The sequence below is a fragment of the Rattus norvegicus genome, chromosome 1, assembly GCF_036323735.1.
Source record: "Rattus norvegicus strain BN/NHsdMcwi chromosome 1, GRCr8, whole genome shotgun sequence".
NCBI lineage: Eukaryota > Metazoa > Chordata > Mammalia > Rodentia > Muridae > Rattus > Rattus norvegicus.
In genome coordinates this window covers 55,628,760-55,772,938 of record NC_086019.1, presented here as the reverse complement: position 1 = coordinate 55,772,938, position 144,179 = coordinate 55,628,760, and the positions used below count along the sequence as shown (strand labels likewise).

The 144,179-nt window shown below is 45.1% G+C and overlaps 2 protein-coding genes and 2 pseudogenes across 5 annotated transcripts; 2 read left to right on the top strand and 2 right to left on the bottom strand.

Annotated features, from left to right (window-relative positions):
• The first annotated feature begins 11,640 nt into the window (after window positions 1-11,640).
• Window positions 11,641-20,281, top strand: LOC134484999 (sperm motility kinase 2B-like). 2 transcript variants are annotated; one of them, XM_063280815.1, is made up of 3 exons: window positions 11,641-12,286; window positions 17,910-19,486; window positions 19,922-20,281. In XM_063280815.1, exon 2 carries the CDS (start codon window positions 17,936-17,938, stop codon window positions 19,439-19,441), a length of 1,506 nt encoding a protein of 501 aa, XP_063136885.1. In that variant the 5' UTR covers window positions 11,641-12,286; window positions 17,910-17,935; the 3' UTR covers window positions 19,442-19,486; window positions 19,922-20,281. The 2 variants fall into 2 exon arrangements, with proteins under 2 accessions (XP_063136885.1, XP_063136884.1); XM_063280814.1 differs by having other exon boundaries at window positions 11,641-19,486.
• A 9,917-nt stretch (window positions 20,282-30,198) lies between these two features.
• On the bottom strand, window positions 30,199-30,680 carry LOC108349470 (60S ribosomal protein L24 pseudogene; annotated as a pseudogene).
• A 25,761-nt stretch (window positions 30,681-56,441) lies between these two features.
• LOC134478836 (sperm motility kinase 2B-like) lies at window positions 56,442-118,127 on the top strand. Of its 3 annotated transcripts, XM_063280813.1 has the most exons (4): window positions 104,023-104,823; window positions 105,820-110,129; window positions 115,756-117,332; window positions 117,768-118,127. In XM_063280813.1, exon 3 carries the CDS (start codon window positions 115,782-115,784, stop codon window positions 117,285-117,287), a length of 1,506 nt encoding a protein of 501 aa, XP_063136883.1. In that variant the 5' UTR covers window positions 104,023-104,823; window positions 105,820-110,129; window positions 115,756-115,781; the 3' UTR covers window positions 117,288-117,332; window positions 117,768-118,127. The 3 variants fall into 3 exon arrangements, 2 of the variants coding, with proteins under 2 accessions (XP_063136883.1, XP_063136882.1); XR_010062889.1 differs by lacking the exon at window positions 117,768-118,127 and adding an exon at window positions 56,442-60,034 and having other exon boundaries at window positions 62,424-110,129; window positions 117,073-117,203; XM_063280812.1 differs by lacking the exon at window positions 104,023-104,823 and having other exon boundaries at window positions 105,549-110,129.
• Window positions 118,128-127,832: 9,705 nt separating this feature from the next.
• Window positions 127,833-128,310, bottom strand: Rpl24-ps5 (ribosomal protein L24, pseudogene 5; annotated as a pseudogene).
• Between the last annotated feature and the right edge of the window lie 15,869 nt (window positions 128,311-144,179).

Genomic DNA, 144,179 nt, shown 5'->3' with positions numbered 1-144,179 from the left:
CAAAGGGCAACACAGTAGAGAGAGCTTGTGAACTGTCAACAGAAGGCCATGTTATACTCCATGATGGGCCTTATGTTGTTCTGTGTCTAGAAAAAGGGTTACCTGCAGTTAAAAGGACTGTGGTATCCAACAAGGGACCTCAATGACTACCAGGCCATGGTGCCTGTCTGGGAAGTGGGTGGGTCCCATGGTCCCTCCAAGAACCACCTCTGTTTGCCTGTTCCTGTCTGGATAGCATGCTCACAAGCGACTGGACTGCTTACTTTACAGCTGTGTCTGTGGTGACTGGGTTTGCCCTGAAGGAGGCCTTCTTTATCAATTAGAGTCTGGCTGTCCTAACAGATGCCCTTGTGGCCTTGTCAGAGCACTGTGACCACATCCCACATCTGAACAGCAAGCTAGTCAACAGGATGCTCTATCGGTTTGTCTTCCTCAGAGACCCCAAAATACAGGGGGCAGAGAGCTGGGCTTTAGGGAGCTACCACAGGCATGATTGCTCTTTTTTGTAAGCCGCACCACCTTTGGCCGAGTTACAGTTCTGCCAGGCCCTCCCATGTTCTGTCTTCAGCATCTTTGTGTGTCAATGCAGCTTACACTGTGTATTAACTGTGCTGCACGTTGGCCTATAGGCTGGGCTTTCCTCTTGATTTTCCAGCAAGACTACAGAGTTCCCGGGGGAGACTCTCATCATGGCTCTCCATATTCTGACAGGCACAGTCTGTGGATGTCTCTAAGGTGTTGGAGTTCGGACCCCACTGAGGGGTGAGAGGCTTTCAGTGGCTTATAGACCCAAGGCTTGGGCATGATGGCTTTTTTTTTTTGGTTCTTTTTTTCGGAGCTGGGGACCGAACCCAGGGCCTTGCACTTCCTAGGTAAGCGCTCTACCACTGAGCTAAATCCCCAGCCCCGCATGATGGCTTTTATTGTGTGTTTGGTAGGATGTATGCCCTGCTGCAAGTGTAGACAGACACTCCCCATGCTTGTAGTCCCTGCTTGGAGTGTGGGTACACTCTGTCCATGCAGACAGCTGTCTCCGCACACACAGATGCCATTTTCATGATTTATGCCTGTCATCTTTGATGTTTCTTTTAATAGGCAGTCATGTGAAGTCACTATGATTTTGTGGTGACTTTCTTTCCCCAGCCTTCAGATGAATATAGGAAAGAGACTCTGGAATCTTCCTGGGCTCCTCCTTATGCCCACACCTTGACCCCACTGAACTCTCTTTGGCAGAGACATTGCAGAGCCTGGCCTTTAATTGTCCTGTTCATTCCCTATTGATTGTGACCACAGTCTGGAGCTCTGCACAGCCTGGTGTCCAGAGAAAATTGGCATAGTTCCCCACAATGTCTCCACAGGCTCAGAGGAAGGACATAAATAGAATCTTTATGGGGCCCAAGTGGATACTCAGGGTCAGCCAATGGTCTTGGCTCCTTCTTGTCTCTGAAGGCACAGGGCACAAGTCCTGACCTCCATGCACCTTTAGCTGCTGCACACACTAAGGATGAGTCCATTGGCTTCTGCTGCTTCTGGGAGTCCTGAAAACCACAATCCCTCAACCAAGGGGACTAGTGGGGGACAAGTGAGCTCCCTGAGGACCAGAAGCCCCACCTGGGTTCACTGCTATGTTTACCAAAATAATGAAGAGCTGCTGTCATAGCAGGCCATGCTCTGGTGGGAAGGGCAGACAGGCACATCCAGACCCACAGAAGGCTGTACTGTGGCTGTGCTGGGCATCCCAGGGGCGGGGTGGGGTTGGGGACGGGAGACAGTTGGTCCATGGGTACCATGGGTATACATGGACACCTAGGCACATAAGGGGGTATGCATATAGACGAAAAAACTCCCTCTCACACAGAAGTTGGCATGATGTATAGAAAAACAAGTCCATCCTGAGTGTGGGCTTCACTTTAGATATTAAGGTCCAACGTTAAAACAGGAATGTGTGAAGACAAGGAGCTCTGTGTTCCCTGGGACCAGAAGGAACAGAGTGGCTGTGCTGACTCACATGAAATAAACTCTCAATCACAGTCTGTGACAGCCAGGTCACAGGACCCAGGCTGCTGTGTTATGTGTGAGCACCCAGTGCAGCCAGAAGCTAAGTACTGAGCACTGACTGGCCCAAGCCCAGAAAGGGTCTCTGTTTTTCAGAGTGCTGGGGGACAGTGCAGTGTGTAGCAGTTTCCTCTTGAAGACTCTTCTGGGGTTTGAGTTCCCTGTAGCGGACCCTCATGGCTGCAGACACTAAGCCTGGGAGGAAAGATCCTCATCTGTAGAGTTCATTGAAAGGCCTGAGAGCAGAAAAGCAAAGAAGCAGCAAAATGTGCCACCTCTGCTCACTGTGGTTCAGCTTCTGCCTTTGCAGTTGAGCTCAGGTGCCCTGGAGTCCTCCCTAGCCTGGGTGAGTGATTTCAAGCCAAGTCACATCCTCCTGGTTTGTAGTATCAAACGCAGCCCAGTTTCAGCCCAGGTAAGCTGTGAATACCAGGTATGCCTTGCTGTCTGCATTGTAGGGGAACTGTTGAGCCCCAAAGGACGCAAGGGCTACAAGGTAAGGAATCATAGGACTGGGCTAGGACTGGAATCCAAGTTCCCTTCTCCCCCTGCCTGGTAACTGGTTCTTGGTGTGTATAGGGGACAGAAAGAAAGGGTCCTATGGGAGCCCTGGCACAGGCCTGCCCAAGCATGGCTTAGGGATCCTCACAACATCCTAGCATTTGATGTGTCCCCAGGTTTGTCTACCACCCTCAGCCGTGTGCCATTTTCTGTGCCACCTGCAAGGGACTCTAAATATCTTCCTACAAAAGGTGATCAAGGAGGGGCTGTACAAGGACACATGGTGGCTCTGTGGTGAAGTTAACATGGACCAACAGATTAGAGGGCCAGAGCCCCAGGACCAATGCTGGGTGGACACACTCCTCTGACATCCAACACAGAGATCTTTGTACAGAAATCATGAGAAGTCTTATCTGAATAGCAGTGCAGAGCACCTCAGGCTCAGGGACTCAGGACTGACACCCATAGAATGCTGTAGAGGAGCCGTTTGTGATTCAAGGGCTTATCTGCCTGGATCCCTGAGCCTCTAGAGATGAGCAGAGGACTGGGCTGTGGCTGGTTATGGGCTCAGACAGGGAGGTGCTATGGAGCTTGTTTTTGGCTCCTGGGAGTAGAGCAGTTTTTCTTTCCCTGTCCCTGCTTTTTGAACTTTTCTTTCCTTGGGAAAATGGAAGGACTGGAAGAAGTCTGTCTATGGAGAGTGAGGCTGGCTGGGAAACTGCTCGCTGTTCTCCATTGTCATCCTGCTGGGGGTTTGGGGTTGTTGGCAGGTTAGCCTCTCCACCATTCCAGTCTGCTTCTCTCCATTTAATCCATGCATCTCTGTCTCTTCACTCCGTGACATGGATGAACAAGTCCTACCTGTAGCTGCCACTCCAGGGCATAAGTCCCTCAGTGAGTGAATTCCAGATGGTTCTGTCTAGAGCAGCATGGTCCAGGATCGTTGCTCAGTATGTAGGTACATGGAAGAGGACACTGCACGGCATCCACACACATTTCATATAACATCAATCCACATACTCTGGTACTAATCGGTTCTATTTACACCTTTCGCCATTATTGCTATTCACTGTACTGTGAAGTGTTAATTTTTATTATATTTCACTTCTGCAAAGGAAGAGACAGAGTTTAGCACTGGAGATTCCCTAGGGACTGGCTGGAAAGGAGGCCTTGACACACATGTGTGCTTCTGGGAAAAAGCTCTTTCATAGGATGCCTCCATGAGTTCCAGGATGTGTGGAGGGCTCTGTGCCCTATCCAGGGTTGACCTCAATATATTAATGGGAGCTGATGCTTCTCTCTAATAGAACAGTGCCACCCTCCTTGGAGATGTCTGTGATTGTATATGTTTAGCTCTAGAGTATCATTATTAGGAGACTTTGCCTTGTTAAAGTAGGTGGGTCACATTGGCCTGGGCTTTAAGACCCTTTTCCTATGCACATGCAAGCCAATCTTCCCCAAGCAGCTTCAGATGAAGATGTAGAACTCTCAGTCTCTCTGGCACCATGCCTGCCTGGATGCTGCCATGCTCCCCAGCTTGAAGATAATGGACTGAGTTTCTGAACCTGCAATCCTGTGTTCATTAATGTTGTCCTTATAAGAGCTGCATTTGTTGTGGTGTGTCTCTTCTCAGCAGTAAACCCCTAACTCAAACAATGTCCATGTTCCCTTCTTCTGCCTCCAGACATTAGAAGCTTCCTACATGAGCGGCATTCTCTTGGGATATGGCCCTAATTGGCGCTAGGCTGTCTGCTTGATCTGAGAGTGCTAGGACATCCTGCTCCTAAGGGCATTGTTACCGCTCCCTTGCAATACTGTGAATAGCATCAGCAGGCTCCTGCTCTGTTACCCCCTGAACACAATGCTGTCTTCTCCAGGAGTGGATCCAACAGCTCTCAGAACCTCCTCAGGAACTATGTATTTCCCAAGGATTACATGCACTTGCTTACACACCCCTATCCTGTGTTCTGAAAACTTTTCAAAGCCCATTCATCTGAGACTGGTGAGTTCAGGACAGTAGTCCCAAGTGTCTTGTCCTACCCTGACAGTTCACTCTCATGAGGCATCACCTGCCCTTGACAGAGGATTTTCCCAAGGGGCATTGGATGTGCAGGAGAATTGTGTGTCCTGAGTCTTTTCAGAGCAGCAAAGGAGGACATCAAGGTCCCATTTGCTTTTGGTTTTTGAACTCATGGTCCTGGCACGGTCTTGTTGGTATTTAGGTCCCTGTCAGTCCTGAATTGAATTTTAGCATGGGAACCCAGGGCAGTTGTCTTCAAAGATATTCCTAGCATGGACCACATCTTCACCTCACCAGACATAAAGCACGACAAACACCAGGCAGGCAGAAAACCCTCAGGGGCTGGAACTGGCATGTTCAAACACTGGCTTGACCTTGGCCAACACAGGTTCAGAGAACAGCCTCTATGTAGGAAGATCTCCTTCCTCCTCTCAGAGTTTACGACATGTAGACTTAAGCTAAGCTGCTGGCACACATGTGAGCAGAGGCACCAGCCTAGGCTTGTTCAATATCAAAGCCTACCTGCCACCCCTGTATCATAGTCATAGCAGCACATCTCATGAGAATTCTAGGGGTGGTGATATTCTGGGTGAATATTCTGTATTCTGCTGCCAGTTACTTTGCTTCCACATGTCCAACTGTGAGAAGGGATTGAGAAAGGGAAGGTGATGAAGTCCTGCTATTATCTACTTGGTGCCACCAAAGACAATGTGGTCTTACTGGCAAGATCTTTCCATTAGATTTTATAAAAAGTGACCTCAGGACAGTAGGTACTCTCAAGAAGGTGCAGCATGGTGGGTACAATGGAACAGGATCCCTGAGGTTGGTTCAGTGGGCCAGGGTCCCTGGGGTAGGAGCAATGGGGCAAGAGCCCTTGGGATGGGATCTTGTAGTAGTGACCCTGTGGAATGTGTAACTGGCAGGGACCCTGGGGTAGGTGCACTGTGACGTGCACCCAAGCTGGAATGTTCAGACAGGTGTGTGTTTGCTTCATGCAGCTGCTGTCTGAAGTAGAGAACACTGTCATCTGCCCCAGAGGGGATTTTGGGAGCTCCTTCCAAGAATGCCTCAGCTCCTTACTGAGAAGATATACATTCCACAGATGGGGCTTTATTGAGATGAGCAGATTCTAAGGGGGCTGCCTTGAAGGAACAGCCAAAGAAAGCAGAAATGAAGAACAAGCAATTGCACCAGCCATGTCGAAGGTGACTTTGCTCTGAAGAATAGGACTGGAAGAAACTGATTAAGTCAAATCACTTCTCTATCTCTGTATCTCTATCTCTATCTCTCTATCTATCTATCTATTCACCCATCCATCCATCAACCATCCATCTATCTATCTGTCTGTCTATCTATCTATCTATCTATCTATCTATCTATCTATCTATCTATCTATCTATCTATCTATCTCCCTGAGGGAAGTCAGCTTTCATTTGTAGGAAGAAGGTCACATCCGCGCCCCATTATGGTGAAAACCAGGTTTGCAGGGAGTGAGATAGATGGGTTATTTCTTTCTTCCTTCCTTGTATCTTCTTATATCTTTGTATCTTTGTTTCTTTGTATCTTTCTTTCTTCCTTCCTTCCTTCCTCCCCCCCCCTCTCTCTCTCTCTCTCTCTCTCTCTCTCTCTCTCTCTCTCTCTCTCTCTCTCTCTCTCCTTCTTTCTTTCTTACTTCTTTTTTGCTTTTGGTAGGATAGAATGCCAGTTGTGGCCAGTCCCCATCAGCATCCACTGTGCTACAGACCCAGTCTCAGTGTGACACAGAAGAGGCCTAATTGGAAAGTTTGTCCTCTCTCTAAGGGATACTGTATATACAGTGCTCTGGACTGCAGGTCAGACAAGGCCTGCGTTTAGGAGACTTGTGGACAGAAGAATGTCTGTGAGTCTGGACTTAGACTCCGTGGAGGGCTCAGGTCACCTGACTGTCCTGAAGCTTCCCACTGTGAATTATTTCCCTCCTACAGAGTCAGCCACCTGAGCAACTTCATTTCCTGGTTATCCCCTAATCCTCTTACACTGTGTAGAGTGTTCAATCTCAGGGAGGGCCTGGGAATCTGAGAGACACCACTGAGCCCCCTGGGCCTGGCTGATTCAACCTGAGGCTACTCTGTGTGTCTTCATTTTGCTCACCCACCAGAGACCTCAAAAGTCAGCAGTGAGCTTGCTGAGAGGCCAGGAACCTCCATATTGGCCCAAGAGCAACTGTCCTCTTTTACAGGTTCATCCACAGAGCATGTAATTCTGATTGGTGCAACATCGGGAAGAGTGAAAGACATCATCTCCCAAGGGCAAGTGCTGTGCTAGTGGACACTGAGGAGCTGCACGGATCAGACCCTTCCCCATCCTTCTCCAGCCTCTCTTGTTCTTCCTTGAGATGTTTCCTACAGATCTGAAAGATCCAGGCAGTCCATGACATGCATTTGAATTTAATCTCAGGACATTTTATTCCTTGCTCTAAAATTAAGACCAGGTAATTCATTTGTTTGTTAGTTTGTTTATTTATTTGTTATATGTAAGTACAATGTAGCTGTCTTTAGAAACACCAGATACAGCATCAGGTCTCATTTGAGATATTTGTGAGCCACCATATAGTTGCTGGGATTTGAACTCTGGACCTCTGATAGAGCATTCAGTGCTCCTAACCACTGAGCAATTTTTCCAACTTCCAGACTAACTTTTTAAATTCCCATAATGTATTCTTTATTCAGGTTACATCCTGATCCCAGCCACTCTCCCTCTGCCTGTCTTCAGGGTAGGAGATTACAGGAAGGCCCCAATTTTCAGCAGGGGAGTGGGTTTGCTTCCAGAGCAGGCAGCGGGGTCGTAAACATCTCACTCTCAGGGAATTGGGAGCTTTCCCATATAAGAATTTTCTGTGGTGGAAGCTCAGTTTGCTGTCTGGCTTCTTTTTAGTTTTCTCTTGCTTCCTCTGGAATGAGAATGTTCTTTATTAAGAGCTTAGAGGGTGTTTCTGGCCAGACTATGTTCATGTGCAGGCCCATCCCTGGACGGCTGGATGCTTAGACTCTCCTGGGGAGACCTGTTTCCTTTCTGCAGCAGGCCAGCTAGTATGAGAACTAAAGGACCCCATCAGATGTTCACAGTGCACAACACACATACACAAACTCACGCATGCACACACACACACACTATACAAATATATATATATGTATATATCTTCCATATTCCTAAACCCACACAACATACACATCACGTGTCAGATGTGCATGCACATTACATATATCACAGACATATATACACTGTGCACATCACACGTGCCATTTGTACTTATATGCACACATGCATGCACACCTCACTCTACACACATGCCTGCCATGCACACATGTATATAGGAACACCAAAATGAGTGAAGAGATTTTAAAGGAGGCTTGTGCAGTCAGGGTATGATAGGCTTGGGCATGACTACCCTCTGTGTTACAGTCAACTGCGGTCTGGTCTTTTAGCTACTTTCACAACAGGGCCAGTGCCTGTGTAGAAGGAACACCAAGGCCACATCTCAGGGAAGTGAACTGAGGACTCAGAAGAGGCACAGGCCCTGGAGTATGGAAAGGCAGAGCATGGTATGCAGATGTAAATGCTGTAAGGCACTCTGGCTTGTCCACTCCAATAGGCATGATAGTAAGCACGAGGCCAGTAGATGTCGTATCCGTGGGAAGAACCCTCTGGATGCCATGTTAGCAACGTAGGGTGTTTCTTGTTTTCAGTCCATGCTGTGGACAAGGAATCAGGAGGTGTGGGGTAGAGTGGAGACTTGAGCACCTACCCTCTATGTTGTGAACCTAGTGGATGTTTTTCTGCCCTTCTAGAACTGTGAGTGGCCTGTGCCAGCACAGCAGAATGGGGACATTCCCAGTTCCATAGGATACTGCAGGCTTGGGGACTGGGTACTTAGGCTTTTGGCTGTGCACCACACCACCTTCCTGACCAATGGTACATTAAGTCAACCAGTGCTTGCAGAATGCTTGAAACAACACAAATGTCTCCTTTCTAACTGGAAACAACATATAAAGTTCTAATACAAGTCAGTAATGTGTCTCTGATTGTCCTGTGGCACTGGGTGAATTAAGGACATGATGGAGAGCATGCCAAAGAGTCTAACTCGTTCTGTTCCATCTTCCTTCTGAATGCAGGTCTCCAGGATCCAGTGCTCAAACGGACTCAGGGCTGCTGCTCAGGGAACCAGCAAACCCTGTTGCTCTGACCATGCCACCGTGAAGGGCGGTCTCGTTCTGTTCCAGTCTCTGCGGTGCCACTGTGTATTAGAAAGGACATCTTTCAAAGGAGGGGTTGGTGAAGGGCAATTTACCTTCTCTTTCAGAGATACAACTGTCTGAGGAGAGGCTAGGAGGTGTTGCAGAACCAAAATATAGAGCTAGAGGGATCATAAAATCGAGGTTGGGAGGAAGGTTAGCTCAAGGCTGCATGTCCCTGAACACCTTGGTGGGGGTGAAGGGTGACTTAATAGTCACTAGTAGCCCAGTGCCTGTCAGTACTCTACATGACCTTGTTGCCCTTGCTTCTTCTGGTGCTCAACAGCACCACTCAGATGCAAACAGCAAGGCCTAGGTAGTGTCCACATCTCCCATGGCTTGACACTGTGCTGGGTTTGATACTACAAACTGGGAGGCTGGGACTTGAACTTGAGATCACTGACTCAGGCTAGGGAGGACTCCAGGGCACCTGAGCTCAGCTGCAAAGGCAGAAACTGAACCACAGTGAGCAGAAGGGGCACATTTTGCTGTTTCTTTCCTTTTCTGCTCTCAGGCCTTTCAATAAACACTACAGATGAGGATCTTTCCTCCCAGGCTTAGTGTCTGCAGCCATGAGGGTCCTCTACAGGGGATTGAAAACCCCAGAAGAGTCTTCAGAAGGAAAGTGCTACACACTGCACTTCCCCCAGCACTCTGAAAAACAGAGACCCTTTTGGGATTTGGGCCAGTCAGTGCTCAATAGTTAACTTCTGGCTGCACTGGGTGCTCACAAATAACACAGCAGCCTGGGTCCTGTGACCTGGCTGTCACAGACTGTGATTGAGAGTTTATTTTAACTGTGTCAGCACAGGAACTCTGTTCCTTCTGGTCTGAGGGAGCACAGAGCTCCTTGTCCTCACACACACCTGTTCCACTATTGGACCTTAGTGTCTTAAAGTAAGCCCTACACTCAGGATGGACTTGGTTTTCTATAAAATCCTGCCAACCTCTGTGTGTAAAGAGGGGGAGGGGAGGGATGGAAGGATGGCGAGAGAGAGAGAGAGAGGGATGGATGGAGGGAAAGACAGAACAAGAGAGAGAGCAAGAGTGAGAGCAAGAGCAAGCGAGAGAGAGAGAGAGAGAGAGAGAGAGAGAGAGAGAGAGAGAGAACATGCACTAGCCACCAAAGAAGCATTCCTGTATTCTTCATTAGCCTTACAGCTTTGTCTCTCTTCCCTGATTATTGCCTTTTCTGCTGTGTTGGGTTTTTTGGAAAGAAATGCTTGACTTTCTCTTCCTTTCTGTTGATCTGGGGTTTGGTTCTTTTTTTCTTTGTTACCATGGAGATCATACTGAAAATGCTAAAATACTACCAGTCCTATGTGAACTGTATTACTGCTATTTTGACAGCCCTGAACAACTTCTTCAGTTTCTGATGTCAATGAAGGAGATGTCTGTGTACATGAGCCTCGGTGGCACTGCTGTTTGGGGTCATGTAACATGGCAACTCTCACATCTTGGAGGAAGCAGAAGTTCACCTTGCCTTTGGGGATTGTCCGGGGATCACCTGTTCTTTATTTCTTCTTGAGATTCTGAAATCCTTTAAATCGGTCTTCATCTGTGGGAGTTTCTTAGTTTTCTTCCTCAATTTTGAAGGAAAATTTTACTAGAAAATCATAGTTCCTAAAGAGTGTTTGTGTTGCTGTTTTTGTATAGTGTTGTGTATACTCACCCATTCTGTGTGTCCGTGTGAGTGTAAGTTTGTGTGTTTGTAATAAAGGGTGGGAATGTGTGTGGTGTGGTATGTGTGTGCTTGTGTGTGTGTGTGTGTGAGAGAGAGAGAGAGAGAGAGAGAGAGAGAGAGAGAAGAGAAGAGAAGAGAAGAGAAGAGAAGAGAAGAGAAGAGAAGAGAAGAGAAGAGAAGAGAAAAGAATGAAGCAATCTTGTATGTACACTGTTATGGATGTGTCCCACCATGTGTGTGGAGGTTAGAGGACATTTTTGTCAGACCTTATCTTACCTTGTTTGGAACTAGGTGTGTGGTTTGATGTTGCACATGGCAGGCTGCCTGAATGACAAGCTCCCAGGCAAATTTCTGTCTCTCCTGCTTTTCCTGCTTCCTAAAAGCTCTGATATTACAGGTGTGTGCTCAACTTTCGCATGGGTTCAAAATCAGGTCTTCACCCTTTGCAGGGCAGATGAGAATCAAAAGCCTTGGAAGCTGTGAGGAAGGCATCTTCCTGTCACCCTACAGGTAGTAATAAGCTTCTTTATTATGTCTCATGAGCAGTGTTGGGGTGCAGGAATCACCCCACAAACCAAACAGCCATTTCAGTCAAGCAGGGACAGTTTATGGAACATATATCCTGGGACTGATTGGTCAGGGACACATGTCACACAGGGGAGTAGAGACTGCAACCCTATTTCCAAGGACTGTAGTATGAAAGGCAAAACCACAGAAGCTCTTAGCAACTAAGAGCTCATACACAGGTGCCGAAAGTCTTCCCAGGCAGTTGGGTGGTTGGTTCGGGTCCAAGGTTATTGTTACTAGCATACAAAGCAATTCTAACTGAACTTAACTATGATTGGCCCTAAAGGAGGGCACAGGTTAGGGTAATTTCCAGGAACAACAGACCACACAACTTAGTGCGATATGCAGTTAATGATTAGCTGGGCATGAGAAAGGTCCTCTGTAATAATGTAAGATGGTTGGCGACAGGTATTAAACAAAGTGGATAGAGTAATGTCAGAAAGGCAGCAGCCACCTCCGTCTTAAAGAGAAGATTACACACACACACACACACACACACACACACACACGTGTGTGTGTATATATAATTAATATATATATATGTATCTGTAGTTTATTCTTAAACCCATAGTTGAAATGCAAAAGGGACCCATGGAAGGTAGACATAAGGATTTTAAAGCAGGAGGCACAGCAAGCCTTCAAACAGAGAACTAAGGACAGCAAACCATCCTACAGGCTTTGATTTCTAAAAGCCTAAAGGCTCCCCATAGCCAACCTAAGCCAGAGCCTTGGAGTCCTTCCCAACCATGCAAGGACAGGTCCTATTGTGACCTCATGAGGAGCGAGTGTGAGGCGGTCCAGCCAACAGATGTTAAGCTGTAGCCAGGCCTGGATTTCCTTGAGTGTGTTTAGAGGAGTGGTGGAGTGGAGACTTTGGTGATTTTGGTGGATCTAGTGAGCAGTGTGTGGATTTTGCATTTGATTGATTTGTGTGTAGCTTGTGTATGAGTGTCTAGGTCAGTGTTTGTGTGGACAGTTGCTTTTGTGTGTGTGTGTGTGTGTGTGTGTGTGTGTGTGTTGGTATACTTGGTGGTGACTGTGAGTGCATCTGTGAGTGTGGGTGTGTGGGTGTGCCCAACTGTGTGTGAGTGTCTGTTGTGCCCTGTTGGTGCACTAGTTGTAGGTGTGAGAACACCTGTGTGAGGAAAAGTTTTGAGGCCGGCAGTCAGCTTGGCCATTGTTTCTAAGGTAAGCATATTTTGGTTTAAGTTTATTTGTTTATTCACTTTACATCCCAATCATAGCCTCTCCCTCTCTCCTCTCCTCCTACTCCCGGCTCACATGCCCCTCTTCCTATAATTCCCTTCCCTTCTCAGAGAAGTGGGCAACCCCTTGGGTATCACTCTGCCCTGAAAAATCAATTCCTAGCAGGACTTAGTTTATCCTCACCCAGAAAAAACAGCCCATGTAGGGGAAAGGGATCCGAAGGCAGGCAACAGAGTAAGAGACAAGCTCTGCTCCAATTGTTAGGAGCAGAAGACATATTAAGTCCTGTGTGCAAGTCATAGAATATAATTAACAATGCTCTGTCCCATGGGCTGGGTCTCAAGTTGGGCCGATCATTAGTTGGACTTTCCTTCAATCTCTGCTCCACCTTTATCCCTAAACATCTTATAAGTAAGACAAGTTTTGGGTTGAAGGTTTTGTGGGTTGGTTAGTGTCCCCCTTCCCCTAGTGAAAATCCTTTCTACCTACAGGACATGGGTATGTCAGTCTCTCCAACCCCAGCTGCTAGTAGGCTCAGCTAGCATCACTCTAAGAGACTCCCTGGAGCCTCCCACCCCCAGTCTCCTTCATGCCAGAGATGCATTGCCCAAACCCAGCCTTCTCCTTTCTCCTTCCTCTGTGCCCTGCCCTGTTCTTGTCCCCAATCCTCTCCCCATCAGTTCCCTCCCTCCACTCAACTTTTTGAATTTCCCTTTTGAATGAGATTCAAGCATCCTGCCTTGAGTCATCGTTATTTAGCTTTGTTGGGTCTGTTGATTATAGCATGGTTATCCTGCACTTTGTAGCTAATATCCATTTATAAGTGTATACATACTAGGTTTGTCCTTCTGGGTCTGGGTTACGTCACTCCGGATGACATGTTCAGTTTCTAATCATTGGTGTTCAAGTTTCACAGTGTCCTCCTTTTAATAGCTGAGTAATATTCCATTGTGTAAATGAACCACATTTTCTTATCCATTCTTCATTGAGGGACATCTGGGTAGTTTCAAGTTTCTGGCTGTTATGAATAAGGCTGTTATGAATACAGTTGAGGAAGTTGCCTGTGGCATGGTGAAACATCTTTTGGGTATATGCCTGGGAGTGGTATAGGTGGGTCTAGTTAGAATTATTCCCGATTTTCTAAGAAACGGCCAAATTGATTTCCAGAGTGGTTGTGCAAGTTGGTACTCCCAGCAACAATGGAAGAGTGTTCTTCTTGCTCCATATCCTCAACAGCATGTGATGTCACTTGAGTTTTAGATCTTACACATTCTGATGGGTGTAAAATGGAATTTCAGAGTCATTTTGATTTGTATTTCGTTGATGACTAAGTACGTTGAACTTTTCTTTAAGTGCTTCTCAGCCTTTAGAGATTCCTCACTTGAGAATTCTCTGGCTCTGTGCCCCTTTTCAATTGGGTTGTTTGCATTCACAATGTCTAGCTTCTTGGCTCCTTTATGTATTTTGGATATTAGCCCTCTGTCAGATGTAGGATCATGCAGATCTTTCCACACTCTTTAGGCTGTTGTTTTGTCCTAAAGACAGTGTCCTCTGCACTTCAGAAGATTTCAGTTTCATGAGGTCCCATTGTTGATCTTAGTATCTGAGCCATTGGTGTTGTGTTCAGGAAGTTGTCTCCTGAACCAATGAGTTCAACACTATTTGTATTACATTTACTGTGTCTGATTTTATGTTGAGGTCTTTGATCTACTTCATAATCCAAAATTAAAATTATACAGTTGACAGTTTTTATATTAGTTTTAAAGATCAGAACATTTTCCCTTGAGTTTTGCTAGTTAACTACTGAACTATCTCCCTAGCCTGGGGATATTGGAGGGTTTGGGTTTGTGCTTGGGTTTGGGATTTTTCTTTGTTTATTTTCCTAAGGTTAGGTTTTCTGCTTAGCCCTGAGTACCCTGGAACTTTCTCTATAGACCAGGCAGGCCTCAAACTCAGAGATCTTCCTGCCTCTGCCTCCTGAGTGCTGTGAGGAAAGGTATGGACCATCACGACCCAGGGATTATTTGAGTTTTAACCTTTTATGCTTCTGATTTTATTTTCTGGTTTTCTTTGCTTGGATTGTTTTTGGCTTTCAGAGTTGTTGAGGTTTTTTTTTACTTCTTTTGTTTTTCTTATGTTTACAATTTGGAGAATTTTGTGCTAGTGTTGGTTTCAATCTTGTATCTGTTGAGACCTGTTTTGTGACTAATTATATGGTCAGTTAGGGGGAAGGTAACTTGAGGTACTGAGAAGAAGGTATATTCTTTTGTTTTACGATGAAATATTCTATAAATATCTGTTAAATCCATTTGGTTCCTAAACTTCTGTCAGACTAGCTATGTCTCTGTTTAGTTTCTGTTTCCATGATCTGTCCATTGATGAGAGTGGGGTGTTGAAGTCTCCCATGATTATTGTGTGAGGTGCAATGTGTGCTTTGAGCTTGACTAAGTATACTTTTATGAATGTAGGTGCTCTTGCATTTGAAGCAGAGATATTCAGGATTGAGAGTTCATCTTGGTGGATTTTTCCATTGATGAATATGAAAGTTTTTTGATAACTTTTGGTTGAAAGTCAATTTTGTTAGACGTTAGAATGGCGACTCCAGCTTGTTCCTTGGGACCATCTGCTTGGAAAATTGTTTTCCAGACTTTTACTCTGAGGTAGAGGCTGTCTTTGACACTGAGGTATGTTTCCTCTATGCAGCAAAATTCTGGGTAGTCTTTTACATGTCCAGTCTGTTGGACTATGTCTTTTTATTGGGGAATTGAGTCCATTGCTGGTACGAGATATTAAGGAATAGTGATTGCTGTCCCCTGTTGCTTTCGTTGCTAGAGGTGGAATTATGTTTGTGTGGCTCTCTTTTGTGTGTGTTGCAAGGGGATTACGTTCTTCCTTTTTCTAAGGGGTCGTTTCGCTCCTTGTGTTGGAGTTTTCCATCTGTTATCCTTTTTAGGGATGGATTTGTGGAAAGATATTGTGTAAATTTGGTTTTGCCATGTAATATCTTCTTTTCTCCAGCTATCGTAGTTGAGAAGTTTGCTGGATACAGTAACCTGGTCTGGCATTTGTGTTCTCTTAGGGTCTGTTTGACATCTGCCCAGGATCTTCTGGCTTTCAAGGTCTCTGGTGAGGAGTCTGCGGCAATTCTGATAGGTCTGCCTTTATATGTTACGTGACCTTTTACCCTTACTGCTTTTAATATTCTGTCTTTGTTTTGTGCATTTGGTGTTTCTTTTGTGGTCCAATCTATTTGGAGTTCTCTAGGCTTCCTGGATGTTTATGGGCATCTTTTATTTTAGGTTAGGGGAGTTACCTTCAATAATTTTTTGAAGATATTTACTGGCCCTTTAAGTTGGAATCTTTCTCTCTTCCATCTCTATTATCCTTAGGTTGCTGCAATTTTCAATTGCCAACTGGTTGTCTCTGGTGTTATCTGGTCTTGCTGACGATAACAGTGGCTTGACCCTCCTGTAAGCCTGTGTATCAGCAATCCTGGAGACTGGCTTTCACACGGTCATTTCTGGGTACAGAGAGCTTTGGGACTGGCTCAGCTCTGGTTGGAGGCAGGAATTGAAAGGGTTCTATCCCAGACTGCTCCTGGGTTGGTGTGTCCTGAGGGCTTCAGGCAGGACACTTGGAGCAGAACTGATGGTCTTAGAACTGCTCTCTAGTGTGTCTTCGCCCCTTGTGAATGGCTTTCAATTCTTGCACAGGGAGAGACTGCCTGACTGCTCCTAGGATCCTGGGTGCACAGGACTCTAGGCAGGTTCCTCTTCTGCCAGGAACGTGAGCAGAATTGGTGGCCTCCCCCATGCTCCCAGAATTCTCCTCACTTCTGAGAGTCCAGCTGTCTCCCCCATGGGATTTGGGTACCTCTCATAGGACTCTTTATGCATGGGAGTTTTGGTTATTGCTGTTTTTACTCTAACTGGGGATTTGAGTTTGTGATTATTTGTGGTTTTTAAATCTTATATAAATTCTTGGAGAATTTCGTACTTCCATTGAATGTATTTGGATCCTCTTCACTCCCTGCATCCTTCACCAACTCCTCCCATATCCATCTTCACAGTCACTTGCCACAACCCACAAATTCATGGTTTTTTTAATAACCTGGTGTCCTGTGTTCCTGAGTGTGGGGAATGACTCTCTTCCCTATGTGTCGTCAACTGTCAATGTTCCCCCTCTGGGTTAGTCATGCAGGACTGCTTGATTTTGTGGAGATCTGATGCAGGCAGTCACAGCTGTTGGGAGTTTATGAATGAGGTGGTCTTGTGTTGAGAAGATATTTTGATATGTCTCTTCCCAACCCCAGGATCTTACAATTTCTCTGCCCTTGTTTTCCATTATAATCCCTGAGCCATGGAGGGAGGGAGGGAGGGAATGTGGACACACCCCCCACACCTGTTTCGCCTGAGTACTTTGTCAACAGGTATTCTCCAGTCTTTTAGCAGCTATGAGTTTCTGTGCTATTGCACCAAGAACTTTCTCTGAGATATGAGAGTTGTACTATTAAATCTGAAGACTTCTTGCAAGGATGTGCATATGAGTAAGAACATGCTGTGTTATTTTGAGTCTGGGTGAGCTCACTTAGTGTAACCTTGTCTAGCTCCAAGCATTTAGTTGGAAACTTGATAATTTCAGTTTCTTTTACATCTGAATTACATTCCACTGTGTGTAGGTACCACACTCGCATTAGTCATTCATCAGCTGGATGGATACCTAGGCTGTCTACATTCCCTGCACCGTGAACAAATGAAACAGTAGTGAACATGGATGAACAAGTGTCTTTGCAGCAGGAAATATTGTTCCTTGAGTATATCCCAGGAATGGCGTAGCTGTATCAGGTGGCACACCTATTTCTAGTTTTCTGAGGAACCCCCACACTCTACAGTGGCCACCTCAGTTTATAGCCTCCCACGGACACTGTGCATGAGGGTCTCCATCCCCCACATCCACCCCAGCATTGTTGCCTTTGCCATTCTGATTAGAATAAGATGAAGTCTCAAACTAGTTTTAGTTTTCATCTCCCTAATGGCCCAAGATGGTGAACATATACATATATATTTCTTAGCCATACATTCCTTAGCCATGCATGACTTGTGAGAAAAACCCTTTGAAGACCCCTATCTCAATTAATCCCAATTATTCACTGGGACATTCCCTTAGAGTTGTCTCTTTATTACTTTCTATATTCTAGGAGTTTTGATGAGTGCGTTCTATTTTGTTTTAATCTCTAGGTATTTAGCTTTTATGTAGTTTTGCTTGTTTGGAGGTTGATTTTGTTTCATTTCATTTTCTGTAGCTTGGGTTTTCTAACTGTTAATAGTTTTAATTCCTTTGATTGTTCGTATATTTCGTTGTACATTTTTTTTCTTACACGATCAGTGATGTTGATTCTTAGTGTGGCTGAGCTGTGCTCCTCCCTCCTAGTGACTAGTATGTAGTTTTTTACTTAGGATTTCCTTGGCTTTGTACGTTGTTTTACTTTTGAGGGTTTCTGTTGTTGTTTTGGTTGGTTTTAGTTTTCTGTTTTTCTTATTTTTCACTATTTTACTTTCCATCTTAGCTCTCTTTCTTCCCTTTATTTCTTTTTCCTTCCTCTTAGGTAGCATTTATACTCTGTTACCTCCAATGAGCTTCCGGAGCAAACGGGAGTCAGAAAGGCTCCGATCTCAGGGCAGCTCTTGCACAGAGAGTTTCTGCTCTCAATATTTGGTTTTGAATACCATCGGCCATGGTTTCCACGCGGCCGTGAAGTTGGCCGTGCACCGCCTCACAGGTACCCCCGTGGCTGTCAAAATGCTCCTCAAGAGACAACAGTGGTGCCAGCAGGTCACATCTGAGGTAGAAATCATGATGAGGATCAACCACCCAAATATTGTATCTCTCATACAAGTCATTGACACTGAAAAGATAACATACCTCATCATGGAGTTGGCCAAGGGGAACCAGCTTTATTCTCGCATCAAAGAGGCTGGCCATCTGCAGGAGGATGAAGCACGGGGCATATTCAGACAATTATTAAGTGCTGTGGGATACTGCCATGAAGAAGGCATTATACACCGGGACCTTAAACCCGATAACATACTAGTCGATACCAAGGGAAGAATTAAAATCGTTGATTTTGGCTCTGCCACTCAAGTGCGGCCTGGGCAAAAGTTGAGAACGCACTATGGGACTTATGCATTTTCTGCTCCTGAGCTGTTCCTCGGGAAATTTTATGAGGGCCCCAAGGTCGACGTGTGGGCCCTAGGAGTAATTCTTTATTATATGACAGTTGGAAAACTCCCATTTGAGGCTGTCGGGCTACCACTACTCCGAAGGCAGGTTGTGTTAGGGACTTATGCTGAACCACTTGGCCTGTCAGAAGAGCTACAAGACCTGCTGAGTCTTTTAATGAAAGTGAATTCCCAGCAGAGGCCCACAATTCCTGACCTTTTGACTCATCCCTGGCTTAAGATAGACTCAGAGGGGTTCCCACAACCTTGTAAGGAACTCATCCCCCTCAGGCCAGACCCAGCCATTCTTAGAGCAATGCAGGACATTGGATTTGAAGCCCAAGAGGTTAAAGACTCCCTCGATCAGAAGAAATTCAACCAAAGTATGGCTTGTTACTACTTTTTGGAAAAGCAGGCTCTTCAAGAGTGTGACATCCCAACCCGGCCTCATCCATGCATGACCCCATTCCCGACCCTTGATTACCCTGCTACTTCAGTGCGAGGGCTCAGAAGGCGAGGAAGCGAGCCCAGATGGCTCGGGTCATCCTCTGATAGTCAAGGTTCTGACCTCGGCCAGACAGCTAGTCATGGATTAGTCAAGAGGGCCAGTTGGCCTGGCAGTCTTCTCTGCAGGCCACATCAGATAACACCCACAGTGGAGCTAACCCACAGAATTTCTATTAGTGACCCCTGCTTTTATTCAGTGCACAGCAAAGGCAAGAAGACCATCAACACTAAAAGCACAGAAGACAAATCCAGTGCCTCAGCAGAGGTTAAGCCTGTCGCAAGCAGGCCCTGGCCCAAAAGATTTAGGGGGTGGGTCAAGAACATCCGAAATGGCCTGATGAACCTGTGTTGCTGCATTCCGTCCAGAAAAAAACCTCCCCTGGGGCACAACAGAGTTGTTCCCCAGAAATGAAGAACATAGAAGGAATCCAGAGAGCAAGCATCCAACACTGCCCAGGTACATTGCTGTATTTGTATCTATTTTGCTCATGTCTGAGTCAACTGGCAGGTTATCATAGTGTGTATGTCTATGGGATGATGCACGGGGAAGCTAGGTCTAAAACACCGTGGGACGATGGTTAAGTCTAAGCTACCAGCACATCTGTCATTGCCGACAGTAACTCCCATGTTTATCCTGCTCATGGGAATACTAAAATACATTCAACTAGAAAGAGACAGCAGGATACTGACCAATGTAGGAGGATAAAGTTGGAGAAGGAAGAGAAGGAGATGCTGAGGGAGGAGAGGGTGGTATGGGGTGGAGGCTAGGAGATGAGGGGAAGAGGTTCAGAGAAGCTTGGAGAGCAGTTTGGAACAGGGTGACCACAGCTGGAGAGATGCCCTGTCCAGCAGAGGTCCCAGAGTCCCTCTCACATGTGTCATTGCCTTTTAGAAGATCACTAGAGGATGCCGGATGCTGCATCTCTGCAGTCCCAGTGTTGAAGAGGACCCACGTGTGGACACGGACCTGCAGAAGGGAGCGCTGTGAGAGCTGTCACGTTCCAGGTCAGCTGTCGAAGGATGAAAGCAAATGAAGAGATGCCAGGTGGCAAGAGAGCACCTCAAAGGCATCACTCTTCCTGGTGGAGGTTGAAAACCAGTCCAAAGCTGGTAAAGACCAGAGCCCTTTTGCCGACCAGGGTCACATCACACACCTCCTCTTGGCACAAGTTCTCGCCTCACTCTTAGTGGAGGATATACGGCTTCTTGATGTGTTTATCTGACTCTGAGAATAAAATAGCTGTTTGTGAAAGATGACCTCGTAGATTTTTCTGCATCTTCTTCACATAGGAAAATTGGCCCTGTGGCATTCCAAGGCCCCAGGAAGAATAACTTCGTGCCTCAAACCATCAAATTAAAAGTGCCTTGGAAGGGACCAAGCTCTAATGTACCTGAATGGGGAAAGTGTAGGAAGTGTAGAAGCTCAAATCTAAGGACAGCATCATATTCTACATGCTTTGATTTCTAAAAGCCTAATGGCAGTCTTTATAGCCCACCTGAGCTGGGTCAGGATAGGCCCTGCTATTAACTCATGAGGAGTGACTGTGAGGCAGTCCAGTCAACAGATGTAAACTGCGGCTAGGCCTGGATCTTTGAATGAGTTGAGAAGAGTCATAGAGTGGAGACCTCGGTGATTTTGTTGTATCTAGCGAGCAGTGTATGGATTTTGCTTTTGATTGGTTTGTGTGTGAGCTTCTGTATGTGTATTTAGATCAGTGTGTGTTTGGGAGGAGGGTGGCTTGTGTATGTGGGGGGGGGGCACGCATGTGTGTATATGTGTGTGTGTTTTCTTTTACCTTTACTTGAATGTGTGAGTACCTGTTTGTGTGTGTATACATGTGTGTATGTGTGTTTCTGTAGGTATTCCTGTGGATGACTGTGAGTACATCTGTGTGTGTGTGTGTGTGTGTGTGTGTGTGTGTGTGTGTGTGTGTGAGTGTCTGTGCCTTGTATGTCTACTAGTTGTTGGTGTGAGAACACCTGTGTGAGGAAAAGTGTTAAGGCCATCAGTCACCTTGGCCATTGTTTCTAAGGTAAGCGTCTCCCTTATGTTTTTCAAGTTTATTTATTTGTTTATTCACTTTACATCCAAATCATAGTCTCTCCCTCTCTCCTCTTCTCCTAGACCCACCTCACATGCCTCTCTTTCCCTAAGTCCCTTCTTTTCTCAGAAAAGGAGAGCCCAGCTTCTTGGGTATCACCCTGCCCTGGGGCATCTAGTCCTACCAGGAATAAGCATATCCTCACCCACAGAAAATGCTGCCCATCTAGGGGAAAGGGATCAAAGGCAGGCAACATTGCAAGCGAGCCTCTGCTCTAATTGTTGAGAAACCTACCTGAAGAGGAGCTGCACATCTGCTACAAATATGTAGGAGGCCTAGGTTTAGCCCCCGCATGCTGTTTGGTCAGTGGTTCAATCTCTGTGAGCCCTCATGCGCCCAAGTTGGTTGACTCTGTGGTTCTTCTTGTGGTGTCCTTGTCCCTCTGACTTTCTCAATTCTACTTCGTTTTTCCACAAGACTCCTCAAGCTCCCCCTAACATTTTTTTTCTTTTTTTTCAGAGCTGGGGACTGAACCCAGGGCCTTGCACTTGCTAGGCAAGCGCTCTACCACTGAACTAAATCCCCAACTCTCCCCCTAACATTTACCTCTAGGTCTCTACATCTGTTACCATCAGGTGCTGGAGGAAGCCTGGCAGAAGACAGTTACATCAGGTCCTGTCTGCAATTCCTAGACTATCTTTAATAGTGCTCTCTCCCATGGGGTGCATCTCAACGTCACTGCTTGGACTTTCCCTCAATCTCTGCTCCATCTTTATCCCTGAACATCTTGCACTTGGGACAAATTTGGGGTTAAAGCTTTTATGGATTGGTTACTGTCTCCCTCCCATACTGGAAATCCTGCCTGCCTACAGAAGTCCACTTCAGTCTCTCCAACCCCAACTGCTAGTAGTCTCATCACTCTCGTAGACTCCCTTGAGCTTTCTGAAAGAAAGAAAGAAAGAAAGAAAGAAAGAAAGAAAGAAAGAAAGAAAGAAAGAAAGGAGGAAAAGGAAACAAGCACACAGAAAGAGGGGGAGGTGGAAGAGTGGAAGGACAGGGATAGGGAGAGGGAGAGAGAGGGGCAGAGAGAGAGAGAGACAGAGAGATACAGAGAGAGACACAGAGGGAGAGAGAGACAGAGAGAGACAGAGACAGAGACAGAAACAGAGAGAGAGACAGAGTAGATGGATAGATGCTGCTGTAGTGAACTTAATCCCTTTAAAGTAGGCCTTCTTCTGGAGATAGTAACACCAGTCAGCCTGCTTGGAGTTTTGCCTTTCAGTGTCTTACAGCTTGTTACCCAGCAACTAACTATAAATAAGAACCACAGGGCAGGGAACTCAAACCTGTGAGGCCTGCCCTTAATTCTAACAACTCCCACGCCTGAGCCTAGCACAACTTGTCTCCTCGAGGCTCAGCGTAGCTATCTGTGACATAGCTGGTTCTTTTCCAGTGATGATGTCTTGTCTTGACACCAGTGCCTCCATCCTCTGTGTAAGGACTGTGCATGCCCCTTACCACTCGACTTTACCCTCCCAGCAGCACCCTGTTCCAGTTGTACTTTTGTTGTGATGAAATACCCTGAGAAAAGCTACATGCCTTTGGGATGAAGAAGAATGCTTACTGCTGCATAGAGCACTTGCTATGTTCCTATTTAGCTGTCAGGGAGCCAACAGAGGACATCAGGAAGGACAGGCATCAGAAAGTGTTGCCCCTAAGCCTACTGCAAAAGCAGCCAGCCAAGTGGTATTCTTGTTGAGGTAATTATCCTTGTTTGAGTGGCATCCACCCCATAGCTCAGTGTCTACTGTGGTCACAGGAGCCCTGTTCTGACCTGCAGAGGCAGTTCCCACTCCCATTTCAAATACATCTGGCTTCTACCAAGAAGCATGGCTAAGAAATGAGTATTTATTTTACTCCGCTGGAACACTGGCTTCCTCTATCTCCTCCATGGGACTCGATTAACTTGATTTTAAAGAAAGACACGTTCTTCTTAGAAACCCTGCACAGCTTCCTTCCCAAAAATTCTCACAGGAAATACAAGTCCCGTGATGAAAAAGCTTTTGGATCTCAGCACTTGGGTCCCTCTTCTCGTTCCCTCTGAGTTACCAGCACAGAGACCAGCTAAGAGGTTCTATGTGAGGCATGTGGAGGCAGCAGGGCCAGTTCCTGCACGCCTAATGTTCCACCAGCCCCCTTGCACAGGTACACTTTACCGGACAGACCCTTGGCTGCTCTGGGCTTCCAGAGCTTGTCCTACAGTCCTGTCTGTCTGAGCATGAGATGAGGACAAGGGGACTGGGCCTCTCTGTCTGCAGGGCTGGCCTGGGGGCAAGTAAGATGCAAAAGCAAAAGGCCTGGGGTGAGATGGGAGTCATGTGAAATACTTACTCCTGGGCCCAAGGCGGTCAGGAAGTCCCAGCCTCTCCCTCCTTTATCTGGCGCTGGGTAATAGGGCCCACCTCAGGGCCAAGAAGGTCATGTGTCCTAATGGGGTCCTTACATGCTGGACCACTGTGTGCTGGTCATAGTCTGCCTCTAAGTGGCCTCCATAGGATTGGGCGCTGGGAGTTCCTGTCCCTTCTGTCAAATTTGTTACTCCTTCAGGTGCCTCACCGGCATGCTTCACTGTCACCAGTGACAAGGCAGAGCCCCCACTTCCGGTATCGCCTCTATGGATGCCCAAAGGCCTCCAAGTGGCTCTGCATCCTCAATCGCCTCCTCTGTCAGCCCAGTCTCTGCTCTCTCAGCACAGCTAGCAATGGTGAGACAACCATTGCACAGACCTAGGTGTCTAAAATGACTGAGGCCACGAGCATGGACAGACAGGGCCGTGGACGCAGGAACCCAGCACTGAGCCATGACAACGAACATTCTAAGAGCTCGCTAAGGACACTGTGCTCCTAAGGCCTTCAGTTTTTATAACAGGGCCTCTCCCTTTCTCACTCACAGCCCTCTGAGATCCAGCCTAATCCGGACAGACCCTGGAATTCTCTGGGAGACTGTTGGACTGGGTGTGGTGGGTTCCTCTGTGCAGAGCACTAGGTCCTCAACCCTGGACCCTTAGGTGGCTTCCTCCCAGGAAACCCCTCAGAGCCCCTCCTGACAGGCCCAGCTCTCATTCTTCTACATCAGCAGCTCTCAACCTGTAGGTCGTTCCCCTTTGGGGGTCAATTCACAAGGGTCACCTAAGACCATCAGAAAACACAGATATTTACATTAGGATTCATAACAGCAGGAAAATTACAGTTATGAAGTAGCACCAGAAATAGTTTTATGATTAGGGGGTCACCACAACTCAAGGAATGATATTAAAGGGTCGCAGCATTAGGAAGGTTGAGAACCACATTATTCACCATCTGAGTCACAGCCTATCTAGGCCAAGTATTCATCTGGGTGAGACAGCACTCTCAGAGATGACCTAGCAGACAGTGGTGGTCGTGTTTAGAGACTGTACTCTGGCAAGGAGGAGGACGCTTGGATTTCTGGGCCATTCTCAAGTTGTAATTGTACAGTTCAACAACCTTTGTAATAAAAATCTCAGGCAGGTAGAAACTGTCTTTGCTTGCATCAAGTGGCACAAGTTCCTCCGTTCTTCAGAAGTTTCAGGTCCCTTCCTCAGGGTCCCACCTGGCGACCTGCACTGGCAGGAAGACGGGGCAGACGATTCCCATCCTTTGAAAGGCACCTCAGCTGGAGAGTGCTATGTGCACAGGAGGCAAGGAAGATGGCAGTCTGGGGAGAACTGGTTGCCTTCTGTCCCGGCTGGACATTTTTCATTCAAGGTACAATGTAAGGCCCCATCATGTTGCTCTCTCCTATGTTTTCACAAAACGAATCAAGAGTTGGGAGCTTCTTATTGTTGATGCTGTTTGGCGAGGAACAGAAAGGATTCTCCTTTGCTCCTCTCAGAACTTAGGATTTTTAAATAAAAATTATTCTTTAAACATGTGTCCATTTTAATAATTCTTGACAGTTAAGAGACCTATACGATTTGGAAGTGTTGGCACATATGTTGAATGGTGCCTACCACCATGTTTAAAACAGTTTTTCAAAATCTTCCCTATCAGGGTCAGGAGAGATGACTCAGTAACAAAGAACCATTGCTGCTCTTGCAGAGGACCAAGGTTACCCAGCATGCATGGTGACTTACAGTCATCAGTAACTCTAGTCCCAGGATCCAGTGGCCTTTTCTGGCTTCCGTGGGTACTACATATACACATGTACATACACACACACACACACACACACACACACACACACACACACACACACACACACACACACTTGTACACAAATTTTTTAAAAATATTTACAAATATTTACAGAGTCCTTCGTCAGTTACCAATTCTTCTGCCATCTCTGCCTTTCCTTAGTCCCAATTATTTTGTTTCGCGCCCTGAGACACACCCAGTCCCTCACAGGCTGTAGCTCTTGGGAGAGTGGACCCTGAGCCTTGACTGAGCAGCACTTGGGAGCTGGCTCTGGACTCTAGAATAGAGGTGAGCCTGAGGGCAGGAGAGCTGACCCTGTGTGCTGCCAAAGGCAGCATTGGGTGGCCTATGGAGCAGCGCTGGAGAGCTCGCCCTGGGACTGTGGATAAGGGAGAGCCTGTGACTGACCGGTTCATCCATCCACAGCCACTTGGGATTGAGTTCCTTGGGTCAGCAGGAGGTTGGAATCACTGACTCCTGTCTTCATAGTCCCTGAGTTAGGTCACAACCTGAGCCAGGCTCCCTCGTGTGGTTAATGGTAAGGACCGGAGACAAGACTGTCTTCCATTGGTAATGAATGACTAGAACTCAGGAATTGCACTGGTAATGAATGACTCACCCTCAGTTCCACCCTCCTCACCATTTCATCCCCATATTCCCTGTTAGGAAGCTCCAGCAAATCTCATTTTAATGAAGTGTGTGGCTACACCATTCCTGGTTTCCCTTTTCCCTCCCCACATACCCTCCCTTCTCCTTTTTTTGTTTTTTTTTGTTTTTTTTTGACATGAGGTCCTTCAATGACATCCCTGGCTGTCCTGAAATTCATTACATAAGTCAGATTGGCCTTAAACTGGAAGAGATCCTCCTGCTTCTGTCTCCAATGTGCTGGGATTAAAAGTGTGCACCACTACCTCCCAGACCCATTTCAGTTTTCTTCATTAAGCAAAAGCAGCTTGTACAAAGCAAGCACAGATGCCCACTGAGACTAATCGTACCTAGAAATACATTGTTTCAAGTAACTTCTCCTTTTCCTGTGTATTGTGTGATACTAGAGAAAACTTCCTTCTCATAAACTTCAACACAAAAGGTTTTTTTTAAAATAGCTTGTAAACTTCAAGTCATAAAAGATGCAATTAATTAGTTAATTTGGACACATAGATTTTCTGAAACATTTTATACAAAAGAAAAAATAGCATGTGTCAAAGTAAAGAGGAAAAAAATATCATGAGGGGTGGGGGTGGTTGAGTGATTCCACATAAAAAAGTAGTCTTCCCAGTATCTATGACCAAAAGTGGCCAAGAGGGAAAAAAGTGCTTCAATTACTCAATAGAAAATTAAAGGGGGTAAGAATGCATGGTTTACAGAAACATCACCAGTCCATAAACATCCAGAAATACCTGGGTGCACGCACAGTGCTGAGATGCCAATTAAAACACACAGATGGTTTTAATCAGCTGGATGGGTGAAGTCAAGTGCTGTACCACACGATGAGCCCTGTGCACCAGTTTGCACTCTGCTGGAGAACTCTGCGTGGATACACACCCAGGAAAGCAATCAACACCGCTTACATATTACACATATGTGCCCTCTTTGTCATTCCATGAGCTGGCCAATCTCTTAGAAGCAGCAGCACATGGGAGAGAGGACCCTGAACCTTGATTGTGTGGAGGTGAGCAGGGCCTGAGGAAATGAGTATAGAAATTCTGCCCCTGACTCCTGCCAATGGCAACACCGGGTGGCCTGGTCAGAGCACTAGACTGGCCATTTAGCCCCAGGGATTTGCCTGGCTCCATCTTCCCAGTCCCGGGATTGGAAGTGTGCACTACCATGCTTGGATCTTCTCTTCTCTTCTCTTCTCTTCTCTTCTCTTCTCTTCTCTTCTCTTCTCTTCTCTTCTCTTCTCTTCTCTTCTCTCTTCTCTTCTCTCTTCCTCTTCCTCCTACCCCTCCCCCTCCCCCTCCCCCTCCCCCTCCCTCTCCCTCTCCCTCTCCCTCTCTATCTTCATGGTTTATTTTGTAGCCACTGCTGTCCTGGAATGCCCTCTGTAGACCAGGCTGGCCTCAGGCTCACAGAGATCTGCCCGCCTCTGCCCATCGAGTGTTGGGATTAAAGGCAGCTCTAGCCCCACCCAGCTGTTTTGTTTTATTAATATGTGTATTAGAGAGTGAACTCAGGTCTTCAGACTTACAAGGTGAGTACTTTACTGAGTATGCTATTCATTTCCCCAGCTTGCTAAAATGAGCAATTGAATAGATATTTACTATATCATAAAATAAAAATAACTCCATCGCATGGCAATTACACTGTTAGAAATCGGTGGGAAGAGGGCACTGTTTTACATATGACAGTATGTTCATTGTTTGGCCTACGGAGACAGCTGGGTCCCAGTTTAGCTCCTGTCCACAGACAGCGATGTATTGTTTTCGTTGTCTGTAGAGAGAAAATATGGCCTTGCTTAGGATTGGAGATGGAAAAACAAGCCCCATGAGGACGTCGAGGATATGCTGGAATCAGATTTGAGAAGCTGAGTCTGGGCAGTTGACCATTTGTGAAATCATGGTATCCCTTGTACAATGGGGTTTAAAAGCAAAGGATTGGCAGCCATCCAAACATTCCTTAAAGGGGTCTGGCTGAATAAATTATACCTCATTTGTAGAAGGGGATTCTATGCAATCGTTAAGACAGCAGAGCAGCAGTGTGTGCACTGATGTGCACTTCTCTCCAAAGGAGTGGCTCTGCTGTGTGGGGATGAAGGGAGCCTCATTCAGTACAAGCGGAGCACCAGCGGGGCCTGCCGCCCTTTATGTCAGCACCGAGTTCCCTGTGGGACTCCCTGGTGTTGGCAGTTTGTACACACACTGTTCCTTATGAGTCCTTTGTTTCTGCTAATTGTATAATGTGTGGTGTGTGTGTGTGTGTGTGTGTGTGTGTGTGTGTGTTTGTGTGTGTTTGTGTGTGTTTGTGTGTGTTTGTGTGTGTTTGCGTGTGTGTCTGTGTGTCTGTGTGTGTCTGTGTATGTATGTGTGTGTGTCTGTGTATGTATGTGTGTGTGTCTGTGTGTGTGTACTCAGTCAAAGAATTACCTAATTAAGTGATATAAATTAAAAACTTAATCTACATTGTAGCTTCTTCTAAAAATGAAGCTCATAAGTACGTGGGAAAGCACCCAGCCCATTGAATGCACTCCACAATGGAGAACTCCTATAGTAACAAAGGCAATCACTAAGTCTAAATAGCAGAACAGCTCTAACTCTGTTCTTTAACTTTCCCTCCTCAAGTTACATATTGGAATGGGCCCCTACTTGTCTCTCTTGAGGTGATCCTAAGGTGGTCTGAAAAGCACTGTGCAGTCACAGCCCCAAAGTATCTGGTAAGCTGCTATTATCAAGTGCTAACCAGTCTGTGTGTACTGTTTGCTATTCATAGTCAGAGCACTGCCTTTTCTTTTGCCCTGGGGTTTTGTCATCAACCTCCATTGGAGAAAGCCCTCTGCAGTCCCAGGACCTTCCCACCCACTTCCATCACTGCTGGGTCTCCTCCCCTCCCCTCCCCTGGGATGTCCAATTCTCACTGAGGATTCGCCTCTCTCTTGAGGTTTTCATACTTGTGAATGTCCCGTGGACACTCTCTTGTCCCAAGAGCACACTAGTGCTCAAGTCCTCATTCTGTGCTTCAGCTGCTCTTAGTTACTGAAGCTCTCAGATAACACAGATGCTTCCCACCACACACAACACCCACATTTACATTTAAGATTCCGTCTGTGAAGAAAAATGTCACACAGAGAGAAACTGAAGTTTACCTTATTCCACAGTTAAAACAAAGGAAGCAGGATTTAGTCTTCGCCAGCACACAGCTTAATATGCCAGGCTACTGTGTCCAGACTCCTGTGGGTCCTGCTCAGCTGTGGGAATTCCACCGCATCCCCACCCCCACCCATCCTACTGATGCACCTTCTGTCTTCGAGTGTGTTCACCCTCTGAAAGCCTGACGTGGGTTAAATTCATAAGGTCTTGGAATCTGACTAGCTGGTCCCTTAGTTTGTCTTGCCTGGTCCTATGTGTCGTTTGCTGAGATTTCTGGACTGTGCTAGCTGCATGCCTTGCTCTCTGCTGCTTGACTGTTACCTTTTTAAGGTAGATACAGAGATGGAAGACAGAAAGACACAGGAGTCCGACCTTCACCAGATGGGACTGTGTTTATTAGTGCACACAGAGAGGGGCAGCCTCTCTCCCGAGGAAGACTGAGGGGCCTGCCAGGGGGGAAACACTGACTATGAATCCTTACACGAGTCAGGTATGGGGCTTGGTACTAAGGAAATGCTGAAGCCATAACCCATGTCTCTCCTTCCTGAAACTGTTTGCCCACGGGTGACAGAAAGCCTTTACAGAGCTTCTTTTCTGTGCTGACCCATGAGGTTGAAAAAGTTGTCTGTAGTCCAGGAATCCGGCTGCTCTATTGTTGACTGTGGTTGCAATGTGACCAGATGAGCCTGCTCCTGCATCTGTGATTGTCCTGTAATAAGGAACGGTTACCTAGAACTGTGAGCAGGAATAAACCCACCGCACTCTGCTAAGGAGCTTCTGTCAGAGTGTTTATTCACAGAAAAGAAACAGAGACATGAAAGGAAGATGGAGACACATCGACGAGGGGGAGATCTGACCCAACGCAAACCCAGTAACTACTCCAACATCTGATTCCTTTCTTTTTCTTTCTTTCTTTTTCCTTTTTTCTTTTCTTTTATTTTTTTAGAGTTAAAGACAAATCTTTATTTTTTTTTCTTTTCTTTTTTTTTTTTTTTTTTTTTCGGAGCTGGGGACAGAACCCAGGGCCTTGCGCTTGCTAGGCAAGTGCTCTACCACTGAGCTAAATCCCCAACCCCACAAATCTTTATTTTTAAACTCTCATCTACCAAATTAGTATTTCCTACCAACTCGGGGAGCAGAGACCTTCCTTCACAGGCTTCACGATCTATTGTTTAGTGGTTGTCTTTGTGGGGGCCTTGGCAGCAGCCATTGCTGTCTTCTTTGATGCCTGCTTAGCCTTTTTTGCTTCCTTGGCAGCTCTGATAGCCTGTTCTCGCTGAGCTTTCCTAACTTCTGGTTTCTGATTCCTCTTGGCCATTATATCAGCCAGAGAAGCACCCGTGATGGCCTGCTGGAATTTGACTGCAAGCGGGTTCCTTTCTTTTGAATTTCTTCCAACTGTCCTTCCTTGTGTTTTCTTCTGGACAGGACAGTCCAGTTAATTTGCCGAGGGTTCCTTTGGATAGGAATGCAGACTCACATTTGGCATTAAGAAACTTGAAATCCTTCCCATCGGTCCTGGCATAGCGCTGCCCGTGTCCAGAGTAGATCTTGTACCTGCTAAAACTGCATAGCTCTACCTTCATGGTGACAGATGTCCCTGATTCCTTTCAAACACACCCTCTCTGTGTGCTTTTTCTGATAATGATTTTAAAAAATGCATTCCTTTCTTGGTGTGATTTTAAGTTTAAAATAAACACTGTTGCAAAAAGCCACATAAATTTAGATATTTCTAGCAGAAAATTATCTTGATTTTGAAAGATGTGTTTGATTTACTTTCAATATGAAACCAGCATGAGACTTGATCCCACTGATTCCACAGCTGAGGACAGCATAGACTACATAGTGAGATGTGGTCTCAAAAATAAATAAATAAATAAATAAACAAATAAATAAATAAATATTAATTCACAGCTGCATGCTTTATTAATTGTTACCATTATGTTGCTTGAGACTTATTTTTTAAATACAGAGAACTGTGTTTTGACTCTTCCCTCTCTCTTTTTATTTCTTTTCAACTTAATGGAAGATTTCCAATAAAAGATCAACTTGACTTCACATTGCTTTCATTTTCTTTTTACCGTTTCTCTGTTGTCTATTTTGTTCGGTTTCAACTTCTTTCTCTACTCATTAGGTATCAAGAAACTCACAGTAATTGGCCCTGTATTGGAACAAGGCAGAGAATGGATGGGTGGATAGACCGTGTGAAGAAGGGAGGGACTGAGTAATAAATGCTTGGATAGAGGATGAATGGATCACTGGATGGACTGGTGCGTGAGTTGGTGTATGAATGAATGGTGGATAATGATACATTGATGGATGGATGGATGGATGGATGGATGGATGGATGGATGGATGGCAGATGGATGGATGGATGATGGATGGATGATAGATGCATGGATGTGTGATGGAGAGATGGATGATGGATGGATTGATGATGAATGGAAGGGTAGTGGATGGAGAGGTGGATAGATGAATGGTCAGGGAGTGTAATGGTTACTACTGTTTGCTAACTGCATGGGATATAGAATCACTTAGGAAAGAACATTCTGGAAATATCTGTAAGGAGTTTCTAAACTGAGTTAACAGATATAGGAAGACCATGTAATAATGTCCTGAGATTCCTAAGATGAATTAAAAGGGAGAAAGCTAGCTGAGTGCTCACATTCATTAACTCTGATTCCTGAATGTGGACACAATGTGAGCAGCTCCCTAACCTGGATGATGGAAGATGGATGGGTGGATGCTTCCCTTTCTGTGATGGACTGTAGTCCAAAACTGTGAGCCAAAACAAATCTGTCCTTAAGTGGCTTTTGTCAGAACACAGAGGAAAGTAAACTAACAGACACAGGCCCAGAAATAAATGCAGTTTCCTATTTTATGCTTCTTAGTGTGTGTGGTCAGGTTGCTGATAGTGCCAGCATGCCACAGTAGCATGTCTTTCTGAGGGACTTGGGTTTACTACCATTGACAGTGTTCAGCAAAGACCCCAGCAGGCTCATTGTAACCAAGAATCTGAGCAAGGAAGGTCTTTAGCCTTCCAGGCCTCTAGCTCCTGAGGCCTAAAGTGTGCTCAGCAATTTCTTTGACGAAGGAAAGAATATCTTCTAAGAAAAACCCTGACTTTTCCAGTCTGGGCATTTATTTGACTTGTGGCAGTGCAGGTTGTTTTCAGGCTGTACACGTATATTTCAAGACAGTGAATCCCATGAGATTCCTCTCTGACAGAGGAAAGAGCTTTATCAGAACTGAAACAGAAGCTGTGCACAGGACTCCCCTGCCTGCTTAGCCTTGCTTCAGGGTGCAGGACCGTCAGGAAAACACAGGCCAGCTGGGGCAGCTCCACTGGGGTGGCCATCATCCCGGGCACTGTCTGCTGGCTTGTCTCAGGCCAGGCCTTGGGTGTTCTACCTGCCTGGGAGTGCTGCAGGTCACAGTGATGCCCACGGCTTCAAACCCAGAGGAAAGGAGCTCGAATGAGTGGCCTCCTGCAGAACACAGATGCTGCCTCTGCCCTGGAGAGCAGGCTCCCTTCTGAGCCTTCTGTCTGGCTTGTGCTGAGCTCTGGGAGGGCAAACTGTCAGAAGGCTTTTTTTTTTCCTGAAGCCTCAAACAACTGATTCAGCTTTTTTTCTGATGTTTTTGTTACTAAAAGATCAAAGTCTCCATTTCAGCCAAAGCCCTTCCTGGGCTGGGTAAAATCCTGTGAGGAGAACATTCCTCTGAGAAACAGTGAGTCCCCTGTGGGAAAGGCAGTTTCTTGGGCCAGGTGACAAAGGACCACTCCCTGGGCCCTCTTGAAGCCCACAAGTTGATTACATTTGCTCTGGTTCCTCAGTGATGCATCAGTTGCCAGCTGTGTCTCCTGCAGTCTAGGAACTGGAGCTCCCTGTGTTTGAAGTTAAGGAGTCTGAGGCCCTTTGAGCACTTTCTCCACCTTGGTCTCCAGATGTCAGAAGAGAAAACCCTGGCCAGCATGGTTTCTCTGCAAGTTAATGAAGTCATTGATGTCTCCAACCGAGAGAGCAGCAGTGTTTCCCTCTAGGAATGCTGCAGTGGCTGGCATTCACCCAACTTTGCATTGCCATCAAAACCACAGCTAGAACTAACAATGAAGAAAACCCATGAGCATCTAGCATAGAGCAAGCCCCAAGCCCAGTAAAGAATAACAGTCATTGTTCAGGAACATTTAGGGACTGTGTGCATATCTTATAAAACCAGGCACTCCAAATAGACATCAGCATGTGGACCACAGAACTAAGTGAGACACAAAAATGGAATTCCATTAAGTGGGATGTCATAACAGTGGTTCAACCCTCTTGAACCCTGCAGGTCAGTGTTGAAAGTACCTTGGTCCATTATGGCACGGGAATATGTACCACCAGAGAGAGCCAAGCCAACTTTTTCTCCTTATCTGCTCCCACATAGTAAAGAGCCAGTTTGAACATGTTTCTTAAAACCATCACCTGTGTGTGGAGATAGACAAGTCATTAGCAGGAGCCTGCTAGGCCTCAGCTCTTCTTGACCTGCTGAGGAAGTGAGTGCTCCATATCCTGACTCACATGCTCCCCAGCAGCTCAACACCTTCCCTCACACTGAAGACTTCAATTTGGCTATTCAAAGGTCCTTGAAGATTGAGAAGTCAGTCTCCAATGGAGGCTATAGCATTCTCCACAGCAGACTTTCATGTCAGTATTACTACTGCGTATGAAGAATTGTTTCCATCTTCCAAATGAGGAAGCAGTGATGGTCAAAAGGTAGAGAAATCGAGTCATCCCCAAAGCCTGCTTAGATTGGGCTCTACATACACACAAATGTGTGCATGAACACACACGCACGCACACACACACACACACACACACACACACACACACGAACGCACGCTCACCAACTACCCAGGGCATTTCTGCAGTCACCTGACCAGTGAGAGGAGACAGTTTTACACACACCCCACCCCAACACCCGCACACCACCTTCACCTGGACCCTGGCCCCACTTTTTGTACTAGTTACCACTCAAGGTGCTGTGCTGACAGACTCCGAGGGCTCGTTAGGGTCTTTCTGACACTGAGGAAATCATTTAAGTGCTCACTTCAGTTGACCACAATGTCAGTTGTTGATTCTCTAATATTTTGCTTACTGCATCAGTTTTTTATTCCTGCTATAAGAATGTCCTGTGAGACCCAGTTGCTGCTCAGATCACAATATCTGCAGATGCCACCACTGCCTTTTTGAAGATACTGACAAGCATCCCACTGAGACCCTGTTTCTGGGGCCCTAAGCTGACAGAGTTCCCAGTATCAGGATCTCTCACCTGGGACATCAGGTTAAATCACAGGGCGCATTAGAAGCCAGACATTCTATTCCCACCATTTTCCCTGACACCTGCCTAGGAATTAGAACGTATGGCAGCAGACTTGTACTGTGAGACATCCCCTATCTCCAGAAATCAGAAAAAGATATCCCTACTTCTGCAGTGAGGCCATAGTTTCCTCTCTTCCAAGACACCACCACACAGTCTGTCTCTGCTGCTGGGTCCTGAATGATCCTTGAAGCCACAGTGATGCATTTGCCTCTCTGTCTGTCCACAGCTATAATAACTTCTATGAAAAGTTCTTCACTCCCCAGAGATCCATTTCAGTGTCGCTCCCGACGACTCCCCATTCAAAACCTTTCACCTATTCCTTTAAAATCTCCATAAATGTAGAGGTTTAAAAACAAGAATAGTTTATACTTTACAGTCCTGGTAGAATGAATGATGAAATCAAGTCAATAGTGACTGTATTCCTAGATCTCTCTCCCACCTCACTCCCCCCTCTCCCTTTTTCTCCCTCTCCCACCTGCTTTCTCTCTCTCTCTCTCTCTCTCTCTCTCTCTCTCTCTCTCTCTCTCTCTCCCCTTCCTTCCTTTGTTCCCACCATTTTTCTGTAATGTCCATACTAAATGCGATGTTTAATTTTGATGGTCCTTTTGACAGGATGTAGACTCACTTAGGACGCACACTTCTGGCCAACTTCTATGGATGTATCCAGAGAGGCTTAACTGATGAGAGAAGACTCCCTTCTTCCAATGAATGCAGCAGCATTCTATGAGTTAGGATCCCACCCTGAAGGAGAAAAGGAGAGGGAAAGAGAAGAACACCAGCACTCCATAGCCACTGTTTTGTGACTGCGGTCACCATCTGCCCAACCACTTTATGCTCCCATCACAGCGCCTTCTCTTCTAGACTGTGTTTCCTCAAACCATGAGCCAAAGCAAGCCCCCTCCCTTCCCTCAGCTGCCTTGGGCCATATTTCGTAATGAGAAAATAACTATACTCCAAGCAGTGATGTATGGCTCAGCCACAACCCAGTCCCAGTCATTCACTTCTTTTTTTAATCCCCCCCTTTTTTAATCTTTTTAAAAATTTCGTTCTTATTTACATTTCAATTGTTATTCCCTTTCCTGGTTTCCAGGTCAACATGCCCCTAACCCCTCCCGCTCCCATTCTATATGGGTGTTCCCCTCTCCATCTTCCCTCCATTACCACCCTCCCCAACAATCCCATTGACTGGGGGTTCAGTATTGGCAGGACCAAGGGCTTCCCCTTCCACTGGTGTCCTTTCTAGGCTATTCATTGCTACCTATGCAGTTGAAGCCCAGGGTCAGTCCATGTGTAGTCTTTGGGTAGTGGCTTAGTCCCTGGAAACTCTGGTTGGTTGGCATTGTTGTTCATATGGGGTCTTAAACCCCTTCAAGTTCTTTCAGTCTTTTCTTTGAATCCTTCAGTGGGGATCTCGATCTCAGTTCAGTGGCTTGCTGCTGGCATTCGCCTATGTATTTGCCATATTCTGAATGTGTCTCTCAGGAGAGATTACATCCAATTCCTGTCAGCCTGCACTTCTTTGCTTCATCCATCTTATCTAGTTTGGTGACTGTATATGTATGGGTCACATGTGGGGCAGGCTCTGAATGGGCGTTCCTTCAGTCTCTGATATAAACTTTGCCTCCCTATCCCCTCCCAAGGGTATTCTTGATCCCCTTTTAGGTAAGCGCTCTACCACTGAGCTAAATCCCCAGCCCCTTGATCCCCTTTTAAAGAAGGAGTAAAGCATTCACATTTTCGTCATCCTTCTTGAGTTTCATGTGTTCTGTGCATCTAGTCTGGAAGCTGAGGAAGGGAACACGGACATCGTCTCAGTTAGGGGTTTACTGTTGTGAAGAGACACAACACAACCAATGCAGCTCTTATGAGGACAACATTAATGGACACAGGATTGCAGGTTCAGAGGTTCAGTCCAGTATCATCAAGCTGGGAGCATGGCAGCATCCAGGCAGGCATGGTGCCAGAGAGAGTGAGAGTTCCACATCTTTATCTGAAGGCTGCTTGGGGAAGATTGGCTTGCATGTGGATAGGAAAAGGGTCTTAAAGCCCATGCCCACAGTGACACACCTGCTTTAACAAGGCCATGCCTCCTAATAGTGCCACTCCCTGAGCTAAGCATATACAAACCATCACAGACATCTTGCAGGTGGGTGGCACTGTTCTATCAGACAGAAGTCTCAGCTCCCATTAATATATTGAGATCAACCCTGGATAGGGCACAGAGCCCTCCACACATCCTTTGACTCAGGGAAGCATCATATGAATGAGATTTTTTTTCAGAAGCACACATGACTCTCCAGGCCTCACTTCCATCCAGGTCCTAGGGAGTCTCCAGGGCTAAATTCTGTCTCTTCTTTTGCAGAAGAAAACTAAAATAAAAATTCACACTTCACAATACAGCGAATAGCAAAAATGGTGAAAGGTTTAAATACAACAGATTAGTACCTGAGCATGAGGATTGACTTTATATGGAAAGTGTTTGGGTGCAGTGCAGTATCCTCTTACATCTACGTGGTGGCCTGTATGTCAGGGAGATGTGTGTGTGTGTGTGTGTGTGTGTGTGTGTCTCCATCCCCTTTTGCCCCTTGTATCTATATTATCTGCACCTCAGTGCAAGAGAGTGTAGAAGCCAGAAGTCACCCCGGCTGCTGTTCCTGAGGTAGGTCCTCAACCTTATTTTCAAGACAGGCTCTCTCACTGGCCTGCAGCTGGCCAATTATCTGGGCTGGATGACCAGTCGCTCCCAGGCCTTTGGTATGCCAACCCATAATATCATATTAAAGGCCTATGTAGATGGCTGGCTTCTTATTTATAGATTGACTGATTTTTGTATGAATACAAGAGATAGATTTAGGCCATATATTTGGAGGACCACTGGCTATTTCCTTACTGAGGTTTCGATTTTTTTTATGCTTTATTAGGGTGTCTGGTTTTATTTATTGTGGTAGTTTTTATGTTCTTATGTGGAATATTATTGTTTTGATTATTTACATGTGTAATTTTAGCTCCTGTATTGCTACATCTTTTTCACTATTTGATTCCTACTTTTTAATGTTATTTTTAGACAGCATCAGTACTGATCAAATGTCTACACAGAGTGAGGAGGAGTTACCACTCCATATCCCCAAGCCCAGTATCTCTGAGGAGGGAAACGTTCACTCCCAATACAAAGTATTGAGGACAATTGGGCAAGGGAGCCACGCCAAGGTCCACCACTGGCTCACAGGCACCCCGGTGGCTGTCAAAGTTCTCCTAAAGTACAAGCAGTGGTTCCAGCAAGCTATGACGGAAGCAAATATATAGAGAAAGACCAACCACCTGAACATCATCTCGCTCCTCCAAATCATTGAGAGCAAACCTAGAATATACCTCATAATGGAGCTGGTGGAAGGCCAACAGAGAGTCAGAGCACATAGAGGAGGACCAGGCCAGGGAAATATTTGAACAGATATTATCAGCAGTGAGCTACTGCCATGGGCCTGGTATAGTTCACAGGGACCTCAAACCAGATGATATTATGATCGATAAAACGAAAAGGTCAAAGTCCTCGAGTTTGGTCTTAGCACCCAATTTCAACCGGGACAAATGCTAACCCAGCACTGCTGTGTGTACTCTTTTTGTGCCCCTGAACTCTTCCTTGGCCATCTATAAGACGGGCCAAAGAATGACATGTGGACCATAGGAGTGGTCTTGTGTTATATGGTGGTGGGAAAGTTCGAATTAGATTCACTGATCATCTAAGAGCTTCAAAGACAAGCTGTGGCAAGGGTGTATCCTTCCTCCTGTGGGGTTTCAGAAAACCTGTAGGACCTCCTTAGTCTGTTACTGACAGTAAATCCCAGCTATAGATCAACAGCAACAGAGGTGATGAAACACTCCTGATTGAAAGAACACTGGAAGGGGTTCCCAAGTCCTTATGGAGAACTACTCCCCCTCACACCAGACCCTGCAATTTTGGATGCGATGGAATGTATTAGATTCCAAGCCTCTGTAATAAAATACTCTTTAATGAAAAGAAAATATAATGAGGCAATGGCAACTTATTGCTTCCTACAAGAACAGGACCTCCAGGGGGATGGCTGCATAGCCCAGGCACAGCAAGTGAGTCCCGTTGCAGCCCCATTCCCTAGCCTTGATCCTGCTGCTGCTTTCAGATTACAACTAAAGAGGAGTGGAAGGGCGCTAGTTCTTGTCACCTTGCTACTGTCATCCTCCCATGGTCAAGGTCTGGCTATGGCCAGAAGGCTAGTCCAGAGGAGGCAGAAGATCCAATGTCCCTGGTCTTCTCAGGCCACTCCTAAGACACCTACACAGGACCACTATCACAAATGTGCCATGAGTATCCCATGCCTTCAACCAACAAGCATCTTCACTGAGAAAAGTAGCAGTAAGAAAATAGGACAATCTACTCTCCCACAGAGCCCCAGCAGAGGATGAGCCCATCCTGAGCACGTCTGGCCCAGAGGATTTAAGGGGTGGACCAGGAATAAAGGAAATGCCCCGAGGAAGCTGTGTTGCTGCTTGTCAAGGAGAAAGAAACCTCGCCTGGGGGAGAACAGCAACTAGCCCTGGAAATGAGCCACAGGAGAGTCCAGAGTACAAGCAGCAGGCACAGCCCAGGTACCTTTGTGCTTTGTCCTTTCCAGTTTGCTTTATGCTGGTCCTTCCTCTGTCTCTGGTTTCCATTTTCCCCACAATTCTTACCTTGTACCTTCTCTAAGTTCTTTATGATGTTTCCCTAACAAAAAGCCTTCTCTCTCTTCTTGATTTCTCCTCTTCCCAGCAGGGACTCAATATGAATGATGTGTATGCCACTCTACAGAATTGTCTTGCTGCCCAATCCCTTTACATGGACTCTATCTCCCCCTTAGGACAATAACTCCCACAGGGTGATGACTAGAGGGTCATGGGCTCATAGCCTCATCCTTGGGCTACTGGTCCTAGCACATGTGGTCATTAATTACAAGTGCCTCAGAACAGATTCTTATCTTTTCAAAAGTAACATCACATTTCAGTAAGTCTCAAAACTAATAACAAAGTTTGTCATTGAATAAGTATCAACAGTCTAGTTTGCTGGTTATTGTTGATGGTCAGAATCGTGCATGCATGCATAGTTTTTTGCATACTGATTTTTTGTTCCTAAGACCTAGTGATATATAGGATTTTATAGGTAACATTTCTAAATAATTTCTTTCAAAGATCTCAACTGGGAAGTAGAAAAGAAGAAATAATAAAATAGTAAGGCAATCAAAGCCCCAAATAGTAATCTAAGAATTCTAACTCATTATTTTTTTATTTTTTGGATTGGAATAAATTGTCTTGTCGCTTTCACAGTGCCATCTGGAAATTCTGTCATGTCCGGAGTATAAACAGGAGATGACATCAGAGACATGGCCAAGGAAAAGACACCAGCTGAAGCTACAGCAGCAACAGGAGTAGAAGCAATAGCACCAGCAGCAGTAGCAGTAGCAGAAGGAGGAAGAGTAGGAGGAAGATGAGGAGGAGAAGAGGGGGGAAGTGGAGGAGGAGGAGGAGAAGAGGAGGAGGAAGAGAAGAGGAGGAGGAGAAGGAGGAGGAGGAGAAAAATGTGGAGGAGAAGGAGGAGGAGGAGGAGAAGGAGAAGGAGGATGAGGAGAAGGAAGAGGAGGAGGAGGAGGAAGAGGAGGAGGAAGAGAAGAGGAGGAGGAGAAGGAAGAGGAGGAGGAAGAGGAAGAGGAGGAGGAAGAGGAGGGGGAGAAGGAGGAGGAGGAGAAAAATGTGGAGGAGAAGGAGGAGGAGGAGGAGAAGGAGAAGGAGGATGAGGAGAAGGAAGAGGAGGAGGAGGAGGAAGAGGAGGAGGAAGAGAAGAGGAGGAGGAGAAGGAAGAGGAGGAGGAAGAGGAAGAGGAGGAGGAAGAGGAGGGGGAGAAGGAAGAGGAGAAGGAAGAGGAGGAGGAGAAGGAAGAGGAGGAGGAAGAGGAGGGGGAGAAGGAAGAGGAGAAGGAAGAGGAGGAGGAGAAGGAAGAGGAGAAGGAAGAGGAGGAGGAGGAGAAGGAAGAGAGGGAGGAGGAGGAGAAGGAGGAGGAGGAGAAGGAAGAGGAGGAGGAAAAGGAGAAAAATGTGGAGGAGAAGGAGGAGGAGGAGAAGGAAGAGGAGGAGGAAAAGGAGAAAAATGTGGAGGAGAAGGAGGAGGAGGAAGAGGAGGAGGAGGAGGAAGAGGAGGAAGAAGAGGAGGAGGAGAAGGAAGAGGAGGAGGAAGAGGAAGAGGAGGAGGAAGAGGAGGGGAGAAAAAAGAGGAGAAGGAAGAGGAGGAGGAGAAGGAAGAGGAGAAGGAAGAGGAGGAGGAGGAGAAGGAAGAGAGGGAGGAAGAGGAGGAGGAGAAGGAGGAGGAGGAGAAGGAAGAGGAGGAGGAAAGGAGAAAAATGTGGAGGAGAAGGAGGAGGAGAAGGAGAAGGAGGACGAGGAGAAGGAAGAGGAGGAGGAAGAGGAGGAGGAGAAGGAAGAGGAGGAAGAAGAGGAGAAGGAAGAGGAGGAGGAAGAGGAAGAGGAGGAGGAGAAGGAAGAGGAGGAGGAGGAGGAGAAGGAAAAGGAGGAAGAAGAGGAGGAGGAGGAGGAGAAGGAAAAGGAGGAAGAAGAGGAGGAGGAGGAGGAGGAGGAGGAAGAGGAGGAGGATTTTGCTTCCTTTTCCCTGAGAGAATTGAAAATGACTTCTTGTGGATACACATACTCTGCTGAGCACTGTTTATGAAAACTACTTAACAGAATATTAACCATTCATAGAAGACATGTCAATATTCCTGAGGGGGTTCACCCATGGAAGATAGAGTCTGATGGCAGAGGCAAGATGTGTGGAATGTTCTTAATGAGGAAGACCTCCTCAAACCTGATGGTGTAATAGGTCTGAAGAGCATTTTGTGGGAGTCAGGGTCCCATCCCCCTCTGTCAGGGCACACAGAGCTCCTAGCCTTGCATCATGCCTGAGACATGACATGGAATAATGGCTTCACTGGTCACCACAGGGTCCTGGATTGCTTGGTTCCCCCTCATTCCTGGTCTACCCTGTACCTCATCGTGTCCGGAGCATCTATGGCCTGAAATTACATCAATGATTCACTGGAGCTGGACCTGAACCCAGACCACAGGGATGCCCTGGGCACTGAGGACCATAAAAGCAGCAGACAACATCTCCTCCACTGCTTCTGACTCTGCTCCACAAGCCAAGGCAGCTCCCACATAGCAGGCATCCAGCCTAACTCCCAGCAGGGAGAGTGGGAGGTGTCTGTGGATGAGCCCACAGTGACTGCATGATTGCGTGGGAAGATAACTGGCAGCGTCTGGAACAGCCTCACTGTACTGTTAACCTGACCCAGTAACATGTGCCATTTACACATCTCCTACCTGTGGCTTGTGTAGGATCCTCAGGGCAGATCCTAAAGTCCATCATGGCTGAAAGGCAGAAGTTTGCACATCATTGCAAAGTGGAGGCTACTCTCAGCTGATGGGACCCACACAGTCTATGGAAAAGTTTGATTAAGTGAAAGTTGGCCATCCTTGAACTCTCCAGTCTTCCAGGGTAGTGTGTGGTGAACACATCTAGAGCCATTCCTGAAAAACATAAGTGCCAAAATTCAACAATAAGGAGAGAGTCCTGCACTGCAGGGAATCACTCGGCCCATTGAGGACACAAAGACATCCTATGCCATGGCATGGAGGCTCCCAAGAACTTCTAAGATCAATGTGACAAAGACAAGAGCCCACAGTCCATCCTGGGAGAACATTAAAGTATCTGGAATTCTCAGGGACCCGAAGGTAGGTTGGGCAGGATATGGAGCTGATGCATGCTGGGATGCTTAGAGGAGACAGCCCGAGGCAACATAGAGGGAAATGTGTTGTGAGACAGAGCAACCAACAGGATGGCCTATCGGGCCCAGGACAGATCGAATAGCCAGAATGAGGTGGTCTGTGTAGACCTGGTATCCTGGAATTGTAGAAGCATAGAAAGAACCAAAAGTCAGGGTGAAGACTACCACCATATTGTTGTATCTCTCTGCAGGTGGAAGAGGCAGAGAATGACCGCAGAGGTGACCAGTATGTCCTCAGCCTGGACAACAAGTGTCTGCTCAATCATACAGACAGCTCACGACTCTCTCACCCAAAGCAACCTGAGACTGCACACTGGTGGACCAGCTGGGTCCTCAAGAGCTTCGCTCTCTCAATGGCATGAAGTTCAGGAACTACCTCTTCCTATACTTGCCTGGGGAAGACCCTACCCTTGAGGACATTGTGGTCTGGGCAAGAGTCATATAGTAGTCCTGTCTGTGCCAGCCAGCCTTGAAGGTGGTTTGGGAGCATTCCAGCATGATCAGCCTCCAGCCATTTCCATGCAAGTCAGTTGTTGGCCCTCAGCACTTCTGCCCACCACTTCAGTCCTTTCCCTGCCCACTTGTAGGAGACGGCGGGGGCGGGAGAGGACCCTGCTCTGACATGATCCTAGGGCTTGGGATTGACCCCATTTTTCTTGGTTCTGTCTCCAAGCTCCTAGGATTCTCTGGAGCAAAAATGTCTGAGAGAAACAAGTGTCTTGTTAGCCCTGAAGCAGCTTGGGCTCTTGTCTTATCTGCTAGAGACGGGGTCAGAATGGGACTTGGGCAGTAGATGGAGCTCTGTGACTGCAAAGCCTGCCTAGGCTCCAAGGACCCAGAGCTGGTTACTGCAGGGTCTCCTAGATCACAACTCTGCAGTTCCTTCTCATGTCTTGCTTTTAACTCTACCCAACACAAAGCCTCCCTTGCAGTATGTCTCAGTTCCACACGAGATCATACATACAAGACACCACTGCATGAAATGGAAAAAAGCCCTCACTGCACACCTCAGGCTATGGAGTCTGCTCCATCTGGTGAGACAGTGTTGCTGACGCACTGGTAAAGGGCTATTTGGGGTCTCCTCTCCTCACCTTAGCCAAGGAGCTCCAGGGGCTTCAAGCAGGTTCAGTCCTGGGGTTCTGGGATGGTGCATGGTCCATTATTTACCCATGGAGTCTTCAAGATTTCTTGACTGCCCAAGGTCCAAAGAAGTATTTGATGTCCCTTTACTTGGATAAGAGGAAACTGAATGTCACTGCTGCTCACAGGTTCTTGCTAGTTGAGCCCAATAGTGGATGCATTTTTGTGAGTCACATCTGCACCTCTTCCTAACGTTTGTCAGAGTGGAACTTAAGTCTGACTGGCTGGGTAGTACGGCACCTCCTCATCTAGGCCTTCTTGTGCACATCTTGAGCTCATCCAGAACATGTGAGTTTGGCACAACCATTGAGCATGTCAGCTGATGCAATGACCCACACAGAGGTGCTGACAGATCTGAGGGTTCTATTCCCTGGACATTGTGACACCGAACAGACTGGGAACAGTGGGAAGAGGAGGGCCCACAAGGCTAGCTCAGGATGCAATCCCAATAGATAAGTGTCCCCCATTCATACAAAATGTGGTGAACTAGCCCTGACGAGAAGCATATTACCTTCCATTAGAAAACCTTTGGGAACAAAAACCCTAGTGTTAAGTGGAGTCTGTGCCAACTGTGGGTATCTGGCATCAGTCAGGACAGGTGTCAAGACAGGCCCACCCACACACATACATGGACACACATAGAGGTACAGACACACACACACACACACACACACACACACAGACACACACAGACACACACACACACACACACACACACACACACACACCACCTGCTACCATGGGGGTGTGTACAGCCTGCCTCGCCTTCCACCACATATGTCCCTGAAGTTTGTGAGTCAAAGGGTTCCCTATCCCTCAAGCTCAGGTGAGGTCACTCTGCTCCTTCTTGTCCTTGCCTGGCATCAAGCTTTTCACCTGACCCTGGGGTTCACAAGTGCTCCCGAGGAAAAAAGTAGTCCATATCTCCACTTTTACATGGTTGCCCATACTGCTGGCTTCTAGCAGGAGTCAAGTGTGGATAGGTACTTGGCAGGGTCTTGGTCCTTGGTTTGTCAGTCTCTCCATGACTACGGAGCTTCTGTGGAACCAAAGCACTGCAGACAGAACTTGGGAAATCCTGGGTGGCATGGTTGAGTATGCCGGTAAAGAGCAGACAGAACCAGCACGGCAACAGTACACACCTCTGGGCCTGGATGTGCCTGTCTGCCCTTTCAACCAGAGCATGGCCTGCTGTAACAGCTGCTTGTCATTATCTTGGGGAACACAGCAGTGAGAACCCTGCTGGGGCTTCTATCCTCAGGCAGGTGGCAGGAGCCTTGAGCTCACTTGTCCCCCATTATTCCCCTGGCCCAGGGATTATGTTTTTCAGTACTCCCAGAAGCAGCAGAGGCCAGCATAACTCATCCTTAGTGTGTGCAGCATGTGCATGGAGGTCAGGACCTGTGCCTGTGTCTACAGAGAATAAAGGAGCCAAGACCTTTGACTGACCCTGAGAAGCCACGTGGGTCCCATAAAGATTCTATTTCTGTCTTTCCTCTGGGCCTATGGTGACACAAGGGGTGCAGAGCTAAATTCTTCAGAGGAACTTCCAAGTGCCAGGAGCCACTTAAAGAACTGTTCACCATCCATGGTCATCAGGTATATCCAAATCAAAAGCACCCTGAGATTCCAACTTATGTGCATCAGAATGGCTAAAATAAAAATCTCAAGTGACATCCAGCACGTGCTGATGAGGATGTGGAAAAAAGGGAACACTCCTCCATTGCTGCTTGGATTGCAAATTGTGCATCCACTTTCTAAGTCATTTGGCAGTTCCTCAGAAAACTGGGAATCGTTTTACCTCAGGACTTAGCTAAATAATCCCTGGACATAAACCCAAAGATGCCCCACCATCCCACAAAGACGCTTGATGAACTATGTTCATAGTGGTTTTATCTGCAATAGCCAAGAACTAAAAGCAACCTAGATGTCCCTCAACTGAATATAAGATACAGAAAATATGGAATATCTACACAAGGGAATATTCTTCAGCTATTAAAAATAAATACATTATGAATTTTGTAGGCAAATGGATGAAGTTGACAATGTCATCCTTAGGGAGGTAACCCAGAACCACAGAGAAATTTATGGTGTGTACTCACTTGTAAGTGGACATTACCATAAAGTTGAAGATAACAGATTGATAGGAATGAAGGAAGAAGGAGGTCCTATGTGAGGAGTTGTGAATCTCACTCAGAAAGTGAAAAAAAAATAGTCCCAGTCCTCAGAAGGATGAAGTGATGGAATAGGACAAGAGAAGAGATAGGAAAGGAGATGGAAACGGTGATTAGGTCTAGGGAGAAGGAGTTGGGAGAGGAAAGGAATTGATAATGCAAACTGTCTTGGCAGGAAGGGGCAGGGATCTATGGTGACTTGCCAGATGCCTGGTAAAGTAGAGGATAGGGGGAGTCTATGAGGGTGACTCTACCTTAGATTACAACCAGAGCAAGAGAGTGAAATGGCCACCTCCTGTAGCAAGAAAGAATTTCTAGAAAAGGAAGGCAACATCAATACACTCACGAAATGTTCAACTCAAAATCTGTCTTGCCAATAAATGTGCAGGGATAAAGACAGAGCAGAGATTGAGGGAAGAACCAAACAGTGACTGCCCCAAAATGAGATCCATCTCATGTGACAGACACAACCTCTGACAGTATTTATGTTACTCTGATTTACTTGCAGAGAGAAAAGTAGCACACCTGTCTCTGGAGAGGCTTCATCCAGCAGCTGAAACCCACAGCCAAATGTCAGGTGGAGCTCAGTAAGTCTTGAGGAAGAGTGGGGGATAAGCAAATCAGAGGGGTCAAAGACCCTACAAGAAGACCCGCAGAGTCAATTAGCCTTGGACCATGGAGAATGCTAGAGCCTGGGCAACCAACCCCAGAGCCTGCTGTAGCTATCTGGAGCTGGTCTCCATGTGGGTCATTTGACAAGTAGATTTAGGGCTGTCTCAGTCTCTGTTGCTGCCACTAGAACCCTATGCATTCTGGACTACCTGATTGTAAATCTGTGGGACAGGAGGTGCCTGATCCTGCTGGGACTAGATGCCCCAGGATGGGGTGGTACCCAAGGGAGTACCAAAGAGAAGGGAGAGCATTACGGTGGAAAGGATTTGTAAGGTGGGACTGAGAAAGGAAGACGGGAAGTGGCTGGGATCAGGATGTAACCTGAATAAAGAAACCATTATTGGAATTAAAAAAGTTAGCCTGGAAATTAGAAAGATTGCTCAGTGGTTAAGAGCACTGAATGTACTTCCAGAGGTACTGAGTTCAAATCCCAGCAACCACATGGTGGCTCACAAAATCTCTAATGACATCTGATGCCCTCTCTGGTGTTTCTGAAGACAGCTACGGTGTACTTATATATAACAAACAAACAAACAAATGAATTACCTGGTCTTAGTTTTATGGCAATGAATAAAATGTCCTGAGATTAAGTTCAAACCCATGTCATGAATTGCATGGATCTTTCAGATCTGCAGGAAACATATCAAGGAAGAACAAAAGAGGCTGGAGAAGGATGCGGAGGGGTCTGATCCCTGCAGCTCCTCAGTGTCCACTAGCACAGCACTTGCCCTTGGGAGATGACGTCTTTCACTCTTCCAGTCTGTTGCACCAATCAGAATTACGTGCTCTGTGGATGAACCTGTAAAAGAGGACAATTGCTCTTGGGACAATATGGAGGTTCCTGGCCTCTCAGCAACTTTACTGCTGACTTTTGAGGTCCTCAGTGGGTGAGCAAAATGAGGAAGCCCACATCAACCTCAAGTTGAGTCAGCCAGGCCCAGGGGTCTCAGTGGTGTCTCTCAGATTCCCAGGCCCTCCCTGAGATTGAACACTCTACACAGTGTAAAAGGATTAGGGGATAACCAGGAAATGAAGTTGCTGAGGTGGCTGTCTCTGTAGGAGGGAAATAAATCACAGTGGGAAGCTTCAGGACAGTCAGGAGACTTGAGCCTTCCACAGAGTCTACATCCAGACTCACAGACATTCATTCTGTCCACAAGTCTCCTAAACACAGGTCTTGTTTGACCGGCAGTCCAGATTATGGTATTATACAGTGTATCTTACAGATAGGACAAACTTTCCTGGTAGGCTTCTTCTGGGTCACACTGTGACTGGGTCTGTGGTACAGCCAATACTGATAGGGACATCAAGCAATAAAGAAGTACAGAAAGAAAAAAGAAGGAAAGAAGGAAGGAGAGAGAGAGAGAGAGAGAGAGAGAGAGAGAGAGAGAGAGAGAAACAAAGAAAGATACAAAGATACAAAGGAAGAAATAACCCATCTCACGACATGCGATCTTCGTTTTCACCACAAGAGGGTGCGGATGTGACCTTCTTCCTACAAATAAAAGCTGACTTCCCTCAGGGAGATTAGATAGATAGATAGATAGATAGATAGATAGATAGATAGATAGATAGATAGATAGGTAGGTAGGTAGGTAGGTAGGTAGGTAGGTAGGTAGGTAGGTAGGTAGGTAGGTAGGTAGATAGATAGATAGATAGATAGATAGATAGATAGATAGATAGATAGATAGATAGATAGAGATAGATAGATGACAGACAGACAGTCAGACAGACAGACGATTTGACTTAACCGATTTCATCAGGGGCTATTATCTGAGCAAAAACACCTTGGACATGGCTGGTGCAATTGCTTCTTATTCATTTCTGCTTTCTTTGGCTGTTTATTCAAGGCAGCCCCCTTAGAATCTGCTCATCTCAATAAAGGCCCATCTGTGCAATGTATAGTTTCTCAGTTAGGAGCTATGGCGTTCTTGAAAGGAGCTCCCAAAATCCCCTCTGGGGCTGTTGCCAGTGTTCTCTACTTCAGACAGCAGCTGCGTGAAGCAAACACACACCTGTCTGAACATTCTAGCTTGGGAGCACGTCACAGTGCACCTGCCCCAGGGTCCATGCCAGTTATACATGCCACAGGATCACTAATACAAGGTCCCCTCCCCAGGACAACTTCCCCATTGCACCTCCCCCAGGGTCTCTGCTCCACTGCACCTGCACCAGGGTCCCTGCACTGTTATACCTGTTCCAGTCTCCCTACCCAGTTTTACCTGCCTCAGGGTTCCTGGCCCACTGCACCAGCCTCAGGGATACTGTCCCATTGTACCTACCATTCTACACTTTCCTGAGAGTACCTACTAACTGTCCTGAGGTTGTGTTTTATAAAATCTAACTCAAAGATCTTGCCAGTCAGACCCCATTGTCTTTGGTGGCACCAAGTAGATATTAGCAGGGCTGCATCACCTTCCCTTTCTCAATCCCTTCTCACAGTTGGACATGTGGAAGCAAAGAAACTGGCAGCAGAACACAGACTATTCACCCAGAATATCACCACCCCTAGAATTCTCATGAGATGGGCTGCTGTGACTGTGATACAGGGGTGGCAGGTAGGCTTTGATATTGAACAAGCCTAGGCTGGTGCCTCTGCTCACATGTGTGCCACCACCTTAGTTTAAGTCTACATGTTGTAAACTCTGAGAGGAGGAAGGAGATCTTTCTACATAGAGGCTGTTCTCTGAACCTGTGTTGGCCAAGGTCAAGCCAGAGTGTATGAACATGCCAGTTCCAGCCCCTGAGGGTTCTCTGCCCCCCTGGTGTTTATTGTGCTTAATGTCTGGTGAGGTGAAGATGTGGTCCATGCTAGGAATATCTTTGAAGACAACTGCCCTGGCTGGGATGACAGTGGGGTGACTAGTGCCCCCAATCCCTGAAAGAATATTAGCATACTGTTGTGTATATAAGGCGAGCACCTTTGATGCTTGAGTCCCCGTGTCAACAATGAAGGTGTCCTGCAGTAAAGGCTGTTGAGAAGAATCCAACCGTGTTGTGCTTCCTTGCCGGCCGAGGTGGGCACGACATGTTACCTTAATTGTGTTCATGTATTCTTCTGTAACCCTCTCTCTCCGTGACTTTTAACATGAGGGACTGTCACATTTGGTCAAAGGCCTTTTCAGAGTCTACTGAGATGATCATGAGATTTTTTTAAATTAATCAATTTATTCATTTAATTTCAAATTATATCCCCTTTCCTTGTTGCCCCTCCACAACCACCCATTCCATCCTCCCCATGCCCCTCAGCTTGGCGTCTATGAGGGAGCTCCTCCATTCTCTCCCCTACTCCCACCTGACCACTCTAACATCCCCCTATGCTGGTACATCAAACCTCCACAGGACCAGGGTCCTCCTCTCCCACTGATGTCAGCGAAGGCCATGTATCTGGAATCATGGTTTCTTCCATGTATACTCTTTAGTTTCTGTTTTGTCTATCAGAGCTCTGGGTGGTCCAGTTAGCTGATAATGTTCTTCCTATGGGGTTCAATTCCCTCAGCTACTTCAGTTTTTCACCTAGCTCTTCCTTTGGGGTCCCCAGGCTCAGGTTGATGGTTGGCTGTGAGTATCTGCAGCTGTATTGGTCAGGTGCTGATATAACAGGGATCACCAATACCAAGCTACTGTCAGTAAACACATCTTGGCATTAGGAATAGTGTATAGAATTGGTATCTGCTGACGGGATGGAATCCTAGGTGGGGTAGTTTCTGTATGGCCTTTCCTTCAGTGTCTGTTCCAGTTTTTATTTTGTGTTTACTTTGGACAGGAACATATCTAAGTAAAATTTTTTGAGATGGTCGTGTGTCCCAATCCGTCAACTTGGGGCCGTGTCTATCTAGTTGAGGTGGTCTCTACAGGTTGTATGTCCCCTTTGTTGCATACTTCAGATAAATTCATCCTTTTTGCGTCCTGGGAGACTCTCACTGCCCTAACACCTGGGACTTTGTAGTGGCTACACCCAGGTTTTAATCAATTTCCTGAAAATCTAATTTGCCCATTTCCCTTCTAAAATCTGATTCTGTCCTCCCCAACCCTTGCATATTTCTCTTCCCCTCCTCTCTCGCTCCCTGGTCCCTGCCTTGCTCTACCACCTGTTATTATTTTGTTCCCCCTACTATGTGGGACTGAAGCATCCACACTTTGGTCTTCCTTGTTCTTAAGCTCCACATGGTTTTTGAGGGTTATTGTGGGCATTTTGAGCTTTTGGGCTGATATCAACTTATCAGTGAGTACATAGCATGTGTGTCCTTTTGCGTCTTGTTTACTCAGTCGGGTTAATATATTCTAGTTCTATCCATTTCCTTCCAAATTTGATGAAGTCATGAAGTCACTGTTTATAATAGCTAGGTAGTACTCCATTGTGCAAATGTATCACGATTTCTATATCCATTCTTCCATTTTAGGACATCTGGATTGGTTACAAGTTCTGGGTATTATAAATAAGACTTGTATAAACATAAGGGATCATGTGAATTCTTCTACATGCTCACTGACATTTGAACCTGAACCTTTTGTTGAAACTGCTGTCTATTTTACACTGGATAGATTTGGTTACTTTGTCACAGGTTAAGTGCGCATAGGTGTGTGGGGTTATTTTCTGGGTTGTACATTGTATTACCTTGATCTACCTGCCTGTCCCTGTATCAATAACTGTGTTTTTTTTTAATTATTTCTCTGTAGTACAGGTTGAGGTCAGGAATACTGATTCTTCCAGAGTTTCTTTTATTGTTGAGAATATTTTTCTTTATCCTGTGTTTTTTGTCATTCTAGATGAATTTGAGAATTGCTCTAACTCTATGAAGAATTGAGTTGGAATTTTCATGGGGATTGCTTTGACTCTATAGATTGGTTTAGGTAAGATGGTCAATTTACTATGTTTATCCTGCTGATCCAAGAACATGGGAGATCTTTCCATCTTCTGAGGTCTTCCGCAATTTCTTTTATCAGAGTCTTGTTCTTATTGTTCAGATCTTTCACTTGCTTTGTTAGAGTCACCCTGAGGTATTTTATATTATATGCGACTAATTTTAAGGGTGCTGTTTCCCTAATTTTTTTCAGCCCATTTTTCCTTTGAGTAGGGGAAGATTGCTGATTTGATAGAGTGAATTTTTCTAACTAGCCACTTTGCTTACATTGTTTATCAGCTGAAGGAGTTCTATGGTAGAATATTTTGTGGTCACCGGTTGATACTATCATATCATCCACCAATAGTGATATCTTAACTTCCTCCTTCCCAATTTGTATTCCTTTGATCTATTTTTGTTATGTAATTGTTCTGGCTAGAACCTCCCATAAAATACTGAATAGATACTGGGAGAATGAGAAGGCTTGCCTTGTCCCTGATTTTAGTAGGATTGCTTCAAATTTCTCTCCATTTTGTTTGATATTGTCTGTTTGTTGTATAAGGTTATATATCTACATAAGTATATATGTATATAGTTAAACATCCATTCAGGTTAGATGTCCTCTGCCTTTGTAACACTGAATTACATTAATCAGGGCTGGTCTGACTCTCCATATTAGATTGGGGAAAGTTTGTGGAAACGCTGTACTTTTAAACTACCCCTGTAGTTATGCTTGCTTAGGTGGCGCAAATTGCCTGCTTACTGAAATTGAGCACACTGTCTTTGTTATTTTCTTTCTCCATTTTTAGTGTGGGTTTGTTGCATTACCATATATATCTGTGTACGTAGGTGCATGTGGAGGCTTGCCCTGAGGTTGACAGAAATTATCCTCAGATTACTGTCTGTTACTCATTGAGAGAGGGTCTCTCAATGGCTAAGCTGTTTGCCTTGTCTTTCTAGCATTTATGTAATCTTCAGTTGACCACTGGGCCATCTGTAGTGTGCATATTTATTTTTGAAAGTTACTGTCAAGAGAATATATTGTCCCTTTTCTACATGGAATTGTTTCTTGGTTTATAAGACTTTTGTTATATTTTAAGTTCTACTCATAACTTTTTGGGAGACTGGTTATAGGCCTATGTCACAAACCCTGCCCTTTTCCTTGAACTTACATTTAGTTGATGAGCACAGATTGGGTTTTAAAGTTCTGCTCAGACCACAGCGTAGGTGTAGCTTGTCTCAGCAGCAATACAGAAAATTACTGAAATAATATGCAACAAAGAATAAGTTTCACTGAAACATGAAAATTCTGATGAAAATTTAGTTAGGCAAGTTAGTTGTATTTTTATGCATGATCGTTTGTGTTTTCTTCTTGTCCAGCCAAGATGCAGACTTACCTGGCAGTTCTGGAGCCCCTGAAAACCTGATATTCAAAGAGCATCTGCCCCACTTTTCACAAGGTCCTGATGTGTCTGACAAAATGAAAGCCTCTCCTAAGTTAACAGAGCTTGAGAATGAACTGAACAGTAAGTGAGAAGAGAGAGGTCACCTGTACTCAAGCAGGTCTGACCTAGGCAGTGGATTTGTGGGAGTGGGCCTGAAGAAGAAGGAACAAATGTACTTCTAAGTGATGTTTAATTTCTTTTTCTGAAATGGTTGCAATTGAGAGATGTTCCAAATCCAAGAAACTTTGTTTTACTTTACCAAGAAAAATCCTGCCTAGTTCTTAGTGATCTGACTAAGGTGAAGTTTCCTGTTCTTGTTAGCTGTGGGGTTCTTGGACTCAGAGGGCAGAATGAAGGGCTGTAAAGATGACAGGGTGTTTCCTCTACCCTCTCTTCTCCATTGTCATTCCAAGGACAGTAGGCCTAGAAATTATCTTTCCCTTCTTTCTCCAAACTCCATTTGCCTACCGGAGATTGATATCCGAGAATTTCAGACAACTACTGTGTTATAGTGGACCCTGTCTGCAGGAGAAAGTCTCTCAGTGCAGGTGAAATGTTGCCTGTATGTGCTTTAATTTGCATGAGGTGGCTAGAAGGAGGTTTTTATGTAAGGTGCACAACACATCATTCTTCAAAAATGTGAGCCTCCCTATCTATTGTAAATATTTGAGATTGAATATCTAATTCATAATTTAATTTCAAAAATTCTAAAGAAAGATTTTGGATTTGATCCTAGGGATTTAATTTTAAAAATACAAATCATCATTAGACTAATCACTGGTGGAAATTAAAGATGACAGTTCTGTTCTAAAGTTAACTAATATTTCAGAGGCTCCAAAGGATCTAGAGCTCTCAAAGCATTACAGAGCTTTCTTGCTGGTAGGAGCAAAGGCGTCTGAGAAGAATGGGAGCTCGTGGGTGGCAGGCAAACACAGCTATCTCAGACATTGAACATTTAATAAGGAGATGTAGATACACTGTCAGGAAAGGAAGAAGCGTGTTGCTGTGCCTCCTGTGACTTAAGTGCTATAAGAACACTTGTCGCAGTTGAGTCTGCATCTCTTTCTCAGCCTAACAGTTATTTAATTTTAATTTAATTAACGGTGTGAGAAATGAACATAGAACCTGTGTGGTTGACTGAAGGACCCAACAAAACATTATCTGTAAGGTAGGCTCGCAAGATGGTAGAGCGGAAGGGGAAGGGCCTGCTCTCTGGGAAGTCTGAGGCAGGATCGCGAGTGGGCTGGGAAAGAGATGCCTCCAGGTGAGATGGGTACACAATGCCACAGTAAATTGATTTGTATTTCTCAAGTACTGTGGCGACCTTGTATTTCTTGAGAGGACAGGAGCAAAATCCTGTGTTCAATGAACCAGTAAGCTAGACTGGAAAATTTCTGTGGGTAGGCATAGTGCGCATGTGCATGAGTGGCCAATGAACAATACCCGCCCCCCTCTCTCGGATTTAGCCACGCCCTTCATTCGTTACTGTGGGGATTTTCGGAACAGAGGTTGTGGCAGTTTCAGCATCAAATACCTGTGAGTATGAAGGGAGCCCAGGGAGTTTGAAACCGCCCATATCTGCTCTCAGGAATGTGGGAAAAATAAGAGAATTGGGATTGGCTTGTTAGCGCTCTTTTGTGAGTCTTATCTTGAGTTCCCTTGGGATGGAGCCCAATTAGGTCTGCTTCTTTTCAGGAATCTTAGGGAAGTTGACCTGTTTACTCCCCACTGTCTTTATGGCTCCTTTCTCCAACTGCCACTTGGGTCCTCTCTGACCTCTCATTTGCTGCATCAGCACATCAAGGTCTCCTGACTTGGCACCTCCCTCAGCTATGCTGAACATCCACAGACTACATACTGAGCAGGATTTGGGAGTACAGCTACTAACACCAAAAATTATGTAACCCTACGCGTTCCCTTCTTAGAGCACACAGTAGAAAAAATAGACCGATAAAGTGAACAAAAATATAAACACTATGCCTGATAATGGCTGCCAAGCAGAGAGTCTGAACATTACATGATCTAAACTCAGCCCCACCCTAAAATTAGAGTCCATGTCTGGGCTGCAGGGACAGAAAGCTCCTGTTCAACAGGGGAGACTGAGGGATTAGAAGACAGAGGTCTCTGTGGAAAGTGATATGTGACCAGCCAGGGCTTGTGGTATACTGGAAACATGACAGAGGCTGAGGGAATGGGAGCTCAAGCCCCACCGTCCTAGCCAATATCTAAAGACTATGCTGTGACCTTAACCTGAGAGAAGACGATCTGTTCTGCCTCTTAAAGGTGAGTTTGTAGCAGGTTTTCTTCCTGACCAGAGAGGTGAGATGACTGCATGAGCAGCTCCTTATAAGAGAAGGCTTGACTTCCCAGTAGAAAACAAGGCACTCTGTGGGCATGCCCCAAGGGAAAGTGGTGAGAGCCACAATCAGCATTTTTGATCTTTGCAAATTTGCCTAAGTGGACATTGAAAGAAGAAACCTTTGTTCCAGCAACAAGTGTTAAGTTCCCTGGGGACCGCACAGCTCTGTCTGTTTCAAGACCCAACCCAGCTATCCAGAAGCTTCACCCTGGGACTGTACCTTAGCACCCAACTCAGGACCACTTTATCTCACCTCGAGAGACAAATCTTAGGACTTAATACTTAGTCCCATCTACCCCAAGATCGACCTGATCTTACAGCAGTGAATTTCAGGCTCCAGGACACACCAAGAACGCACACTGTAATATTTTTGGGCTGCCTGCAGAACTGAGCAGAGGTTTCTGTGGGCTTGAGATTGGAAGTCTTAGGTCCAAGAGTTGGTTCCAGTTCTCCTCAGTTTGTAGGTAGCTGATTCCTCTTGGTGTTCTGTGCTTTCTCCCTGCACCCTTTAAGTGTCTGTGGCTCTAGGGTTCCCTTCATAGGACCCCAAAGACATTACAACAGAGCCCACCTTTCAGGCTTCCTTGAATCAATCACCTTGAAGGCACTGTCTTTAAGTGTCACCTGCTGAGTGTCAGGGACTTCATCCTTCACCATATGAAGTGGGGTGTATCTTGTCCAAGCTAAGGCACTCAAGAGAGAATCGTAGGGTCAGGGCAAACCTGACAGAAATTTCTCACAGAGCCCCATTCTAATTGGACCAGACTTTGTAAATGTGTCCCAGGTCTTTTTGGCACTGCTATCCAGCATTGTTCTCATGATATGACTTTGTCATTTATGGGGAGAAATTGCACAAAAGGCATCCCATGAGAAAGGAAGAACAAGGCAGTCAACTTGTAGATGGAATCCTATTATAAATGGCAGAGACCCGAAGGAATCTGCTAAAGTTTAGCATTGAACAGTGAGTTATACCAGACCAATGAATATGAGCTCTGTCAGCAGAAATAAAGCATTTCTATATCTTAGCAGTAAACAAAACAATAGTTGGGAAAATTTCTATGTCATACACCATCTTTAATAAAAATCAAAAATATTTTCAAATTACTTTGAGCAAGCATATACTAAAATTTAACTATAGCTTCTATTATTGTTTGAAATCTAGGAAGTAAGTAAATTTCATCAAAACATTACAGAGATTTTCATACTCAACAGAATACATTTAGAAATTAACAGTTTATAACTCATAGGTTTTCATTACTCAGTATATAACTCAGAGGTTTTCAAACTCATATCGTGGATTCTCTTTACCAATCAGAGTTTAGAAGTGCAGATAATGCTGTCTCCAGGTAGTCACACATACTCTGTGAGAAGATTTAGAGAGTTAATTCCCTAACAGGAGGGTCCGCATCCCAATCTGGAGACAGAATTCCCTTCAAGAGGGTCTAAATCACCTGCAGGTATGAGTAGCCCCCTCAGAGGAAGGACTGAATCTCCTGCAGGCGAGAATGACAAAAATGAGAGGATCCATAGGAGGAGGGACTTAATTTCTTCTCTGATGAGACTGGAGCACCAGCAGGAATTTGACTCTGTAGTCTGAGAGATTATTTTCATCATGATGTTCTGAGTTCCCTGAATCCACAGCTGGAACACTGAGCCACCACCAGGAACACTGCACCTGGACCAGTTGTCTAAGGGAATTAAATACGAATTTCACTTCTTTGGCTATTAAAATCCCACCATGCTCTAGCTTCCTTCCAACATCCACCCTTCATTCCCCACCATCTCAGCTTCTCAATAAATCCTTCCTCTCCTTGATTTTCCAAACCACCTATGTCTTATAATCACCTACACACACACACACACACACACACACACACACACACACACACAGACACATACACCTGGCTTTGAAGGGATCAGATTATGTTTTTTAAGGCTGAACTGTTTCTATGGCTTTCTCTGTAAACTCTGCTTCCCAGCTACTTTCCATGGTACCTTCCTGACCAAAGGTTAAAGAGTCCAGAGTGTAAAGCTTGCACCCCTGGTAGTCCTCAGGTCTGGTGCTGATGGGCTCAGAGCCATGGGGTGTGTGATTAGCCGGCCAGGCCTTGCTGAGGCTGACTTGTCTTGTCTCTGCAGTATGTGCCCACAAAACCGGAAGAGGGTAAGATATTCTAGATGTTGAGTTGCAGATGACTGTGAGCTGACTTAGAGTTGTTGGAAAACAAGTGAAAGTCCTCTGCAAAGGCAACCAGTGCTCTCAAACCCTGAGCGATTTCTCTAGTTCTTGCTCTGAAGGTTTTCTGATGTCCTGTTGATTACTGTCTGCTCCACCAGCCTGTTCCACAGGAACCAGTCTTATGATTGTGTAGCATCACAACACCAAAAATAGTTTAATCTCTTACTGGATGCCCTTAATGATTTTTACAAATGGTAAAAATTGACTATATTTGTTTTTGAATATTGACAGTGCCTCTGGAACTAAACTCAATCAGCTAGTTCCTTTCACTTCTATCCATCTCACAAACTCACACAGTATATTCTTTTCTGTCCTCAGTGTACCATGTATTGCTGTAAGCACCAGCATTGTTAAGGCAAGCAAAAAGAGATTTATAAAACCTTCAGAATTTGAAATTTACATTCACTCATAGCTTGTGCTACACATCATTAATCCCACCTTTCAGGAGAGAGAAGGTCTCTATACTGTCCAAACTTCCCTTGTCTACAGGGTGAGTTTTAGGACAGCTTCAGTTTGTGGTGACACTCTGTCTCAAATTAACCAAACAACAACAACCCAACCACACTCACACACAAACACATGCATGGAACACACACACACACACACACACACACACACACACACACACACACACACACACACACACACAGAGAGAGAGAGAGAGAGAGAGAGAGAGAGAGAGAGAGAGACAGAGAGAGCACTGTCCAGTTGCTACCCTTCTCATTCCTAAAGTGACCTTTCAGTGTAATTGTATTTTAACCTCAACTTCCTCAGTCCTTCCAGTGTGGAGGCTTCTGTTAAACCTGCACCAATTGGCAACTGACAGCAGACCAGTTTCTGCTTCCTGGTGGGGAAATTGGGTGGTGTTGTTTTGTTATTCTGTACTCCCTTAGCCGACCTCCCTAGGCCCTGAGAAGATTCCATTCGCTTCCTTCAGACGACTTTAGTGTTTTTAAGTCATACTCAACAAAGTAAGAAACCATTTGTTCTGACTGCAGTATTTAGGATCATGTTGAATAGGTACCAGCAGAATGTACGCTGTTTAAGAAGTAGGTCTGTGGGTTAGGATTAGCTGTAATTTTATCTGCTGAGTGAGTGAGTGTTTGCTTCATGTCCTTGCCCCTTTTGCCTTCTGTGGTATTTTTATTCCTATAGACTAAAGGGTTTTAGTTTGTGTTGGCTCCTTCTGCGATTTCAGTGTCCAATACCTCTAGACCTATACTGTAAGTGTGACCAGATTAACAGGGCTGTTGATTTTCCATGGAGATGCTTGTTTACATTTTTACTTAATCCACATCTTATGTGCAAGAGGAGGGAGAGCAGCTTGCTGGCTCTGCATCAGCACACAGTGACCCAGAGTGAAGGTTCTCTCTGTTACTGATTCGAATTCCTGAATCACCATAACATTTTGCATGAGCTATCCTCCACTGTCTCGGGCATTTGAGTACTCCTTTCCCACTTGGTGACTCTGTTTGGGAAGATCCAGGAGGTGTGCCCTTGCTGGAGAAAGAATGTCAGCGGGGCTGGGCTTCGAGGTTTCAGTGCTGTGCACCACTCCCTGTGCACTCTCTGCTTTGTACTTGTGATTCTAGATGTCATACCTCAGCCTCCTCCTCCTTCCGCCATGCCCTGTAGTCATGGAACTTAACCTCTGCTAACACATGTTCTCTGAAATAGAATCACTAATGTCCTACTTGTTTTATAGTTTGCTGTGCTCATGGCATTTCTGTCACAGAAATACAAAGGTAACAAATGCAGAAGGTGACATAATGGAGTGGACTCTTGCTGTGTGACACCTCACGATGCCAGGTTGTTTCTTGTTTTGGGAAATATGTAAGAATTCCAGTGCTCTAAGAAGAGTTTAATGGGCTATACTGGCAGGCACTTGGGAGTCAGGAGTGCCAAGAGGTATTCAGACTGTGGAAGCCCAGGAGAAGGGGATTCAGGAGGAAAAAATGTTTGTAACTGGTCTAGGATAATTCCTACAAAGCTTTTACAAAAATGTGGCTTCCTTTCTGCCCACATCCTAAAAACTTATCTGAGGCTAAATTTAAAAGTAATAAACAAATTTCTTTGATGAAAATTTGAAGAGGGCCCAGTATGGCCTCGGTCTTACTGTGGTTATAAGTCTTCAATGAAAAAGAACAAATGGGGCAAAAAGAAATACAAAATGTAGAGTTTGGAAAGAAAAAGACACTGGGAAGATTAATATTATAGCCAATGCCTATACCAGAAGAGAGCCTGAAATTGCTTGGAGATTAGCACCTTAATAAGAGGCCATGTCTCCTCAGGTGAAGACATCACTCAACTAACTTAGTAATCTGTGGTAGAAAATGACTTACTTAGAGTTTTCCTGCTATTAACAGACACCATGACCAAAGCAACTCTTATAAGAAGAACATTTATTTGGGTTTGCCTTCAAGTTCAGCAGTTTGGTTCATTATCATCAAGGTAGGGGCATGGTAGCATCTAGGCAGACATGTTGCAGGAGGATCTGGGAGTTCTACATCATCATCTGAAGGTTGCTACTAGAAAACTGATTTTCATGCAGCTAGGACAAGAAACATAAGGGTCACATCTACAGTGACACACTTCTTCCATCAAGGCTACACCTATCCAATGAGGGCACATCTTTAAATAGCCCCACTCCCTGGGCTGAGCATATTTAAATCACCGCATGAACATTAGGTATTTTCAGTTCCTGGTATAACTTTTGATCAGAAGCTGCTGCTACTGTGGTTCATGGGGCCCAGGTCTTTGTAGAAATCAAGCATCTTCTCATGTACTCTCATCAGTCACTGGAAGTAAGGAAGCTCAAGAAAGGACTGCTGTGTGGACTGAGACAGCTGAGCAAGTCTGCTTTGGGAAGGTGTGTCAATTTTTATCTCTACATAGAGACAGTATGAGGTTTACCTGACCTTACCTGGACAGTTTTCATGTTTGGAACCCCTGGACCCTATTCATTGTCCGGTAGGAAAGTGTCATTTTGCACTCAATGTCAACTTGTGCCTATCATGTACCCAATGTTGATAGATGACTTAAGAATGTAGGTTTGAAAGGTGTCCAATTCTAATCTGGGAAGGAGAACAGCAGGCCTGAGAGGAACAGGCCTCATGTGCAGAGGGAGGTCCATCTGTACATGGTTGGGAGAAGTTCAGAGAAGGTTAGTCAAACCTGTGTATCCAGGAGAGCTCAGTTAACTGTGGAAACAATAAGAGTAAAGGTAACTTCGAACTTGAAGAAAGAGAAGGTTTGTTGCAACTGTTTGTGGACTGTGCTTCAGAGATGATGAGACATAGAGAAGCTCTGTCTTGGGTTCATGGCACTAAGCATGCTAGCTGAGCACTTCATATCTTAAGTTGGTATGATTTTAGGGGTCTTACACAAAGGTTATCACCTTATCTACCAAGAGCATCTTGCTTTACTTCTAGCAGTCACATGAATTTAAATTTCCTACTTGTTTGTGTTCTTTCTTTCTTTTTTTTTTTAACTTGAGTATTTCTTATATACATATCAAGGGTTATTCCCTTTCCCGGTTTCCGGGCAAACATCCCCCTAATCCCTCCCCCTCCCCTTCTTTATGGGTGTTCCCCTCCCCATCCTCCCCCCATTGCCGCCCTTAAAAACTCACTGATTAGTTTTAGCTGAGTCTCCTGGGAGACTTTGCTCTTAAGTGCTGTAAATTTAAAATATTTGGTGATTAACATAAATAACTATACATAGGTCAATACAGGGCCCACACTGACATCACCTTGCTATCTGGAGCTGTTAACTCCTGGGCCAAGGTTCTCAAATGTCTCTGCCTCAGAAAGAAATGTGGTAGTTTGATTTCATAATCTACCTACATTCCTTCTGTCACCCAGGATATCTGCTAGAATGAGAGGATTCTGTCCCATGCAGGACAATCTAGATACTGTTTCCCCAGCAGGAATGAAAGGACCACTTCCTGCCTCTCAGGGGAAGTCCCTGGTGTTCACTGTAATGTCACCCAACAATCCCACCTTGAATCTGCTGTTCCACTTGAGCCTGGAGCCTCCCTTTTATTCTGGGAGATAAACAGGTATCTCCAGCTAGGCAGAGTGGTCCAAACATGAGATTTCATGAGGGCAGTGAGAATGGTGTATACACATTGAGGGTTTCAGATTGAATGATACTGAACTTAATGTACTTCCTATTAGAGTCATCTGTGAGTGACGTGTGAGCTTTGTATTAAAATTTACCTTTAGGCCCAAGAATTCATGATATGTCAATGCCCTACTTGCTTTTGAAGATATCCAAGGAACTGCATATAAAAGAGAAAATACAGATCAGAAAGTGTTCCTAGGTGTACAGCACTTGTTTACATGTGCAAGTCCTAGTGCCCAACTCCAAGAGCACACATTATGCCTTAGAAATAGATGATAAGCACTCTCTCTCTCTCTCTCTCTCTCTCTCTCTCTCTCTCTCTCTCTCTCTTTCTGTGTGTGTGTGTGTGTGTGTGTGTGTGTGTGTGTGTGTGTGTGTGTGTGCTTTTATGTGTATGTGAGAACCTGAAGGTGAGCTCAGGGTCTGCATGGCCCACTTGGGACAAGGATCCCACATTGTTTGACTCACATGAAGACAAGTATAATGTTGTTGGTGTGACCAGCATATAAACATTGGGACACGAGAGAACTATTTACAAAGCCAACAGTTTTGATTGATTTATGTGAATTGGGGCAGATTTGAGAGCACACTTAAGAGTTTTAAACTGTGTTTGAAAAAATTAAACAGTATTCTTGGAATAGTTTCTTTGGAGTAGACCACCGAAGGCCAAATTTTATCTGATTGTTGGTGAGCACCTGTGGGTTTTTGTGTTCCTTATGTAGTGTCCCTTGGGTTTTGGTCAGACAATGTAAACCTTATCATTTTCACTTTTTTTAACATCTCAAATGATAGCCCACTTTCCAGGTGCCACTCCACAAACTCCCACTCCTACATCTTCAATCTCATCAGTCCATCTTGCCACTATGATGGTGCACCTAAACCCACCACCATTTCCAAACCCACCATTCCAGCATCCTCCTATATTGGGGCATCACATCTCCACAGGACCAAGGGATTTTCATCCTATTGGTTTCAGATAATGCCATCCTCTGAGATATAGATATAGATATATATAGATATATAGATATAGATATAGATATATATCACATCCCTGTACACCCCTTGGTTGGTGGTCTATTTACTGGAAGCACTGTGTGGTCCAGCCAGCATATGTTGTTCTTCCTATATTGCAGGACCTCCTCTGTCACAGGACATCCACTGTTTAAGCACCACCACTACCTCAGGAAGTCCACTGTCTGTGTGTCAACTCCACTGTTACAGGACTTCAAGTTTCTCAGCATCTCAACTATCACAGGATTTCTACTGTGCAGGAGCTCAAGTGTCTTACAACGTCCAATGTCATAGGACCATCAATGTCACAAGAACTCCTCTGTCCAAGGAACTGCACAGTCCACACAACACTATGATTGCAGGACATTCACTGTGGAAACACCTCCACTATTGCAGGGCCTCCACTGTCCATACATCAACTCCACTGTCGCAGATCCCCCATTACTGCAGACCTCCACTGTCACAGGACCTCCACTGTAGGAGCACTACAACTGTCGCAGGATCTCCAGTGTCTTATAACCTGCTCTATCCCAGGACTTCCACTGTTGTAGCATTACCATGGTCACAGCAACTACACTGTTTCAGGACATCAAGTGAAGCTGGACCTCCAATGATGCTCCAACTTCTCTGTCACAGGATCTCTACAGTTACAGGAATACTCCTGTATCAGCAATTCCAATTGCTGGACCTCAGTTGTCACATGACCTCCACTGTAGCCGAACCTTCAATTTTGCAGCACCTCCACTAGAGGTAGAATGACCTCCCCTATCACAGTGCCTCCACTTTCAAAGGACCTTCACTGTCACAGAACCTGCACAATTTCAGTGCCTCCGCTGTTGCAGGACCTACGTTTTCACAGGATCTGCACTGTTGCAACAACTCTAATTGCACTTTTACAAAGGCATTACTGGTTATTAGATTTGAGGCTGAATGGAATGTGATGTTACTTTCGTAAACATAAGAATTTGTTCTGTGCGTCTTGTGATTAATGGCCACTTGTGCTAGGACCAGTAACTTATGGAAAGATTCCATGTGGTCATAGCACTCTCCACCTCACCTTGTGGAAACTGGTGTTTTTAGAGTGTGATAAACTTCAGGTGAAGGGATGCAGTCAGCAAGACCACGCTCTAGAGTGGGATACACAGCAGTCATATTGAGTCCTTGCTGGGAAGAAAAGAAATCCAGAAGAGGGAGGAGGCTTAGGTTAGAGGAAGAATCATAAAATATTTAGAGAATATAAAAAGGTAAGAATTATGGGGAACTGGAAAACAGAGCCAGAGGAAGAATGAGCACAGAGCAAACTGGGATGGACAAAGCACAAATGTACCTGGGTTGTGCCTTCTGCATGTTCTCTGGACGATCGCCTTGTGCCTCATTTCTGGGAGAACACTCTCTTCTCCCCATATAAAGTTTCTTTCTTGAAAGAAAGCAGCAACACAACTTCATCAGTGAATTTCCCCATTGAAATTTGTTCATTCTTTCAAAGCCTCTGGGAAGGCCCTAGCTGGGGAAAGTCCTCTCTGCTGAGAAACAGCAGGAAAGTAGGTTGTCCTCTGTGTTCTCATTGCGACTGCTCTTCTAAGTGTGGTTGATTGTTGATTGAAGACACAGGGCACTTCTAGCATGTATGTATGCTTTATTCAGTGTGGGTGGCATTGGGAGTATCCTGAAAAGAAGGGTAGGCGCCTCTGCCTCTTTGACTAGGAGTATGATCAAAGTCAGACACTCGACCATTGGAAGATGAGACCAATGTGTCTACGGTGTACTCACTTCTATTCCTCTTTAGTCCTAGAGGGAAATAAGTGCCGTCAGTGAGGGTAGGGAATGGGGCCCTAACTGGACAAACTTACTGAGCCTGGGTTATGCAGCCATGCCGGTGAATAGCTTCCCCTTACATTAAGTAATAAGATGCCATGCTCTGGTTGTACCTTCCCTGATACAGTGAATCTATAATCTCTTGGCCTCAAAACCCAATATATTACATTGCTTTCACAAGTGGAGTATCTGGCATGAGAGGGATCATTTCCTCATAGGGATTTGGGAACCACTTACAGTCTTCATTGAGCATGGATGTGTCATCACCTATGTGACTGTTAGCCCATATCTGTGATTCACTGTCATTAGGAGGCTAAGCTGCCTCTTCTGATACCCCACAGTGGGCCGGATAAATACCACTCACAACCTGTCTCCTCAGCTCTTGTATGACAAAATGTAACCCTACTCCTAAGTCCATATGTTGGGGGGGTTGTTTTTTTTGTTTTGTTTTGTTTTGTTTTGTTTTTGGAACATCCTAACGTTTTCCTAGGAAGAGATCAGGTGCACCATTAGGATAAGCACCATGCTGCCAGTTCAGCATTTGCCCAAGTTTGACTTGCCTTGAAGGCCAAAGTTGATGATTTTGACTTTTCCATTCTTCTCTAACAGAATATAATCTGGTTTCAGGTCACTGTGTACTTTTACAGTGCCCATAGCCGTAGATCAAGCCTGCTAATATTTACCCAAATATTTCCTTGACCCTGTACTCCTCTAAGGGGAAAGACCTTCAAATGTATTTGTAAAGCTGTAAAATTTCAACCAGTTTCATGATAAGTTATTAGACTTGTCTCAGACTCAATTGGAGAAGCAAGATGATGTTGGGGTTGATGAAAATCTTCATTATATTTGCCATGGTCATGTTTGGCTGGCACCATTGCTTCTTCTTTGCATGCACTTTGATAACCCCCGTAGCAGAACTTCCACTGTCCCAGTACCTGCACTATCCCAAGACCTCCACTCTCACCGGACCAATATTGCAGTAGGACGTCTGCGGTCAGGCAACTCCACTGTCTCAGACCCTCCAAATTGCAAGACCTTTACGGACACTGGAAGTTACTGTCCCTAAACTTCCACTGTTGGAATACCTCAGCTATAACAAGGACCCCTACCATTGCAGAACCCCCTTGTCATAGCACCTCTACAATTACAAAGAAGTCCACTGTCAAAGGACATCCGGTGTCTCAGCCCCTCCACTGTTGCAGGATCTCTACTGTCTCAGGATCACTACTGTTGCAGGACCTCCCCTCTCTCAGCAACTCCAATTTGCAGGAGCTCTCCTATCAGAGGATATCTACATTTGCTGTACTTCTAGAGTCACAGCACCTCAACTGTTAAAAGAATTTCCATACTCACAGGACCGCCAATGTCTCAGTAACTCCACTGTCCTAGGACCTTTATGTTATAGGACCTCTGCTGACACAAGATGTCCACTGTTGCTAGACTTCCACTGTCATAACCACTCAACCATTACAAGGACCGCAATTTTGGCATGACCTCCACTGTCCTATCCCCTCCAGTGTCATAGGACCTCCACTCTCACAGGATAATCCACTGTCTCAGCAAGGCCAATTTGCAGGACCTCTACTAGGACAGGATATCCACTGTAGCTGGACATACACTGTTGCAGTACCTCAACTGTTGGAGGACCTCCAATGTTGCAGGACATGGACCCTCTCAGCTTCTAGAATTTGCAGGACCTCTACTGGCACAGAAATTCCACTGTTGCTGGAGCTCCACTGTCATTGAAAATGCGTTGTCTCATGATATTCACTGTTGCTGGACCAATAGTGTAGCAGCACCTCCATTTTTTCAAAACCCCTCCACTGATACAGGATCTCCACTTTTGTAGCAGCTTCACTGTCCAAGCAAACCAACTGTTTCAGGATCTCCAGTGTCTCAGGGCATTCACTAATGCCCGTCCTCCAACGTTGTAGGATATTATCCACTTTCTCAACAGCTACACTTTGGCAGGACCTCTATTGGCAGAGAAAGTCCACTGTTGCTGGACCTCCACTGTCAGTGCAAATGCACTGATTCAGGACCTCTACTTTTCTAAGGACCTCCAATATTGCAGGACCTCAAATGTCCCAGGACCTCAAGTGATGCAGCACCTCCTTTTTCCCATCACCTTTACTGTCCCAGAACCTCCACTTTCCCAGGAACTGTTCTGTTGCAGGGCCTCCAAAGTTGGAAGAACTGCACTGTATCAAGACCTCAACTGTTGCAGGACCTCCATCATTATAGGAACACAATAGTTACACTGTCCATCACCTTCACTCTCTTAGCACCTCCACTCTCACAGGACCTACACTGTTGCAGGAACTCCAATGTCTATGCAACTGCACTGTCTCAGGACCTCAATGATCCAGAACCTCCAATGATGCAGGACCTCCACTGTTTCAGGATATCCACTCTATCACCACCTAGACTTTTGCAGGACCTCTACTGGCCCAGGATCTCCATTGTTGCTGGTCTTACATTGTCTAAAGACCTCTACTATCACAGAAATGCCACTGTTGTAGAACCTTCACTGTCGCAGGGCCTCCACTGTCCAAGAACTCCACTGTTGCAGGGCATCCACTCTTGCAGCATGTGCCTTGTCTCAGGACCTCCACTATATCAGTCAAATCTCCACTGTATCATGACTTCCACTTGTGCAGGTCTTTCAATGTTGCATGACCTCCAATGTGAAAGTAACTCCACTATCTCAGTGCCTCCACTGTTACAGGACCTACACTGTCAGAGGATCTGCACTACGGCACCAGCTCCACTGTCACATTTTTGAAAGCATTGCTTGTTGTTAGTGTTGAGGCTTCATGGAGTGTGATGCTACGTCTAAAAAGTTAAGAATTTCTTCTTCAGCTCCTATGATTAATGTCCAGATGTGCTAGATCAGTAGCGCCTGGAAGACTCAATGAGCCGATAGCCTTCGAAGCCTCACTTTGTGGTGTTCTGTTGTCTTTTGGGAATGCTAAAGTCCAGGTGAAGGCATGCGGTCAGAAGGATAACTCTAGTGTGGGGTACACATCAGTTGTGTTGAGTTCCTGCTAGGAAGGGTAGAAATCCAGAACTGAAAGAAGGCTTATGGTGGAGCAAGAATCATACAATGCTTAGAATAGGTAAAACAGAAACAATTTTGCAGAAATGGAAACCAGAGACACAGGAGGAACCAGCACAGATCAAACTGCGTAGGACAAAGCACAAAGGTACCTGCGCTGAGCCTGCCTGCTGCTTGTTCTTTGGATGTACTCTAGCCTTTATTTCTCAGGAGAGACACTGTGCTGTCCAAGGAGAGTTTTCTTGCTTGATTGAGCACAGGAATACTGCTTGATTTGGATATTCCTAATTTCTTGGTCCACCCTGTAAAGCATCTGAGCATGCTCCTGCTTGGGACAGTCTTGCCCTCTCCTGAAGCCCAGAGGGATAATAGGTTGTCTTCTGTGGTTTCATTGCTGCTTTCGTTCTCCCTGAGGCTGCTTGTTGACTGAAGGCAGAAGACACCCTGGCATGTATGTTTTGTCCAGTGTGGTGTCACCTGGAATGGCCTGAAGAAAAGGCCAGTCCCAGTGGTTCTTCTGAATCTTCTATGACTAGAGTTATGGACATAGGCATAAACGAGGCCATGGGGAATGACAAGTTCAATGTTCCAATGGTGGGTTGGTTTCCACTCCTCTGAAGTCCTAGATGGAAAGCAGCATAATCTTTAAGGGTAGGGAATGGAGCCCTAACTGGACTCAGTGAGGGAGCCTGGTTGTGAAGCCAGGCACCTGGATAGCCTGCCCTTTCAGTAATCCATTGAACACCATTGTCCGTTAATTTTTTTATTTAAAGAATCTTTATTTCTTGGGCTTAGAACTGAATATATTGCATTACTTCCACAGTTGTAGGGTGTGGCCTGAGGTACCATTTCCTCATAGGGATTTGGGAAACCCTCCCATTCTTTGAAGCAAGGTTGCATTATGAGGTTTGTGACTGTCAGCCTATATCTGGGGTTTACTGTGATTAAGAGATAATGATGATGGTTGACCATCATAAACGTTGACAAAGAGGAGTTCAGGGGCAACAGAAGTGTAAGCACCACAGTGGTGCTTCAGCATTTGCCCTAGTTCAACTCGGGTACTAAGGCGAAATTTGATGATTTTGTTTTTTTCCATTAATAACCAAGATAAATGCTATTTGGTTTCAGGTCCCTGTGAAATATTGTGTGCCCAGGGCAGTAGTTCATCACTGCTAATATTTGCAATATATTTTACTGACTTGTCCTGCTTTAGGTAGCCATACTTTTGGATGTATTTGTAAAACTGTTGAGCTTCAACAAGCTCCAAGACAAGATATAATATTGTTTTGGTCTCAATTATTTGAAGAAACCACGTGATGTTGGGGTTGTCACCCATCATCATCACTGCCATGGTCATTACTGGCTGGCATTATTATTTCTCCATTACAAGGACTTTGACAGCCACTGTCACAGGACCTAATCTGTGGTAGAACCTCCACTCTCAGGGCAACTCCACTTTCTCAGGACCTCTAAATTGCAGGACCTCCCCTGGCATAGAATGTACATTTTTGCAGGACTTTCACTCTTGTAGCAACTCAACTCTTAAAAGACATCCACTTTAGCAAGATTTCCAGTGTCTCAGCACTGCCCTTCTTGAAGGACCTCCACTATTGTAGGACCTCCACTGTTGCAGCACATCCATTCTCTCAGCATCTAGAATTTTGCAGAATGTCAACTGGCATAGAAAGTCCACAGTTGCTGGTTCTTCAATTTCATGATAAATCCACCGTATCAGGACCTTCACTGTTGCAGGACCTCCAGTGTTGAATCACATAAACTGTTTCAGGGCCACCACTGTCACAGGACCTTCTCTGTCACAGGATCGCCACTCTCTCAGCACTTATGCAATCACAGGACCTCCATTGCTTTGGACCTCCACTCTCGGAGAACCTCCACTGGTCAAGCACATCCACTGTCTCAGAAACTCCAGTGTCTCGGGACATTCACTGTTGCAGGATCTCCCATGTCTTAGCACACTTATTTTTGCAGGACCTCCACTCTCCCAGACTCATCTCTACTGTCTCAGGACCTACACTATAACTGTTGGACCTCTAATGTCACAGGACCTCAAATGACACTGGATCTCCACTGTCCAATCACCTTAACTGTCCCAACTCCTTCACTGTCGCAGGACCTACACTGTTGCAGGACCTCCAATATCGGACCAATTTCCTGTCTCAGGGACCTCCAATGTTGCATGACCTCCACTGTTAAAAGATATCCACAGTTGCAGGATAGCCAGTAGAGTTTTGCAGGACCTGTATTGGCCCAGGACCTCCATTGCTGATGATCCTCCACTGTCTCAGTACCTTAACTAACACAGAACCTCCACTGTTGAAGCACCTCCACTGTCCTAGGATGTCCACTATTGCAGACAACGTCAGTCTTAAGTACCTCCATTTTTGAAGGACCTCCATGGGTGCAGGACCTCCACTCTTAGAGTGCCTCCATTGTTGTAGCACCTCCACTGTTCCAACCTCATCTCCACTGTCTCAGGACCTACATTATTGCAGGATCTCCAATGTTGCTGGACTTCTACTGTTGCAGTACCTCCAGTGTTGCAGGACCTACACCGTAGCAGGATCTGCACTGTTGCACCAATTCTACTTTCACATTTTGTTGACATTGCTGGTTATTAGATTTGAGTCTTAATGGAATGGGATATTACTTTTGAAAACACAGGAATGTTTTCTGCATCACATGTGATTGATGACCACATATTCTAGGACTGATATCCCCTGGAAGATTCCATGAGCCCTTAGTCCACCAGTCTTCACCTGGTCGGAGGTGTTGTGTTTTGGGAGAAGTTGAATCCAGGTTAAGGGATGGGATCAGCAGGACACAGTTCTGTAGAGTGGGCTACATATCAGTCATAGTGAGTCCCCTCTGGGATGAGTAGAAATCCAGAACTGAGAAAATGCTATTACAGGACCTCCATTGTCTAAACACCTCCACTATTGCAGAACCTCCACTGTCCATACATCAACCAGCTCCACTGTCCCAGAGCCTGAGATGTTGAAGAATCTCCACTGTCACAGGACCTCCATTGCTGCAGGACCTCCACTGTCACAGGACCTCCAATGACTCAGCAACTACACTTTTGTAGGACCAGCATTGTCACAGGATATGCACTGTTGGTAGGCCCTCCACTAGCCTATAACCTCCACTGTCCCAGAACTTCCACTGTTGTAGCACTACCAGGGTCAAAGCAACTACACTGTTTCAGGACATCAACTGAAGCAGGACCTCTAATGATGCTGCAGCTTCACTGTCACAGGATCTCTACATTTACAGGAATACCCCTGGATCAGCAATTACAATTTTGCAGGACCTCAGTTGTCACAGGACCTCCATTGTAGCCAAACCTTCAATGGTGCAGCATCTCCACTGTAGGTAGAATGACCTCCCCTATCGCAGTGCCTCCACTTTCAAAGGACCTTCACTGTCACAGAACCTGCACTATTTCAGTGCCTCCACTGTTACAGGACCTACCTCTTCACAGGATCTGCACTGTTGCAGCAACTCTAATTACACTTTTTCAAAGGCATTACCAGTTATTAGATTTGAGGATGAATGGAATGTAATGTTACTTTTGAAAACATAAGAATTTGTCCTGTATCACTTGTGATTAATGGCCACATGTGCTAGGACCAGTAACCTATGGAAGATTCCCTGATCTGATAGCTCTGTAGCCCTCATCTTGTTGAAGCTGTTGTCCTTAGAGGGTCATACAGTTCAGGTGAAGGGATTGGATCAGCAAGACAACTCTGTGGAGTGGAGTACAATTAAGTCGTATTGAGTCCCAGCTGGGAAAAGGAGAAATCCACAAGATGGAGAAGGCTTGTGGTGGAGGAAGAACCGTAAAGTACTTAGAGAGTATAAGGAGGTAAGAATTGTGAGGAAATGGAAAACAGAGCCAGAGGAAGAATGACCACAGAGCAAAGTGGGAAGGGTAAAGCACAAAGGTACCTGGGTTGTGCCTTCTGCTTGTCCTCGGTATGCTCTCCCTGTGCCTCATTTATGAGAGAACACAGTTCTGCCTTATGTAAGGTTTCTTTCTTGATGGAAAGGAGCAACACAACTTCAGGGATTTTCTCATCTTCTTGGTCCATCCTTTAAGTCCTCTGGGAAGGCCCCAGCTGGGGAAAGGCCTGCTCTCAGCTGACAAACACCTGGAGAATAGGTTGTCCTTTATGTTCTAATTGGTGCTGCTCTTGTAAGTGTGTCTGCTTGCTGAGTAAATGCAGGGCAAACCTCTGTCATGCATGTATGCTTTGTCCAGTGTGGCTGTCATCGGAAGTGTCCTGGAGAGAAGGGCAGTCCAGTGACTCTTCTGCTTCCTTTTGACTAGCCTCATTATTATAGGCAGACATTAGACCCTTGGACGATGAGGAGACCAATGTGTCTATGGTGTTCTCACTTCTACTTCTCTTTAGTCCTAAAGGGAAATCAGTGCCATCACCAGGGGTAGGGAATGTTTGCCATAACTGGACAAACTTGCTGACCTTGGGATCTGCAGCAATGCCCATAGAGAGCCTGCCCTTACAGTATGCAATGGGATGCCACGGCCTGGTAAAATTTTCTTTGATGTAATATATCTATAATATCTTAGGCTCAAAAGCCAAAATATCCAATTGCTTCCACATTAGCAGTGTCTGGCGTGAGGGCGATCAGTTCCTCCAAGGATTTGGGAACCAATTCCAGTCTTCATTGACCAGGGGTACATCACTACTTCTATGACTATCAGCCCATATCTGGGGTTGACTGCCATTAAGATGCTACACAGATCTCCTGCTCTTCAGACACCCAACAGTGGGCAGGATACACACCGGCCACAACATGTCTTCTCACCTTTTTATAACAACTGAGTCAAATCCTACAACAGTGAATTATAAGCCTACTCTTTAACTCAAATATTGTTCTTTGGACCATTACAACATTTGCCTAGGATATAATAACAGGCATCAAAATTGTAAACACCGTAGTGCCAGCTCATCATTTGCTCAGGTTCAACTTTGGTAGGAAAGGCCAAAGTTGATGATTTTGACTTTTCCGTTCTTGTGTAACAAAATATCACTCGATTTCAAGTCTCCGTGAACTACACTGTGCCCATCCCAGTATATCGAGTCTGCTAATATTTGCCTAAATATTTCCCTGACCGTGTCTTCCTTGAGGTGGCAAGACTTTCAGATGAATTTGTAAAGCTATAGAATTTCAACTAGCTCCATGAGAAGGTATAGATGTGTCTCAGACTCAATTACTTGGTGAAGCAATATGATATTGGGGTGGATGTATATCTTCATTATATTGGCCATGCTCTTGTCTGACTGGCACCCTTGCAGCTTCTTTGCATGCACTTTGATAACCACAGTAGCAGGACTTTCACTGTCCCAGTCACTGCACTATCCTAAGACCTCCCTTGTCACAGGACCTCCACTGTGGTAGTACCGCAGCTGTCAGGAAACTCCACAGTCTCATTACCTCCAAACTGCAAGATCTCTACTGGCACAGGAATTGTACTGCCCCTGGACTTCCACTGTCACAGCACTTCAACTGTTACAAGGACCTCTACTGTTGTAAGACCTCCTATATCACAGCACCTCCACGGTGACAAGGACCTGCATTGGCAAAAGACCTCCAGTGTCTCACTGACTCAGGACTTTCAAATTGCAGGAACTCTACTAGCACAGGTCATCCACAGTTGCAGTTCCTCAACTGTTATAAGGACCTCCATTGTTGCAGAACCTTCAGTGTCCCTGCACCTTCACAGTCTCAGCAACGCCAACTTGCAGGACCTCTACTAGCACAGGATGTCCACAGTAGGTATACTTACCCTGTTGCATTACCTCATTTGTTGCAGGACCTCCGATGTGGTAGGACATCCACATTTTCAGCAGCTAGACTTTTGCAGGACCTCTACTGGCCCAAAAAATTCCTCTGTTCTGGACCTCCACTGACAGTGCAAATGCACTGTCTCAGGACCTCCACTGTTGCAAGACCTCCGATGTTGAAGGATGTCCATTGTTTTAGGACATTCCCTGTCAAAGAACCTCAACTGACACACAACCTCTGCTTTTGTAGGATTTTCACTGTCCTAGAAAACCAAGTATTGAAGGAATTATCAACTTGGAGCAACTGCATTGTATTAGGACATTTACTGTTGCAGGACCTGCAGTGTGGTTCCACCTCCATTTTAGCCAGGTCTCAACTGTAGCAGGCTCATCTCTGCTGAATCAGCTCCTCCAACACTGCAGGACATCCAATATTTCAGGTCCTCAAACATCCCAGGACCCCAATTGATGGAGGACTTCCAATGTTGCAGGACCACAATAGTCACAGGTCCTCCACTGTCCCATCACTTTTATTTCTCCCAGCACCTCCACTCTCACATGGCCTACAATGTTGCCTAACCTCCAATGCCTGAGCAACTACACTGTCTCAGGACCTCGATTGTTCCAGAACCTCCAATGGTGCAGGACCTCCACTGTCACCAGATCTCCACTGTCTCAGAGCATCCACTCTAACACCGACTAGACTTTTGTAGAACCTCTCCTGGCATAGCATCTCCATTGTTGCCGGCCTTACATTGTCTCCAAACCTCCACTATCACAGGAATGCCACTGTTGTAGAACCTCCGCCATCACAGACCTCCACTGTTGGAGGACCTCCCCTGTCTAAACACATCCACTATTGCAGGACCTCCACTGTCCAAGGAATTCCGCTGTTCCAGGACATCCACTCTTGCAGCACCTGCATTGTCTCTGGACTTCCACTGTACCAGTCCCATCTCCAATGTCTCAGGACCTCCACTCTTACAGGACCTCCAATGTTCACAACCTCAAATACAAAACTACACTATCCCAGTGCCTCCACAGTTGCAGGCCCCAAACTGTCTCAGGATCTGCACTGTTTCATTAATTCCCCTGTCCCTTTTTTGAAAGCATTGCTGGTTATTAGTTTTGAGGCTTAATGGAATGTGATGGTATTTTTGAAAAAATAACAATTTTTCCTGCACATCTTGTGATTAATTACCAGATGTGCTAGCATCAGTTGCCCCTAGAGGGTTGCACGAGCCCACAGCCCTGTAGACCTCACCTTGTGGCAGCTGTTTTGTTTCGGTGGTGTTCCAGTCCAGAAGGCATGGGGTCAGCAGGACAACTCTGTAGTCCGGGGTACACATCAGTCACATTGAGTCCTTGCTGGGAAAAGGAGAAATCCAGAAGAGGGAGAAGGCGTGGGGAGGAGGAAGAAACAGACAGTACTTACAGAAGTTAAATGGAAACTATTTGCAGAAATGGAAACCAGAGACACAGGAGGAATCAGCACAGAGCAAACTGGGCAGGACAAGGCACAAAGGTACCTGGGCTGTGCCTGCCTGCTGCTTGTTCTTTGGATGCTGTGTCTATCCCTCATTTCTCAGGACAGACACTATCCTGTCCCAGGGGAGTTTTCTTGCATGACCGAACAAAAGAACACTGCTTCACTTGGATATTCCTAATTTCTTAGACCATCTCTTAAATCCTCTGGGCCAGGCCATGCTGGGGACAGACTTGCCTACTCCAGAGGCACAGAGGGATAAAAGCAAAGGGTAATCATCATAGTGTTGGTTCTGTATTTGCCCTATATCAACTTGGTTCATAAGGCCAAAGACCATGACTTTGACTTTTCCTTTCTTGTCCAAGAAAATATCATGTATTGTCTTCTGTGTTCTCATTGCTGCTTCTGTTCTCCCTGAGATTGTTTGTTGACTGAAGGCAGCAGACACTCTAGCATGTATTCTTTGTCCTGCATGGGTGTCATCTGGAATGCCTGGAGGAGAAGGCCAGTCTCAGTGGTTCTTAATCCTCTATGACTAGCATTATGGACATAGGCAGAAAAGAGGCCAGGGGGGATGACAAGTCCAATATGCCAATGGTGGGTTGGTTTCCACTCTAAAGTCCTAGTGGGAAAGCAGCATAATCATAAGGGTAGGGAATGGAGCCAGTCTGAGACTGGTTGTGAAGCCAGGCACTTGGATAGCCTGCCCTTCCAGTAAGCAATTGGAGGCCATGGTCTGGTTATACTATCTTTGATATAAAGATTCTTTATATCTTAGGCTTAGAACTGAATATATTTTATTACTTTCCTCCCATTCTTTGAAGCAGGATTGCGTTATTACATCTGTGATTGTCAGCTTACATCTGAGGTTTACTGTTAGTAATAGAAAATTATGATGGTTGACCATAAACATTGACAAAGAAGAGTTCAAGGGCACCAAAATTGTAAGCACCATAGTGCCGGTTTAGCATTTGCCCTGTTCAATTGGGGTACTATGGATAAAGTTGCTGATTGTGGCTTTTCCATTGAAATCCAACATTATATTATATGGCTTCAGGTAGCTGTGAAACATTGTGTGCCTATGGCAGTAGATCATCACTGCTGTTCTTTGCAAAATATTTTCCTGACCTTGTCCTGTTTTAGGTAGCCATACTTTTGGATGAATTTGGAAAGCTGTTGACCTTCAACAAGCTCCATGATGAGACATAATTTTGTTTTGCTCACAATGACTTGAAGTAGTGAGATCATGTTGAGGTGGTCACCCATCATCATCAATGCCATGGTCATTACTGGCTAGCATCATTGCTTCTACATTAGCAGGACTTTGATGTCCACTATGCAGCAACTCCACTGTGATAGATACTCTGCTGTCTAGGCAACTCCACTTTCTAAGGACTCCAAATTTGAGGACATCTACTAGCACAGGATGTACACATTTGCTGGACTTTCACTGTTGCAGCAACTCAACTCTTAAGGGATGCCCACTGTTGCAGGTTTTCCAATGTCTCAGCCCCGCCACTCTTGAAGGACCTTCACTATTGTAGGACCTCCACTGTTGAAGCACATTGATTATCTCACCAACTAGAATTTATAGGATGTCAACTGGCACAGAAAGTCCACTGTTGCATGACCACCATTCTCACTGAAAATCTACTGTCTCAGGACCTCTACCTTTGTAGGACCTCCAGTGTAGAAGGATGTCCACTGTTGCATGTCCACCACTGTCACAGGACCTCCTCTGTCACAGGACTTCCACTCTTCCAGGCTCATCTCCACTGTCTCAGGATTTCTACTATATCTCTAGGACCTCCAATGTCGCAGGACCTCAACTGACACTGGACCTTCACTCTCCAATCACCTTAACTATCAAAGAACCTCCACTGTCTCAGGACCTTCACTGTTTCAGGACCTCCAATGTTGGAGCAACTGTACTGCCTCAGGGGCAGGACCTCCATTGTCACAGGGCCTCCACTGTCACAGGATATCAACTCTTTTAGACTTTTACAGGATTTCTGCTGGCACATGACCTCCATTGTTGAGGGTTCTCCACAGTTTCATTACTTTTACATTGAAAGGAATACCATTCTGGCAGAACCTCCACTGTCCCAGGACCTCCAGTATTACGGACTTCCTCAGTCCAAGTAGCTCCATTATTGAAGGACATTTCTGGTTGCAGGACATCCACTTATACAGTGCCTCCATTGTTATAGGACACCCACTGTTCCAGCCTAATCTCCACTCTCTCATTATCTCCAATATTTTATGATTGCCAATAATGGTGGACTTCCATTGTTACAGTAATTCCACTATCTCTGTGCCTACATTGTTCCAGGACCTACACTGACTCATGATAGGCACAGCTGCATCAAGTTCACTTTCAATTTTTATTGACATTGCTAGTTATTATATTTGACCCTTACTGGAATGTGATGTTACTTTTGAAAGCCCAAGAATTTGTTTTTTTAGCACATGTGACTGATTTCCACATGTTCTAGGACTGTTATCCCCTGGAAGATCACAAGAGCTCATATCCCTCTATTACTCACCTTGTGGGAGCTGTTGCCTTTCAGAGGGTAATGCAATTCAGGTGAAAGGATAGGATCAGCAAGTGATAACTTTGTAGAGTGGGGTATACATCAGTCACATTGAGTTCCTGATGGGAAGAGGAGAAATCCAGAACAGGAATAACCCTTGGCATAGAGGAAGAATCAAAAAGTGCTTACAGAAGGTAAGAAGGTACCAATTTTAAGGAAATGGAAATGATAGAGGAAGAACCAGCACAGAGCCAACTGAGTAGGACAAAGCACCAAGGTACCTGGGCTGTACCTGGTCCTTGTTCTCTGCATGCTATCCTTATTCCTTCTTTTTGGGGAGAATCTCTGTCCTGCCTCTTGTGAAGTTTCTTCTTGATGTAAAGCCATGACAAAGGTTCATCAGGGAACTTCCCCCATTTCTTCCTCCATCTCTTAAAGCCTCTGCTCCGACACCAGCTGGTGAATATCTTGCACTCTTCTGAAGCACAGACAGAGAATATGTTGTTTTTTCTGTTCTCATTGATGCTACTCTTCTCCCTGAAGCTGCTCATTCAGTAAATGTGGGAGACAGTGTCTTTTGTCCAGTGTTGGTGTCATCTGGAGTGGCCTGAAGAGAAAGAAGGCCAGTCCCACTGGGTCTTCTGCCTACTCTATAACAAGCATTTTGGATAAAAACAGAAATTAGACCATTGGAAGATGACGAAACTAATGTGCTGATGGTGGGCTGGCTTCTGCTCTTCTTTATTCCTAGAGGGAAAGCAGCATCAGCATCAATGTTAGGGAATGGTGCCATAACTGTTCTCACTAGGTGACACTGTGTTGTGCAGCCATGTCCCTTGAGAGCCTGCCCTTGCAGTAAGCAATAGGATGCCATGGTCTTGATATACTTTTTTTGGTACCTGTAGTATCTAGGGCTTGGAACCAAATATATTGTATTGCTTCCACAATTGCAAGTTCTGTCCTGAGTGTGATCAGTTGCTCATAGGGACTTGGGAATGCTTTTCTGTCTCTCTTGAACTAGATTTGCATGATGGCGTCCATGACTGTCAGCCTGTATCTGGGGTTTACTCTCATTAAGAACTTATGCAGGTCATCCAGCTCTTCTCATCTCCCACAGGGGGCAGGATTCACACAGGCTACAACCTGACTTCTCACCCCTTGTATGACTAGTCAAATGAAACCTCTGACTACCATGAAATATAAGACTACTCATGTCTTCCCTGTGTCATTCTTTGGACTATCATAAAATTTGCCTAGATAGAGCTCCATGGCAGCAAAAGGTAATCATCATAGTGCCGGTTCTCTATTTGCCCTATATCAACTTGGTTCATAAGGCCAAAGACCATGACTTTGACTTTTCCTTTCTTGTCCAAGAAAATATCATGTGTTTTGAGGTTTCTTTGAACTATTATGTGACTATGGCAGTAGTTCATGCCTGATAGTATTTACCTAAATGTTTCCCTGGTTTTGTTCTCCACCAACTGGCCAGCTGTTCAGATGTGTCTGTAAAACTGGTGACCTTCAAGTAGCGTCATGACAAGGTATTGTCTTGTTTCAGACTCAATTACTTGGAGTAGTGAAATGATGTTGGAATGGTCAAAAATCATCAGTACATGTGCCATCTTCATTACTGGCTGTCACCCTTGCTTCTTCTTTACCAGCACTTTGACAGCCACTGTAGCAGGACATCCACTGTTCCAGTATGGTAATGACCCAGCACCTCCACTATCACCGTTCTTCCACTCTTGCAGGACCTCCACTCTTGCAGGACCTCCACTCTTGCAGCACCTGCATTTAGTCAGGACCTCCACTGTACCAGTCCCATCTCCACTTTCCCAGGACCTCTACTCATGCTGGTCCTCCAATGTTGCCTGACCTCCAATGTAAAAGTACCTGCACTATCTCATTGCCTCCAGTATTGCAGGACCTACATTGTCACAGGATCCACACTGTTCACTAACTCCACTGTCACTGTTTTGAAGGAATTGCTGGTTATTACTTTTGAGGCTTAATGGGATGTGATGTTACTTCTGACAACTTAAGAATTTGTTCTTCAGCTCTTGTGATTAATTGCCAGATATGTTAGGATCAGTTGCCCCTGGAAGATTCCATTACTCTATAATAGGCCTCTAGGCCTGACCTTGAGGGAGCTGTTGTATTTGTGGGGTGCTCTAGTACAGATGAAGGCATGAGTGGGGTCATATTGAATGCCTGCTGGGAAGTAGAGAAATATAGAACAGAGAGAGCGCTTGGTGTGGACCAAGAATCATTCAGTACTTACAGAAGTTAAAAAGGAAATAATTTTGAAGAAATGGAAATCAGAGACACAGGAGGAACCATCATAGAGTAAATTGGGTAGGACCTAGCACAAAGGTACTTGGGTTGGGCCTGCAACTTGTTCTCTGGATGCTCTCCCTGTGCTTCATTTCTCAAAAGAGACAAGGCGTTCTGCCTCAGGTGAGATTTCTTTCTTGATGGAGAGCAGCAACACATTTTCATCAGGACATTTTTTTATTTCTTGTTCCATCCTTAAAGCCTTTTGGATGGCCACTACTGGGGACAGTGTTGCCCTCTCCTTAGGCACAGAGGAATAATAGGTTGTCTTCTGTGTTCTCATTGCTGCTTCTTTTCACCCTGAGGCTGCTTGTTGACTGAAGGCAGAAGACACCCTGGCATGTATGTTTTGTCCAGTGCAGGTGTCCTCTGGAGTGGCCTGAAGAGAAGGCCAGTCTCAGTGGTTCTTCTGAATCCTCTATGACTAGAATTATGGACATAGGCATAAACAAGGTTATGGGAGATGACAAGTCCAACGTGCCAATGGTGGGTTGGTTTCCACTTCTCTGCAGTTCAGGCCTAGTGCGGAAGTAGCATACTCATTAAGGGTAGGGAATGGAGCCATAACTGGAGTAACTGTCTGAGGCTGGTTGTGAAGCCAGGCACCTGGATAGCCTGTCCTTCCAGTAAGCAGTTGAATGCCATGATCTGCTTAGACTTTCTTTGATATAAAGAAACATTATGTCTTGTCTTTTGAATGGAACATATTGCATTACTTCCAAAATTCCAGGGTGTGGCTTGAGAGGTATCATTTCCTCATAGGGGTTTGGGAAATGGCTCCCATTCTTCTTTGAAGCAGGGGTGCATTATCATGTCTATGATGGATATATCTGGGTTTGACTGTCATTAAGTTGCTAAGCAGGTCATCTAGCTCTCTTGACACCCAACAGTGGTCAAGATACACACCTGCCACATGTCTTCTCAGCTCGTGTATGAAAATAGAGGCAACATTTCCAACTACCTTAAAATGTAAGACTCTAGCATTCATATGTGGTTCTTTGAACCATCATAAATTTATCCTAGGAAGAGTTCATGGGCATCAAAAGTGTTAGCACCATTGTACAGGTTCAGCATTTGCTCTGATTGTCTTGGGTACTAAGGTCAAAGTCAATGATTTTGGCTTTTTGTTTCTTATCCAACATATTAGTTGTTTTCAAGTCCTGTGATTATTCTGTGCCCCTGACAGTAGATCTAGGCTGTTAATATTTGCATAAACATTTGCCAGGCCTTGTCCTTCACTATGTAGCCATACTTTGAGATACATTTGTAAAGATGTTGAACCTCACCCAGCTCCATGACAAGGTATCCACTTGTTTTGGTCTCAATTACTTGTAGATGATGTTGGGGTAGTTAAACACAATTGTTGTCATTGCCATGGTCATTACTGGATGGCATAAGTGCTTCTTCCTCACAAGGACTTGGAGGCCACTGTATCAGAACATCCACTGTCTTAGCACCTGCTTTTACCCAACACATCCACTGTACTGACTGTCCAAGCCTATGTTTTGTTGCCTTGCCCCTGAACTTCCTGCCATTGCAGAAGGAAGTAGGATGATATGGTCTGATTAATACATTATCTGGTTGAAGTGTCCTTAGTTTCTAGGGCTTGGAATCCAATGTATTCCATTGCTTTTTCACATTAGCAGGGTCTGGCCTGAGGGGGATCAGTTGCTCATAGGGATTTGGGAACTGCTTCTAGTCTTAGTTGAACTAGGGTTGCATCATGACCACAATGACTGTTGGCCTATATTTATGGTTGACTATCGTTAGGAGGCTAAGTAGGTCTTCCAGCTCTTCTGACACCCCACCAGAGGCAGCACATACCTCTACTACAACGTGTCTTCTCAGCTCCAAAATTAAGAGAGAATCAAATGGAAACTTTCTGACTGTCAAGAATTATAAAATTCCACCCAAGGTCCATATTTTGTTCTTTGGAACATAAGAAAATTTTTCAACGAAGAGTTCAGGGACACCAAAAGTATAAGTATCGCAGTGCTGGTTCAGCATTTCCCCTGGGTAGAATGAGGTACTAGGCCAAAGTTCATAATCTTGACTTTTCAATTGATATACAAACCAGCACTCTTTGGCTTCACGTCCCTGTGAAGTATTGTTTGCCCGTAGAAGTGGCTCATCACAGCTATTATTTGCACAATATTTCCCTAGCCTTGACTTGCTCTAGGTAGGCAAATTTTGGCACACAGTAAGCAAGATGATCTCCTAGTTTGATTATGCATTGTAATATGTTAGACTCAGAATCCATTATGTTGCAGTTCTTCCACAAATGCAGGGTCTAGCCTGACAGAGCTCAGTCCTTCATAGAGATTTGGGAAAGACTTTCAGTCTTCCTTTAACCAGGGGTACATCACCCCATCTGTGACTGTCAACCTATATTTCATGCTGACTATCATGAAGAGGCTAAGTGGTCCTCCATCTCTTCTGACACCCTGCGGGGGTTAGGATACATACATGCCACAATGGTCTTCTCAATTATAGTATGAATACAGAGTAAAATCTGACTTTTTTAACTACCATGAAATGTAAAACTCAGGTCCATTTGTCGTTCTGTGGACTATCATAAAGTTGCTGAGGAAGAGTTCAGGAGCTCCAAAAGAGAAAGCACCACAGTGCCACTTCAGCATTGCCCTGGTTCAACTAGGGTTCTAAGGCAAAAGTCTATGATTTTGACTTCTCCATTTATGTCCAATGGTAAACTTATCAGGTTTCTGTTCCCTGTGCACTATACCCTGGTCATTTCATTAGCTCACAGTTATGATTATTTGCCTAAATATTTCCCTGCCTTTGTCCTCCCCTAGGTGGCCCCATTTTCAGGTGCTTTGGTAGAGCTGTTGTCCTTCAACAAGTTCTTACTTGCAGAAGTGAGATGCTGTTCAGGTGGTCGACCATCATTGTCTCTGCCTTGGTCATGAGTGTCAGGCACCATTGCTTCTTTAGAAGCTGTTCGATTGCTCTGGGGCTGCCACTGAGTCGAAGGCGTTGCTCCTGTGTCCCATGGTCCTTAAGACTTTGTATTGAGAGTGGAATTTTCCCTCATCAGAAATTCTGCTGAGGGCTAGGGTGTGGAGTCTGCTCTTTACTATGTGTAAGCATTGTAGCTAAAGATACTACAAATATTACCTAGAAATAACTTAAAAGTATAGAATAAAAATAATGGAAACGATGTAGGGAAACTGAAGCTAAAATCACAGCATGTGTTAACTAAAAATGACCAAAATGTCTTTGGGATTGCAGTTTATTCTTTTATTTGTTTCTGTTTTACTTTTTGTTTTTGTTTGTTTCTTTGTTTTTTGGCTCTCTCAAGAGGGCAACCCTGTAGTGCAATAGATCACAGATTCAGATGATGTCAGGTGAAATAGTCATTGGCCACATAAAGGCTAAAGCCTGTGTTTGGGCAATGGAAGGAAAGACACAGCAGAACTTTTTGGGGAATGGAGAGAAAGAAGAATAGAGGCGGAAGAATCGGCCAAAAAGAAGATGGGGGAGAAAGAGGTTGTAAATGGAGCAGGAGCCACAAGTAGGTAGAGATTTTATAAATGGGCAATAGAGTAGTGTAGTGGTACATTTGTCTAATCTAAGCACTCAGCTTATAATTATATAATTGAGTTTTCTGTTCTTGCATGGGCCTTTTGCGTTGGAGATTTACCCCTATAAATCTGGCTAGTATAAGCCTCTTGTGTTTTCATTACAAAAGACTAAGACAAATCCTGTGAGAGGAGCATTGGCCAGCCTTCTGCAGGTCAGGGAGATGGGGTGGATGAGATAAGAAACGCAAGCAGCAGTCCAGGCATTTCAGATTAAAGTTGTTTGGTTAGAGTAGCAAACTAGGAGCAGGAACCAGGCAAGATGGCAGCATAGAGCTGGCCATGTGGGTTGAGCGTTACCACTGATACCAGAGCATAGCAGGAATTTGCATTCCTGTGTTCTCATTGCTGTTGTGTTCTCTCTGAGGATGATTATTGAGTGAATTCAGGCGACACTGCTGGCGTGGATGTATGTTTGTCCAGTGTGGGTGTAATCTGGTGTGGCCTGAAGAAACAAAAGGCAGCCCCAGTGACTCTTCTGCCTACTTTTTGACCAGATTGTGGTCAAAGGAAGTCACTAGACCATTGGATGATGATGAGGCCTGTGCATATAGGGCGGGGTAGCTACCACTCCTCTACAGCCCAACAGGAATGCATCATCATCACCAAGGGGAGGGAATAACTGGACTCTATGTGTGAGCCTCCATTGTTCAGCCTTGCACCTGGAGAACTTGCCTGTACAGTAAGCCACATGATCCCACGGTTTGATTATATGTTGTGATATCTTAGGCTCTGTACCCAGTATGTTCTATTTCTTCCACAATTGCAGGGTCTACCTGACAGAGCTCAGTCCTTTGTAGGGATTTGGGAAAGCCTTTCAATCTTCCTTTAACCAGGGGTACATCATCACATCTGTGACTGTCAACCTATATTTCGTGTTGACTATCATTAAGAGGCCAAGAGGTCCTACATTTATCTCTTCTGACACCCCACAGAGGTTAGGATACATACTTGCCACAACTGGTCTTCAAAACTGTAGTATGAAGACAGAGTAAAATCTGACTTTTTTATCTACCATTAAATGTAAAACTATGGTCCATATGTCATTCTGTGGACTATCATAAAGTTTTCTGAGGAAGAGTTCAGGAGCTCCAAAAGAGAAAGCACCACAGTGCCAGTTCAGCATTGCCCTGGTTCCACTTGAGTTCTAAGGCAAAAGTCGATGATTTTGACTTTTCCATTTATGTCCAACATAATCTTATCTGGTTTCAGTTCACTGTGTACTATACCGTGCTCATGGCATTAGCTCACAGTTGCTATTATTTGCCTAAATATTTCCTGCCCTTGTCCTCCTCTAGGTGGCCCCATTTTCAGGTGTTTTGGTAAAGCTGTTGTCCTTCAACAAGCTCTTACTTGGGGAAGTGAGATGCTGTTCAGGTTGTCGACCATCATCATTGTTTCTGCCTTGGCCATGTGTGGCCTACACCAATGCTTCTTTACAAGCAGTTTGATGGCCATGGGACTGCTAGGGAGGCGATGATGTGATATCGGGACCTTGGCATTGCTCCTTAAGTCCTTAAGACTTTGTACTGAGTGTGGAAGTTTCCCTCTGCTGGGGCCTAGGGTGTGGGAAATCCTCCTTACTATGTGTAAGCATTGTAGCTAAAAATACTACAAATAATACCTAGAAATAACTTTAAAAGTGTAGAATAAAAATAATGAAAAAGATGTTTGGAAACTGAAGCTATTGTCACTTCATGTGTTAACTAAAATGAGCAAAATGTCTTGTGGATTACTGTTTGAATTTTTTCCTCTCAAGAGGGCGGCCCTGTAGTGCAATAGATCACATATTCAGATGATGTCAAGTGAAATAGTAATTAGCCATATAAAGGCTACAGCCTGTCATTGGGCAATGGAAGGAAAAGATAGAGCAGAATGTTTTGGCAAAGGGAGAGAAAGAATAGAGACGGATGATGCGGGCAAGAAGAAGAAGATGGGGGAGAAGAGGTGGAAAATGGAGCAGGCCCATGGGCTTGCAGGAGCCACAAGTAGCTAGAGATTTCATAAATGGGCAATAGAGTAGTGTAGTGGTAGATTTGTCTAATCTAAGCACTCAGCTTGTACTTATATTATTGAGTTTTCTGTTCTTTGACTGGGACTTTTGGAGTTTGAGATTTACCACTATAAATCTGGCTAGTATAAGCTTCTGGGTTTTCATTTCAAAAGACTAAGGCAACTCCTGTGAAAGGAGCATTATCCAACCTTCTGCAGGTCAGCCAGAGGTGGTGGATGGGATGAGAAATGCAAGCAGTAGTCCAGGCATTTCAGATTAAAGTTGTTTGTTTAGAGTAGCAAACTACCAGCAGGAACCAGGACAAGATGGCTGCATAGAGCTAGCCATGTGGGTTCAGCATAACCACTGATACCAGAACATAGCAGGAATTTGCATGGGTTTAATTTAAAACTTCATGCAATAGATGATGTTGCGTGTGGTAGTCAACAATCCACTAGGGAGTTAGGATTCTTGTCCTATGGATGAGAGAATTAGATTCCTGAATGAGCAGAGATGAGTCAAGTGACTCCAGCACATGGGAATCTTAATCAAACACAGTGATAGACAGACCCAAATCAGGCTCTGAGTTCTCCTCCTGTAAAAAGAATCAGTATAATAAATGGATCCAGGCAGAGAGGGAGACTGAAGACTGCCTGCTTTTAATGAAGTTTGGTTTAGTTGTTGCTAATTTGGTGTAATTTTGTTTAAAGATAGAAGAGGACACAATTTTGGCCACAGTCACCTGGGGAATTCCTCCTGAGGTTCAGAGCTAACTCAGGGCAAATGAGCCCAGATTATCTGGGAGCTCCTGCTGTGCAGGGACAAACTGAGCTAACAGAAAAACTACAGCCTCCAAGGCAGACAACAGAATTTGGATAAGGATGAAATCCTCTAGGAAAGTCTCAGTGTATCACAGGATTCTCCTATTCTCTCAAAAGAGGGTTAAATATCCTGTCTTGGCAGATTAGAAAAGGCCCGAAAAAACTGTTTCTACTCTGCTTGTTTGGTTTAGTTCCCTCGTATGAGTATTTAATTTTCGAAATGTGTGTGATTTTGAATTTTCTGGTTATTTTACTATTCCTCTGGGAAAGATGTCAACCTAAAAATCTTTCTGGTTACTGGCTAAAGCGCATGCTAATTTGGGAGAAAGACCTTATGTTTCTGCTTATAGGAAAAGTAATTAGGCACTGGACTCCTTCCAGGGTTCTCTGGGTCAGAAAGGGCAGAGTGAGCCCCCCTGAAGAACTAGAAAATTCAAGAGAACCAAGCAAGAAAGGTAAAGATTCCTTATGCCATTGTTCACAATGCATGAACGAAGACTTATGATTAGTTATTATTAAATTTGGCTCATAAAAAGACTATCTTTTCACATGCTTAAACAAAGAGCAGAATTTCATCTTGAGTAGTCAAGGTATTTTATGTTAAACTGGTTCCCAATTGGCTTAGCAATCAAGCCTCAGGATGCAGGGTACCAAGTGCATAGAAGTAGCCATAGGGACTGGGTGAAACTCTGATGCCTGTGTTTAGCCAGACTTAGTGTGGGGTTATTTTAAAATTACATGGAACAAAAAGTGCTTGAAATAAACTAAAGTCAAAGTTAGGAAAATAGAATACAAATTATGGAAAAGATATCAGGGAAAAAGCTAAAGTCAAAAATCCCAACTAAAATCCAAACAAATAACCCACCTTGTATTCTGTTCAGAAAAGTCACGAAGCTCTCTAGAAGGAGACAAGACAGGATGCAGCTGTTGGGCTATCTCAGGCAAACTCTGCACCGGAGCACCTGTTCAAAGAGATTAGAATATCATTATTGTATCATGGATGTTTACTGGGAGAATGGAATGATTTAATAGCTGAGTTGTGGAATTCTATTGATCTATAAAATAACCTATGCAGTGGATAATATAAAGTTATGAAATATCTTCCAGCTTCATTAATCAGAACTATAAAATTTCAATCTAGCCCATGGATGCTGATGGTAACTGTCGCTTCTGTTTCCGACCCGCAGAAAAGAGCGACTACACAGCGTTCTTCTCAAAGCGGTTTATTCAGGAACCTTACAACATGCAAACAGGAATCTTCTTTTCTTCTGTCTCCCTCCCAGCCCAGCCCCCGGAGCACACTCCCTTATACCCTCCCTCAACTCCGCCTCCTCAGTCCAGACTGCGTAATCTCAGTTCCTAGGTCCACGTCACATGGCCTGATCTTGCATCATGGTGCGCCTGCACAGCTCTCACAATGGACGTGGCTAGTTTCAGGTGTGTGAGGAAGTCAGATGCTAGTCAGGAGACTTAGCTGCAGTCCCAGGCGCCATCTTGGGACTACCGCCACACCCGCTCCCCACAGGTAACTGTGATTTCAAGGTCATTTCCAATCATCTATGTTAAGTGTTTTGACTCAAGGAAACTGGCATTGCCATAGATGAAATCAGTAAAAGGCATATTTATTTCTTCTTTGCCACATAACTAGACAAATGTCAGTTCAAAAAGTTGCGATTATTGAGTGTACTTTTTTCATCTCAGTTACTTTATGTATTTTTTCATTTATTTAAATTTCCATACATGTATACAGTAAAATATGGTCATATCCACCCTAACATCTGTCCTCCAACTTCTAAAAAATCCCTCTCAGAATCCCCCGATTGACTCTATAGCCCTGGTTGGTCTGGGACTTGCTGTGTAAATCAAATTAGTCTAGAACTCACAGAGGTCCACCTGAATCTGATCCTGGGCTTAAAAGTCAGCACCACTAAACCATTCCTCTGTGTGTGTGTGTGTGTGTGTGTGTGTGTGTGTGTGTGTGTGTGTGTGTGTGTGTGTGTGTGTGTGTCTGTGTGTGTGTGTGTGTGTGTACGGAAATATACATACACACATTTTTGTATCCCAGTAAGCCCTATTAGTGCTAGTCATACATGCATACTGTGTATACAGACATTCACTGGATTATCAGAGTCCTACCAGTGGCTTGTCCCCAAGGAAGAGTGAATTTCTATCAGCTGTTGTTAACTGCAGCTCCTCATTTGATGCAAGGGCTTATAAGTTCTTCTCCCACCCATGCACGATGTGCAAACAAATGACACAGCCACCTCTGTCACTTTACTCGGTTAACATATACTAATAAAATGTTATGGTATTTTCAAATTTATATGTATATGTATTGTATATGTATAATGACACATTGTATATACTTGTAATGGCTATTCTTGGTTGTGAACTTGACTATATGTGGAATGAACTTCAATCCAGAATTGGAAAGCTCACCTTTGATCCTGATTTGAGGCTGGGAGACACAAATTTCTGAACTGAATCTTGGCATGGAGATCATGAGGCAAAGTGGCTATGAATCTCAGGAGTTTAAGACAAGGAGATCTCTGAGTTCAAGGTCACCTAGGACAAAGCAAGTCCCAGTTCCAGCTGTGGTGGTACACACCTTTAATCTGGGACATACCTTCTGCTGGAGATTTATATAAGGACATTGGAAGAAGGAAGAGTCTCTCTTTCGTCTGCCTGCCTGATTTGTAGGACTGAGCCACTGCTAGATCCTTGGACTCCTATTCATACCTGCTGCTGATCATTGTTGGGGAGTTGGACTATAGACTGCAAGTCATCAACCAATTGTCTTACTGTACAGAGATTTCCCATAAGATCTGTGTCTCTAAAGAACCCTGTATGAGACAATTCTCTTTTATAATATATAATTTCTATTGATAGATAATGTAATTTATTATTTTATTCATAATATTATTATATTCATCCCTATGTTTATATGTAAACAAAACACAGGTTGTATGCCTATGAAACAGTAACACACTGCATACTTGATGACTGCTGTCTTTTCCCTACTCCCTACTGCAGGGGAGAAAATGGACCATTCTCATCAATGAAAAAGGTAAAATAAAATGTTAACTATTGGCTGAAACACAGATGGTTTGCACATAAAATTACATCTTCTTGATTGCTACTTTAGAAATTTTTCTTCATTTCCTGAAGTCACTTTTTATGATACATTACTATATCAAATACTATCTCATAGTTTTTAAGGTAAGTTATTTTTATTGTTGGTACAAAAGTATACACATAGTGTTGTGCAACTTCCAGTAATATCCGGGTAGGGCTTCATGCACATGACTGTATGGTTTAATACTTCCCTATGTGATCCAAAGCTCTTTTGTTGTCATATTATGATCTCTAAGCAGAATATTTTTGATCCTGAAATTATATACAATACCTAACTTTTTTTAAAACACTTCATTAGCTCTCTCCATAGAATGCTATTTAAGTGTGTTTGACTGTTCGGTCCCAGGATATGAATTCCAGTAGAGCACTTTCTGGATAATATTTCCTTACAAAGTGTTGTTAACTGCTTCCTCCAAGAAGTTAATTTCTTGTTTTGAAATTTAAACCTTATGTTTAAATAGAAGATAGAGAAGGCAGATGCTGGATTATTTAGTACCAAGCTGGTTTTCTGTCCTGATATGGGTAAGGGCTGGTCACTTGAGGTGTTTCTCATTCCTTTGGATTTGTAGCTGTTTCAGACTTTATAAATAATCATTTTGAGTATTACAAGTCTATGGGCATTTTCTCACCAAATTGTCCATTTTTACAGGAGTATTTTTCTTACAAGTTTGGAACCATAAAATAGAAACTTTCCTAACTAGTCAAGCTACTAGGGTGTATGTGGGCAGGATTTTGCACATTTCCTGCTGTGTGATTTAATTGTGCTCTTCTGACCATTTTTTTTTGCATAGGCTGCTGGCCAGTATAAACTGGAAATCTATGTTAAGTCGTTGTCCAAGGAGGTATTGCAGATGTGGTCAGTATTTGTTTTAAAGGAAACAGTGAAAGGCATTCTTCACTCGAGCTTTGTGAAATACTGTGCAGATGCTTATGGCTGTGGATGCTGTGTGGTGTGAGGAATGCTGCTGTACACTGACTGTGTGGTGTGAGGAATGCTGCTATGCACTGACTGTGTGGTGTGAGGAATGCTGCTGTGCATTGACTGTGTGCTGTGAGGAATGCTGCTGTGCATTGACGCTGCCTTTTTTCTTTTCTCCCTACACCTGCATCCTTCTGGTGGCTCAGGTTGGACAACTAGGTGCCCATGACCAAGTCCTCATTGTGGATGGATTTAGTCTATTTGGACATTCTCAGGAAAGGTATGACTAATTGGTTCCTTTAAAGCCTCAACTGATTGGTTAGTTTTAATGTACTGAAGTGATATTTTGCATTTTGAAATTTGAATTCAAAAAGTAGTGATGTAAAAGATCTTTGTGTTTAATCACCTTCCCCAATAATCCTAGTTCTTAGAGCACAGGAATCTCATTTTGTGTTCACTCTTAAGAATGTATATTAGTATAGAGTATTACCTTAAATAATTATATAAATATGTACACATATACTTAGAGCTTGTAAAATGTTTAAATATCTTAATGTTAATGTTATAGAATAGAATATACTTACCTGTTTTATAATTAATTATCATAAGTGATGTAGAGAGGACATAATCTTCTGAAAGCCTGGTTTATTTCCCCAAACAGCAACCAGGCTGAGGAACCTAAGCACAAGTATTCTGAACATAGACTCTACTGTGACAGTGACCGCTGTTTCTTTATATTTTCTTCCTAGGGCAGCAGAACTCATGACTACAACCAGTTCCATGGTTACCCTGGAAGTTGCAAATCAAGGCATCCTCTTTCACTGCCTGTCCACCTTTCTTACCCAGCCATTGTCCTCCATGGTGCAGAGAGGTAAGAACTAGTGACTCAAGCCAGGTTAGCCAACATATAGTGATCCTTTATTGAGATATGGCTCCTCCTAAAAGTTATCAAAATCTGGGGCTGGAAAGATGGTTCAGTATTTTACAACACCAGTGTTAGCCCAAAACTGCCCGAAACTCTAATTTCATGGGATTTAAAGCACTCTATTAAGTTCTCTGGATTCGTGTGCACACATGCTGAGCAAACACTCATACACATAAATTATTTTTATAAAGAGAGCCCCTAAAATTCCCATGTAGTAGCTCCTACCACAGCTCTTGCTCAGCTCTTCAAGGAAGAAGTCAGTTGAGACAGAGTGAATGATGCTGAGAAATACTTCTGGATCATGATTCAGATCAGATCTAATGGTACGGTTTCCTAGATATAGTCACAGTCTGTTAAGTGCAGTATTGTGAACCCTCTTCTGACCCTGCCTCGGCTTTGGAACCTGAACACCCTAGCCCTGACCTTTGTAGCTACAGTATCAACAACAATATCAGTGTCTGACAGTCTAGAATCCTGTATACTAAAGCGTAGAACAGGAACCAATCCTGGCTAGACCATGTGTTGGCATGTTAAAGCAGAACACCATTTACAAACTCAAAGAGGGACGTGGGTAACAAATGAGTCCCAGGTGAGCAGACAGGAAGACTAAACTGTGAACAGGTGTGGATAATCACACCAGGGGACAGCACCATGTGATGCTGTCATTCTGATGGATAATAATATGTGTGTTATCAAGTGAGAGAAGAGAAGTTGAGTGCTTTTTAAAAAATACTCTAAAATGGTTACTTTGTTATTTACAAATTATAAATCATATTTAAGAAAATAAAAAAGGTCAATTTCTCCCATAGATACATACTATGTAAATGAAAAGCTTTTCTAGACAATATATGTAAAAGCTTTTGAAAATGTTCATATAAAGCTATTTGTGGTGGCATGTGCCTTTAATGCCAGCTCTAAGGATGCAGAAAGAGGCAGATTTCTGTGAGTTTGGGGTCCTCCTGCCTGTGTACTGAATTCCAGACCAGCCTCAAATACGTAGTGAGACCCTGGGCTATGGTTTCTTCTGATTGCTTGGTTGTTTTGCTTTTCTAGGCTGGTCAAAGAATGTATATAAAAGATCACCCTATTATACCAAGAGCAGTTATTAAATATAAGAATTTTAGATGCATCCTTTGAAGCTCTTTATCTTAGAAAGAATGAGGGAGAGAGAATGAGTGAATTGGCTTTGGTTTCAGTTTCAGATCGTTATAGCTCAGGTAAACCCAGAGCACAGAGTGAAGTTTTTATAAGTTTAATTTTTCTTGGATATTTTATGTATTTACATTTCAAATGTTACCCCCTCCCAATGCTCTCCCAACCCGCTCCCTCTGCTTCTATGAGTATGATCCCGCTCCCACCCACCCATTCCCATCTCAGTGCCCTGGCATGAAGATGCTTGCAGCTGAACATTACACTGAATATGGGGACCCCAATGGAGGAGTTAGAGAAAGAACTGAAGGAGCTGAAGGGGTCTGCAATCCCATAGGAAGAACAACAATATCAACCAACCAGACCCCACAGCTACCAGGTAGGAAACCATGAACTCATGAGAACACAAGGAGGGATCCATGGCTCCAGCCACTTATGTAGCAGAGGATGGCATTATCCAACATCGATAGGTGGAAGAGTAAAGGTTTTGAGCTCTATAATAATTCAGCTCAAAACGGCTCCCCAGAGAGTCCTCAAGAGCCTTGGACAGAGCACAGTCATCCAACGAAGCTGCCTGGTAAAGACAGGCTGATGAAAAACAGAGCAGATCACCCTTTCAGCCCCAATGTGACAAGTAAGAAGAGGCATTCTCTAAGTCACCTTGTCACCCAGATCATTGTTTATACTTTGATCATTGTTTTTTGTGTCCCTTGGCCAGCTAGAATACAGTTTTCATAGAGGTTTCATATTAGTCCAAAATTAGGATTTTATTTGGAAAACCCTTGACCTTATAGATCAAAATGCACTGTAAATGTGTCTTCAAAATGGATCGGGTTTCTAAGTTAGTGGAGATCATTTTTACACTTAAAAGAGTTGCTAACAAAGTAGTGAGGATGGAGTATACTGAATAGAGACCCCAACGTCCAAAAGGCTTCAACCTCCAAAAGGCTTCACGTATTTACTCTCATGTCTCTAGCCCAGATCTCATCTGGTCCTGGAGAAAGTCCTTCTCCTGGTCTGTGGCGTCAGGAGACTTGTAGGGGTGCGTGAAGCCGACTTCTGGTACATCTTTGTCTCTGGCTCAGTGCTAAACATCCTGCCCTCAGTGTATGATGGGTATGCCATGGCTCCTGCATTTAAAGGAATGTTGTTATGTTTATTTTACTTGTTATTTAATGTGACACTTGGGTTTTTAACACTATTTCTAATAGATCAGCCTCCTATCCCTGGAGAGAAGTGTGCATATACCACTAGAACAGCAGCTAACATCTGTCTTCACTGGAGAACTCTGCACTGAGGTCTAAGATGAGCTGGAACACTTTCTTACTTGTGAAATATCTGACTTCTTTGATACAGTTCTCAACAAATTACATTAACTATCATTCCTGAATTTTGGTCATTTAAGTTTATTTCTATTACACTAGTCAAATAAATTAATGAATCGGGGAACATGAGAATTAGTGTAAATGAGTAAATAAGAAAATTTAAGATTTTTTTTATTGAAAGCATAGGGTCAAAATTACATTTTTTATCATGGTTTTAAAATATATTCTTTAAAAAACCATTTATTTATTTATTTATTTATTTATTTATTTATTTTATAATCCAATATTAGCCCTTCCTGTCTTGACAATAACCCCTCATACAAACCCGTCTATCACCTCTTCCTGAGATGGCAAAGCTCCTTTTGGGGTGTCAACCCCCATGATCGCTTTTTTAAAGATTGTAAAACAGATCCCCGAGGACAAAGTTCACCTTTTATGCAGTTTTATGAATCTCATTGTTTATTTCTTTACATTTCACAAGAACAGACCCCTCTACGTAGTCCTGAAGCTAGGAGCTAAATTGCAGGAGTGACAATGCCACAAACAGCATGCATCAGTGTATAGAAAAATCTTTTTATTCCTTTGTACACACAGGTACAGCTGGTTACTTGGAGAGTGAGCCATAAAGCAGTGTCAGGTCTGGTTATACACCCATTCCTCAGTTTTCTTACCTCCTCTGTGAGAAAGAAACATGCATGAAATTTTGTTAATATCTCTGGTGAGTCTCTGAAGTATTAGATCTTCGTCTTTTCTTTTCTCGGTGTGTTACCCCTTCAATGGAAGAACTTCAGGAAGAGTTTTACCAACTTGAGCTGCATTGAGTAGTGGCCAGCATGGATCTCTAGTGTGACAATGATATGTGGATCCAGAGCTCCTCAGTGGACTCTATGACATCCAGCCAGGAGCACCTGAAATATTCCTCCAAGTCAGTTACCCCTGCTTCCACTCTACCAAGAGTGGTCCTGGCCATTGGAAAACCCAGCAGAGGTGCTGCCCACCCCTGTGACTGTCTTCCAGCCCATATGAACAGACCTCCCTCCACCACCTCCTCCACCACATGTCCACCTACACCAGTGGTTTTGATGGCATTTCAGTGGCTTTGCCCCTCCCACCACCTTCTGCAGACAAGGCAGGATCCCAGTCTGCTCAGGTGGCTGCTGGCTAGCAAAAAAGAAGGAGGAGCAGCAGTGGTGGTCTGAGATATAGAAGGCCTGCCTGGATAAGGAAGCAGAGAGGAAGCACGGGGAGCAGGAGTAGAATCTGGGGCAGATGCACTCTCATTCCCTGATCCCTGCTTCCTTATCTCTTTTGGCCACACCGGCCCAACCAGGAAAACCTTCCACACTGCAGAGGCCCCAAGAAACAGTTACTCTGGAGCTGTAGCCCCAGCAGCAGCCCCCCACTATTGAGCACAGGAATCTGCAGTAGAAAACTATCAGTAAAGAGGAGTTGTCCTGTGGGGATAGTCTGTCTCCAGACCCATGGAAACAAGATGCCAGGGAGAAGCTGGAGAAGCAACAGCAAATGCACCTTGTGGACATGCTAAGCAAGGAGATCCATGAGCTGCAAAACAAGGGGGACGGTAGTGCAGAGGAGAGTGACTGCCTGTGGAAGCTTATGCTGGAGTGGCTGTTTTGGAAGAGACTTCAGGCTATATTTCTTGTGTTTCTCCCAGGTTCATTTCTTGAACCTGTTCTTGAAAACTGTTCAAGCAGCCCAACATTTGACATTTTCAAAGTAGAAATTCATAACAACTATGTTTTTGACATTCTGGCCTTAGATAATTCTACAGTGATGTCTATGGTTAAGTGCCAGGCAGTGAGAACCCAGGAGTGACGATCAGAGGTACACAGGATGACCTGAAGGTGAGGTGCTCCTGGAGCCCAGTGTCCTGAGTGCAGGTCCTCAACCTTACAGCTGCCCACTCCAGCTGTGCCTGGGATGGAGCCAGTGCTACCAACCTAGGAAGCAGCTCAGGGACTGTGCTTACTATGTTCCCCATTGGTTCAGTTCATGACAAGGTTAATCTGAAGTAACAGCAGGAATTTTAGCCCGCTGGAATTCTGTATCTGAGAAAGTACATGTCTTTAGGAACATCAAGATGCTCACGTCTAACACGTTTCAGCTTTATATGTCACAGATATCATAATAAAGCTGTTTATAACCTTTTTCTGTTTGGGGTAGCTCAAGGGTAGAATGTCCTGACCCTGAGTATTATATCTAATTACCCAGAGAGAGAGAGAGACAGGAAGGAAGGGAGGGGGAGAGGGAGGGACAGAGACAGGGAGAGAGAGGGAGAGAGAGAGAGAGAGAGAGAGAGAGAGAGGAACAAAAAGTTTGTAAAAATTAGCAAAACTTAAAAATATATAAATAACTGTATAATTATTAAAAGTCTATATGAGAGTCAATGTTTATCACCCAAAATTGAGGAAGGGGCTTGGAGAAACGAATTATCCGCCTCCAACCTCCAAAAACATACACACACTCAATCAACAACACGTCTAATTATACCTGGAAATACCCATATTTTATAGAATGCCATAATGGAAAGTGAGAAGCATCATTTTCGATAAGGGTTGCCAATATGTTCTTTTTCCAAGGTGTGTGCAGCCGTGCCAGTCTTCCTCACCACGGGATGGAAGAGGTCCATGACCTGTGAGCCTAGAGGTAACCAGGGGATCTTTGCTCCATTCTGAGACTGAGAGGCAGGATGCCCACTCAAGGGTCCATAGCAGGGAAGGTTTTCAAGCTATGTACAGTGCTGGAAAAGCCTACACAAGGCATACAGTTAGCAGTGATGTGTTTGCAGGGAGTCCAAGGAACCAGCTTTTTACTGATGCAGGTGGGCAAGCATTTATCATCCACCTGCCACTCTGACAGCAATAAGAGTATTGCTTAAGTTTTGTTTCATAGATTTGATCACTGAAAAAATACCAAAAATTGGACCCTTAACATTGTAGCAAATAGAATAGTGGATGCTAAGACAGGGACCTTTGACTCTTCTAACACCATTGTCTATTTCAGAGCAAGAAAAGAGAGGTATCAATGGACAGCAGTCTGCTTCCCCCATGAGTGCTCTACCACTGAGTTAGTAGCCTTAGCCCTCCTCACCTTTAGATAAAGGGTGTCACTAAGTTGTCCAAGCAGACCTGAAACTCATGCTGTAGACCAGGCTAGCTTTGAACTTCTGATCCCCCTACCTACTGTGTGTCTTGAGTGTCTGGGGATTACAGGCCCATTTCTCTACAGCTGAGCAGCTTGCTTGTTTGCTTCCTCCTTTCTTTACTCCTCCTCCTCCTCCTCCTCTTCCTCCTCTTCCTCCTCCCCCCTCTCTCTCTGTCTCTTTCATTCTTTCTTTCCTTTCCTTCATTCTTTCTTTCATTCTTTATCTTTCTTTTCTTCCTTCTTTCATTCATTTGTTCCTTTCTTTTAAGATTCATTTACTTTAGTGCTCTATCTGCATGTACATCTGTGTGTCCAAAGAGGGCATCAGATCTAATAATACATAGTTAGTATCTATGATATGGTGACTGGAATCGAACTCAAGACCTTTGAAAGAGCAGCCATGCTCTTAACCACTGAGCCTGCTCTCCAGCCCCAGCCTATTTTCTTAAACTTACCACACTTGGTTCACATGAGAATTGTCTGTCAGATGAGTAAGATAAGGTTACCCTGAGCGCAGAGTGCTTATCCCTTGTCAGATCATCCAGGGGGTTACCTCTGACTCATGCTGTCCTTTTCCAGTTCTGTCTCCAGTGCCCTGGAGTTTGTGGGCCTCATCCACAGAGGTATGCAACTCAGAGAACATGGCCCCTAAGGCTACAGCCTCATTGTAAAAGCCAGCGATGTCAATCACAGCAGGTTAGATGTCAGCCACCTGAGTCATGCAGTTTGACCACATGAGACTCACCCTAGGACTTAAATGCAGTGCGTTCAAGTTCTCACATGCTATGCTGGACAGCTGCTCTGGGCCTCCACATCATAAGCCAGAGTGCAGAGCCCTGGGCACAGCAGGACACACAGGCTAGTTTTCACTCCTATGGAAAGCCAGTATAGATGGACATTCTCCATCTTGCTACAGTGACACTTCTGTAAGGGACGAGACTGCTTAGGGCAGCATTGTCTGTTTAGTAGGCACATCCACCTCCAGGACTTGCCCCCTATGGACAGTGCTTGAGCAAAGCCTGCCTCATGGTGCTTAGGGAGTCTCAGTTGTCTGCCAATGGATTCCCAGACATTCAGCTCTGTCTGATGATTGACAGACCTTTGTGACCCTTCTGTTTTCCACTCTCCGGACCACAGCCCCAAAGTCCAGCCAAGCTGACCTTCACGAGAAAGCAAGGGCAGGTATTTGTGGATTACCACTGCACTGGGCTTCATCTCCAGTGGACCCACCCAACCATGCTGGGCAGGTCCTGGGGGGCAGGTTTCAGCACATGGACTGGGCCAGCAGTGTGTATGCAGGTGAACGGGGGACAACATCTGCCCAGTCAAGAATGCCAGAGTCATCAAAGGGCAACACAGTAGAGAGAGCTTGTGAACTGTCAACAGAAGGCCATGTTATACCCCATGATGGGCCTTATGTTGTTCTGTGTCTAGAAAAAGGGTTACCTGCAGTTAAAAGGACTGTGGTATCCAACAAGGGACCTCAATGACTACCAGGCCATGGTGCCTGTCTGGGAAGTGGGTGGGTCCCATGGTCCCTCCCAAGAACCACCTCTGTTTGCCTGTTCCTGTCTGGATAGCATGCTCACAAGCGACTGGACTGCTTACTTTACAGCTGTGTCTTGGTGACTGGGTTTGCCCTGAAGGAGGCCTTCTTTATCAATTAGAGTCTGGCTGTCCTAGCAGATGCCCTTATGGCCTTGTCAGAGCACTGTGACCACATCCCACATCTGAACAGCAAGCTAATCAACAGGATGCTCTAGGAGTCCATCGGTTTGTCTTCCTCAGAGACCCCAAAATACAGGGGTCAGAGAGCTGGGCTTTAGGGAGCTACCACAGGCATGATTGCTCTTTTTTGTAAGCGGCACCACCTTTGGCCGAGTTACAGTTCTGCCAGGCCCTCCCATGTTCTGTCTTCAGCATCTTTGTGCGTCAATGCAGCTTACACTGTGTATTAACTGTGCTGCACGTTGGCCTATAGGCTGGGCTTTCCTCTTGATTTTCCAGCAAGACCACAGAGTTCCCCGGGGAGACTCTCATCATGGCTCTCCATATTCTGACAGGCACAGTCTGTGGATGTCTCTAAGGTGTTGGAGTTCGGACCCCACTGAGGGGTGAGAGGCTTTCAGTGACTTATAGACCCAAGGCTTGGGCATGATGGCTTTTTTTTTTGGTTCTTTTTTTCGGAGCTGGGAACAGAACCCAGGGCCTTGCGCTTCCTAGGTAAGCGCTCTACCACTGAGCTAAATCCCCAGCCCCGCATGATGGCTTTTATTGTGTGCTTGGTAGCATGTATGCCCTGCTGCAAGTGTATACAGACACTCCCCATGCTCGTAGTCCCTGCTTGGAGTGTGGGTACACTCTGTCCATGCAGACAGCTGTCTCCGCACACACAGATGCCATTTTCATGATTTACGCCTGTCATCTTTGATGTTTCTTTTAATAGGCAGTCATGTAAAGTCACTATCATTTTGTGGTGACTTTCTTTCCCCAGCCTTCAGATGAATATAGGAAAGAGACTCTGGAATCTGCCTGGGCTCCTCCTTATGCCCACACCTTGACCCCACTGAACTCTCTTTGGCAGAGACATGGCAGAGCCTGGCCTTTAATTGTCCTGTTCATTCCCTATGGATTGTGACCACAGTCTGGAGCTCTGCACAGCCTGGTGTCCAGAGAAAATTGGCATAGTTCCCCACAATGTCTCCACAGGCTCAGAGGAAGGACATAAATAGAATCTTTATGGGGCCCAAGTGGCTACTCAGGGTCAGCCAATGGTCTTGGCTCCTTCTTGTCTCTGAAGACACAGGGCACAAGTCCTGACCTCCATGCACCTTTAGCTGCTGCACACACTAAGGATGAGTCCATTGGCTTCTGCTGCTTCTGGGAGTCCTGAAAACCACAATCCCTCAACCAAGGGGACTAGTGGGGGACAAGTGAGCTCCCTGAGGACCAGAAGCCCCACCTGGGTTCACTGCTATGTTTACCAAAATAATGAAGAGCTGCTGTCATAGCAGGCCATGCTCTGGTGGGAAGGGCAGACAGGCACATCCAGACCCACAGAAGGCTGTACTGTGGCTGTGCTGGGCATCCCAGGGGCGGGGTGGGGTTGGGGACGGGAGACAGTTGGTCCATGGGTACCATGGGTATACATGGACACCTAGGCACATAAGGGGGTATGCATATACACGAAAAAACTCCCTCTCACACAGAAGTTGGCATGATGTATAGAAAAACAAGGCCATCCTGAGTGTGGGCTTCACTTTAGATATTAAGGTCCAACGTTAAAACAGGAATGTGTGAAGACAAGGAGCTCTGTGTTCCCTGGGACCAGAAGGAACAGAGTGGCTATGCTGACTCACATGAAATAAACTCTCAATCACAGTCTGTGACAGCCAGGTCACAGGACCCAGGCTGCTGTGTTATGTGTGAGCACCCAGTGCAGCCAGAAGTTAAGTACTGAGCACTGACTGGCCCAAGCCCAGAAAGGGTCTCTGTTTTTCAGAGTGCTGGGGGACAGTGCAGTGTGTAGCAGTTTCCTCTTGAAGACTCTTCTGGGGTTTGAGTTCCCTGTAGAGGACCCTCATGGCTGCAGAAACTAAGCCTGGGAGGAAAGATCCTCATCTGTAGAGTTCATTGAAAGGCCTGAGAGCAGAAAAGCAAAGAAGCAGCAAAATGTGCCACCTCTGCTCACTGTGGTTCAGCTTCTGCCTTTGCAGTTGAGCTCAGGTGCCCTGGAGTCCTCCCTAGCCTGAGTGAGTGATTTCAAGCCAAGTCACATCCTCCTGGTTTGTAGTATCAAACGCAGCCCAGTTTCAGCCCAGGTAAGCTGTGAATACCAGGTATGCCTTGCTGTCTGCATTGTAGGGGAACTGTTGAGCCCCAAAGGACGCAAGGGCTACAAGGTAAGGAATCATAGGACTGGGCTAGGCCTCGAATCCAAGTTCCCTTCACCCCTGCCTGGTAACTGGTTCTTGGTGTGTATAGGGGACAGAAAGAAAGGGTCCTATGGGAGCCCTGGCACAGGCCTGCCCAAGCATGGCTTAGGGATCCTCACAACATCCTAGCATTTGATGTGTCCCCAGATTTGTCTACCACCCTCAGCCGTGTGCCATTTTCTGTGCCACCTGCAAGGGACTCTAAATATCTTCCTACAAAAGGTGATCAAGGAGGGGCTGTACAAGGACACATGGTGGCTCTGTGGTGAAGTTAACATGGACCAACAGATTAGAGGGCCAGAGCCCCAGGACCAATGCTGGGTGGACACACTCCTCTGACATCCAACACAGAGATCTTTGTACAGAAATCAAGAGAAGTCTTATCTGAATAGCAGTGCAGAGCACCTCAGGCTCAGGGACTCAGGACTGACACCCATAGAATGCTGTAGAGCAGCCGTTTGTGATTCAAGGGCTCATCTGCCTGGATCCCTGAGCCTCTAGAGATGAGCAGAGGACTGGGCTGTGGCTGGTTATGGGCTCAGACAGGGAGGTGCTATGGAGCTTGTTTTTGGCTCCTGGGAGTAGAGCAGTTTTTCTTTCCCTGTCCCTGCTTTTTGAACTTTTCTTTCCTTGGGAAAATGGAAGGACTGGAAGAAGTCTGTCTATGGAGAGTGAGGCTGGCTGGGAAACTGCTCGCTGTTCTCCATTGTCATCCTGCTGGGGGTTTGGGGTTGTTGGCAGGTTAGCCTCTCCACCATTCCAGTCTGCTTCTCTCCATTTAATCCATGCATCTCTGTCTCTTCACTCCGTGACATGGATGAACAAGTCCTACCTGTAGCTGCCACTCCAGGGCATAAGTCCCTCAGTGAGTGAATTCCAGATGGTTCTGTCTAGAGCAGCATGGTCCAGGGTCGTTGCTCAGTATGTAGGTACATGGAAGAGGATACTGCACGGCATCCACACACATTTCATATAACATCAATCCACATACTCTGGTACTAATCGGTTCTATTTACACCTTTCGCCATTATTGCTATTCACTGTACTGTGAAGTGTGAATTTTTATTATATTTCACTTCTGCAAAGGAAGAGACAGAGTTTAGCACTGGAGATTCCCTAGGGACTGGCTGGAAAGGAGGCCTTGACACACATGTGTGCTTCTGGGAAAAAGCTCTTTCATAGGATGCCTCCATGAGTTCCAGGATGTGTGGAGGGCTCTGTGCCCTATCCACGGTTGACCTCAATATATTAATGGGAGCTGATGCTTCTCTCTAATAGAACAGTGCCACCCTCCTTGGAGATGTCTGTGATTGTATATGCTTAGCTCTAGAGTATCATTATTAGGAGACTTTGCCTTGTTAAAGTAGGTGGGTCACATTGGCATGGCTTTAAGACCCTTTTCCTATGCACATGCAAGCCAATCTTCCCCAAGCAGCCTTCAGATGAAGATGTAGAACTCTCAGTCTCTCTGGCACCATGCCTGCCTGGATGCTGCCATCCTCCAAGCTTGAAGATAATGGACTGAGTTTCTGAACCTGCAATCCTGTGTTCATTAATGTTGTCCTTATAAGAGCTGCATTTGTTGTGGTGTGTCTCTTCTCAGCAGTAAACCCCTAACTCAAACAATGTCCATGTTCCCTTCTTCTGCCTCCAGACATTAGAAGCTTCCTACATTAGAAGCATTCTCTTGGGATATGGCCCTAATTGGTGCTAGGCTGTCTGCTTGATCTGAGAGTGCTAGGACATCCTGCTCCTAAGGGCATTGTTACCGCTCCCTTGCAATACTGTGAATAGCATCAGCAGGCTCCTGCTCTGTTACCCCCTGAACACAATGCTGTCTTCTCCAGGAGTGGATCCAACAGCTCTCAGAACCTCCTCAGGAACTATGTATTTCCCAAGGATTACATGCACTTGCTTACACACCCCTATCCTGTGTTCTGAAAACTTTTCAAAGCCCATTCATCTGAGACTGGTGAGTTCAGGACAGTAGTCCCAAGTGTCTTGTCCTACCCTGACAGTTCACTCTCATGAGGCATCACCTGCCCTTGACAGAGGATTTTCCCAAGGGGCATTGGATGTGCAGGAGAATTGTGTGTCGTGAGTCTTTTCAGAGCAGCAAAGGAGGACATCAAGGTCCCATTTGCTTTTGGTTTTTGAACTCATGGTCCTGGCACGGTCTTGTTGGTATTTAGGTCCCTGTCAGTCCTGAATTGAATTTTAGCATGGGAACCCAGGGCAGTTGTCTTCAAAGATATTCCTAGCATGGACCACATCTTCACCTCACCAGACATAAAGCACGACAAACACCAGGCAGGCAGAAAACCCTCAGGGGCTGGAACTGGCATGTTCAAACACTGGCTTGACCTTGGCCAACACAGGTTCAGAGAACAGCCTCTATGTAGGAAGATCTCCTTCCTCCTCTCAGAGTTTACGACATGTAGACTTAAGCTAAGCTGCTGGCACACATGTGAGCAGAGGCACCAGCCTAGGCTTGTTCAATATCAAAGCCTACCTGCCACCCCTGTATCATAGTCATAGCAGCACATCTCATGAGAATTCTAGGGGTGGTGATATTCTGGGTGAATATTCTGTATTCTGCTGCCAGTTACTTTGCTTCCACATGTCCAACTGTGAGAAGGGATTGAGAAAGGGAAGGTGATGAAGTCCTGCTATTATCTACTTGGTGCCACCAAAGACAATGTGGTCTTACTGGCAAGATCTTTGCATTAGATTTTATAAAAAGTGACCTCAGGACAGTAGGTACTCTCAAGAAGGTGCAGCATGGTGGGTACAATGGAACAGGATCCCTGAGGTTGGTTCAGTGGGCCAGGGTCCCTGGGGTAGGAGCAATGGAGCAAGAGCCCTTGGGATGGGATCTTGTAGTAGTGACCCTGTGGAATGTGTAACTGGCAGGGACCCTGGGGTAGGTGCACTGTGACGTGCACCCAAGCTGGAATGTTCAGACAGGTGTGTGTTTGCTTCATGCAGCTGCTGTCTGAAGTAGAGAACACTGTCATCTGCCCCAGAGGGGATTTTGGGAGCTCCTTCCAAGAATGCCTCAGCTCCTTACTGAGAAGATATACATTCCACAGATGGGGCTTTATTGAGATGAGCAGATTCTAAGGGGGCTGCCTTGAAGGAACAGCCAAAGAAAGCAGAAATGAAGAACAAGCAATTGCACCAGCCATGTCGAAGGTGACTTTGCTCTGAAGAATAGGACTGGAAGAAACTGATTAAGTCAAATCACTTCTCTATCTCTGTATCTCTATCTCTATCTATCTATTCACCCATCCATCCATCATCCATCCATCCATCATCCATCCATCCATCCATCCATCCATCCATCCATCCATCCATCCATCTATCTATCTATCTATCTATCTATCTATCTATCTATCTATCTATCTATCTATCTATCTAACTATCTATCTCCCTGAGGGAAGTCAGCTTTCATTTGTAGGAAGAAGGTCACATCCGCGCCCCATTATGGTGAAAACCAGGATTGCAGGGAGTGAGATAGATGGGTTATTTCTTTCTTCCTTCCTTGAATCTTCTTATATCTTTGTTTCTTTGTATCTTTCTTTCTTTCTTTCTTTCTTTCTTTCTTTCTTCCTTCCCTCTCTCTCTCTCTCTCTCTCTCTCTCTCTCTCTCTCTCTCTCTCTCTCTCTCTCTCTCTCTCTCTCTCCTTCTTTCCTTCTTACTTCTTTTTTGCTTTTGGTGGGATAGAATGCCAGTTGTGGCCAGTCCCCATCAGCATCCACTGTGCTACAGACCCAGTCTCAGTGTGACACAGAAGAGGCCTAACTTTGAAAGTTTGTCCTCTCTCTAAGGGATACTGTATAATACAGTGCTCTGGACTGCAGGTCAGACAAGGCCTGCGTTTAGGAGACTTGTGGACAGAAGAATGTCTGTGAGTCTGGACTTAGACTCCGTGGAGGGCTCAGGTCACCTGACTGTCCTGAAGCTTCCCACTGTGAATTATTTCCCTCCTACAGAGTCAGCCACCTGAGCAACTTCATTTCCTGGTTATCCCCTAATCCTCTTACACTGTGTAGAGTGTTCAATCTCAGGGAGGGCCTGGGAATCTGAGAGACACCACTGAGCCCCCGGGCCTGGCTGACTCAACCTGAGGCTACCCTGTGTGTCTTCATTTTGCTCACCCTCCAGAGACCTCAAAAGTCAGCAGTGAGCTTGCTGAGAGGCCAGGAACCTCCATATTGGCCCAAGAGCAACTGTCCTCTTTTACAGGTTCATCCACAGAGCATGTAATTCTGATTGGTGAGTCTGGAAGAGTGAAAGACGTCATCTCCCAAGGACAAGTGCTGTGCTAGTGGACACTGAGGAGCTGCACGGATCAGACCCTTCCCCATCCTTCTCCAGCCTCTCTTGTTCTTCCTTGAGATGTTTCCTACAGATCTGAAAGATCCAGGCAGTCCAAGACATGCATTTGAATTTAATCTCAGGACATTTTACTCCTTGCTCTAAAATTAAGACCAGGTAATTCATTTGTTTGTTTGTTTATTTATTTGTTATATGTAAGTACAATGTAGCTGTCTTTAGAAACACCAGATAGCATCAGGTCTCATTTGAGATATTTGTGAGCCACCATATAGTTGCTGGGATTTGAACTCTGGACCTCTGATAGAGCATTCAGTGCTCCTAACCACTGAGCAATTTTTCCAACTTCCAGACTAACTTTTTAAATTCCCAGAATGTATTCTTTATTCAGGTTACATCCTGATCCCAGCCACTCTCCCTCTGCCTGTCTTCAGGGTAGGAGATTACAGGAAGGCCCCAATTTTCAGCAGGGGAGTGGGTTTGCTTCCAGAGCAGGCAGTGGGGTCGTAAACATCTCACTCTCAGGGAATTGGGAGCTTTCCCATATAAGAATTTTCTGTGGTGGAAGCTCAGTTTGCTGTCTGGCTTCTTTTTAGTTTTCTCTTGCTTCTTCTGGAATGAGAATGTTCTTCATTAAGAGCTTAGAGGGTGTTTCTGGCCAGACTATGTTCATGTGCAGGCCCATCCCTGGACGGCTGGATGCTTAGACTCTCCTGGGGAGACCTGTTTCCTTTCTGCAGCAGGCCAGCTAGTATGAAAACTAAAGGACCCGATCAGATGTTCACAGTGCACAACACACATACACAAACTCACGCATGCACACACACACACACTATACAAATATATATATATATATATATGTATATATCTTCCATATTCCTAAACCCACACAACATACACATCACGTGTCAGATGTGCATGCACATTACATATATCACAGACATATATACACTGTGCACATCACACGTGACATTTGTACCTATATGCACACATGCATGCACACCTCACTCTACACACATGCCTGCCATGCACACATGTATATAGGAACACCAAAATGAGTGAAGAGATTTTAAAGGAGGCTTGTGCAGTCAGGGTATGATAGGCTTGGGCATGACTACCCTCTGTGTTACAGTCAACTGCGGTCTGGTCTTTTAGCTACTTTCACAACTGGGCCAGTGCCTGTGTAGAAGGAACACCAAGGCCACATCTCAGGGAAGTGAACTGAGGACTCAGAAGATGCACAGGCCCTGGAGTATGGAAAGGCAGAGCATGGTATGTAGATGTAAATGCTGTAAGGCACTCTGGCTTGTCCACTCCAATAGGCACGATAGTAAGCACGAGGCCAGTAGATGTCGTATCCGTGGGAAGAACCCTCTGGATGCCATGTTAGCAACTTAGGGTGTTTCTTGTTTTCAGCCCATGCTGTGGACAAGGAATCAGGAGGTGTGGGGTAGAGAGGACACTTGAGCACCTACCCTCTATGTTGTGAACCTAGTGGATGTTTTTCTGCCCTTCTAGACCTGTGAGTGGCCTGTGCCAGCACAGCAGAATGGGGACATTCCCAGTTCCATAGGATACTGCAGGCTTGGGGACTGGGTACTTAGGCTTTTGGCTGTGCACCACACCACCTTCCTGACCAATGGTACATTAAGTCAACCAGTGCTTGCAGAATGCTTGAGACAACACAAATGTCTCCTTTCTAACTGGAAACAACATATAAAGGTCTAATACAAGTCAGTAATGTGTCTCTGATTGTCCTGTGGCACTGGGTGAATTAAGGACAGGATGGAGAGCATGCCAAAGAGTCTAACTCGTTCTGTCCCATCTTCCTTCTGAATGCAGGTCTCCAGGATCCAGTGCTCACACGGACTCAGGGCTGCTGCTCAGGGAACCAGCAAACCCTGTTGCTCTGACCATGCCACCGTGAAGGGCAGTCTCTTTCTGTTCCAGTCTCTGCGGTGCCACTGTGTATTAGAAAGGACATCTTTCAAAGGAGGGGTTGGTGAAGGGCAATTTACCTTCTCTTTCAGAGATACAACTGTCTGAGGAGAGGCTAGGAGGTGTTGCAGAACCAAAATATAGAGCTAGAGGGATCATAAAATCGAGTTTTGGAGGAAGGTTAGCTCAAGGCTGCATGTCCCTGAACACCTTGGTGGGGGTGAAGGGTGACTTCATAGTCACTAGTAGCCCAGTGCCTGTCAGTACTCTACATGACCTTGTTGCCCTTGCTTCTTCTGGTGCTCAACAGCACCACTCAGATGCAAACAGCAAGGCCTAGATAGTGTCCACATCTCCCATGGCTTGACACTGTGCTGGGTTTGATACTACAAACTGGGAGGCTGGGACTTGAACTTGAGATCACTGACTCAGGCTAGGGAGGACTCCAGGGCACCTGAGCTCAGCTGCAAAGGCAGAAACTGAACCACAGTGAGCAGAAGGGGCACATTTTGCTGTTTCTTTCCTTTTCTGCTCTCAGGCCTTTCAATGAACACTACAGATGAGGATCTTTCCTCCCAGGCTTAGTGTCTGCAGCCATGAGGGTCCTCTACAGGGGATTGAAAACCCCAGAAGAGTCTTCAGAAGGAAAGTGCTACACACTGCACTTCCCCCAGCACTCTGAAAAACAGAGACCCTTTTGGGATTTGGGCCAGTCAGTGCTCAATAGTTAACTTCTGGCTGCACTGGGTGCTCACAAATAACACAGCAGCCTGGGTCCTGTGACCTGGCTGTCACAGACTGTGATTGAGAGTTTATTTTAACTGTGTCAGCACAGGAACTCTGTTCCTTCTGGTCTGAGGGAGCACAGAGCTCCTTGTCCTCACACACACCTGTTCCACTATTGGACCTTAGTGTCTTAAAGTAAGCCCTACACTCAGGATGGACTTGGTTTTCTATAAAATCCTGCCAACCTCTGTGTGTAAAGAGGGGGAGGGGAGGGATGGAAGGATGGCGAGAGAGAGAGAGAGAGGGATGGATGGAGGGAAAGACAGAACAAGAGAGAGAGCAAGAGTGAGAGCAAGAGCAAGCGAGAGAGAGAGAGAGAGAGAGAGAGAGAGAGAGAACATGCACTAGCCACCAAAGAAGCATTCCTGTATTCTTCATTAGCCTTACAGCTTTGTCTCTCTTCCCTGATTATTGCCTTTTCTGCTGTGTTGGGTTTTTTTGTAAAGAAATGCTTGACTTTCTCTTCCTTTCTGTTGATCTGGGGTTTGGTTCTTTTTTTCTTTGTTACCATGGAGATCATACTGAAAATGCTAAAATACTACCAGTCCTATGTGAACTGTATTACTGCTATTTTGACAGCCCTGAACAACTTCTTCAGTTTCTGATGTCAATGAAGGAGATGTCTGTGTACATGAGCCTAGGTGGCACTGCTGTTTGGGGTCATGTAACATGGCAACTCTCACATCTTGGAGGAAGCAGAAGTTCACCTTGCCTTTGGGGATTGTCCGGGGATCACCTGTTCTTTATTTCTTCTTGAGATTCTGAAATCCTTTAAATCGGTCTTCATCTGTGGGAGTTTCTTAGTTTTCTTCCTCAATTTTGAAGGAAAATTTTACTAGAAAATCATAGTTCCTAAAGAGTGTTTGTGTTGCTGTTTTTGTATAGTGTTGTGTATACTCACCCATTCTGTGTGTCCGTGTGAGTGTAAGTTTGTGTGTTTGTAATAAAGGGTGGGAATGTGTGTGGTGTGGTATGTGTGTGCTTGTGTGTGTGTGTGTGTGTGTGAGAGAGAGAGAGAGAGAGAGAGAGAGAGAGAGAGGGAGAGAGAGAGAGGGAGAGAGAGAAGAGAAGAGAAGAGAAGAGAAGAGAAGAGAAGAGAAGAGAAGAGAAGAGAAGAGAAGAGAAGAGAAGAGAAGAGAAAAGAATGAAGCAATCTTGTATGTACACTGTTATGGATGTGTCCCACCATGTGTGTGGAGGTTAGAGGACATTTTTGTCAGACCTTATCTTACCTTGTTTGGAACTAGGTGTGTGGTTTGATGTTGCACATGGCAGGCTGCCTGAACGACAAGCTCCCAGGCAAATTTCTGTTTCTCCTGCTTTTCCTGCTTCCTAAAAGCTCTGATATTACAGGTGTGTGCTCAACTTTCGCATGGGTTCAAAATCAGTTCTTCACACTTTGCAGGGCAGATGAGAATCAAAAGCCTTGGAAGCTGTGAGGAAGGCATCTTCCTGTCACCCTACAGGTAGTAATAAGTTTCTTTATTATGTCTCATGAGCAGTGTTGGGGTGCAGGAATCACTCCACAAACCAGACAGCCATTTCAGTCAAGCAGGGACAGTTTATGGAACATATATCCTGGGACTGATTGGTCAGGGACACATGTCACACAGGGGAGTAGAGACTGCAACCCTATTTCCAAGGACTGTAGTATGAAAGGCAAAACCACAGAAGCTCTTAGCAACTAAGAGCTCATACACAGGTGCCGAAAGTCTTCCCAGGCAGTTGGGTGGTTGGTTCGGGTCCAAGGTTATTGTTACTAGCATACAAAGCAATTCTAACTGACCTTAACTATGATTGGCCCTAAAGGAGGGCACAGGTTAGGGTAATTTCCAGGAACAACAGACCACACAACTTAGTGCGATATGCAGTTAATGATTAGCTGGGCATGAGAAAGGTCTTCTGTAATAATGTAAGATGGCTGGCGACAGGTATTAAAGTGGATAGAGTAATGTCAGAAAGGCAGCAGCCACCTCCGTCTTAAAGAGAAGATTACACACACACACACACACACACACACACACACACACACACGCGTGTGTGTGTGTATAATTAATATATATATATATGTATCTGTAGTATATTCTTAAACCCATAGTTGAAATGCAAAAGGGACCCATGGAAGGTAGACATAAGGATTTTAAAGCAGGAGGCACAGCAAACCTTCAAACAGAGAACTAAGGACAGCAAACCATCCTACAGGCTTTGATTTCTAAAAGCCTAAAGGCTCCCCATAGCCAACCTAAGCCAGAGCCTTGGAGTCCTTCCCAACCATGCAAGGACAGGTCCTATTGTGACCTCATGAGGAGCGACTGTGAGGCGGTCCAGCCAACAGATGTTAAGCTGTAGCCAGGCCTGGATTTCCTTGAGTGTGTTTAGAGGAGTGGTGGAGTGGAGACTTTGGTGATTTTGGTGGATCTAGTGAGCAGTGTGTGGATTTTGCATTTGATTGATTTGTGAGTAGCTTGTGTATGTGTGTCTAGGTCAGTGTTTGTGTGGACAGTTGCTTTTGTGTGTGTGTGTGTGTGTGTGTGTGTGTGTGTGTGTGTGTGTGTGTGTGTGTGTGTGTGTTGGTATACTTGGTGGTGACTGTGAGTGCATCTGTGAGTGTGGGTGTGTGTGTGTGCCCAACTGTGTGTGAGTGTCTGTTGTGCCCTCTTGGTGCACTAGTTGTAGGTGTGAGAACACCTGTGTGAGGAAAAGTTTTGAGGCCGGCAGTCAGCTTGGCCATTGTTTCTAAGGTAAGCATATTTTGGTTTAAGTTTATTTGTTTATTCACTTTACATCCCAATCATAGCCTCTCCCTCTCTCCTCTCCTCCTACTCCCGGCTCACATGCCCCTCTTCCTATAATTCCCTTCCCTTCTCAGAGAAGTGGGCAACCCCTTGGGTATCACTCTGCCCTGAAAAATCAATTCCTAGCAGGACTTAGTTTATCCTCACCCAGAAAAAACAGCCCATGTAGGGGAAAGGGATCCGAAGGCAGGCAACAGAGTAAGAGACAAGCTCTGCTCCAATTGTTAGGAGCAGAAGACATATTAAGTCCTGTGTGCAAGTCATAGAATATAATTAACAATGCTCTGTCCCATGGGCTGGGTCTCAAGTTGGGCCGATCATTAGTTGGACTTTCCTTCAATCTCTGCTCCACCTTTATCCCTAAACATCTTATAAGTAAGACAAGTTTTGGGTTGAAGGTTTTGTGGGTTGGTTAGTGTCCCCCTTCCCCTAGTGAAAATCCTTTCTACCTACAGGACATGGGTATGTCAGTCTCTCCAACCCCAGCTGCTAGTAGGCTCAGCTAGCATCACTCTAAGAGACTCCCTGGAGCCTCCCACCCCCAGTCTCCTTCATGCCAGAGATGCATTGCCCAAACCCAGCCTTCTCCTTTCTCCTTCCTCTGTGCCCTGCCCTGTTCTTGTCCCCAATCCTCTCCCCATCAGTTCCCTCCCTCCACTCAACTTTTTGAATTTCCCTTTTGAATGAGATTCAAGTATCCTGCCTTGAGTCATCCTTATTTAGCTTTTTTGGGTCTGTTGATTATAGCATGGTTATCCTGCACTTTGTAGCTAATATCCATTTATAAGTGTATACATACTAGGTTTGTCCTTCTGGGTCTGGGTTACGTCACTCCGGATGACATGTTCAGTTTCTAATCATTGGTGTTCAAGTTTCACAGTGTCCTCCTTTTAATAGCTGAGTAATATTCCATTGTGTAAATGAACCACATTTTCTTATCCATTCTTCATTGAGGGACATCTGGGTTGTTTCAAGTTTCTGGCTGTTATGAATAAGGCTGTTATGAATACAGTTGAGGAAGTTGCCTGTGGTATGGTGAAACATCTTTTGGGTATATGCCTGGGAGTGGTATAGGTGGGTCTAGTTAGAACTATTCCCGATTTTCTAAGAAACGGCCAAATTGATTTCCAGAGTGGTTGTGCAAGTTGGTACTCCCAGCAACAATGGAAGAGTGTTCTTCTTGCTCCATATCCTCAACAGCATGTGATGTCACTTGAGTTTTAGATCTTACACATTCTGATGGGTGTAAAATGGAATTTCAGAGTCATTTTGATTTGTATTTCGTTGATGACTAAGTACGTTGAACTTTTCTTTAAGTGCTTCTCAGCCTTTAGAGATTCCTCACTTGAGAATTCTCTGGCTCTGTGCCCCTTTTCAATTGGGTTGTTTGCATTCACAATGTCTAGCTTCTTGGCTCCTTTATGTATTTTGGATATTAGCCCTCTGTCAGATGTAGGATCATGCAGATCTTTCCACACTCTTTAGGCTGTTGTTTTGTCCTAAAGACAGTGTCCTCTGCACTTCAGAAGATTTCAGTTTCATGAGGTCCCATTGTTGATCTTAGTATCTGAGCCATTGGTGTTGTGTTCAGGAAGTTGTCTCCTGAACCAATGAGTTCTCAATACTATTTGTATTACATTTACTGTGTCTGATTTTATGTTGAGGTCTTTGATCTACTTCATAATCCAAAATTAAAATTATACAGTTGACAGTTTTTATATTAGTTTTAAAGATCAGAACATTTTCCCTTGAGTTTTGCTAGTTAACTACTGAACTATCTCCCTAGCCTGGGGATATTGGAGGGTTTGGGTTTGGACTTGGGTTTGGGATTTTTCTTTGTTTATTTTCCTAAGGTTAGGTTTTCTGCTTAGCCCTGAGTACCCTGGAACTTTCTCTATAGACCAGGCAGGCCTCAAACTCAGAGATCTTCCTGCCTCTGCCTCCTGAGTGCTGTGAGGAAAGGTATGGACCATCACGACCCAGGGATTATTTGAGTTTTAACCTTTTATGCTTCTGATTTTATTTTCTGGTTTTCTTTGCTTGGATTGTTTTTGGCTTTCAGAGTTGTTGAGGTTTTTTTTTTACTTCTTTTGTTTTTCTTATGTTTACAATTTGGAGAATTTTGTGCTAGTGTTGGTTTCAATCTTGTATCTGTTGAGACCTGTTTTGTGACTAATTATATGGTCAGTTAGGGGGAAGGTAACTTGAGGTACTGAGAAGAAGGTATATTCTTTTGTTTTACGATGAAATATTCTATAAATATCTGTTAAATCCATTTGGTTCCTAAACTTCTGTCAGACTAGCTATGTCTCTGTTTAGTTTCTGTTTCCATGATCTGTCCATTGATGAGAGTGGGGTGTTGAAGTCTCCCATGATTATTGTGTGAGGTGCAATGTGTGCTTTGAGCTTGACTAAGTATACTTTTATGAATGTAGGTGCCCTTGCATTTGAAGCAGAGATATTCAGGATTGAGAGTTCATCTTGGTGGATTTTTCCATTGATGAATATGAAAGTTTTTTGATAACTTTTGGTTGAAAGTCAATTTTGTTAGACGTTAGAATGGCGACTCCAGCTTGTTCCTTGGGACCATCTGCTTGGAAAATTGTTTTCCAGACTTTTACTCTGAGGTAGAGGCTGTCTTTGACACTGAGGTATGTTTCCTCTATGCAGCAAAATTCTGGGTAGTCTTTTACATGTCCAGTCTGTTGGACTATGTCTTTTTATTGGGGAATTGAGTCCATTGCTGGTACGAGATATTAAGGAATAGTGATTGCTGTCCCCTGTTGCTTTCGTTGCTAGAGGTGGAATTATGTTTGTGTGGCTCTCTTTTGTGTGTGTTGCAAGGGGATTACGTTCTTCCTTTTTCTAAGGGGTCGTTTCGCTCCTTGTGTTGGAGTTTTCCATCTGTTATCCTTTTTAGGGATGGATTTGTGGAAAGATATTGTATAAATTTGGTTTTGCCATGTAATATCTTCTTTTCTCCAGCTATCGTAGTTGAGAAGTTTGCTGGATACAGTAACCTGGTCTGGCATTTGTGTTCTCTTAGGGTCTGTTTGACATCTGCCCAGGATCTTCTGGCTTTCAAGGTCTCTGGTGAGGAGTCTGCGGCAATTCTGATAGGTCTGCCTTTATATGTTACGTGACCTTTTACCCTTACTGCTTTTAATATTCTGTCTTTGTTTTGTGCATTTGGTGTTTCTTTTGTGGTCCAATCTATTTGGAGTTCTCTAGGCTTCCTGGATGTTTATGGGCATCTTTTATTTTAGGTTAGGGGAGTTACCTTCAATAATTTTTTGAAGATATTTACTGGCCCTTTAAGTTGGAATCTTTCTCTCTTCCATCTCTATTATCCTTAGGTTGCTGCAATTTTCAATTGCCAACTGGTTGTCTCTGGTGTTATCTGGTCTTGCTGACGATAACAGTGGCTTGACCCTCCTGTAAGCCTGTGTATCAGCAATCCTGGAGACTGGCTTTCACACGGTCATTTCTGGGTACAGAGAGCTTTGGGACTGGCTCAGCTCTGGTTGGAGGCAGGAATTGAAAGGGTTCTATCCCAGACTGCTCCTGGGTTGGTGTGTCCTGAGGGCTTCAGGCAGGACCCTTGGAGCAGAACTGATGGTCTTAGAACTGCTCTCTAGTGTGTCTTCGCCCCTTGTGAATGGCTTTCAATTCTTGCACAGGGAGAGACTGCCTGACTGCTCCTAGGATCCTGGGTGCACAGGGCTCTAGGCAGGTTCCTCTTCTGCCAGGAACGTGAGCAGAATTGGTGGCCTCCCCCATGCTCCCAGAATTCTCCTCACTTCTGAGAGTCCAGCTGTCTCCCCCATGGGATTTGGGTACCTCTCATAGGACTCTTTATGCATGGGAGTTTTGGTTATTGCTGTTTTTACTCTAACTGGGGATTTGAGTTTGTGATTATTTGTGGTTTTTAAATCTTACATAAATTCTTGGAGAATTTCGTACTTCCATTGAATGTATTTGGATCCTCTTCACTCCCTGCATCCTTCACCAACTCCTCCCATATCCATCTTCACAGTCACTTGCCACAACCCACAAATTCATGGTTTTTTTAATAACCTGGTGTCCTGTGTTCCTGAGTGTGGGGAATGACTCTCTTCCCTATGTGTCGTCAACTGTCAATGTTCCCTCTCTGGGTTAGTCATGCAGGACTGCTTGATTTTGTGGAGATCTGATGCAGACAGTCACAGCTGTTGGGAGTTTATGAATGAGGTGGTCTTGTGTTGAGAAGATATTTTGATATGTCTCTTCCCAACCCCAGGATCTTACAATTTCTCTGCCCTTGTTTTCCATTATAATCCCTGAGCCATGGAGGGAGGGAGGGAGGGAATGTGGACACACCCCCCACACCTGTTTCGCCTGAGTACTTTGTCAACAGGTATTCTCCAGTCTTTTAGCAGCTATGAGTTTCTGTGCTATTGCACCAAGAACTTTCTCTGAGATATGAGAGTTGTACTATTAAATCTGAAGACTTCTTGCAAGGATGTGCATATGAGTAAGAACATGCTGTGTTATTTTGAGTCTGGGTGAGCTCACTTAGTGTAACCTTGTCTAGCTCCAAGCATTTAGTTGGAAACTTGATAATTTCAGTTTCTTTTACATCTGAATTACATTCCACTGTGTGTAGGTACCACACTCGCATTAGTCATTCATCAGCTGGATGGATACCTAGGCTGTCTACATTCCCTGCACCGTGAACAAATGAAACAGTAGTGAACATGGATGAACAAGTGTCTTTGCAGCAGGAAATATTGTTCCTTGAGTATATCCCAGGAATGGCGTAGCTGTATCAGGTGGCACACCTATTTCTAGTTTTCTGAGGAACCCCCACACTCTACAGTGGCCACCTCAGTTTATAGCCTCCCACGGACACTGTGCATGAGGGTCTCCATCCCCCACATCCACCCCAGCATTGTTGCCTTTGCCATTCTGATTAGAATAAGATGAAGTCTCAAACTAGTTTTAGTTTTCATCTCCCTAATGGCCCAAGATGGTGAACATATACATATATATTTCTTAGCCATACATTCCTTAGCCATGCATGACTTGTGAGAAAAACCCTTTGAAGACCCCTATCTCAATTAATCCCAATTATTCACTGGGACGTTCCCTTAGAGTTGTCTCTTTATTACTTTCTATATTCTAGGAGTTTTGATGAGTGCGTTCTATTTTGTTTTAATCTCTAGGTATTTAGCTTTTATGTAGTTTTGCTTGTTTGGAGGTTGATTTTGTTTCATTTCATTTTCTGTAGCTTGGGTTTTCTAACTGTTAATAGTTTTAATTCCTTTGATTGTTCGTATATTTCGTTGTACATTTTTTTTCTTACACGATCAGTGATGTTGATTCTTAGTGTGGCTGAGCTGTGCTCCTCCCTCCTAGTGACTAGTATGTAGTTTTTTACTTAGGATTTCCTTGGCTTTGTACGTTGTTTTACTTTTGAGGGTTTCTGTTGTTGTTTTGGTTGGTTTTAGTTTTCTGTTTTTCTTATTTTTCACTATTTTACTTTCCATCTTAGCTCTCTTTCTTCCCTTTATTTCTTTTTCCTTCCTCTTAGGTAGCATTTATACTCTGTTACCTCCAATGAGCTTCCGGAGCAAACGGGAGTCAGAAAGGCTCCGATCTCAGGGCAGCTCTTGCACAGAGAGTTTCTGCTCTCAATATTTGGTTTTGAATACCATCGGCCATGGTTTCCACGCGGCCGTGAAGTTGGCCGTGCACCGCCTCACAGGTACCCCTGTGGCTGTCAAAATGCTCCTCAAGAGACAACAGTGGTGCCAGCAGGTCACATCTGAGGTAGAAATCATGATGAGGATCAACCACCCAAATATTGTATCTCTCATACAAGTCATTGACACTGAAAAGATAACATACCTCATCATGGAGTTGGCCAAGGGGAACCAGCTTTATTCTCGCATCAAAGAGGCTGGCCATCTGCAGGAGGATGAAGCACGGGGCATATTCAGACAATTATTAAGTGCTGTGGGATACTGCCATGAAGAAGGCATTATACACCGGGACCTTAAACCCGATAACATACTAGTCGATACCAAGGGAAGAATTAAAATCGTTGATTTTGGCTCTGCCATTCAAGTGCGGCCTGGGCAAAAGTTGAGAACGCACTATGGGACTTATGCATTTTCTGCTCCTGAGCTGTTCCTCGGGAAATTTTATGAGGGCCCCAAGGTCGACGTGTGGGCCCTAGGAGTAATTCTTTATTATATGACAGTTGGAAAACTCCCATTTGAGGCTGTCGGGCTACCACTACTCCGAAGGCAGGTTGTGTTAGGGACTTATGCTGAACCACTTGGCCTGTCAGAAGAGCTACAAGACCTGCTGAGTCTTTTAATGAAAGTGAATTCCCAGCAGAGGCCCACAATTCCTGACCTTTTGACTCATCCCTGGCTTAAGATAGACTCAGAGGGGTTCCCACAACCTTGTAAGGAACTCATCCCCCTCAGGCCAGACCCAGCCATTCTTAGAGCAATGCAGGACATTGGATTTGAAGCCCAAGAGGTTAAAGACTCCCTCGATCAGAAGAAATTCAACCAAAGTATGGCTTGTTACTACTTTTTGGAAAAGCAGGCTCTTCAAGAGTGTGACATCCCAACCCGGCCTCATCCATGCATGACCCCATTCCCGACCCTTGATTACCCTGCTACTTCAGTGCGAGGGCTCAGAAGGCGAGGAAGCGAGCCCAGATGGCTCGGGTCATCCTCTGATAGTCAAGGTTCTGACCTCGGCCAGACAGCTAGTCATGGATTAGTCAAGAGGGCCAGTTGGCCTGGCAGTCTTCTCTGCAGGCCACATCAGATAACACCCACAGTGGAGCTAACCCACAGAATTTCTATTAGTGACCCCTGCTTTTATTCAGTGCACAGCAAAGGCAAGAAGACCATCAACACTAAAAGCACAGAAGACAAATCCAGTGCCTCAGCAGAGGTTAAGCCTGTCGCAAGCAGGCCCTGGCCCAAAAGATTTAGGGGGTGGGTCAAGAACATCCGAAATGGCCTGATGAACCTGTGTTGCTGCATTCCGTCCAGAAAAAAACCTCCCCTGGGGCACAACAGAGTTGTTCCCCAGAAATGAAGAACATAGAAGGAATCCAGAGAGCAAGCATCCAACACTGCCCAGGTACATTGCTGTATTTGTATCTATTTTGCTCATGTCTGAGTCAACTGGCAGGTTATCATAGTGTGTATGTCTATGGGATGATGCACGGGGAAGCTAGGTCTAAAACACCGTGGGACGATGGTTAAGTCTAAGCTACCAGCACATCTGTCATTGCCGACAGTAACTCCCATGTTTATCCTGCTCATGGGAATACTAAAATACATTCAACTAGAAAGAGCCAGCAGGATACTGACCAATGTAGGAGGATAAAGTTGGAGAAGGAAGAGAAGGAGATGCTGAGGGAGGAGAGGGTGGTATAGGGTGGAGGCTAGGAGATGAGGGGAAGAGGTTCAGAGAAGCTTGGAGAGCAGTTTGGAACAGGGTGACCACAGCTGGAGAGATGCCCTGTCCAGCAGAGGTCCCAGAGTCCCTCTCACATGTGTCATTGCCTTTTAGAAGATCACTAGAGGATGCCGGATGCTGCATCTCTGCAGTCCCAGTGTTGAAGAGGACCCACGTGTGGACACGGACCTGCAGAAGGGAGCGCTGTGAGAGCTGTCACGTTCCAGGTCAGCTGTCGAAGGATGAAAGCAAATGAAGAGATGCCAGGTGGCAAGAGAGCACCTCAAAGGCATCACTCTTCCTGGTGGAGGTTGAAAACCAGTCCAAAGCTGGTAAAGACCAGAGCCCTTTTGCCGACCAGGGTCACATCACACACCTCCTCTTGGCACAAGTTCTCGCCTCACTCTTAGTGGAGGATATACGGCTTCTTGATGTGTTTATCTGACTCTGAGAATAAAATAGCTGTTTGTGAAAGATGACCTCGTAGATTTTTCTGCATCTTCTTCACATAGGAAAATTGGCCCTGTGGCATTCCAAGGCCCCAGGAAGAATAACTTCGTGCCTCAAACCATCAAATTAAAAGTGCCTTGGAAGGGACCAAGCTCTAATGTACCTGAATGGGGAAAGTGTAGGAAGTGTAGAAGCTCAAATCTAAGGACAGCATCATATTCTACATGCTTTGATTTCTAAAAGCCTAATGGCAGTCTTTATAGCCCACCTGAGCTGGGTCAGGATAGGTCCTGCTATTAACTCATGAGGAGTGACTGTGAGGCAGTCCAGTCAACAGATGTAAACTGCGGCTAGGCCTGGATCTTTGAATGAGTTGAGAAGAGTCGTAGAGTGGAGACCTCGGTGATTTTGTTGTATCTAGCGAGCAGTGTATGGATTTTGCTTTTGATTGGTTTGTGTGTGAGCTTCTGTATGTGTGTTTAGATCAGTGTGTGTTTGGGAGGAGGGTGGCTTGTGTATGTGGGGGGGGGGGCACGCATGTGTGTATATGTGTGTGTGTTTTCTTTTACCTTTACTTGAATGTGTGAGTACCTGTTTGTGTGTGTATACATGTGTGTATGTGTGTTTCTGTAGGTATTCCTGTGGATGACTGTGAGTACATCTGTGTGTGTGTGTGTGTGTGTGTGTGTGTGTGTGTGAGTGTCTGTGCCTTGTATGTCTACTAGTTGTTGGTGTGAGAACACCTGTGTGAGGAAAAGTGTTAAGGCCATCAGTCACCTTGGCCATTGTTTCTAAGGTAAGCGTCTCCCTTATGTTTTTCAAGTTTATTTATTTGTTTATTCACTTTACATCCAAATCATAGTCTCTCCCTCTCTCCTCTTCTCCTAGACCCACCTCACATGCCTCTCTTTCCCTAAGTCCCTTCTTTTCTCAGAAAAGGAGAGCCCAGCTTCTTGGGTATCACCCTGCCCTGGGGCATCTAGTCCTACCAGGAATAAGCATATCCTCACCCACAGAAAATGCTGCCCATCTAGGGGAAAGGGATCAAAGGCAGGCAACATTGCAAGCGAGCCTCTGCTCTAATTGTTGAGAAACCTACCTGAAGAGGAGCTGCACATCTGCTACAAATATGTAGGAGGCCTAGGTTTAGCCCCCGCATGCTGTTTGGTCGGTGGTTCAATCTCTGTGAGCCCTCATGCGCCCAAGTTGGTTGACTCTGTGGTTCTTCTTGTGGTGTCCTTGTCCCTCTGACTTTCTCAATTCTACTTCGTTTTTCCACAAGACTCCTCAAGCTCCCCCTAACATTTTTTTTCTTTTTTTTCAGAGCTGGGGACTGAACCCAGGGCCTTGCACTTGCTAGGCAAGCGCTCTACCACTGAACTAAATCCCCAACTCTCCCCCTAACATTTACCTCTAGGTCTCTACATCTGTTACCATCAGGTGCTGGAGGAAGCCTGGCAGAAGACAGTTACATCAGGTCCTGTCTGCAATTCCTAGACTATCTTTAATAGTGCTCTCTCCCATGGGGTGCATCTCAACGTCACTGCTTGGACTTTCCCTCAATCTCTGCTCCATCTTTATCCCTGAACATCTTGCACTTGGGACAAATTTGGGGTTAAAGCTTTTATGGATTGGTTACTGTCTCCCTCCCATACTGGAAATCCTGCCTGCCTACAGAAGTCCACTTCAGTCTCTCCAACCCCAACTGCTAGTAGTCTCATCACTCTCGTAGACTCCCTTGAGCTTTCTGAAAGAAAGAAAGAAAGAAAGAAAGAAAGAAAGAAAGAAAGAAAGAAAGAAAGAAAGGAAGAAAGGAGGAAAAGGAAACAAGCACACAGAAAGAGGGGGAGGTGGAAGAGTGGAAGGACAGGGATAGGGAGAGGGAGAGAGAGGGGCAGAGAGAGAGAGAGACAGAGAGATACAGAGAGAGACACAGAGAGAGAGAGAGACAGAGAGATACAGAGAGAGACACAGAGGGAGAGAGAGACAGAGAGACAGAGAGAGACAGAGACAGAGACAGAAACAGAGAGAGAGACAGAGTAGATGGATAGATGCTGCTGTAGTGAACTTAATCCCTTTAAAGTAGGCCTTCTTCTGGAGATAGTAACACCAGTCAGCCTGCTTGGAGTTTTGCCTTTCAGTGTCTTACAGCTTGTTACCCAGCAACTAACTATAAATAAGAACCACAGGGCAGGGAACTCAAACCTGTGAGGCCTGCCCTTAATTCTAACAACTCCCACGCCTGAGCCTAGCACAACTTGTCTCCTCGAGGCTCAGCGTAGCTATCTGTGACATAGCTGGTTCTTTTCCAGTGATGATGTCTTGTCTTGACACCAGTGCCTCCATCCTCTGTGTAAGGACTGTGCATGCCCCTTACCACTCGACTTTACCCTCCCAGCAGCACCCTGTTCCAGTTGTACTTTTGTTGTGATGAAATACCCTGAGAAAAGCTACATGCCTTTGGGATGAAGAAGAATGCTTACTGCTGCATAGAGCACTTGCTATGTTCCTATTTAGCTGTCAGGGAGCCAACAGAGGACATCAGGAAGGACAGGCATCAGAAAGTGTTGCCCCTAAGCCTACTGCAAAAGCAGCCAGCCAAGTGGTATTCTTGTTGAGGTAATTATCCTTGTTTGAGTGGCATCCACCCCATAGCTCAGTGTCTACTGTGGTCACAGGAGCCCTGTTCTGACCTGCAGAGGCAGTTCCCACTCCCATTTCAAATACATCTGGCTTCTACCAAGAAGCATGGCTAAGAAATGAGTATTTATTTTACTCCGCTGGAACACTGGCTTCCTCTATCTCCTCCATGGGACTCGATTAACTTGATTTTAAAGAAAGACACGTTCTTCTTAGAAACCCTGCACAGCTTCCTTCCCAAAAATTCTCACAGGAAATACAAGTCCCGTGATGAAAAAGCTTTTGGATCTCAGCACTTGGGTCCCTCTTCTCGTTCCCTCTGAGTTACCAGCACAGAGACCAGCTAAGAGGTTCTATGTGAGGCATGTGGAGGCAGCAGGGCCAGTTCCTGCACGCCTAATGTTCCACCAGCCCCCTTGCACAGGTACACTTTACCGGACAGACCCTTGGCTGCTCTGGGCTTCCAGAGCTTGTCCTACAGTCCTGTCTGTCTGAGCATGAGATGAGGACAAGGGGACTGGGCCTCTCTGTCTGCAGGGCTGGCCTGGGGGCAAGTAAGATGCAAAAGCAAAAGGCCTGGGGTGAGATGGGAGTCATGTGAAATACTTACTCCTGGGCCCAAGGCGGTCAGGAAGTCCCAGCCTCTCCCTCCTTTATCTGGCGCTGGGTAATAGGGCCCACCTCAGGGCCAAGAAGGTCATGTGTCCTAATGGGGTCCTTACATGCTGGACTACTGTGTGCTGGTCATAGTCTGCCTCTAAGTGGCCTCCATAGGATTGGGCGCTGGGAGTTCCTGTCCCTTCTGTCAAATTTGTTACTCCTTCAGGTGCCTCACCGGCATGCTTCACTGTCACCAGTGACAAGGCAGAGCCCCCACTTCCGGTATCGCCTCTATGGATGCCCAAAGGCCTCCAAGTGGCTCTGCATCCTCAATCGCCTCCTCTGTCAGCCCAGTCTCTGCTCTCTCAGCACAGCTAGCAATGGTGAGACAACCATTGCACAGACCTAGGTGTCTAAAATGACTGAGGCCACGAGCATGGACAGACAGGGCCGTGGACGCAGGAACCCAGCACTGAGCCATGACAACGAACATTCTAAGAGCTCGCTAAGGACACTGTGCTCCTAAGGCCTTCAGTTTTTATAACAGGGCCTCTCCCTTTCTCACTCACAGCCCTCTGAGATCCAGCCTAATCCGGACAGACCCTGGAATTCTCTGGGAGACTGTTGGACTGGGTGTGGTGGGTTCCTCTGTGCAGAGCACTAGGTCCTCAACCCTGGACCCTTAGGTGGCTTCCTCCCAGGAAACCCCTCAGAGCCCCTCCTGACAGGCCCAGCTCTCATTCTTCTACATCAGCAGCTCTCAACCTGTAGGTCGTTCCCCTTTGGGGGTCAATTCACAAGGGTCACCTAAGACCATCAGAAAACACAGATATTTACATTAGGATTCATAACAGCAGGAAAATTACAGTTATGAAGTAGCACCAGAAATAGTTTTATGATTAGGGGGTCACCACAACTCAAGGAATGATATTAAAGGGTCGCAGCATTAGGAAGGTTGAGAACCACATTATTCACCATCTGAGTCACAGCCTATCTAGGCCAAGTATTCATCTGGGTGAGACAGCACTCTCAGAGATGACCTAGCAGACAGTGGTGGTCGTGTTTAGAGACTGTACTCTGGCAAGGAGGAGGACGCTTGGATTTCTGGGCCATTCTCAAGTTGTAATTGTACAGTTCAACAACCTTTGTAATAAAAATCTCAGGCAGGTAGAAACTGTCTTTGCTTGCATCAAGTGGCACAAGTTCCTCCGTTCTTCAGAAGTTTCAGGTCCCTTCCTCAGGGTCCCACCTGGCGACCTGCACTGGCAGGAAGACGGGGCAGACGATTCCCATCCTTTGAAAGGCACCTCAGCTGGAGAGTGCTATGTGCACAGGAGGCAAGGAAGATGGCAGTCTGGGGAGAACTGGTTGCCTTCTGTCCCGGCTGGACATTTTTCATTCAAGGTACAATGTAAGGCCCCATCATGTTGCTCTCTCCTATGTTTTCACAAAACGAATCAAGAGTTGGGAGCTTCTTATTGTTGATGCTGTTTGGCGAGGAACAGAAAGGATTCTCCTTTGCTCCTCTCAGAACTTAGGATTTTTAAATAAAAATTATTCTTTAAACATGTGTCCATTTTAATAATTCTTGACAGTTAAGAGACCTATACGATTTGGAAGTGTTGGCACATATGTTGAATGGTGCCTACCACCATGTTTAAAACAGTTTTTCAAAATCTTCCCTATCAGGGTCAGGAGAGATGACTCAGTAACAAAGAACCATTGCTGCTCTTGCAGAGGACCAAGGTTACCCAGCATGCATGGTGACTTACAGTCATCAGTAACTCTAGTCCCAGGATCCAGTGGCCTTTTCTGGCTTCCGTGGGTACTACATATACACATGTACATACACACACACACACACACACACACACACACACACACACTTGTACACAAATTTTTTAAAAATATTTACAAATATTTACAGAGTCCTTCGTCAGTTACCAATTCTTCTGCCATCTCTGCCTTTCCTTAGTCCCAATTATTTTGTTTCGCGCCCTGAGACACACCCAGTCCCTCACAGGCTGTAGCTCTTGGGAGAGTAGACCCTGAGCCTTGACTGAGCAGCACTTGGGAGCTGGCTCTGGACTCTAGAATAGAGGTGAGCCTGAGGGCAGGAGAGCTGACCCTGTGTGCTGCCAAAGGCAGCATTGGGTGGCCTATGGAGCAGCGCTGGAGAGCTCGCCCTGGGACTGTGGATAAGGGAGAGCCTGTGACTGACCGGTTCATCCATCCACAGCCACTTGGGATTGAGTTCCTTGGGTCAGCAGGAGGTTGGAATCACTGACTCCTGTCTTCATAGTCCCTGAGTTAGGTCACAACCTGAGCCAGGCTCCCTCGTGTGGTTAATGGTAAGGACCCGAGACAAGACTGTCTTCCATTGCTAATGAATGACTAGAACTCAGGAATTGCACTGGTAATGAATGACTCACCCTCAGTTCCACCCTCCTCACCATTTCATCCCCATATTCCCTGTTAGGAAGCTCCAGCAAATCTCATTTTAATGAAGTGTGTGGCTACACCATTCCTGGTTTCCCTTTTCCCTCCCCACATACCCTCCCTTCTCCTTTTTTTGTTTTTTTTTGTTTTTTTTTTTGACATGAGGTCCTTCAATGACATCCCTGGCTGTCCTGAAATTCATTACATAAGTCAGATTGGCCTTAAACTGGAAGAGATCCTCCTGCTTCTGTCTCCAATGTGCTGGGATTAAAAGTGTGCACCACTACCTCCCAGACCCATTTCAGTTTTCTTCATTAAGCAAAAGCAGCTTGTACAAAGCAAGCACAGATGCCCACTGAGACAAATCGTACCTAGAAATACATTGTTTCAAGTAACTTCTCCTTTTCCTCTGTATTGTGTGATACTTGAGAAAACTTCCTTCTCATAAACTTCAACACAAAAGGTTTTTTTTAAATAGCTTGTAAACTTCAAGTCATAAAAGATGCAATTAATTAGTTAATTTGGACACATAGATTTTCTGAAACATTTTATACAAAAGAAAAAATAGCATGTGTCAAAGTAAAGAGGAAAAAAATATCATGAGGGGTGGGGGTGGTTGAGTGATTCCACATAAAAAAGTAGTCTTCCCAGTATCTATGACCAAAAGTGGCCAAGAGGGAAAAAAGTGCTTCAATTACTCAATAGAAAATTAAAGGGGGTAAGAATGCATGGTTTACAGAAACATCACCAGTCCATAAACATCCAGAAATACCTGGGTGCACGCACAGTGCTGAGATGCCAATTAAAACACACAGATGGTTTTAATCAGCTGGATGGGTGAAGTCAAGTGCTGTACCACACGATGAGCCCTGTGCACCAGTTTGCACTCTGCTGGAGAACTCTGCGTGGATACACACCCAGGAAAGCAATCAACACCGCTTACATATTACACATATGTGCCCTCTTTGTCATTCCATGAGCTGGCCAATCTCTTAGAAGCAGCAGCACATGGGAGAGAGGACCCTGAACCTTGATTGTGTGGAGGTGAGCAGGGCCTGAGGACATGAGTATAGAAATTCTGCCCCTGACTCCTGCCAATGGCAACACCGGGTGGCCTGGTCAGAGCACTAGACTGGCCATTTAGCCCCAGGGATTTGCCTGGCTCCATCTTCCCAGTCCCGGGATTGGAAGTGTGCACTACCATGCTTGGATCTTCTCTTCTCTTCTCTTCTCTTCTCTTCTCTTCTCTTCTCTTCTCTTCTCTTCTCTTCTCTTCTCTTCTCTCTTCTCTTCTCTCTTCTTCCTCCTCCTCCCCCTCCCCCTCCCCCTCCCCCTCCCTCTCCCTCTCCCTCTCCCTCTCTATCTTCATGGTTTATTTTGTAGCCACTGCTGTCCTGGAATGCCCTCTGTAGACCAGGCTGGCCTCAGGCTCACAGAGATCTGCCCGCCTCTGCCCATCGAGTGTTGGGATTAAAGGCAGCTCTAGCCCCACCCAGCTGTTTTGTTTTATTAATATGTGTATTAGAGAGTGAACTCAGGTCTTCAGACTTACAAGGTGAGTACTTTACTGAGTATGCTATTCATTTCCCCAGCTTGCTAAAATGAGCAATTGAATAGATATTTACTATATCATAAAATAAAAATAACTCCATCACATGGCAATTACACTGTTAGAAATCGGTGGGAAGAGGGCACTGTTTTACATATGACAGTATGTTCATTGTTTGGCCTACGGAGACAGCTGGGTCCCAGTTTAGCTCCTGTCCACAGACAGCGATGTATTGTTTTCGTTGTCTGTAGAGAGAAAATATGGCCTTGCTTAGGATTGGAGATGGAAAAACAAGCCCCATGAGGACGTCGAGGATATGCTGGAATCAGATTTGAGAAGCTGAGTCTGGGCAGTTGACCATTTGTGAAATCATGGTATCCCTTGTACAATGGGGTTTAAAAGCAAAGGATTGGCAGCCATCCAAACATTCCTTAAAGGGGTCTGGCTGAATAAATTATACCTCATTTGTAGAAGGGGATTCTATGCAATCGTTAAGACAGCAGAGCAGCAGTGTTCTCTCCAAAGGATGTGGCTCTGCTGTGTGGGGATGAAGGGAGCCTCATCCAGTACAAGCAGAGCACCAGCGGGGCCTGCCGCCCTTTATGTCAGCACCGAGTTCCCTGTGGGACTCCCTGGTGTTGGCAGTTTGTACACACACTGTTCCTTATGAGTCCTTTGTTTCTGCTAATTGTTTAATGTGTGGTGTGTGTGTGTGTGTGTGTGTGTGTGTGTGTGTGTATGTGTGTGTGTGATGTGTGTGTGGGTGTGTGTACTCAAAGAATTACCTAATTAAGTGATATAAATTAAAAACTTAATCTACATTGTAGCTTCTTCTAAAAATGAAGCTCATAAGTACGTGGGAAAGCACCCAGCCCATTGAATGCACTCCACAATGGAGAACTCCTATAGTAACAAAGGCAATCACTAAGTCTAAATAGCAGAACAGCTCTAACTCTGTTCTTTAACTTTCCCTCCTCAAGTTACATATTGGAATGGGCCCCTACTTGTCTCTCTTGAGGTGATCCTAAGGTGGTCTAAAAGCACTGTGCAGTCACAGCCCCAAAGTAGCTGGTAAGCTGCTATTATCAAGTGCTAACCAGTCTGTGTGTACTGTTTGCTATTCATAGTCAGAGCACTGCCTTTTCTTTTGCCCTGGGGTTTTGTCATCAACCTCCATTGGAGAAAGCCCTCTGCAGTCCCAGGACCTTCCCACCCACTTCCATCACTGCTGGGTGTCCTCCCCTCCCCTCCCCTGGGATGTCCAATTCTCACTGAGGATTCGCCTCTCTCTTGAGGTTTTCATACTTGTGAATGTCCCGTGGACACTCTCTTGTCCCAAGAGCACACTAGTGCTCAAGTCCTCATTCTGTGCTTCAGCTGCTCTTAGTTACTGAAGCTCTCAGATAACACAGATGCTTCCCACCACACACAACACCCACATTTACATTTAAGATTCCGTCTGTGAAGAAAAATGTCACACAGAGAGAAACTGAAGTTTACCTTATTCCACAGTTAAAACAAATGAAGCAGGATTTAGTCTTCGCCAGCACACAGCTTAATATGCCAGGCTACTGTGTCCAGACTCCTGTGGGTCTTACTCAGCTGTGGGAATTCCACCGCATCCCCACCCCCACCCATCCTACTGATGCACCTTCTGTCTTCGAGTGTGTTCACCCTCTGAAAGCCTGACGTGGGTTAAATTCATAAGGTCTTGGAATCTGACTTGCTGGTCCCTTAGTTTGTCTTGCCTGGTCCTATGTGTCGTTTGCTGAGATTTCTGGACTGTGCTAGCTGCATGCCTTGCTCTCTGCTGCTTGACTGTTACTTTTTAAGGTAGAATACAGAGATGGAAGACAGAAAGACACAGGAGTCCGACCTTCACCAGATGGGACTGTGTTTATTAGTGCACACAGAAAGGGGCAGCCTCTCTCCTGAGGAAGACTGAGGGGCCTGCCAGGGGGGAAACACTGACTATGAATCCTTACACGAGTCAGGTATGGGGCTTGGTACTAAGGAAATGCTGAAGCCATAACCCATGTCTCTCCCTCCTGAAACTGTTTGCCCACGGGTGACAGAAAGCCTCTACAGAGCTTCTTTTCTGTGCTGACCCATGAGGTTGAAAAAGTTGTCTGTAGTCCAGGAATCCGGCTGCTCTATTGTTGACTGTGGTTGCAATGTGACCAGATGAGCCTGCTCCTGCATCTGTGATTGTCCTGTAATAAGGAACGTTTACCTAGAACTGTGAGCAGGAATAAACCCACCGCACTCTGCTAAGGAGCTTCTGTCAGAGTGTTTTGTCACAGAAAAGAAACAGAGACATGAAAGGAAGATGGAGACACATCGACGAGGGGGAGATCTGACCCAACGCAAACCCAGGAACTACTCCAACATCTGATTCCTTTCTTTTTCTTTCTTTCTTTTTCCTTTTTCCTTTTCCTTTCTTTTATTTATTTTTTTAGAGTTAAAGACAAATCTTTATTTTTAAACTCTCATCTACCAAATTAGTATTTCCTACCAACTCGGGGAGCAGAGACCTTCACAGGCTTCACGATCTATTGTTTAGTGGTTGTCTTTGTGGGGGCCTTGGCAGCAGCCATTGCTGTCTTCTTTGATGCCTGCTTAGCCTTTTTTGCTTCCTTGGCAGCTCTGATAGCCTGTTCTCGCTGAGCTTTCCTAACTTCTGGTTTCTGATTCCTCTTGGCCATTATATCAGCCAGAGAAGCACCCGTGATGGCCTGCTGGAATTTGACTTCAAGCGGGTTCCTTTCTTTTGAATTTCTTCCAACTGTCCTTCCTTGGGTTTTCTTCTGGACAGGACAGTCCAGTTAATTTGGCGAGGGTTCCTTTGGCAAGGAATGCAGACTCACATTTGGCATTAAGAAACTTGAAATCCTTCCCATCGGTCCTGGCATAGCGCCGCCCGTGTCCAGAGTAGATCTTGTAACTGCTAAAACTGCACAGCCCTACCTTCATGGTGACAGATGTCCCTGATTCCTTTCAAACACACCATCTCTGTGTGCTTTTTCTGATAATGATTTTAAAAAATGCATTCCTTTCTTTGGTGTGATTTTAAGTTTAAAATAAACACTGTTGCAAAAAGCCACATAAATTTAAATATTTCTAGCAGAAAATTATCTTGATTTTGAAAGATGTGTTTGATTTACTTTCAATATGAAACCAGCATGAGACTTGATCCCACTGATTCCACAGATTTCTATCACTGGAGAGCCAATCTCCACAGCAGGTTGGCTGTTCTGGGATGACTTTGCCTCTCCAGGAGGTGAGAAGCAGGCAAGAGGCTCCCTTAAGTGCAGCAGAGGGTCAGGGGGTGGGGTGTGGTGGTTGTGGTATACACTGGGTAAGACAGACTGGAAAGAGGGGCCTTGCCAGCAAGACCAAGTCTAACAAGAGGTTCTTCTCTCTGCACTCTAAAGTAGACTTTGGGGACACTCCAGTAAGAATTACTCGTCCTGAGACAAAGTTCTTCAAACGCTAAGGAAATTTTTGCCAAGGCTCCATCTAAACACAGTTAGACACATACGTAAGTTGTTGACCCTGAAAGCTGGTCGACTCATAAAAGCATTCTCTTTTAACTGATTAAAAGCCAACTTAGAGGACACATTCTACTTTGCAGACTAATTTATTGCCTGGTTCTAGAATTGTAAAGAATGCCCATTAAGATCTTTAATTAAACAAATCAGCATTTAAGAAACTCCTAGATTCTGAAACTTGGTTCTGAACATGCTATACAAGCAAGCTATGAAGCAGACATGGTCTGGAGACCTGCAGACACTGCCTGCCTAGACTTCCCTTTGCAGAGGATACACTTTTGGCAAAGCATTTGCAGACACCACTATCCAGAGGACACTGGCCATAAGTCCCTGTTCTTGTAGGCAGCAGCAGTTCTCATAGATTCAGAAGAACCTGGCCAAGTCCCTCTCTTCAGTAGAACCTTAGGGAGGCAGGAAGTCTCAGGAGATTCTCCATGCTGATAAATCTGGAATTTGCTTCCTCTAGGAGTTCACAGGGAGGGCATTCTGAGGAGAATAGCTGTAAGAATACGATGTTCACGGTTGGCTTCACACAGGTCACAGTATCTGCAGCAATAGCCCTGACTGAGATGTTGTCCATGAGTCCAGAGCTAACAGACAACCCCAGTGTAGGTATAGAGTTGGGGGAGGGGATGGGGTGTGTGTGTGTGTGTGTGTGTGTGTGTGTGTCTGTGTGTGTGTGTGTCTGTGTCTGTGTGTCTGTGTGTGTGTCTGTCACCTGGGAAGTGAATTAACATCAAAAGGGATATCGATGGTGTTCACATTCTTCTCCGACCTCTCTCCCTCCCTTCAGCCTGGGAACCTGAGAGCCTGAGGCAGACCCACCGAGAAACCCGGCCTACCTTCAGAAGACCAAGAAGAGATGTCTTCTCCTGCCTTATGAACTTGCATTTCTCTCTGGAGACTATCATGCAGTTGCTTCTCTATGTATCCATGGCATTAATAAACTTCTTAGTCCCCAGTAATCTTTCAGTGCCTTTTTGAACACCCTACCACCATCACCACCACCACCATCTAAAACTCAACAAGAACTGGCCATTTTTTCGGTTGATGTATACTGGGAGATGAGTGTTAGCATTTTGTCTAAGCTCTGCCCCGTGGTTACCTGGCAGGAGTCAAGTGTGCCTGACTCACTGTAAAAGGGGCTGTTTGCCGCCTCTGCTCTCTCTTGTTCTTGCTTTACTGCTCCAGCTCTATTTTCTCACCCCTTCCCCACCTCTCCCCATTTCTCTCCCCCTCTCTCTCCATGTGCTCATGGCCAGCCTCTACTTCTCTACTCCTCTTCTCTCTCTCTCTCTCTCTCTCTCTCTCTCTCTCTCTCTCTCTCTCTCTCTCTCCCTCTCTCTCTCTCTCTATCTATCTGCCTTTCTCTGTCTCTACTACCCTCTCACTCCCCTCCCCGTGCCCTGAATAAACTCTATTCTATACTATATCATCATGTGGCTGGTTCCTCAGGGAGAAATGATGCCTCGGTACCGGCCCTCTGAGGCACACTCTTCCCCACAACTGACTGCACCTTCACCAATACATATTCCTTTTCTCCCTTATCTTTTTATAAACACAATAATAAATAATTTCAGATAATAGCTAACAGGATTTTGATGAACAAGACACAAAGAGCTAGTACCAGCCATGGGGATGATGTGGTGTTAGCAGGGCTGGTTTCCCAAGCGGTGGCCAGTGAGGCTAATGTGACAGAACTAGAGGAGAGACACACCAGGCCCTGGAAGTGCAAACTTTCCCACACGGTCAGAATGCCTCTAGCCATGGCCTTGACTCTATATCTGAAGCACAGCTTCTGAAACCCTGGTCTGTAAAGCCAGTTCTCCTTGGAGGCTTTCCTGAGCAGGCACTGCCAGGCTGGCTGGACGCTCAGCAGTGCCAACTGATTTGCCAATGTGAAAAGGTTTTGCTCAGAAGCAGCCCTCTCCTGTCAGTCCTGAGAGATTTAAGGAATGCCCTAGAGACCTCCCTCCAGTAGAATTTCAATGTGCAGGAACATAGGGGCCTCATCTGTGTTCTGCCCCTAAGAAGACTCAGTGCCTGATATAATGAACAACAGCATGTGCTTGTGAATGAATACACAGGTCATGTTGACAGGCTCCACCCACGGCAACTGGGCAGTGTCCATCACACTCCCTGGAAGCCCTGCAAACACCCCTTCTGCCCAGAGGAAGTTCTGTAAACTCACTCAAAGTATTTGATTCAGATATGGAGGGCAGCGCTTGGCACAAAACAGCCATCTCCAAAGAAGTTTCAATGGTTGTGGTTGTCAGCTCACTGTTAGTAGAGAAAGGAAGCTGTAGGAGTGTGGATCCATCCATCTCTTTGTTCCCTAGTTGTGATTTCAGTGTAACCGAATTTTCCAAACTTCCTTACCATGGAGGACAAACCTAGAACTGAAGCTGAAAGAAACCCTTTGTTCCCTGAGTTGCTTTTGCCAAGGGCTTTTTTATCACAACAGGAAAAGAAACCAGGACAACTTCTCTCTCTGATGTACTCCTCCACAAAGGTTACAATCCAGTCAAACCTCTGGAGATAGACAGTAGCCAACTGGGATAGGGTGTCAGGTTCCCCACCAGCAGCAGGCATCTGACATGGGCCAGGAGCAGAATCATTGGCTGTGGGACCTTGAAAGGCACTCCGGTTCCTTGTTGGGGAGGCTTGAAGCCCTGGCCACCCTGAAGAAATGGTAAGCGTTTGCCTGACTCCCATGAAACCAGGCAGGTTACTAGCAACAGCCCACCATAGATCTGTGGCCACCAGTCACTTAAGGGCAATGCCCCATTCCCCTCCACAGGTAGAGGACATGACCACAGGTCATGGAGCCTCAGGACAGATTTCCATTATAATGAGGTACCTAAAGGCCTGGAGGCTTAGCCAAAAACCTTTTCTTCCCAGACATTCCTCCACGCAAAACGTATTTAATCTCCGGCCCTCTGAGAAGTGGGACATGGCTTTACTCCTCTACTTTACACCATTACAATCAACTCCTTAAAACCACAGACTGTCTCTCTTCACCAGGACCCACCACGGGGAGCTGTGGAGAAGCCCTTCACCTACAGAGCCACCATCTAATCTCTCTACAGAACCACCATCTAATCTCCCCTAGAAGGCCTCCCTGAGCTGCCAGCCACCTCCACAACCAAGCCTGTAGGCTACCTCAGTCAAGCCAAGAACTCTCCCCTGGGGACCAGCCGGAGCTCCTCCCTTTTTCCCCTTGGTCGCAGGCTAGATCCAGCCCCATGACCCCCACTTTGTTCTCAGCTCTTCTGCAGCATCTCAGTGGCGCCTGGATGCACAAGAACCTGAGACCACACAGCCTGGGCCCCCTTGCAGGCCCAGGGACCCCGAGTCAGCTCTGACTGTGTCCTGTGGCATAGACTGCTCTTCCCCAACACAGATCAGTGTCTTGTGGCTTCCCACAGGCTGGCACCTGCCCAGTAGCAGCACTGGGTAAGTGTATTCAACGTCTCCTGTCCTGCTTCCCCGAGCGGCATGAGCATCCCACAATAACCCTACATTGGGCGTCAGTTATAAACCTACAGAGGTTCGGTGGACGTGGTAGTTCTGATGTCTCCTAACTCACAATCACTGCGTGCAGTGTTGCACCCCTTTAATGCCAACATTTGGGAGGCAGTGGCAGGTGAAGCTCTGTGAGTCTGAGGCCAGCATAGACTACACAGTGAGATGTGGTCTCAAAAATAAATAAATAAATAAATATTAACTCACAGCTGCATGCTTTATTAATTGTTACCATTATGTTGCTTGAGACTTATTTTTTAAATACAGAGAACTGTGTTTTGACTCTTCCCTCTCTCTTTTTATTTCTTTTCAAGTTAATGGAAGATTTCCAATAAAAGATCAACTTGACTTCACATTGCTTTCATTTTCTTTTTACCGTTTCTCTGTTGTCTATTTTGTTCGGTTTCAACTTCTTTCTCTACTCATTAGGTATCAAGAAACTCACAGTAATTGACCCTGTATTGGAACAAGGCAGAGAATGGATGGGTGGATAGACAGTGTGAAGAAGGGAGGGACTGAGTAATAAATGCTTGGATAGAGGATGAATGGATCAGGGGACTGGTGGATGGACTGGTGCGTGAGTTGGTGTATGAATGAATGGTGGATAATGATGCATTGATGGATGGATGGATGGATGGATGGATGGATGGATGGATGGATGGATGGATGGATGGATGATGTATGGATGATAGATGCATGGATGTGTGATGGAGAGATGGATGATGGATGGATTGATGATGAATGGAAGGGTAGTGGATGGAGAGGTGGATAGATGAATGGTCAGGGAGTGTAATGGTTACTACTGTTTGCTAACTGCATGGGATATAGGATCACTTAGGAAAGAACATTCTGGAAATATCTGTAAGGAGTTTCTAAACTGAGTTAACAGATATAGGAAGACCATGTAATAATGTCCTGAGATTCCTAAGATGAATTAAAAGGGAGAAAGCTAGCTGACTGCTCACATTCATTAACTCTGATTCCTGAATGTGGACACAATGTGAGCAGCTCCCTAACCCGGATGATGGAAGATGGATAGGTGGACGCTTCCCTTTCTGTGATGGACTGTAGACCAAAACTGTGAGCCAAAACAAATCTGTCCTTAAGTGGCTTTTGTCAGAACACAGAGGAAAGTAAACTAACAGACACAGGCCCAGAAATAAATGCAGTTTCCTATTTTATGCTTCTTAGTGTGTGTGGTCAGGTTGCTGATAGTGCCAGCAAGCCACAGTAGCATGTCTTTCTGAGGAACTTGGGTTTACTACCATTGACAGGGTTCAGCAAAGACCCCAGCAGGCTCATTGTAACCAAGAATCTGAGCAAGGAAGGTCTTTAGCCTTCCAGGCCTCTAGCTCCTGAGGCCTAAAGTCTGCTGAGCAATTTCTTTGACGAAGGAAAGAATATCTTCTAAGAAAAACCCTGACTTGTCCAGTCTGGGCATTTATTTGATTTGTTTTCGTGCTGTACACGTATATTTCAAGACAGTGAATCCCATGAGATTCCTCTCAGACAGAGGAAAGAGCTTTATCAGAACTGAAACAGAAGCTGTGCACAGGACTCCCCTGCCTGCTTAGTCTTGCTTCAGGGTGCAGGACCGTCAGGAAAACACAGGCCAGCTGGGGCAGCTCCACTGGGGTGGCCATCATCCCGGGCACTGTCTGCTGGCTTGTCTCAGGCCAGGCCTTGGGTGTTCTACCTGCCTGGGACTGCTGCAGGTCACAGTGATGCCCACGGCTACAAACCCAGAGGAAAGGAGCTCGAATGAGTGGCCTCCTGCAGAACACAGATGCTGCCTCTGCCCTGGAGAGCAGGCTCCCTTCTGAGCCTTCTGTCTGGCTTGTGCTGAGCTCTGGGAGGGGAAACTGTCAGAAGGGTTTTTTTTCCTGAAGCCTCAATCAACTGATTCACCTTTTTTTCTGAACTTTTTGTTACTAAAAGATCAAAGTCTCCATTTCAGCCACAGCCCTTCCTGGGCTGGGTAGAATCCTGTGAGGAGAACATTCCTCTGAGAAACACTGAGTCCCCTGTGGAAAGGCAGTTTCTTGGGCCAGGTGACAAAGGACCACTCCCTGGGCCCTCTTGAAGCCCACAAGTTGATTACATTTGCTCTGGTTCCTCAGTGATGCATCAGTTGCCAGCTGTGTCTCCTGCTTTCTAGGAACTGGAGCTCCCTGTGTTTGAAGTTAAGGAGTCTGAGGCCCTTTGAGCACTTTTTCCATCTTGGTCTCCAGATGTCAGAAGAGAAAACACTGGCCAGCATGGTTTCTCTGCAAGTTAATGAAGTCATTGATGTCTCCAACAGAGAGAGCAGCAGTGTTTCCCTCTAGGAATGCTGCAGTGGCTGGCATTCACCCAACTTTGCATTGTGATCAAAACCACAGCTAGAACTAACAATGAAGAAAACCCATGAGCATCTAGTATAGAGCAAGCCCCAAGCCCAGTAAAGAATAACAGTCATTGTTCAGGATCATTTAGGGACTGTGTGCATATCTTATAAAACCAGGCACTCCAAATAGACATCAGCATGTGGACCACAGAACTAAGTGAAAAACAAAAATGGAATTCCATTAAGTGGGATGTCCATAACAGTGGTTCAACCCTCTTGAACCCTGCAGGTGAGTGTTGAAAGTACCTTGGTCCATTATGGCACGGGAATATGTACCACCAGAGAGAGCCAAGCCAACTTTTTCTCCTTATCTGCTCCCACATAGAAAAGAGCCAGTTTGAACATGTTTCTTAAAACCATCACCTGTGTGTGGAGATAGACAAGTCATTAGCAGGAGCCTGCTAGGCCTCAGCTCTTCTTGACCTGCTGAGGAAGTGAGTGCTCCATATCCTGACTCACATGCTCCCCAGCAGCTCAACACCTTCCCTCACACTGAAGACTTCAATTTGGCTATTCAAAGGTCCTTGAAGATTGAGAAGTCAGTCTCCAATGGAGGCTATAGCATTCTCCACAGCAGACTTTCATGTCAGTATTACTACTGCGTATGAAGAATTGTTTCCATCTTCCAAATGAGGAAGCAGTGATGATCAAAAAGTAGAGAAATCGAGTCATCCCCAAAGCCTGCGTAGATTAGGCTCTACATACACACAAATGTGTGCATGAACATACACACACACACACACACACACACACACACACACACACACACACACACACATGAACACACGCTCACCAACTACCCAGGGCATTTCTGCAGTCACCTGACCAGTGAGAGGAGACAGTTTCACACACACCCCACCCCAACACCCACACACCACCTTCACCTGGCCCCTGGCCCCACTTTTTGTACTAGTTACCACTCAAGGTGCTGTGCTGACAGACACCGAGGGCTCGTTAGGGTCTTTCTGACACTGAGGAGGTCATTTAAGTCTCACTTCAGTTGACCACAGTGTCAGTTGTTGATTCTCTAATATTTTGCACACTGTATCAGTTTTTTATTCCTGCTATAAGAATGTCCTGTGAGACCCAGTTGCTACTCAGACCACAATATTTGCAGCTGCCACCACTGCCTTTTTGAAGATACTGACAACCATCCCACTGAGTCCCTGTTTCTGGGTTCCTAGCTGACAGAGTTCCCAGTATCAGGATCTCTCACCTGACACATCAGCTTACATCACAGGGTGTATTAGAAGTTAGACATTCTATTCCCACCATTTTCCCTGCCTCCTGTCTAGGAATTAGAACCTATGGCAGCAGGCTTGTACTGTGAGACATCCCCCATCTCCAGAAATCAGAAAAAGAGATCCCTACTTCTGCAGTGAGGCCCTAGTTTCCTCTCTTCCAAGTCACCACCACACAATCTGTCTCTGCTGCTGGGTCCTGAATGATCCTTGAAGCCACAGCGATGCATTTGCCTCTCTGTCTGTCCACAGCTTTAATAACTTCTATGAAAAGTTCTTCACTGCCCAGAGATCCATTTCAGTGTCCCTCCCGACGACTCCCCATTCAAAACCTTTCACCTATTCCTTTAAAATCTCCACAAATGTAGAGGTTTAAAAACAATGTAACTTTACACTTTATAGTCCTGGAAGAATGAATTCTGAAATCAAGTCAACAGTGGCTGTATTCCTAGATCTCTCTACCCCCTCCTCTTCCCCTCCCCCGCCTCACTCCTCCCTCTCCCTTTTTTCTCCCTCTCCCACCTGCTCGCTCTCTCTCTCTCTCTCTCTCTCTCTCTCTCTCTCTCTCTCTCTCTCTCTGTCTCTTGCTTCCTTCTTTTCCCACCATTTTTTCTATAATGTCCATACCAAATGTGATTTTTTTTTTTGTTAACTTGAGTATTTCTTATATACATTTCAAGTGTTATTCCCTTTCCCGGTTTCCGGGCAAAATTCCCCTCCCCCCTCCCCTTCCTTATGGGTGTTCCCCTCCCAACCCTCCCCCCATTGCCGCCCTCCCCCCATAGTCTAGTTCACTGGGGGTTCAGTCTTAGCAGGACCCAGGGCTTCCCCTTCCACTGGTGCTCTTACTAGGATATTCATTGCTACCTATGGGGTCAGAGTCCAGGGTCAGTCCATATATAGTCTTTAGGTAGTGGCTTAGTCCCTGGAAGCTCTGGTTGCTTGACATTGTTTTACTTTTGGGGTCTCGAGCCCCTTCAAGCTCTTCCAGTTCTTTCTCTGATTCCTTCAACGGGGGTCCTATTCTCAGTTCAGTGGTTTGCTGCTGGCATTCGCCTCTGTATTTGCTGTATTCTGGCTGTGTCTCTCAGGAGCGATCTACATGCGGCTCCTGTCGGTCTGCACTTCTTTGCTTCATCCATCTTGTCTAATTGGGTGGCTGTATATGTATGGGCCACATGTGGGGCAGGCTCTGATTGGGTGTTCCTTCAGTCTCTGTTTTAATTTTTGCCTCTCCCTTCCCTGCCAAGGGTATTCTTTTTCCTCATTTAAAGAAGGAGTGAAGCATTCACATTTTGATCATCCGTCTTGAGTTTCGTTTGTTCTAGGGATCTAGGGTAATTCAAGCATTTGGGCTAATAGCCACTTATCAATGAGTGCATACCATGTATATCTTTCTGTGATTGGGTTAGCTCACTCAGGATGATATTTTCCAGTTCCAACCATTTGCCTACGAATTTCATAAAGTCGTTGTTTTTGATAGCTGAGTAATATTCCATTGTGTAGATGTACCACATTTTCTGTATCCATTCCTCTGTTGAAGGGCATCTCGGTTCTTTCCATTTTCTGGCTATTATAAATAAGGCTGCGATGAACATAGTGGAGCACGTGTCTCTTTTATATGTTGAGGCATCTTTTGGGTATATGCCCAAGAGAGGTATAGCTGGATCCTCAGGCAGTTCAATGTCCAATTTTCTGAGGAACCTCCAGACTGATTTCCAGAATGGTTTTACCAGTCTGCAATCCCACCAACAATGGAGGAGTGTTCCTCTTTCTCCACATCCTCACCAGCATCTGCTGTCACATGAGTTTTTGATCTTAGCCATTCTCACTGGTGTGAGGTGAAATCTCAGGGTTGTTTTGAATTCCATTTCCCTTATGACTAAAGATGTTGAACATTTCTTTAGGTGTTTCTCAGCCATTCGGCATTCCTCAGCTGTGAATTCTTTGTTTAGCTCTGAACCCCATTTTTTAATAGGGTTATTTGTTTCCCTGCGGTCTAACTTCTTGAGTTCTTTGTATATTTTGGATATAAGGCCTCTATCTGTTGTAGGATTGGTAAAGATCTTTTCCCAATCTGTTGGTTGCCGTTTTGTCCTAACCACCGTGTCCTTTGCCTTACAGAAGCTTTGCAGTTTTATGAGATCCCATTTGTCGATTCTTGATCTTAGAGCATAAGCCATTGGAGTTTTGTTCAGGAAATTTTTTCCAGTGCCCATGTGTTCCAGATGCTTCCCTAGTTTTTCTTCTATTAGTTTGAGTGTGTCTGGTTTGATGTGGAGGTCCTTGATCCACTTGGACTTAAGCTTTGTACAGGGTGATAAGCATGGATCGATCTGCATTCTTCTACATGTTGCCCTCCAGTTGAACCAGCACCATTTGCTGAAAATGCTATCTTTTTTCCATTGGATGGTTTTGGCTCCTTTGTCAAAAATCAAGTGACCATAGGTGTGTGGGTTCATTTCTGGGTCTTCAATTCTATTCCATTGGTCTATCTGTCTGTCTCTGTACCAATACCATGCAGTTTTTATCACTATTGCTCTGTAATACTGCTTGAGTTCAGGGATAGTGATTCCCCCTGAAGTCCTTTTATTGTTGAGGATAGCTTTAGCTATCCTGGGTTTTTTGTTATTCCAGATGAATTTGCAAATTGCTCTGTCTAACTCTTTGAAGAATTGGATTGGTATTTTGATGGGGATTGCATTGAATCTGTAGATTGCTTTTGGTAAAATGGCCATTTTTACTATATTAATCCTGCCAATCCATGAGCATGGGAGATCTTTCCATCTTCTGAGGTCTTCTTCAATTTCATTCTTCAGTGTCTTGAAGTTCTTATTGTACAGATCTTTTACTTGCTTGGTTAAAGTCACACCGAGGTACTTTATATTATTTGGGTCTATTATGAAGGGTGTCGTTTCCCTAATTTCTTTCTCGGCTTGTTTCTCTTTTGTATAGAGGAAGGCAACTGATTTATTTGAGTTAATTTTATACCCAGCCACTTTGCTGAAGTTGTTTATCAGCTTTAGTAGTTCTCTGGTGGAACATTTGGGATCACTTAAATATACTATCATGTCATCTGCAAATAGTGATATTTTGACTTCTTCTTTTCCGATCTGTATCCCCTTGATCTCCTTTTGTTGTCTGATTGCTCTGGCTAGAACTTCAAGAACTATATTGAATAAGTAGGGAGAGAGTGGGCAGCCTTGTCTAGTCCCTGATTTTAGTGGGATTGCTTCAAGTTTCTCTCCATTTAGTTTAATGTTAGCGACTGGTTTGCTGTATATGGCTTTTACTATGTTTAGGTATGGGCCTTGAATTCCTATTCTTTCCAGGACTTTTATCATGAAGGGGTGTTGAATTTTGTCAAATGCTTTCTCAGCATCTAATGAAATGATCATGTGGTTTTGTTCTTTCAGTTTGTTTATATGATGGATCATGTTGATGGTTTTCCGTATATTAAACCATCCCTGCATGCCTGGGATGAAGCCTACTTGATCATGGTGGATGATTGTTTTGATGTGCTCTTGAATTCGGTTTGCCACAATTTTATTGAGTATTTTTGCGTCGATATTCATAAGGGAAATTGGTCTGAAGTTCTCTTTCTTTGTTGTGTCTTTGTGTGGTTTAGGTATAAGAGTAATTGTGGCTTCGTAGAAGGAATTCGGTAGTGCTCCATCTGTTTCAATTTTGTGGAATAGTTTGGATAATATTGGTATGAGGTCTTCTATGAAGGTTTGATAGAATTCTGCACTAAACCCGTCTGGACCTGGGCTCTTTTTGGTTGGAAGAACTTTAATGACTGCTTCTATTTCCTTAGGAGTTATGGGGTTGTTTAACTGGTTTATCTGTTCCTGATTTAACTTCGATACCTGGTATCTGTCTAGGAAATTGTCCATTTCCTGAAGATTTTCAAATTTTGTTGAATATAGGTTTTTATAGTAAGATCTGATGATTTTTTGAATTTCCTCTGAATCTGTAGTTATGTCTCCCTTTTCATTTCTAATTTTGTTAATTTGGACGCACTCTCTGTGTCCTCTCGTTAGTCTGGCTAAGGGTTTATCTATCTTGTTGATTTTCTCAAAGAACCAACTTTTGGTTCTGTTGATTCTTTCTATGGTCCTTTTTGTTTCTACTTGGTTGATTTCAGCTCTGAGTTTGATTATTTCCTGCCTTCTACTCCTCCTGGGTGTATTTGTTTCTTTTTGTTCTAGAGCTTTTAGGTGTGCTGTCAAGCTGCTGACATATGCTCTTTCCTGTTTCTTTCTGCAGGCACTCAGCGCTATGAGTTTTCCTCTTAGCACAGCTTTCATTGTGTCCCATAAGTTTGGGTATGTTGTATCTTCATTTTCATTAAATTCTAAAAAGTTTTTAATTTCTTTCTTTATTTCTTCCTTGACCAGGTTATCATTGAGTAGAGCATTGTTCTATTTCCACGTATATGTGGGCATTCTTCCCTTATTGTTATTGAAGACCAGTTTTAGGCCGTGGTGGTCCGATAGCACGCATGGGATTATCTCTATCTTTCTGTACCTGTTGAGGCCCGTTTTTTGACCAATTATATGGTCAATTTTGGAGAAAGTACCATGAGGAGCTGAGAAGAAGGTATATCCTTTTGCTTTAGGATAGAATGTTCTATAAATATCCGTTAAGTCCATTTGGCTCATGACTTCTCTTAGTCTGTCGACATCACTGTTTAATTTCTGTTTCCATGATCTGTCCATTGATGAGAGTGGGGTGTTGAAGTCTCCCACTATTATTGTGTGAGGTGCAATGTGTGTTTTGAGCTTTAGTGAGGTTTCTTTTACGGATGTAGGTGCCCTTGTATTTGGGGCATAGATATTTAGGATTGAGAGTTCATCTTGGTGGATTTTTCCTTTGATGAATATGAAGTGTCCTTCCTTATCTTTTTTGATGACTTTTAGTTGGAAATTGATTTTATTTGATATTAGAATGGCTACTCCAGCTTGCTTCTTCTGACCATTTGCTTGGAAAGTTGTTTTCCAGCCTTTCACTATGAGGTAGTGTCCGTCTTTGTCTCTGAGGTGTGTTTCCTGTAGGCAGCAGAATGCAGGGTCCTCATTGCGTATCCAGTTTGTTAATCTATGTCTTTTTATTGGGGAGTTGAGGCCATTGATATTGAGAGATATTAAGGAATAGTGATTATTGCTTCCTGTTATATTCATATTTGGATGTGAGGTTATGTTTGTGTGCTTTCATTCTCTTTGTTTTGTTGCCAAGACGATTAGTTTCTTGCTTCTTCTAGGGTATAGCTTGCCTCCTTATGTTGGGCTTTACCATTTATTATCCTTTGTAGTGCTGGATTTGTAGAAAGATATTGTGTAAATTTGGTTTTGTCATGGAATATCTTGGTTTCTCCATCAATGTTAATTGAGAGTTTTGCTGGATACAGTAACCTGGGCTGGCATTTGTGTTCTCTTAGGGTCTGTATGACATCAGTCCAGGATCTTCTGGCCTTCATAGTTTCTGGTGAGAAGTCTGGTGTGATTCTGATAGGTCTCCCTTTATATGTTACTTGACCTTTTTCCCTTACTGCTTTTAATATTCTTTCTTTATTTTTTGCGTTTGGTGTTTTGACAATTATGTGACGGGAGGTGTTTCTTTTCTGGTCCAATCTATTTGGAGTTCTGTAGGCTTCTTGTATGTCTATGGGTATCTCTTTTTTTAGGTTAGGGAAGTTTTCTTCTATGATTTTGTTGAAGATATTTACTGGTCCTTTGAGCTGGGAGTCTTCACTCTCTTCTATACCTATTATCCTTAGGTTTGATCTTCTCATTGAGTCCTGGATTTCCTGTATGTTTTGGACCAGTAGCTTTTTCCGCTTTACATTATCTTTGACAGTTGAGTCAATGATTTCTATGGAATCCTCTGCTCCTGAGATTCTCTCTTCCATCTCTTGAATTCTGTTGGTGAGGCTTGTATCTACAGCTCCTTGTCTCTTCTTTTGGTTTTCTATATCCAGGGTTGTTTCCATGTGTTCTTTCTTGATTGCTTCTATTTCCATTTTTAATTCCTTCAACTGTTTGATTGTGTTTTCCTGGAATTCTTTCAGGGATTTTTGCGATTCCTCTCTGTAGGCTTCTACTTGTTCTCTAAGGGAGTTATTCACGTCTTTCTTGAAGTCCTCCAGCATCATGATCAAATATGATTTTGAAAATAGATCTTGCTTTTCTGGTGTGTTTGGATATTCCATGTTTGTTTTGATGGGAGAATTGGGCTCCGATGGTGCCATGTAGTCTTGGTTTCTGTTGCTTGGGTTCCTGCGCTTGCCTCTCGCCATCAGATTATCTCTAGTGTTACTTTGTTCTGCTATTTCTGACAGTGGCTAGACTGTCCTATAAGCCTGTGTGACAGGAGTGCTGTAGACCTGTTTTCCTCTCTTTCAGTCAGTTATGGGGACAGAGTGTTCTGCTTTCTGGCGTGTAGTTTTTCCTCTCTACAGGTCTTCAGCTGTTCCTGTGGGCCTGTGTCTTGAGTTCACCAGGCAGCTTTCTTGCAGCAGAAAATTTGGTCTTACCTGTGGTCCCGAGGCTCAGGTTCGCTCGTGGGGTGCTGCCCACGGGCTCTCTGCAGCGGCAGCAACCAGGAAGACCTGTGCCGCCCCTTCCGGGAGCTTCAGTGCACCAGGGTTCCAGATGGTCTTTGGCTTTTTCCTCTGGCGTCCGAGATGTGTGTGCAGGGAGCAGTCACTTCTGGTTTCCCAGGCTTGTCTGCCTCTCTGAAGGTTTAGCTCTCCCTCCCACTGGATTTGGGTGCAGAGAACTCGAGCTTTCTCTTATATCCAAACTGAATGGCAGAACTAAAACAGTGCCACTTAGGACTTTGTGAAATTTCAGAAGAACTTTACTTTGTATTTCTGAAGTAACAAAAATGTGTCTTCTCCTCATCGGACAACTGCTCCTCCAGATCCGCCATCTTCCTTCTGGCGACAAACCGTGGCGCTGGTGGCAGCAGCAGCCACCTGACTTCCCCCTTTCCGTGCGGTCTCCAAATGTGATGTTTAATTTTGATGGTCCTTTTGACAGGATGTAGACCCACTTAGGATGCACACTTCTGGCCAAGGTCTGTGGATGTATCCAGAGAGGCTTAAGTGATAAGAGAAGACTCCCCCCCTTCCAATGAATGCATCAGCATTCTCTGAGGTAGGATCCCACCCTGAAGGGGAAAAGGAGAGGGAAAGAGAAGAACACCAGCACTCCATAGGCACTGTTTTGTGACTGTGGTCACAACCTGCCCAACCACTTTATGCTCCCATCACAGCGCCTTCTCTTCTAGACTGTGTTTCCTCAAACCATGAGCCAAAGCAAGCCCCCTCCCTTCCCTCAGCTGCCTTGGGCCATATTTCGTAGTGAGAAAATAACTATACTCCAAGCAGTGATATATAGCTCAGCCACAACCCAGTCCCAGTCATTCACTTCTATCTGACCCCCCCTTTTTTTTAATCTTTTTAAAAATTTCTTTCTTATTTACATTTCAATTGTTATTCTCTTCACCAGTGTCCAGGTCAACATCCCCCTAACCCTGTCTCCCATTCTATATGGGTGTTCCCCTCTCCATCTTTACCCAATTACCACCCTCCCCTACAATCCCATTGACTTGGCAGGACCAAGGGCTTCCCCTTCCACTGGTGTCCTTTCTAGGCTATTCATTGCTACCTATGCAGTTGAAGCCCAGGGTCAGTCTACGTATAGTCTTTGGGTATTGGCTTAGTCCGTGGAAGCTCTGGTTGGTTGGTATTGTTGTTCATATGGGGTCTCAAACCCCTTCAAGTTCTTTCAGTCTTTTCTTTGAATCCTACAATGGGGATCCCATTCTCAGTTCAGTGGCTTGCTGCTGGCATTCGCCTATATATTTGCCATATTCTGGATGTGTCTCTCAGGAGAGATCTACATCCGGTTCCTGTCAGCCTGCACTTCTTTGCTTCATCCATTTTATCTAGTTTGGTGGCTGTATATGTAAGGGTCACATGGGGGGCAGGCTCTGAATGGGTGTTCCTTCAGCCTCTGTTCTAAACTTTGCCTCCCTATCCCCTCCCAAGGGTATTCTTGTTCCCCTTTTAAAGAAGGAGTGAAGCATTCACATTTTCGTCATCCTTCTTGAGTTTCATGTATTCTGTGCATCTAGGGT

Coding starts and splice junctions, on each gene's coding strand:
- LOC134484999 (XM_063280815.1), top strand. CDS start 17,936: ATGAGCTTCCGGAGCAAACGGGAGTCAGAAAGGCTCCGATCTCAGGGC.
- LOC134478836 (XM_063280813.1), top strand. CDS start 115,782: ATGAGCTTCCGGAGCAAACGGGAGTCAGAAAGGCTCCGATCTCAGGGC.